This window comes from Ovis canadensis, chromosome 3, assembly GCF_042477335.2.
Source record: "Ovis canadensis isolate MfBH-ARS-UI-01 breed Bighorn chromosome 3, ARS-UI_OviCan_v2, whole genome shotgun sequence".
In the NCBI taxonomy this organism is placed as follows: Eukaryota; Metazoa; Chordata; class Mammalia; order Artiodactyla; family Bovidae; genus Ovis; species Ovis canadensis.
In genome coordinates this window covers 18,215,608-18,335,622 of record NC_091247.1, presented here as the reverse complement: position 1 = coordinate 18,335,622, position 120,015 = coordinate 18,215,608, and the positions used below count along the sequence as shown (strand labels likewise).

General features: G+C 39.1%; 1 protein-coding gene across 23 annotated transcripts; it reads left to right on the top strand.

The window, feature by feature from the left end:
* Positions 1–19,336: 19,336 nt before the first annotated feature.
* Positions 19,337–113,827, top strand: KIDINS220 (kinase D interacting substrate 220). Of its 23 annotated transcripts, none has more exons than XM_069580175.1 (33): positions 19,337–19,518; positions 25,039–25,182; positions 34,736–34,834; positions 35,962–36,060; positions 40,501–40,599; positions 41,488–41,589; positions 44,463–44,561; positions 46,234–46,431; positions 48,101–48,199; positions 50,125–50,223; positions 51,224–51,322; positions 52,458–52,635; positions 55,459–55,623; positions 56,579–56,758; positions 57,754–57,919; positions 59,575–59,726; positions 59,886–60,175; positions 61,260–61,400; positions 62,201–62,444; positions 62,605–62,693; positions 64,163–64,307; positions 64,990–65,152; positions 83,990–84,168; positions 85,348–85,574; positions 87,848–87,961; positions 88,701–88,757; positions 95,038–95,070; positions 99,200–99,328; positions 103,716–103,814; positions 105,296–105,529; positions 107,873–107,953; positions 112,276–112,333; positions 113,467–113,827. In XM_069580175.1, exons 2-32 carry the CDS (start codon positions 25,075–25,077, stop codon positions 112,330–112,332), a joined length of 4,224 nt encoding a protein of 1,407 aa, XP_069436276.1. In that variant the 5' UTR covers positions 19,337–19,518; positions 25,039–25,074; the 3' UTR covers position 112,333; positions 113,467–113,827. The 23 variants fall into 23 exon arrangements, with proteins under 23 accessions (XP_069436276.1, XP_069436275.1, XP_069436274.1 ...); XM_069580174.1 differs by having other exon boundaries at positions 113,394–113,827; XM_069580173.1 differs by having other exon boundaries at positions 112,986–113,827.
* Positions 113,828–120,015: the final 6,188 nt, after the last annotated feature.

Sequence of the window (120,015 nt, the reverse complement as noted above, 5' to 3'; positions counted from 1 at the left end):
CTTAATAATGTTTTTATATATTTTCAAATAATATTTATTGTAAGAGGTTTCTAACATTATGCAAACCCCAGTAAAGAACTGACTCTACAGGTCATTGATTGAGAAGACTTTCTGAAATGGAGCCTAAAGACACATTTTTATGCCAACTAATTTGTCTTGCCTTTAAAACATTATAACTATCTTCTTTCAGTACATCTTTTATAAAGCAAAGAAAAACCCCTGAGACTTTATGTTCTATAAATGAGAGTGTAAAGATCCATGCAAAATGACTATCTAAAGCTTACTCGGTGATGCATAACCGTCTCTCCAGTCACATTTTATCAAATTTTGCTCCTATAAAAAGAAATGGAAATAATAATGGAAAACCAAAAGTTACAGAGCACCATCAGTGGAATAACTAACCATTTTCTTAATAACACATTTGAAATGGAAAAAGTGACTGGCTGCCTTTTACTGGAGTCATAAATGACTGTATCCTGCCCAGTCTCTGTGCTGGAGTTACTTTGAGAAGCTGATCTGTTAATATTCCTCTTTGTTTTTTCTTACTAAAGGGCAAACACATGTAAAGGATTTCAGATATGCTGCTTTTATGATATTAAGTATTTCTGGTTCTGTATCTACGGGTTTGTCATCAAAGTACATTTGCTCCTGACTTTTTATTACAGGACAGAGGAATCAAATGTCTGGCACACACTCGCTCCATCTCCAGCCACCTGTGCACAGCTGTCTCCCCAGACGTGCAGGAGCATGATGGAAAGCAATAGGAATGAAAGTAAAAATAATTGTGGCAAAACAAGAGAAACCCTCCTCCATAGAGTGTGGAAATGTGTGATTTCATTCCTGCCTTCCTTTAAAGGTTGCATCTTGATGTCTGCGTAGGAGTAGTTGAGCATTGTCACCCCAACACGAGGGGCTCTGAGCTCCAGCAGCTGGTATTCAAAGCCCTTTGCTTGCCGTCCCTGGGGGAGAACAAATAGATTGTGGTGTTCTGTGCTTTATGTTTTTATGATTCCAAAATATTTTTTTAAAGAAGTGTTATTTTTTGACAGATCCGTGAACTAGTTCCTGTTGTCTGGTAAATGAAAACTACCACTGTGTCCGTTACACTGTGACGTGATGTTTCATAACCACACATTTCTAGTCTGCGTCCCAAGAGCTGCACTGGTAGCCTATTGCGGGGTTTCAAAGATGTTTTTTCTAATTTGTGTGTCTTAAAAAATGATTAAACAGTAGTTTAAAATATTTATGTGTGTGTTTGCTAATTGCACAGCCTTTAAATTCAGTCTCTAGAACTATCAGAGAAGTAATGGTCATGAGAAGTAATGGTCTCTTTTCATTGAAGGATTCTTCAGTTGGGTGGTAATACTCCCAGGAGTCATTGACTTTTTAACTGGTTAAAAAAATGTTCGAAAGAAACTATTGTCAATTATAAACACTTGGGGAGGCAGTTAGAACAACTTTAGTAGTATATAGCAACAGAGGATGAGATAGTTCAATGGCATCACTGACTCAATGGACATGATCTTGAGCAAATTCCAGGAGATAGCAGAGGACAGAGGAGCCTGGCATGCTGCAGTTCATGGGGTCAAAAGAGTTGGACATAACTTGGTGACTTTATGTTCTAAAAGAACAAACAGCAAAGTGAGGAAGATGCTGCCTGTCCTCAATTACAAAGAAAAAGAGTTGACTTTCCCAGTCCTGCTGTTGGCATGTCCACTGCACTTGTATCTGGATCTGGTTTTTGCTTTTGTGAAACAGAGTGTTGGGACAGCCACTCGGTCTCTGTACCATGATTACAGACTTAAGGGAATTTTGGAATGCACTTCCGGTTCTTGCAGATGCGGCCTTGGACAGCTGTGGGGAAAACATATTATGTTGTACTTTTGTACAGAGATGCTAGATGAATACCTACGAGCAAGTCCAGTTTCGATCCTTTCTCGCTGGAAGGCAGCGATGGCAGGTTTGAATGACCCCATTTGGAGGTTCGTGAAATTGAGCCATGACCAAGCATTGCCTGCCAACACGGTACCTCCATCGGCTTGTCCTGACAGGCTCAGCAGCGAAGGTAACTTGATTCACTTCACAGTAGGAGAGGCTGGGAGGCCAGGTAATAACAGGACTCTCCTTGTTTATAGATGAACATTGTAAGAGGTTTTTTTTTTTTTTTTCTATCAATTCTTCATTCCACAATTATTTAATGAGTTCCAGCCCAATGTATTAGGTAATAAAAGAATAAATCAGGTCCTTGCCATTGAAGAGCTAATAAATAGTCACCATATAATATGGTAAATGCTTTATTAGAGGCAAGAACTATTGGTGGGGTTGAGGGGGCAGGAAGAGGCACAGAGGAGTTGGCACTTGGGTTTGCAAGGAAGTGTTTTATTGGGCTGAGAAAGAGGTGCAAGGGGAACTAATTAGAAAAACAGTTTGTGGTTAGTATTCAGTAGCTAAGTCGTGTCCAACTCTTTGCGACCTCATGGGTTGTAGCATGCCAGGTTCTTGCCCTCCACTATCTCCTGGAGTTTGCTCAAGTTCATATCCACTGAGTTGGTGATGCCATCTAATCATCTTATCCTCTGCTACCCCCTTTTGCTTTCAGTCTTTCCCAACATCAGGGTCTTTTCCAATGAGAAAAGCATATGTCAAGAGATTTATAGTGTTCACACAAATAGAATAAAAACAGAGTTATGCAAGTTTTGGTCTAGTATGTGCTTTCTATTTAACAATAACTTCATTCCCCCCAGTTAGAAAAGGGAGTAATAGGAAAACATTGAGTTTAGCCAATGCTAAAAAATAAGACTTTACAAGCTATTTCAAGCATATAGTTCAGTACAGAACTTTAAAACAGATTCTTATGTGCCCACCACTCAGAACAGATGTTTTTGCTTTGCCACGTTAGGTTTAAAGTTTTTTTTTTTTCATAGACGATTGTACATAGGGCCAGCTCACCTGCCCCTGCCTCTTCCCCCTCCCCCGCCCCCTCCCTCTTCAAAAGTCACATCAATGTGAGCCTTTGGGGTAAGCTTTTCATTTGATCACATTCATTCTTAAAAGCTTAGCCATGTGACTTAAAAATAATTTTGTGCTCACTTCAGTTTTCTCGGTGTTTATAGCAAGATGGGTTATATTGGCTCCACCTGTTTGTTGCTAGAGCTACATGTCAGGTCAGATTTTTAATGTCATTAGATGGCATTTCTCTTTACTGGTAAGATCCTTTCTATTACGATGGGTCTTTTATTTTTTAAGTCTGCTTTGTTTTGTGCTTGAGTCTTCTTTTTAATTGCACCATCCTAAGTGACACCCATGGTGTCCTTTAGCCCAGACTGATACTCCTCCCAGCAGAAGGGTAGGTCTCGAGCCACTAGCCAGGGTACAGCTGGACGCTCTGTGCCCAGTAGAGAGGTGCCATTCACCCATTGCCATCGCTTTTTTTCAGGATGAGCATGCCAACTTTAGAAAAGCAGGCCTAGGATCTCAGCTTAGCTGCCTGCTGTTGATAACCATCCGTGCAGAAGTCAGCTGCCCAGCATCCTGAGACCAAAGGCCATGAGAAGATGAGGCCCTTCCAGTTGGCCAGATGGGCTGCCAGTCCCCCAGAAAGTTAAGTTCCTGTTTTATCTCTCCTTTTTTAATGCATTGAGTCATCAGCCTCAAGAAGAGGCTATAGAAAGATAAAATAGCAAGTACTGGAAATCCATCCTACAGTCCTGAACCTCTACAATAAATCTTACAGGAAGAGTCAGCATGGCACCCCTGCTTCTTAATTGTCCCCAACACTCACTGAGCCACTTCTGCAAGGGTCGTTTCTTGCCTCTTACTGAATGAGGTGGTTAATTCTCTTTTTGTGTCGTTCAATCTCCACCGCATTTGGTTATGTTGACCACACTCTTGAGGTTCTTTTCTCAGCGTCTGTGAAACTGTCCCTGGCTTCTCCTGCCTCTGGAGAATCGCTCTTAAGTCAGCTGAGATTCCTCGTCTTGGCTTTAGTTCACACACTCGTCTGCTCACATAGGTCCTCTGAGCTGGTCCTACCTTCAGCTCAGACCTCTGTCCCCTAACTACCCCTTACTCCAACTCCAGCTACCGGAAATCACAAGCAGACTCAGAACATCCAAACCTGTCATCCTGTTCCATCACCCCCAAAACGTGTGATTCCTCTTGCCCTGCTCAGGTCATTTAACGTTGTGACCGTTTCCTTGGTTTCCCAAGTCAGAAGCCTGTCCATCCCCTCACCCTTTTTGCGTTGCCCACCATCATGTGTCGCCAGCCCCCATGTGTCCTCCCTCCTGGTCAAGTGGCTCCATTTCCACCAGCCCTGGCTCCCCATTCCTCACCTAGCTCAGCAACAACCTTCCAACCAGTCCTCCATCCTCCAGCTGTCAGTCTCTAAAATGCGGTCTTGAGTCATCTTGCCAAAGTCAACGGATCAGGTTTTTATTTTCCTGCTTCAAAAATGAAACTGTTAACTAAAGCCTTTGTGATAAACTCAAAACTTTCCATGATCTAATAACCCCTGCTTAGCCCTCAGCGTGCTTCTCTCTCCTGATATACCCCCTCCCAGTAAGACATAGTGCCATAGATTGAATCCGTCCCCCAAAGTTCATGTTGAAATCCTAACTCCAAGGTGATGGTCTTTGGAGATGAAGTTTGGGGTGAGTGATTGGGTCATGAGGGCAGGCCTTCATGAATAGGGTTTATTGCTCCTACAAAAGACTCCAAAAAAATCTGAAGAAGAATATGTATATATATATATACATACGTATAAAATATACATATCAGTTCAGTTCACTTGCTCAGTTGTGTCTGACTCTTTGTGACCCCATGAATCTCAGCATGCCAGGCCTCCCTGTCCATCACCAACTCCGAGTTCACTCAAAAAATCTATCGAGTCGGTGATGCCATCCAGCCATCTCATCCTCTGTCGTCCCCTTCTCCTGCCCCCAATCCCTCCCACCATCAGAGTCTTTTACAATGAGTCACCTCTTCGCATGAGGTGGCCAAAGTACTGGAGTTTCAGCTTTAGCATCATTACTTCCAAAGAAATCCCAGGGTTGATCTCCTTCAGAATGGACTGGTTGGATCTCCTTGCAGTCCAAGGGACTCTCAAGAGTCTTCTCCAACACCACACTTCAAAAGCATCAATTCTTCTGTGCTCAGCTTTCTTCACAGTCCAACTCTCACATCCCTACATGACCACTGGAAAAACCATAACCTTGACTAGATGGACCTTTGTTGGCAAAGTAATGTCTCTGCTTTTCGATATGCTATCTAAGCATCTTTTAATTTCATGGCTGCAGTCACCATCTGCAGTGACTTTGGAGCCCAAAAAAATAGTCTGACACTGTTTCCACTGTTTCCCCATCTATTTGCCATGAAGTGATGGGACCAGATGCCGTTATCTTCGTTTTCTGAATGTTGAGCTTTAAGCCAACTTTTTCACTCTCTTTCACTTTCATCAAGAGGCTTTTTAGTTCCTCTTCACTTTCTGCCATAAGGGTGGTGTCATCTGCGTATATGAGGTTATTGATATTTCTTCCAACAATCTTGATTCCAGCTTGTGCTTCTTCCAGTCCAGCGTTTCTCATGACGTACTCTGCATATAAGTTAAATAAGCAGGAAGACAATATACGGCCTTGACGTACTCCTTTTCCTATTTAGAACCTGTCTGCTGTTCCATGTCCAGTTCTAACTGTTGCTTCCTGACCTGCATACAGGTTTCTCAGAGGCAGGTCAGGTGCTCTGGTATTCCCATCTCTTTCATAATTTCTCACAGTTTATTGTGATCCACACAGTCAAAGGCTTTGGCATAGTCAATAAAGCAGAAATAGATGTTTTTCTGGAACTCTCTTGCTTTTTTGATGATCCAGTGGATGTTGGCCATTTGATCTCTGGTTCCTCTGCCTTTTCTAAAACCAGCTTGAACATCTGGAATTTCACAGTTCATGTATTACTGAAACCTGGCTTGGAGAATTTTGAGCATTACTTTACTGGCATGTGAGATGAGTGCAATTGTGCGGGAGTTTGAGCATTCTTGGGCACTGCCTTTCTTTGGGATTGGAATGAAAACTGACCTTTTCCAGTCCTGTGGCCGCTGCTGAGTTTTCCACATTTGCTGGCATATTGAGTGCAGCACTTTCACAGCATCATCTTTCAAGATTTGAAATAGCTCAATAGGAATTCCATCACCTCCACTAGCTTTGTTCGTAGTGATGCTTTCTAAGGCCCACTTGACTTCATATTCCAGGATGTCTGACTCTAGGTGAGTGATCATACCATCGTGATTATCTGGTTGTGAAGATCTTTTTTGTACAGTTCTTCTGTGTATTCTTGCCACCTCTTCTTAATATCTTCTGTTTCTGTTAGGTCCATTACCATTTCTGTCCTTTATCGAGCCCATCTTTGCATGACATGTTCCCTTGGTATCTCTGATTTTCTTGAAGAGATCTCTAGTCTTTCCCATTCTGTTGTTTTCCTCTATTTCTTTGCATTGATCACTGAGGAAGACTTTCTTATCTCTTCTTGCTATTCTTTGGAACTCTGCATTCAGATGCTTATATCTTTCCTTTTCTCCTTTGTTTTTCACCTCTCTTCTTTTCACAGCTATTTGTAAGGCCTCCTCAGACAGTCATTTTGCTTTTTTGTATTTCTTTCCCATGGGGATGGTCTTGATCCCTGTCTCCTGTACAATGTCACGAACCTCTGTCCATAGTTCATCAGGCACTCTATCTATCAGATCTAGTCCCTTAAATCTATTTCTCACTTCCACTGTATAATCATAAAGGATTTGATTTAGGTCATACCTGAATGGTCTAGTGGTTTTTCCCTACTTTCTTCCATTTAAGCCTGAGTTTGGCAATAAGGAGTTCATGATCTGAGCCACAGTCAGCTCCTGGTCTTGTTTTTGTTGACTGTATAGAGCTTCTCCATCTTTGGCTGCAAAGAATATGATCAATCTGATTTCGGTGTTGACCATCTGGTGATGTCCATGTGTAGAGTCTTCTCTTGTGTTGTTGGAAGAGGGTATTTGCTATGACCAGTGTGTTCTCTTGGCAAAACTCTATTAGTCTTTGCTCTGCTTCATTTTGTACTCCAAGGCCAAACTTGCCTGTTACTCCAGGTGTTTCTTGACTTCCTACTTTTGCAGTCCAGTCCCCTATAATGAAAAGTACATCTTTTGGGGGTGTTAGTTCTAAAAGGTCTTGTAGGTCTTCATAGAACCGTTCAACTTCAGCTTCTTCAGCGTTACTGGTTGGGACATAGACTTGGATAACTGTGATATTGTATGGTTTGCCTTGGAAATGAACAGAGATCATTCTGTCATTTTTGAGATTGCATCCAAGTACTGCATTTCGGACTCTTGTCGACCATGATGGCTACTCCATTTTTTAAGGGGTTCCTGCCCACAGTAGTAGATACAATGGTCATCTAGAGTTAAATTTACCCATTCCAGTCCATTTTAGTTCTCTGATTCCTAGAATGTTGACGTTCACTCTTGCCATCTCCTGTTTGACGACTTCCAATTTGCCTTGATTCATGGACCTGACATTCCAGGTTCCTATGCAATATTGCTCTTTACAGCATCGGACCTTGCTTCTATTACCAGTCACATCCACAACTGAGTATTGTTTTTGTTTTGGGTCCATCCCTTCATTCTTTCTGGAGTTATTTCTCCACTGATCTCCAGTAACATATTAGGCACCTACCAACCTGTGGAGTTCCTCTTTCAGTATCCTATCATTTTGCCTTTTCATACTGTTCATGGGGGTCTCAAGGCAATAATACTGAAGTGGTTTGCCATTCCCTTCTCCAGTGGACCACATTCTGTCAGACCTCTCCACCATGACCCGCCCTTCTTGGGTGGCTCCACAGGACATGGCTTACTTTCACTGAGTTAGACAAGGCTGTGGTCCTAGTGTGATTAGATTGACTAGTTTTCTGTGAGTATGGTTTCAGTATGTCTGCCCTCTGATGCCCTCTTGCAACATCTACCATCTTACTTGGGTTTCTCTTACCTTGGGTGTGGGGTATCTCTTCATGGCTGCTCCAGCAAAGTTCAGCCTCTGCTTCTTACCTTGGACAAGGGGTATCTCCTCACCAACACCCCTCCTGACCTTGAGCATGGAATAGCTCCTCTAGGCCCTCCTGTGCTGACGCAGCCACCGTATTCATATACATATGAATGAATGAATCACTTTGCTGTATGCCCAGAACTAACACAACATTGTAAGTCAACCAGACTTTATTTTTGGGGGCTCCAAAATCACTGCAGATGGTGACTGCAGGCATGAAATTAAAAGACGCTTACTCCTTGGAAGGAAAGTTATGACCAACCTAGATAGCATATTTAAAAGCAGAGACATTACTTTGCCAACAAAGATCCGTCTAGTCAAGGCTATGATTTTTCCAGTGGTCATGTATGGATGTGAGAGTTGGACTGTGAAGAAAGCTGAGCACCGAAGAATGATGCTTTTGAACTGTGGTGTTGAAGAAGACTCTTGAGAGTCCCCTGGACTGCAAGAGATCCAACCAGTCCATTCTAAAGGAGATCAACCCTGGGATTTCTTTGGAAGGAATGATGCTAAAGCTGAAACTCCAGTACTTTGGCCACCTCATGTGAAGAGTTGACTCACTGGAAAAGATTCTGATCCTGGGAGGGATTGGGGGCAGGAGAAGGGGACGACAGAGGATGAGATGGCTGGATGGCATCACTGACTTGATGGACATGAGTCTGAGTGAACTCTGGGAGTTGGTAATGGACAGGGAGGCCTGGTGTGCTGTAGTCCATGGGGTCACAAAGAGTCGGACATGACTGAGTGACTGAAATGAACTGAACTAAACTGATACTTCACTTAAAAAAAAAAAATTGAATTTTAAAAACACCCCTGACAGCTCCCTTGCCCCTTCCACCATGTGAAGATATAGCAAAAAGTTGGCCATTTGCACCCTGGAGGAGGGCTCCCATCAAAATCTGACCATGCTGGCATCCTGGTCTTGAACTTCAAACCTCCAGCACTGTGATGAAGAAGTTTCTGTTGTGTGTAAGCCACCCATTCTCTGGTGCCTTGTCACAGCTGTCTGAACAGGTTAAGGCACCTTCTCCTCGAGACAGGTTGGGTCATTATTCTTCCTTCAGTCTCTCTCCCTTGCCTCTTACCTGGTGCCCCTTTTATCGAGAATCCCCATCTACACCACATCCTCCCCACCCTTCCCTTCCCACTAACTCCTGCTTTGTCATTGAGGGGCAGCCTCTCCATCACTAGTCAGGAAAGTTCAGTGAGCTTGCGCTGTGTGCCAGGCTCGAAGATGAATGTGAGAGTGCTTAGTCGCTCTGTCGTGTCCAACTCTTTGCAGCCCCGTGGACTGTAGCCTGGCTGTCTCTTCTGCCCTCCAGGCTCCTCTTATCCATGGAATTTTCCAGGCAAGAATACTGGATTGGGTTGCCATTTTCTACTCCAGGGCATCTTCCCAACCCAGGGATTGAACTCACGTCTCTTAAGTCTCCTTCATTGGCAGGACGATTCTTTACCACTAGCGCCAGCTGGGAAGCTCACTAAGGTGAATGCTAAGCATCAGACATGAGGTGCTTTTCCTTAGGCAGCTCTTCCTAAACCTCACCATCACAGGTTCTCTATTCTCATATGCACCTTACCATCATCACTCAGTGCTGTCATTGTTAATATATAATATATATATGTTCAGAGTTGTGCAGTCAAAGGAGGAGGTAGGGTGACGAATGCAGAACAACATGCAAATTCATGAATTATCTGTATTTACTCCAGACAATAAACTAAGTCCTCTAGTTATGGGACTTCCATTCCCAGGGACCCTTATTACTGGCCGTAACTTGTGGTTGACATAGGGATAGAGCCTCAAAGTCCCCACATCGCACAGGAGAGACACAAACGTGTCAAGATGCTTACGTACTAAAGGCCACATTTAAGTCACGAGGACCACGTACATCTCAGGTGTGGGTATAAACAGAATCATTTAGAAAGACAATCATTGCTATATATGTGCTAAACTGAAGCAATCTATAGTTCTTAATACAAATAAACTACCTTTTACACAAAGCAAGGACGTTTTGTGGAATTTGATAAATTTTAGAAAATCTACAGTACACCAAAACCCATAACACTGAGACTGAAGGTGTTTTGGATAAACCATAACGTCGTACAGTATAACACAGGGAACTATATTCAATATCCTGTGATAAACCATTATAGAAAAGAATATACAAAAGAATGTGTGTATATATATATGTATGTGTATATATGTGTGTGTGTGTGTGCATGTATGTGTGTGTGTTCAGTTGCTCAGTTGTGTCTGACTCTGTGGCCCCATGGCCTGTACTCACCAGGCTCCTCTGTCCTTTGGATTTTCCAGACAAGAATAGTGCAGTGAGTTGCCATTTCCTCCTCCAGGGGATCTTCCTGACCTGGGGATCAAAACTACATCTCTTGCATCTCCCGCATCAGCAGATGGATTCTTTACCACTAACATTACCTGGGAAGCCATATATATATATATATATATATATATATATATATAACTGAATCACTTTTCTGGACAGAGAAATTAACATTGTAAATCAATTATGTGTCAATAAAAAACAGACTGAAGGTGTTCTGTAGACAAGGTTAAGTGTTTTCTATCTGAGCCTTCAGATTAGGAATTACTCATCGGTTCCTCCATACCCAAACTAGCTGATGTCCCCACCTTTTACATTAGGCACCACACAGCTAGTAAAATGCATTCAGAGGAGTCAAACAAGCACCCATCGTTCTGTTATTGACAACCAATTTTGATATTTTGGGGTTATTTCTAGTCTTTTTTTCCCTACTGCTAAAGAGCTATATTTTACAAAATAATTTTTTAAGCTTCATTTTTCACTGATATTTTGTATCTATCTTTCCCTATTTCACCTAATCAGTTTACTTAGAAGGACAATTTCAGGAAAAGAGAAATAAAGGCTGCAGATTAAATAAGCCACATGAATGTCACTTCAGTCGTGTCTGACTCTTTGTGACCCTCTGGACTGTAGATCGCCAGGCTCCTCTGTCCATGGGATTATCCAGGCAAGAATACTGGAGTGGGTTGCCATGCCCTCTTCCAGGGGCTCTTCCCGACTCAGGGTTCGAACCCACATCTCCTGCCTCTCCTGCATTGCAGTCAGATATTTTTACCGCTGAGCCACCGGGAAAGCCCTAAATAAGCCACATGCTCACTGAACTCTACTGCACCCTGTAAAAACCAGAAAATCCATTGTCAGGTTCTTTTATAAATGTATGTGAAGCAGTAAGAGAGTAGGTCACATCTGCTTCTCTGTCTTTATACTGGGTGCACAGTATTTCCCTGAAAGTGATTTTATTTCAAGGACACATCAGGCCATATATAGATAAGATGTATTAAAACTTGTATCAACTTTCATCAAGAACAGATAAATAGACAATGGAATGATTCAAGACAGATTCAATGTAAGGAAACTACCCAAATGACTGTCATCTGACTCTCTGAATCAGTTTGCTAAGGGAGAAACTGACTAACAGTGAAGAACTATGGAATCTTATTGCCAACAATCATGTGCCCCTGACATTTTATTCCACTAGAAATTTGGACCCATAAGCCACAACTTAGTAAATATTTTTAGTATATCGTGGTGGTGCTTTTTGGTGCAACTTCCTCTGTGGATGGCTAAACAATTTGAGCTTCATGCTGCCACGATGAGTGCATGGAAGCGTCTTTTACATCCAGAGTCATAGCATTTGAATGCGTTTATGTTTGCCCGGTCATCTCTATTTTCATCAGTATTCAAAATAGAAAACTTAGCTATCCCCCTACAGCTCTGTACAGACCACCACCAACTCTCTCCCCAGCCTGCCACTACCTGGGATTCATGGCACATTTTTGGTAAAATAGCCTCTATTTCCTCAAATTTCCTACACCTTTTGTGCTAATGAAAACCCAGGCCGTGACTTCCCTTGAAGACTTCACAAATGGTAGCTGATTTTCCTTGCTCATCACTGGGCCTGGAGGTAGGGTGGGTACCTTCCCTGCTCACTGCTTTCTTCCTAAAATGCCAGAGTTTAGAAGCTCATGTCATCCTACCTTGCTGCCACCATCAACAGACTTCCCTAGTCACGCCCTACTAGAAAAGATGTTTGGGAACGTATGTACACCTGTGGTGGATTCATGTCAATGTATGGCAAAACCAATACAGTATTGTAAAGTAAAATAAAGTAAAAAGAATTAAAAAACAAAAGAAAAGATGAAAATCTGGTTATTGTCATTCTCCAACACAAGACCCTTGATGATGTCAGTATCCTTGGAGAAGAGCCTGCCAACACTCTGGCCTCCCGGTTGCCTGCCCAGCTGTCCTCCCATGATCCAGCCCCCATTCTACTCAGATCCCTTGTAGATGTGCATTAGATCTTGTTATCAAACGTCAACAGTCTCCATTTCCTGCCTTTCACTCCCAACCACCTCCCACTCTCTGTCTCACTCCCTTTAGTAGACAGACCCCATCAACTTTTTTTTTTTTTTTCTTTTTAAGTCAGGGGAAAGCGTGACACCATGATCCAGTGATCTTAACTGGATCCAGTGATTTTAACTCACGTCCTTACTCCTCCAGGTGGCGCTCGGGGTAAAGAATCCACCTGCAATGCAGGCGATGTAAGAGACACAGGTTTGATTCCTGGGTAGGGAAGATCCTCTGGAGGAGGAAGTGGTAACCCACTCCAGTATTCTTACCTGGAGAATCCCACGGATAGAGGAGCCTAGCAGGCTACAGTGCATGTAGTTGCAGAGAGTCAGATACATCTGAGTGTGCATATGCAACCTAACTCCTGTCTTAACCTGCATAGACTCTCTGCTCTGTAATTAGTTTGTAGTAATGCTTACTACTACGGCTTGAGCCCTGTTGACTGCTACAGGCTTCTGTCCTAAAAGCACAGAGATTCTGATGAATTCTATGTTGTGTGACCCAGCAAAGAAGAAAAATGAAGTGCTGAACATTGCAAAAATATGTTCTCAAATAAAAAGTTTATTTTATATATGTGTATACCAAATACTTTGGGACTTCCCTGATGGCTCTGTTTGTAAAGAATCTGCCTGCAATTCAGGAGACCCAGGTTTGATCCCTGGGTGAGGAACATCCCCTGGAGAAGGGCACAGCAACCCACTCCAGTATTCTTGCCTGGAGAATCCCATGGGCAGAAGAGCCTGGCAGATTATAGTCCATGGGGTTGCAAAGAACTGGACATGAGTGAATGACTAAGCACATACCAAATACTTTATATATATATACGCTAAGCTTTTTAGAATAGTCTTAGATTTACAGAAAGTGTGGTAAAGATAGTATAGCATTTCCACATACTCCACATGTTTCCCAATGGTTAACATCTTACGTTAGCCACAATAATAAACCAATGTTAAATAAAGTTCACACTTTATTCAGATTTTCTTGGCCTTTTTGTTTCAAATCTCTTTTTTAGAAGTCAGGAAACTCTGAGTAGTAAGTTAAGGGAGATCGCTTCTTCAAATGTTTCTGTATTTTTTGAATACTTTATAATGAACACATATTCCTTTTTTAGTCAAAGAAAAACATTTTCTTAAAGCAAGGTGGTGTGTCAAAGATCTTAAGATTTCTGTGGAAAATCTGATGTACAATGAAATTGAAACCATGTGAAAAGATTGAACTGCTGAAGTCATTATCTCAATATGCTGATCCTGTTGAAACAGATGAAAGTGTGATTAAAATTACAGTCTTGATGGGAAGAGTGGTGAGAACTTGAAAGCTAACTCATGTTCTTCCCTCTCCATAACATCACATGACAAGTAGGAAAGCCAGAGTCTTGAAGTGATTTGAGTGATCCTGAAGCAAGAAACCCTCAGGATGCCTTTGCCAGAAAGATTTAGGCGAGCTGCATAAACCCCCAAAAGACCAATGGACAGAGTGATCCATTTGAAACAAAATTGAGGAGAAAGCATTTCAGTTCTATTTTTACAACTGTCATATCATCACAGGATGAGAGTTTGAGTCCACAAATATGAAAGGAGTCAACGACATTTGGCAGCAGTGAGAAAATATTTATTATCACAATAGATAAAATTTACTAAATGTAACCACTAAGTAAATGAGAAGAATGGGCTACAGTGGAGTTAAAAATCAACTTTAAACAAGGTCCTACTGTAGAGCACAGAGAACTTTACCAGTGTAATAATGGAAAAGAATATGTAAAAGAAATATATATATGTGTAACTGGATCACTTTGCTGTAGAGCACAAACTAACATGACATTGTAAATCAACTATGTTCCAATAAAAAACGGGAATTAAAAAAATTTTTTTTAATCACTTTATTTTTCCTGAGGACAGCTCCTGTAAACGCTCCCTGTCTACTTCTTGTTTCCTGGGCAACATTTCTGATTGGCCTTATAATTTTCATAATCTTTTCTCCTCAGTCTTGGACCATCGAATATCACCTAATCACGTTTGGTCATTAAAATTCCTTATTTTAGTAATGAAATGCTTAATCTGAACTGTTAATAAAACCCCTCAATATAAGGTTTCTCCCTTCCCCAGTTTAGACTTGCCATAGAGGGGAGGCGTGTGTGCATGCTAAATCTCTTCACTCATGTTCAACTCTCTGAAGCAACGCTATGGACTATAGCCCACCAGGCTCCTCTGTCCATGGGATTCTGTAGGCAAGAATACTGGAGTGGGTTGCTGTAGTGGGAATTTCTAATAATGTACTTTCACAGCCTTGAGAAATTTCATAGAAATAGCACCTGGAAAAACAGCATATATCAAGAAACTGTGTTGATGATTATTTTTCATGTTTTTCTTAGAATAATAGCCTTGTTACAACCCTAAAGCCAGACCCAGAAGGAAGTATAATTGAGATCATGAAAGCATGGACCTTGGAATACTGGGTTGGCTTGGCGTTAGGTATGAACACTGCCTACGCACTTGCTGATTGTTCCCGAGATTATCCCGGAAGGAAACGACCTAGGATAAAAAACAAGGAGAGCTGGATTATGTCAATGTAGTGTCTTGGGAAAGATAGATCAAAGAAAGTTTTGTAGTCTGCAATTAGGAATAAAAGCTGGACTCAGAGTGGACTCTGCATCTCAGTTGAATAGAGGCTGCCGGTCCCCTGACCCATTGTGTAGATTTTGTGTTCTGTTTTCATTCTCTTTGTTTGCTCCTGGACCTTTAGGGCAACAGGTTGCCACGTCCTCCTTCATGGGATCTTCCCGACCCAGGGATTGAACCCATGTCTCTATGTCTCCTGCATTGGCAGGTGTTTTTTTTTTTTTTTTTACCACAAGCACCACCTGGGAAGCCCATGGAAGGGGGACTCTTGTCTATAAATCCATTCCCCGTCCAGGGTTCCTCCACTTTCCTGCCATCCTTGAACCCCACCCTCCTCCTCCACTCAAATGTTCACTAAAGGAAAGCCTGTTTCTAATAGCTTCTTTCCCGGCTGCCATCTGGACTACTTTGAAAATGTTTCTAAAAGGACGATTTGTACACCGAGTACCTTCAGGATTTCTACCTGGCAGGAAGAGGCAGGGAGGGGGTTTGGGCAGCGTGGGCAGTTGTTTTGTCAGTGTCTGAGAAGGAATGTCCCACTTCCAGACTGTGGTTTGTAAAGCTCTTGACTGACAACACCCGAACTGTGGTGGTGTGGTGCTTGGGACAACCTGAGCTGGAGAGCCACCACGTCCTGCCCCACCCCGCCCTCTCGCCTACTGTTGGATTCCAGTTGCCCCCAAGGCTGGCACCCTGTTTGCACTGGTTCAGTGCCCCTCCCCATGGTTCATACCTGGAGGGCAGGAGCCAGCCTAAAGCCAGCCCCTGGGCTTGTTGTGGAGCAGCTGGTTCACCAGCCAGGGGGTGCTGCTGGAGTGAGAGGTTACGAGGTGAAGGGGCTGGGGCTGGCAGTGGTGAGGGAGGCTGGAAGGTGAAGTCATAGGAGAAGTTCTTCTCAAAGAGATGTTCCATGGGGGGAATGCTCAGAGACTCCAGATCCCCGTGTCCCCGAGGCACCATTTCCCAGCCCACACACCTCATGGAGACCTGTCAATGTCCACCTGCTGATACATAATCTACATTTTCCCTTTGGTTCCACAAACTCATCCAGAAAGCCTGTCAGAATCCCCAGGGAAGAACCAATCTGTGCTCAGGAGTAGCTCAGATGTCAAAAAACTCAAAGGCGAGGCTTAACGTATAGACAATGTTCTTAGAAGCACAGCAACCTGCATTTTCCCAGTACTGGGAACGCTGGAAACAAATTTAACCATTGAGAGATGAGAGTGTAGCTTTTTTGTGCATGGTATCTTAGAAGGTGTCAGGAAGTCTAGTGAGTCTCATCTCATTTTTAATATTGTTGCTCAGGGATTCTTAACCATGTTTTGTGTTACAGTCCTTTTTGGCAGACAGGTAAGACCTACGATTCTTTTCCCACAATATGTTTAGATTGATAAAATAAATATGATTACAAAATACACCAAATACTTTGCCAACAAATGTACATATAGTCAAAGCTGTGGTTTTTCCAGTAGTCATGTATGGATGTGAGAGCTGGACTATAAAGAAAGCTGAGAGCCAAAGAATTGATGCTTTTGAACCGTGGTGTTGGAGAAGACTCTTGAGAGTCCCTTGGACTGCCAGGAGATCAAACCAGTTAATCCTGAAGGAAATCAGCCCTGAATATTCATCGGAAGGACTGATGCTGAAGCTGAAGCTCCAACACTTTGGCCACCTGATGCCAAGAGCAGACTCATTAGAAAAGACCCTGATGCTGGGAAAGACTGAAGGCAGAGAAGGGGACGACAGAGGATGAGCTGGTTGGATGGCATCACCGATTGGATGGACATGCGTTTGAGTAAGCTCTGGGAGATGGTGAAGGACAGGGAAGCCCAGCATGCTACAGTCCATGGGGTTGCAAAAGAGTCGGACACAACTAAGTGACTGAACAACCACAACAAAAGACACCATAATATTAAAATGCAGTCATTTAAATATAAAAAAAGAACACCACCACAACAATAACAACAAAAGAAAGCCTGTCAAATGCCTTGCTGATTTTTCAGATGGTTCATTATGATGAAAGCCCCAGCTCCCATACTGGGGCCACAGATCCCCATGAAACCACACATTCCAGTTCCCTTGTTATTCTCACAAACAGTCCTACTAAAGGGCCACCTGCTTTCCCGTGCAGGTCCTCAAAAGATTGTTTGACATTGAAAAAGGACATTAACATTTGAAATCACTTCTCTGGACACACTGGGACAAAACCGAAGATTGAGAATGGTGTTTCACTGGGATCAACTACGGAGATATTTTAAAAATCTCCAGCAAGAGTCAAGTTTTTTTTTTTTTTTTAATGAACTAAGGATGATTCTGATGTACCAAGTTTGGGCACTATTGAAAAGCATCTCCTAATGAATCAATCTGACAACTTATGGAAAAAGCCAACAAAGAGCCAGCATCCAGTCCCACATCAGGTGTGGATGCCTAGGACCATGAGAGGGCACACAAAGTGTGTGATAGAGCCTTAAATTGTGCTTTTTCTTCCTTGAAGGCTTGCCAAGGCCACTCACTACTCTAAACCAGGTGAGGGAAAGTGGTGTGAAATAAGGATGGAGTGAACTTATAGTGTGGAGAAGGCAATGGCAACCCACGCCAGTACTCTTGCATGGAAAATCCCATGGACGAAGGAGCCTGGTGGGCTGCCGTCCATGGGGTCGCTAAGAGTCGGGCACGACTGAGCGACTTCACTTTCATTTTCACTTTAATGCATTGGAGAAGGAAATGGCAACCCACTCCAGTGTTCTTGCCTGGAGAATCCCAGGGACGGCAGAGCCTGGTGGGCTGCCATCTATGGGGTCGCACAGAGTCGGACACCACTGAAGCGACTTAGCAGCAGCAGCAGCAGCAGCAGCAGCAGCAGGAGCAGCAGCAGAACTTATAGTGGGGGAGAGACAGGCTAAACATGCTTTCACAGGTACTTTCTAGTACCTCCTGTGCCCCAGGACTGTAGACTAAGAAGTTAATAGAGTTAATAGAAGTTAACAGAAGATGGATGATGAACTCTTCTTGAGGTCACACAGAAAGCTACACAAGAGAGGACCTCTTAGACCGCCTCCTGTTGGTCGAAGACAAAAAGAATTCATCTGTCGGACTCAGCTGGACAACAGGTGGAGAGGAATCTCCAGGGGGAGAGAGAACAGCACTCTGGAAACAAAGTGGAGGTGAGACCGAGTATGGCCTGATGTTCCAGGAACTGAACTTGCCAGCCTGGGATGGGGGCAGGGGAGAGTGGTGGACAGTAGAATGGCAAGATGTTTGGCAGGGGCCAGCTCCACGGGAGACACGTGTGTTAGGTTCTATTTGGGAATTTGTTCTATGGAAACTGAAGGCTGCTGAGAAGTTTAATCCAAGTGACATGATCCCCAATCTCCTGGGGATCGCCAGCAGAGGGATGGGGAGGGTAATTGGGGGCTTTTGATATAGTCCTGCTGGGGAGCTTCTGAAGCCTTTAAGCAGATGAGGGATGATGAAAGTGGCTATAGTCAGGCAGTGGGCTGACTGGGTGACATCAGGGAGGGGCAGAGGAGGGGGTGTGTATCTTCCCAATTCCTGTCGTCGTGGAGGGAGACAGGAGGCAGGTCCCCTGCCAGCGTCAGTACACCAGGGTCACATCAGGTGTGATCACACCAGATCGGAGGCTGAGGATCCCAGAGCTGAGCTATAAACCCTAGAAACAATCAACCAACTTGAGGGAGGCGAAATGCGAGAAAAATTAGAACTAGAGTCACAGAAGCCCAGGGAAGGGAATATTCCAGGATGCAGTGGTCAAGGAAACTGTGAGTGGAAAAGCTGTCAATCACGTTTGGCCGCAGGCAGGTCAAAGGTCCCTTGTGCGGAGGCCGGGGTGAGGCTGGGCTGCGGTATTGCTGAGGAGGGAAATAAGAAAGCGGTCAGGCGGTGGCTCTGGGCGCCAGGATTACAGACCCCGCAGGGGCTCTGGGTTCGGGAGAATTTCAGCCGGCCTCCACCAGCAATGTGTTTTGAAGTTAAAGATTGCGTTTTATATCCCTGCATAAGCTTTGATGATAATGGTGAGGAGGGATAATAAACTCACCAAAATATGAAGAGTGACAGTGACGATGAGTTATATACTGCCTGGGGCGCTTGCCAAAATACATCTACTTGGAGGTTGGAGAGAATGTGCAGAGGACGGCTTGCCTCTCCGGCGCCCGCAGCCCCGCCTCCTTCAGGCTCCCTGGTCAGCTGGCAGGGGGCATGGCCACCCGTCACCCCGCCCCGCAGCCTAATGTCACGTGACCTGCCAGTTCTGGGCGATAGTTTGAAAATGGCCGCCGGGTGTGGTGAGGGGAACGCGCTGAAAGCCCCCGTCACCCCCTTTCTGGTCTTCTGACAGCACCTGCGGCAAAGCGGCTCCTTTCCGCCTCAGCGGTGGGCGCCGTTCTGGGGCCAGGTTGTGAGACGGTCAGTGTGGTGGTCCGCGGGGAGGGGCGGTGTGTGTTTCTGTGTGTGTGTGGTGAGGGGGGCGAGGCCGGTAGGAAAGAAGCCCTGGTTTGTGGGGGGATGTTGCCGAGCGAGGAGAGACGGCGGCGATCGGGCGGGGAGGGAGCGAAGGCCTGCTGAGGAAGGGTGAGGCCGGGTGTGGGGAAGGGAGGGTGGACGGGTGAGGAGGGGGCGACGCAGGGCGCGCGGCTGGGTCGGGGAAGGTAGGGGGCGGGCGGGGGCGCAGGGCCTGGCTCTTGGGGCGGATCCGCGCCTGCCGGGGGCGCTGGGACGGTCTCGGACTTGCTGTCCCCAGTGGTCAGCTTCTCCCGGGGCTGCGATGGGGGATGTGTGTGACACAGGTGGGTTTTTTTTTGGTTCGTTTTTCACCGGGCAGCCTCAGGCACACCCACCACCACCTTGAGAACCACCTTAGGCGGTCGCGCGAAGGCAGGCGTCCCAGATTCCTTTTCCCTGGGCTTTCCAAGGGCGTGGTGGTTGGGTTTTCTCGTTTTCTGTTTTCTCACGGGGCTCCATTACTCCATTGTCCACTGCAGGCCATTATTTCAGCTAAGTATCAGCGAGCCATTGATTACGATGCTTCCATGATTTCTTTATAACGAATCGACTTCTTTCTCAGCCACTGACGTTTGGTTAGTTTTCTTTCAGATTGTTTTGACACATATAAAGGTTTAAACCTATTATTATTTAAACCTCTTTTATTAATAACTATGGACCCGTCTTTGGTAGCCGCTAGGGGCACCGGTTAAAAATGTGGCTTTCTTAGCCTTACCCTCAGAATTCCCATTCAGCAGACCTGGGGTGTGGCTCAGAATTCCTACCCCCCATCTCCACCTTCCGACGGGTAATTCTAATGCGTTTTGTCAGTGCCTCAACTTAGAAGACACTGAGGGTGAGACGTCTAAATTTTTTTTTAAGCTCCTGAGGTGATCTGATGCAGAGCCAAAGTTGAGAAATACGGCGGCAAGGTTGTGTTCTTTGTTCTCTAGCTTTACCAGCGTGGAAACCTTCATCAGAATCATTTTGCGCTGCTTGTTAAAATGTCAGTTTCTGGGCCCCAGATCTACTGGGGGAAAAGCCCAAGGAATCTGTATATTGGCAAGCTTCCCCAGCAACTTTGCATACAAGTTTGAGAACCTTTGTTTTACACTCTGAGTGACTTCCAGATTTGTTTTTCCTAATCCGACTGCAAGGAGATCCAACCAGTCCATTCTAAAGGAGATCAGTACTGAGTGTTTGGAAGGAATGATGCTAAAGCTGAAACTCCAGTACTTTGGCCACCTCATGTGAAGAGTTGATCATTGGAAAAGACTCTGATGCTGGGAGGGATTGGGGGCAGGAGGAGAAGGGGATGACAGAGGATGAGATGGCTGGATAGCATCACCAACTCAATGGACGTGAGCCTGAGTGAACTCTGGGAGTTGGTGATGGACAGGGAGGCCTGGCGTGCTGCAATTCATGGGTTGCAAAGAGACACGACGGAGTGACTGAACTGAATCCTAGGTGGATTCTCCAATTGAGGTTTTTGGGAGCATCTCACATTCAGCCTGGTCTTGTTCATCTAGCAAGGGTGGTGGGGAAGGAGCGGGCAGTAACCAAGCAGAGGAAAGTCCTGAAACTTTCTCCTGATTTTGCTTTTTGTTAATGGGACCACCATCTTCCCATCACCGGTGTTTGGTATCTAGTCATCTTTGACCTGGTCTTTCATTTCCAATCACATAATTTTTAAAATTTCTACATCCAGAATCTTTGTTTTAGATATTTTGGTAGGTCTAAGGGTCCAGTATGGGGGATTTTATCCTAGTCAAGTTCCTGTCTCTCATTTCTCCATCCCTACTGCCTGTCCTCTCTCCTGTAGGCTGTTTTGGTGGTTCCCTGACTGTCTCTAGGGTTCTGATTCCAGGCAGCACATCCTACTGAGGGAAGCTTTTCCTGGGATCATCCCCCTCTTCCCTGCTTTTGCTCAAGTTCTTTGTCAGTTTCTCTGTTACTGTGTTAGTCAGGGCTGTTCAGAAGGCAGGGAACAGAGATACACTCTTTTACCTCAGGGAAAAGGTAATTTATAGGACTGACTGAGAATCAGCAAGAAATTGGGATCTAAAGCAGCTCCCACCTTCTGTAGCTCCCTCAGCGGCCTCATCTGTTTTCTCTGGAGAAGTCTTTTTCTCAGTTCATACCTGTTGAGTCCTCTCTCTGCTGCTTGGCTGCCTCAAAACTGTAACATTTTGTTCTTGGCCTGTAATGAGTGGGTATCTGGTTTCTAATTTCCAGGTTTAGAGAGAGGAATCTGATTGGCTAAGCTTATCTTTTTGAACAGTCACATGTCCTCATATGCTCATACCTGGATATGGCTGATGGTAGTAGAGAAAGGAGGGAGAGAGCGGAGGGTGGGTGGTCAGGGAAACCTCCCCGGGGGAAGGGACTTTGAAATTGAGACCTCTAGGCTGTCTCTGGGCGGAGGCGGAGGCGGTGGGGGTGGTGGGATGAGTTGGGCAAATGAATTTGCCTGGAGAAGGGGAAGATCCTGATCTTCTAAAGGTGAAGGGAGAATGGTTTGAAGCTGACAGTTAATTTCTGAGTGACAAGTGCAGAGGATGCTCTCAAATGGAGAATGGTTGTGTCTGTGTGTGTGTGTGTGCACATGTGTGCTCATATGGAGAATGGGGGTGTGCGTGTCTGTTTTGAGATAGGTGAGAATAGTGTGTATTTGAGATAGGTGAGAACAGAACCTGTTTAAAGGATTTGTGTGTGTGTGTTTTGAGATAGGTGAGAATAGAACCTGTTTAAAGGATTCATTTAAGAGGGAAAGCAGAGATGAAAGAAACCTCTGAGGGAGGGATGGGTCCCTTCCAAGAACATCATCTGATTTATGGGCACACTTGTGATCAGACTTTTGATTTGTTAGAAGTCTGGCTGATGGGAGCCATTTTATAACTGTCAGCTGTGGCAGATGGTTTTGTCCTGTTCAGTTAATAAAATGTGATGTGACTTGATCAGGTTCAGTTCAGACAACGTTTATCAGTTCTTTTCATATGCACAAGAAACTGTTTTAGGTACTTCTGAATTTGTGAAGGTGAGACTTGTGAAGTTGCTCCTATTAAGAAATTTAACAGTAAAGAAGCGACGGGTGGATGAATGCAGAGATTACCAGATTTCAGGCATGTAATATTCAACGATCAGTAAGGTCTGCCCTAGTATCTGCCCCCCTCTCCCCAATACACAAAGCAGAGCAGCATCTAATGCAGTGCTCCCCAACCTTTTTGGCACCAGGGACCAGTTTCATGGAAGACAGATTTTCCACGGACCCAGGGGGTGGTGGACGGTTTCGGGATGATTCTCATAGGGAGCCCACAACCTAGATCCCTTGTGAGCACGGTTCACAGTAGGGTTCATGCTCCTGTGAGAATCTGATGCCCCTCCTGATCTGATGGAGGTGGAGCTCAAGTGGTAATACCAGTGCTGGGGAGTGGCCTCAAGTACAGATGAAGCTTCCTTCGCTCACCTCCTACTGTGTGGCCTGGTTCCCAACAGGCCCCAGTATGGGGGTGAGGGACCCCTGACCTAATGAACCCTTGCATACCCATCCCCCAGGTCCAACAGTTATCAATATTTTACCAATTTTATTTTGGCTGTTTGTTCCCCCAATACCCCTTTTCTCCTCCAGTACTTTAAAGAGCGCTGAGACTCTATGGGGCAGGAATAGTGTATTGTTCAACTTACCAGCGATAACCTGAAGCATAGTGCATTGCAGATTATAGCCTTTCAGCAGACTACTGTTAGATCGGACTATTACTCAATTACAGCAGTGTAGAATTGCATGCGTTTTCTCAGTTATATAACAAAGATCATCTTTCCTTACTAGATTTGTTTAGAGTATCTTTCTGATAGCTTAAGGGATGCAGATTCAATTTCTAAGTTGGTTTTATAGAAAAATTTTATTACCATATTCTACTTAATCTTAGTCTGAAGGAATGTATGTCTGAAGTCTTAATCTTAGTCACTATCTATGATTGATGACTGTTAAGTTTTATGTGTCTTAAAGTGATATACATGCAGTCCACATAATGGATTGGGGAGAGAGGTAACAAGATTTGAAAATCTAAGATTTTCAATTTTTTTTAATAATTGGTCAATGTCTGTTACTACTTTTCTTTACTCATCCTAGTCTTGTGGGATTTTGTTTTGAGAAAAATCTTTGATCCAAATAAGGACTTTGTCAGGCATATGTGTGTGTGTGTGTATGTGTGTTTACAAAGTAATTGCAAACTTAGAGTCAACTTGTAATAGTACAAAGAACTCTCTTTCATGCCTTAACCAGATTCACCAGGTGTAAAATTAAAAGTTAGGGTGCACATGGTCTCTGTAATTATATTCATATTAATTTCGTGTGGGAGAGGCCTATGTGTGCAGGTCTGGTGGAGGAGGAATTTAGGCAGAAAAGCTAGCCAGAGGCCTGGACATGGCGCAGTGCTTGGCGTGTTCAAGCAGTGACGCGGTGAGGGAGAGGGGTAGGAGATGAGGTCAGCAATGTTAACACCCTGTCACTTAAAGTCATCTAGGCCAAGGTCAGACATTCGATTTTTACCTTGAGGGCTCTAGGAAGCCACTGGAGGACTTTGAGCAAGAAAGGATGGAATCTGACTCAGTACTGCTTAAGGTGTGGTTCTTCAGTCAGCAACCACAGTGGTAGCATCACCTGGGAGCTTGTTAAAGGTGCCGGGGCTGCATCTGGACCTACTTTGTCAGAATCTCCGAGGGAAGGGCCCAAGCGTCTGTTTCACGAGCTCTCCAGGTGATTCTGATGAATATGATGATTTAAGAAGCTCTGGCCCAGCCTACATTTTCAAAAGATATCTATGGTTGCCTTGTGGAGGACAGACCATCAGGAAGGCAAAAAGGGAGGTAGGGAGAGCAGTTGGGATCTAGGTGAGAGGTCACAGTGACTGGGCCAAGGTGGTTGTGATGGAAGTGGTGAGTAGGAATCAGATGTGAAATATATTTTATAAGTAGAACCAAAAGGTTTGGTCTTAGATTGAATGTAGAGTGTAAGAGGAGGTGATGATTCATTCATAATTCCAAGGTTTTGGCCTTAGAAGGATGGAGCTGGAGTGGCCATTTACTGATTGGGATTATATAGCAGGGGGAACAGTGTAGTGCTTTCTCTTGTTTGTGGGTGATGAGGGGTGGGTTTGGGGGTGTGAATGAGTTAAGGCAGGGAAGCCTGGTGTGCTGCAATTCATGGGGTTTCAGAGTTGGACACAACTTAGTGACTGAGCAACAATAATGAGTTAAGAGTGAGATGAGTTTGAGACTTGGGAAGAGGGGGTTGCACATTTTGACAGCTGAGCTTTGGGGCCTTGTTTTAATTCCTGCCAGTGGAGGTGTATTTGTACAAGCCTAAGGTTAGGAAAGATATAGTTAGTAGTATCTTTTTTTTCCCAATCCCAAATTACATGTATTTTGTCTAATCTGCTTTAACAGGTATTGGAGTAAAGAAAACTGTAGCTTTCTGTGAAAATGTCAGTTCTAATATCACAGAGTGTAATAAATTATGTAGAAGAAGAAAACATTCCTGCTTTGAAAGCTCTTCTTGAAAAATGCAAAGATGTTGATGAGAGAAATGAGGTAAGACCAAGATTCTAAAGTTTAATTCTTCTTACAAATGTTTGTGGACTACCTACTAAGTAGGTGCAAGGCACTGTGCTAAAAGGGTAAAGGTAAGTAAGAAATACATAGTTCTCACCCTCAGTAATATTGACATAACTTCTCACAGTTAAAAGTATTTTGAATTCTGTACCTTTGAAATACATCCGAACTTCTATAAATGACTGAACATTGAATTAATGATTTAAATTTATGATCGAGAATTGTGGTTGACTTTTTTTTCTGGATAGAATAATCACTATTCAGAAATGATTCAAGAATTACTGAAATCAAAAGTATTTCTAGAGAACTTTAGAAGGGCTTCTAATCGCAATCTTTTTATAAAAGATGAACCAGAAAAAATAGATTAACGAGACACTATTAGGGCTTTTTGAAATATTTTCTTTATTGGAGCCTCAGCTGTCTTCCTTAGTTGTTCATTATACCCAGCTTGGGGTTTTAAAGACCTGCATCTTTAAGAGACAGCTAAATAGGTTGTGTGTTCTGTTTACTAAGATTGGGGAGTAAATATTTATTGTTTTCGTTAACTTGTATTAGATATTTCTGTTCAACAATCCTAGCAGATAAAATGGTAATTTTATCATGAACAGCTGAGCTGCAGCATTTTAGGGACTAATAAACTTTTTGTATGAATTTGTTAAGTGGCAAAATATGTACGTTTTGTAAAACTTAAGAAAATTCTTTTTATTAGAACTATAGTTTCAATACAGTATAGTTTTTTTTTTGCCTGTGAATAAGATGAATAAGGACTGATTTTATTTTTATAGAAATGTATATGTATGTATATATGTGACTTATGTGTTAGACCTGCAGGATTTTCTTTATGATTTTTTTTTTTTTACAGTGGGGAAAAAGTAAAATTTACTGTCTTAACCATAGTGTACTGTTCAGTAGTGTTTAGTAGTATTAAGTAATTCACATTGTTGCGAAATATCTCCAGAATTTTTTCAAATCTGAAACTCCATAACCATTATACAGTTGCCTGTTCCCCCCACCCCAGCCCCTGGTAACCACTGTTATACTTTCTATCTCTGTGAATTTGACTACTCTAGGCACTGAATATAAGTGGAACTGTACAGTGTTTGTCTTTTTGTGATTGAGCTTCCCTCATAGCTTAGTTGGTAAAGAATCCACGTGCAGTGCAGGAGACCCCGGTTTGATTCCTGGGTTGGGAAGATCTGCTGGAGAAGAGATAGGCTACACACTTCAGTATTCTTGGGCTTCCCTTGTGGCTCAGCTGGTAAAGAATCCGTCTGCAAAGTGGGAGGCCTAGGTTCGATCCCTGGGTTGGGAAGATCCCCTGGAGAACGGAAAGTCTATCCACTCCAGTATTCTGGCCTGAGAAGTCCATGGATTGTATAGAGAGTTGGACACGGCTGAGTGACTTTCACTTATTTCATTTAGTATAACATCCTAAATGACATGTTGGTTCATCCATGTTGGAGTGTGTGACATGATTTCCTTCCATATTAAAGCTGAATACTATTCCATTATATGTAGAAGGGCTTCCCTGATAGCTCAGTTTGTAAAGAATCTACCTGCAATGCGGAAGACCTGGGTTCAGTCCCTGGGTTGGGAAGATCCTCTGGAGAAGGGAAGGGCTACCCATTCCTATAGTCTGGCTTAGAGAAGTCCATGAACTGTATAGTCTGTGGGGTTGCAAAGAGTTGGACATGACTGAGTGACTTTCACTTTCATATGCAGATACCATGTTGTGTTTATACATTTATCCACTGATAGACATTCAGGTTGTTTCCTTTCCTTCCTTTCCTTGGCTTTTGTGGATAGTGCTGCATGAACATGGGTATGCAAATATTATAAATGTTTTCAAAGCTACTGAATCAACAGTTAATACGTTATTATTATTATTGACAGAGTACCTAATTTTATTAAATACTAGCTGTCATTGAAAAATCATGGTATAAAAATTTTATTAGAGTAATACAATTATGATAACTTGTTTTATTCAGTATTTATATAAATATGGTAATATTCTGTATACTTAGCTCATTTAATTTGCATAGCAGTTCTGTAAAGAATTATACTTATTTATCTCAACTTACAAATAAACTACTTAATCTCTCAGATTCTGCCTGAAGATACTTCCTGGTAAAATCCACATTAAATGCTGTTCTAGCATCAAACAGGCTATGATTTGTTTATGCCCTTTTGTCTTCCGTTGAGTCTTCAGAATAAGTTCATTTAATGATGATGTCTGTATTTTCAATGTTTGTATATTGCACAAACTGTATTTTGGTTAGTTTACATCATTCCCTTCTATGATTATGCATAGTTAACAGTTGTTACACATAAATGAGATTAAAATTTATAGCTGGAGATTGTTCATTGTTTTAAAAGAGCTGCTTATGTAAGTAGTCATTCTATTGGCATTAATTAACATATTTGGAATAATAAAATGATAGTTTAAAAAGATTCAGCTTTACCTCATAGATACTGTCTTTGGGAATATTGAGAAAATAGCTTCACTTGCTGCTGCTACTGCTAAGTCGCTTCGGTCGTGTCCGACTCTGTGAGACCCCATAGACGGCAGCCCACCAGGCTCCGCCGTCCCTGGGATTCTCCAGGCAAGAACACTGAAGTGGGTTGACATTTCCTTCTCCAATGCATTAAAGTGAAAAGTGAAAGTGAAGTCGCTCAGTCGTATCCAACTCTTGGCGATCCCATGGATTGCAGCCCACCAGGCTCCTCTGTCCATGGGATCTTCCAGGCAAGAGTACTGGAGTGGGGTGCCATTGGCTTCTCCGAGCTTCACTTGGAAGGAGAAAAATAATATACAATAAGCACAAAATTGTATTGATCTTACTCACACAAAGAATGAAGTGTATTTGGTAAAAAACGTAACATGTTATCAGGCATGTAGTAACATTTAAGGAGTTTTAATGATATTTACCTCTAGTTTAGTGTTATGTTAGTTAAAATTGGAGTTTTAAAATAATACTTTGAAGCAACCTGGCATTGTTAAATTATGGCTCAGTGTGAAGGTTATAGAGAAAGTAACTTTTTCAAGGCCTTTTTTGTTTTGTTTTTCAGCATTTTGCTTCTACAGCTTCTGATAAAATTATTTTTATAGAATTCTAAAGAGTTACTTAGACTTTCTTTCCTTCTTTCTCACCTTTAAAAAGTGAAGTACTTAATTACCTCATTTAATGTATTTGGTTATCAGTTTTCTAAAGGTTTCTTAAATGTTATCAGTAAAAGAAAATAACGTGGGGGAAATTGCCTGTTGCCGTCCTTAGCGTATAATCGGTTGCAATTTAGTAAATACCAGTTTTCTCCCTTCTTTTCTTTCTACTTTATTTGTAAACTAGATAACATTCTTGGCCTTTGAATATTGTCAATGATGGCAAGTCTTTGCCCTTTGTATGAATATTCTCTATGATGGCAAGTCTTTGCCTTTTGTGAAGGGCTTTAATTTAACTTTATTTTTGAAAAGAGCAAAAAGTCACTCTCAGCTCTTCTTGATAGGGTATAGTGTTGAGGTTGAACATTATTCTCTTGTTGAAGAAAGTGAAATGGGACTCTTAAGTTCAAGAGATGGATTTTGTCACGTACTTACAAGTAGAGACCCTGAAGGAAAGTTCAAAGGAGAATTTAAAAATGTTTTACTTTCACTATTATTATTGGAAGAAGTAGCTATCCTCAGAATGCCACTGCTTTAAAGAGCAATAGTTATTTAGGTCCAGAAAGGTGGCTAAGACAGTAAAGAATCTCCTTGCAATGTGGGAGACCTGGGTTCGATCCCTGGATTGGAAAGATCCCCTAGAGGAGGGCATGGCGACCTACTCCAGTATTCTTGCCTGGAGAATCCCCGTGGCCGGAGGAGCCTGGCGGGCTACATACAGTCCATTGGGTCGCAGAGAGTCGGACATGACTGAGCGACCAAGCACAACACAGCACAGCACATCTGAATACAAGTGGGGCTACCTAGGAACTGGGAAGACCAAAAAGATGCTGGATAGGCAGTGTTTTTGCATGGTAGCTTCTCAGAAGCTGAGATAAAACATGGTACATGCTTTGGGGAACTTCAGCTGGAATGGCAGTGTTCTGTTTTGGTGTGTTTTGGTTTGAGGTTCTTACCAGTAGTATAGGGGTTCTATGAGTTATGTGATCCTATATTTTTTGGGAAAGAAATGGACTTGAGATTTGTTGAGATGTATGTAGCGGGTTAGGTAGGGAAGGGGCTTTTAGTGATTCACATTGAAGTAAAAGAATCAAGTTGTCATGACTGTTTGTTTCTAAGTCACTATCTCTACAACTATAGTTACTAGATGGATTAAGCCAGAACTAATAGAATAAATATGTTTTGTGATAAGGCACAACTTACAAGGTAAATATCATTCTGTCTTTTTGGATTAATTTATGGCAGCCTTTCCTGAGAATCACTTATTTATTTGGATAGTGAAGCTACAGAAGGTTAAAGATTGCTTTTGAGTTCATATAATAGCTCCTCAAATAGTGGCTTAATCGAATTAAGGTCTTACTTTTCTCATGTAATGACAAGCTGGAGGAGCCATTCCAAGGTCTCAGGATATCTTCCCAGGCTCCTTCTGCCCTTCTGGTCACTCCATTGGGTGCCAGTTATTCCCATCAGTTGTTTTGATACAACTGCCCCATTGTGTCCACATATCAGGCAAGAAGGAAAAGGGCACAAGCCAGCTGAGTTGGTCTAATTACCAAGCTTTCCCGGGAGATCTCACTAGAGTGGTAGCATGGATGGTTTCCAACTGCAAGTAAGGCTGAACAATGTAGGTTTTTTCACTGAGCAGACTGCCACCCCCAACAAAATCCTGTCGCTCTAGATATTGGGTAGACAAATGGTAGTTTCTGCAAGAGAAATTTATGACTATTCAGGTCTCATTTAGCTTGTTTATAGTTAATCACGTTTATACCAACTTTTTTTTGTATTATGGTTTTTTAATACACATCTAATTTATTTTTTCCCTCATACTCGAAAAGCACCTTTCTTTGCGAACTATCTGAAATGTGCCTGTGACCACAGAAGGTGAACAGAAAGCACCCAAGTCTTTGGATTTGCAGTTTTGAAAACTGATGTGCAAGTCCTATATCCTTCAGTTCACCTCAGTCACTCAGTTGTGTCTGACTCTTTGTGACCCCATGAACTGTAGCACACCAGGCTTCCCTGTCTATCACCAACTCCTGGAGTTTACCAAAACTCATGTCCATTGAGTTGGTGATGCCATCCAACCATCATCCTCTGTCATCCCCTTCTCCTGCTGCCCTCAATTTTTCCTAGCATCAGGGTCTTTTCAAAAGAGTCAGCTTTTTGCATCAGGTGGTCAAAGTATTGGAGTTTCAGTTTCAACATCAGTCCTTCCAATGAACACCCAGAACTGATCTCCTTTAGGATGGACTGGTTGGATCTCCTTGCAGTCCAAGGGACTCTCAAGAGTCTTCTCCAACACCACACTTCAAAAGCATCAATTCTTTGGCACTCGGCTTTCTTCACAGTCCAACTCTCATCTCCATACATGACTACTGGAAAAACCATAGCCTTGACTAGATGGACCTCTGTTGGCAAAGTAATGTCTCTGCTTTTGAATATGCTGTCTTCCTTCCAAGGAGTAAGCGTCTTTTAATTTCATGGCTGCAGTCACCATCTGCAGTGATTTTGGAGCCCAGAAAAATAAAGTCAGCCACTGTTTCCACTGTTTCCCCATCTATTTCCCATGAAGTGATGGGACCAGATGCCATGATCTTCCTTTTCTGAATGTTGCGTTTAAGCCAAATTTTTCACTCTCCTCTTTCACTTTCATCAGGAGGCTTTTTAGTTCCTCTTCACTTTCTGCCATAAGGGTGGTGTCATCTGCATATCTGAGGTTATTGATATTTCTCCTGGCAGTCTTGATTCCAGCGTGTGCTTCCTCCAGCACAGCTTTTCTCATGATGTACTCTGCATACAAGTTAAATAAGCAGGAAGACAATATACAGCCTTGACGTACTCCTTTTCCTGTTTGGAACCAGTCTGTTGTTCCACGTGCAGTTCTAACTGTTGCTTCCTGACCTGCATATAGGTTTCTCAAAAGGCAAGTCAGGTGGTCTGGTATTCCCATCTCCTTCAGAATTTCCCACAGTTTATTGTGATCCACACAATCAAAGGCTTTGGCATAGTCAATAAGGCAGAAATAGATGTTTTTCTGGAACTCTCTTGCTTTTTCCATGATCCAGGAAATGTTGGCAATTTAATCTCTGGTTCCTCTGCCTTTTCTAAAACCAGCTTGAATATCTGGAAGTTCATGGTTCACGTATTGCTGAAGCCTGGCTTGGAGAATTTTGAGCATTACTTTACTAGTGTGTGAGATGAGTGCAATTGTGCGGTAGTTCGAACATTCTTTGGCATTACCTTTCTTTGGGATTGGAATGAAAACTGACCTTTTCCAGTCCTGTGGCCACTGCTGAGAATTTCCAAAATTGCTGACATACTGAGTGCAGCACTTTCACAGCATGATCTTTTAGGATTTGAAATAGCTGCACTGGAATTCCATCACCTCCACTAGCTTTGTTCATAATGATGCTTTCTAAGGGCCACTTGACTTCACATTCCAGGACGTCTCGCTCTAGTTGAGTGATCACACCATTCTGATTATCTGGGTCATGCAGATCTTTTTTATACAGTTCTTCTGTGTATTCTTGCCAGCTCTTCTTAATACCTTCTGCTTCTGTTAAATCCATACCATTTCTGTCCTTTATTGAGCCCATCTTTGCATGAAATACTCGCTTGGTATCTCTAATTTTCTTGAAGAGATCTGTAGTCTTTCCCATTCTGTTGTTTTCCTCTATTTCTTTGCATTGATCACTGAGGAAGGCTTTCTTATCTCTCCTTGCTATTCTTGGGAACTCTGCATTCAAATGGTTATATCTTTCCTTTTCTCCTTTGCTTTTCGCTTCCCTTCTTTTCACAGCTATTTGTAAGGCCTCAGACAGCCATTTTGCCTTTTTGCATTTCCTTTTCTTCAGGATAGTCTTGATCCCTGTCTCCTGTACAATGTCATGAACCTCCGTCCATAATTCATCAGGCACTCTATCAGATCTAGTCCCTTAAATCTATTTCTCACTTCTACTGTATAATCATAAGGGATTTGATTTACGTCATACCTGAATGATCTAGTGGTTTTCCCTACTTTCTTCAATTTACATCTGAATTTTGCAATAAGGAGTTCATGATCTGAGCCACAGTCAGCCTCCAGTCTTGTTTTTCCTGACTGTGTAGAGCTTCTCCCATCTTTGGCTGCAAAGAATATAATCAGTCTGATTTCAGTGTTGACCATCTGGTTTGTCCATGTGTAGAGTCTTCTCTTTTGTTGTTGGGAGAGGGTGTTTGCTATGACCAGTGCGTTCTCTTGGCAAAACTCATCTAGCCTTTGCCCTGCTTCATTCTGTACTCCAAGGCCAAATTTGCCTATTACTCCAGGTGCTTTTTAACTTCCTACTTTTGCATTCCAGTCCCCTATAATTAAAAGGATATCTTTTATGGTTGTTAGTTCTAAAAGGTCTTGTAGGTCTTCATAGAGCTGTTCAACTTCAGCTTCTTCAGTGTTATGGGTTGGAGCATAGACTTGGTTTACCGTGTTATTGAATGGTTTGCCTTGGAAATGAACAGAGATCATTCTGTATCCTTAGGGCCATAGATTCACCTGGTTGGCTTTAATTTATATATTATACCAATGAATTTGTTTTATCCCAGTTAATTAGAAGGCAGAAACATGCTGTAGAAAGGAAGTCAGAGACATTAGCGCTGACAGAGGCAAGCCTGGTATAATGATTGATATCGGTAGTTATGACTCAGAGTCATAAACATAATGTTTAAGTTAATCTGTTTAACAAGTAGCAATGTGCACATTACTTTAAGAAAAAAACAGTTATCATAAAGTTATAATAAAATATAATATTTAAAGGATAAACTTTTCACCTGGAAAATCTACTTATGCATAATATCTCATTCTCTAGTGACTCTGGTTGAATGACATGTGACTACCACTTGTAATTTAGCATCCATCATTATATGAGTATCTGTCTGTAACTCAATTTACTTGTGTACCTTAACTCAGTCTTTGTGTTTCTCTATACTTGTATTCTTACAGTAGCATGTGTTGTTACTAGGATTATTTGCTTGTTCATATGTTGCCATTAGTAGATTTATAAATTCTTCTGTACTTTGCTCACTCATTTACTCATTTACAAATACGTAAACACCTGTGTGGCAGTCACTGCGCCTTACGGGGGAGTTTCAGTATTCAACAAAACAATCATGCTTCCCACCCTCAGGGAGTTTAGGGCCTTTAGAGGAAAAACAATAATAGTTGTTTATCATGCAAATAAAAGTGTAAGTACAAACAAGGATTAGCATGGTATACAACATTAGAGTGGGTTAGCAAGGCTTCCCTGCTGGGTTGGTGTTTGACCCAAGAGATGCCAGGTGGGAAATAGTTAACTGGGTGGGGTAGAGGGATCTAGAGGTGTGAAAGAGCTTGTGTACAGTTTGAGGGCCCACGTGTGAGGAGGAAATGGCCTGGCTTAGGTTTCAAGGTAGACTTTAATGGACTGCAGGCCATGTAAGGACTTCAGTTCTTACCCAGAAGAATCTAGGAAACAATTAAGGATTTTAAGCAGTGGAATATTGTCAAATTAGCGTTTAAAAAAATTACTGTTTTCCTGCACATTGGTATACATTCAGTAAGTAGGTGCTTAATCTGTCAATGGAACTTCAGTTTTGGTGAAATTTTTTTCCTTACACCTTGGTATGTTTTGGCACCTTTAGTACTATCACTGCTAGCCCAGAGCTTCTGGTCTGTTTCATATCACGGCATGTACAGAAAATGATCGTGTGGGTCCCGGACTTGGGATAGACGAAGCTGACAGCTGGAGGGAACCTGTCCCAGGATCCAGCTGTCCAGGCCCTGCCCCACAGTCTAAAGGCTCGGGAGCCCGTGTCTTAACTGCCGTGACTCATTCTGGGGACAGGCTGGACAGCGCTGCTGTAGCTAGTAGGAACTTTAGTGTAATGAGTTAAGGTTATAAGGGAAGGCTTCAGAAAACTCCATGATATTGCAGCACCTGTATTGTTTTTACTGTTTTACTTTTCTCCCTCTGGTCCTGATAAAAACATCTTACACACACAGCAAAACTACATTGTGTATCATATTCTAGCTGTATTGTTAGAGGATTTGGTTGCCATAGATATTCTGAGATTATTGTGGAAATTGCTTTTCAGTGCCTAGTATTACACATGTTGCTTATTTTGAGTAAAATTGCAGTGCCCAAAACAGATTACGAATGCTATTGTAAGGGATAGAAAAGCATTTTCTCTTTGACTTTCATATTATTTGTAAGCTGAAAAGTTGAATTCAGAGGTGTTTCTAAATTAAGTGCTGTAAATAGAGCTTAACATCATGGAAATGTATGGGTGGTATATTTAACTGGTGTTTCAGTTAACATGCAGCATCCTGAATGTTCTCCGTGTCTCTTCCGTCTCTAGTGTGGCCAGACTCCATTGATGATAGCTGCTGAACAAGGCAATCTGGAAATAGTGAAAGAATTAATTAAGAATGGCGCTAATTGCAATCTGGAAGATTTGGTATATATTGACTTACTCATTTGCCTTTTTCGTTTCTTTAACTTTGCTGCTTGGTTTTACGAAGTGATTCAGAAGTGTTAGATTACAGAACTCAGTAGTATGCTAACTTGAGTTTTTAAAAAGGGTAATATAGGAGAGGAATTTTTACCTTCATTGAGAAGTCTCAGCTCTTTGTGTATTTTTTTATGTATAGATAGCACTCACTGAATAAGCAACACATGTAGCCACTCCAGTATTCTTACCTGAAAAATCCCATGTACAGAGGAACCAGGTGGGCTACAGTCCATAGCATTGGAAGGAGTTGGACACGACTGAGTGACTAAGCACGCACGGATATACACACACTCAAAATTAAATGCCTGCCTAGAAGATATCCGTGTAAGAGTCAAACTGCTAAGTAACTCCCCATAATGGTATCTTGCTATTATAAACATCATTACCTAGGATAAGCCAGAAAGATGTGGTTTCTTCTGATACCATTTGTGAAGGATAAATCACTATTCGAGAGGCTTACTTCTCTGTTTTTGAGGAATTATTTTTCAGGGTCACATAACCATATCTGTTTTTCTGTTTGTCTTTATAATTCAAATTGACGATACTAAATTGACGATTGTAATTCAACAATCATTTAAATTAAATGACAGTACATGTGAATAAAAGGATAGGATAATTGCAGCCTTTAAACAATAAAGGCTTTATCATTTAGTTTCTGAACACATCACATGGGATGGTTTTAGTTTAATAGTTTGTAAATATGCTTTTTTATTTGATTACAGGCTCTTGAATTTCAGTTTATAATAGTGGTTGTAGCCACATGGATTAACTTTGAGGTTTTGATACTCATTTTTTCTCCTTTTTAAAAAACACGGTGATTAAAAGTCCAGTGAAAAGACTGCAGAGAGTTGTAAAGCCATTTCTATATCATTATAGTCAATAGGTAGAGAGATAAATTCTTTTTTTTTAGATAAATTCTTAACAGAGTTTATGCTTCAGTGTTATTTCAGAGTAGCTTAGAGTGTGTCAGATCATGTCAATTTGGTATGATCATCTGTATGTAAATTCAAATTTAACTGACTTTGGAATGTTATTTGTTTTGAAACGATAACATTTGTGTCTGTATGTTTTAGGATAACTGGACAGCGCTTATATCAGCCTCAAAAGAAGGGCACCTGCACATTGTGGATGAGCTGCTCAAGTGCGGGGCCAGCTTGGAGCACCGGGATATGGTACGGACTCACTTTACAGTTGTCAGTCAGCTGCAGTCTCAGTAACAGTAATAGATATTTGTGAAGTCTTGTAGTTTTGTGTGTCAGGTGACGTTGTTTTTAGGGTTGGGCATTGAAATGACCCTCAGTTCAGTTCAGTCACTCAGTCGTGTCCGACTCTTTGCGACCTATGAATTGCAGCATGCCAGACTGCAACCATGAAATTAAAAGACGCTTACTCCTCAGAAGAAAAGTTATGACCAACCTAGATAGCATGTTTAAAAGCAGAGACATTACTTTGCCAACAAAGGTGCGTCTAGTCAAGGCTATGGTTTTTCCAGTGGTCATGTATGGATGTGAGAGTTGGACTGTGAAGAAAGCTGAGCGCTGAAGAATTGATGCTTTTGAACTGTGGTGCTGGAGAAGACTCTTGAGAATCCGTTGGACTGCAAGGAGATCCAACCAGTCCATTCTGAAGGAGATCAGCCCTGGGATTTCTTTGGAGGGAATGATGCTGAAGCTGAAATTCCAGTACTTTGGCCACTTCCTGTGAAGAGTTGACTCATTGGAAAAGACTCTGATGCTGGGAGGGATTGGGGGCAAGAGGAGAAGGGGACAACAGAGGATGAGATGGCTGGATGGCATCACTGACTCGATGCACGTGAGTCTGAGTGAACTCCGGGAGTTGGTGATGGACGGGGAGGCCTGGCGTGCTGTGATTCATGGGGTCGCAAAGAGTCGGACATGACTGAGCAACTGAACTGAACTGAGGACTCCCTGTTCATCACCCACTCCCGGAGTTCACTCAAACTCACTTCCATCGAGTCGGTGATGCCATCCAGCCATCTCATCCTCTGTCATCTCCTTCTCCTCCTGCCCTCAATCTTCCCTAGCATCAGGGTCTCTTCCAATGAGTCAGCTCTTTGCATGAGGTGGCCAAAATATTGGAATTTCAGCTTCAATATCAGTCCTTTCAATGAGCAGTCAGGACTGATCTCCTTTAGGATGGACTGGTTGGATCTCCTTGCAGTCCAAGGGACTCTCAAGAGTTCTCCAACACCACAGTTCAAAAGCATCAATATTCTTCGGCACTCAGCTTCCTTTGTAGTACAACTCTCGCATCCATACATGACCACTGGAAAAACCATAGCCTTGACTAGATGGACCTCTGTTGGCAAAGTAATGTCTTTGCGTTTGAATATGCTATCTAAGTTGGTCAAAACTTTCCTTCCAAGGAGTAAGCGTCTTTTAATTTCACGGCTGCAGTCACCATCTGCAGTGATTTTGGAGCCCAGAAAAATAAAGTCTGACACTGTTTCCACTGTTTCCCCATCTATTTCCCATGAAGTGATGGGACCAGATGCCATGATCTTCCTTTTCTGAATGTTGAGCTTTAAGCCAACTTTTTCACTCTCCTCTTTCACCTTCATCAAGAAGCTTTTTAGTTCCTCTTCACTTTCTACCTTAAGGGTAGTGTCATCTGCATATCTGAGGTTATTGATATTTCTCCCCTCAAGAATGCTTTAAAACCCAGGTGATATAATGTACCTCCTTAGAATACTCTTAATCACATTTTCTGTTTATTTCAGTTTAAAATTCTCAAATATTGTTAAGACAACACATTACTCTTTATAATGTATCAATGAGAGAATTGTTTTCTTTAAGGAGAACTTTAAGAGAGACATAGTATAGTTTTGAAAATATTTTCACTGATTAAAGTTATGGTATTCAGAATAATGTAAGTTTATTTTAAAAATATAACTGTTTAGATATGCCATCTGTACACATTTCAAGATTCTCAAGATCTGATTCTTAATCATCTTAGCTCTTGTTTGATCTTAGCATGTACCTAAAGCATAAAGGTGAAGAAAAGGATCGTGAAGGCTTCTTACTCTACAAAATGTTGAAATTGAACTGCCTTGATAAAACATGTATTATTTTGCTGATGATGCTTTATGAAGTACAGGTGGTCTGAATTTTTAAGAAACTTCAGCATTCTACCACCTTTCATTTAATATTATACTGTACAATATAATTTACACAGTGTTCTTGCTTCTACAGTATTATACTTATTCTAAAACTCAGTGAAGGTATTGGTATACTTATTTTTATAGAAAGATACAGAACTATTTGTATCCTTCCTTTTGCTGAAAAGAAATGGAAGTGCATCGCTATAAAAGTTTAGGGAGAGAAGGTGATGATGTCAGTAACCTAGGCAAAGGATGGATACCTGACAGGCAGGAGGAAAATGTAGTGTTCTTATCTTATTGGCATGTAAAGTAGAAGAGAAATTCATAGAATTACCTAGTTCCCGATATTTTATTAAAAGCACCATACCAGTTTATCAGGTGAATTAATATATTTTTCTGTTTGCATAATTCCATTACATTTAGTAATTGAAATGAAAAAAGAGTTCTCTCTCTCTAAATAAATATCTATATGTAGATATATATTTTAGCATTTCCTTTCCCTGATAGCTCAGTTGGTGAAGAATTCGCCTGCAATGCAAGAGACCCTGGTTCTATTCCTGGGTTGGGAAGATCTGCTGGAGAAGGGATAGGTTACCCAGTCTAGTCTTGGGCTTCCCTTGTGGCTCAGTGATAAAGAATCCGTCCGCAATGCGGGAGACCTAGGTTCAATCCCTGGGTTGGGAAGATCCCTTGGAGAAGGGAAAGGCTACTCACTCCACTGTTCTGGCCTGGAGAATTCCATGGACTATAGTGTCTGTGGTGTCACAAAGAATCAGTCACGACTGAGCGACTTTCATTTTCACTTTCTTGCATTACAAAATGCTTCAGGTTCAGATTCATCTTGTATTTTCCCTGTCTTATTTCTGTGATTCTCCCTCCTGGAATCAATCAGTTTCCCAAGGGGCCCTAGTTCTTGATATTCAAAAGTGATATTTAGAAACCAATAATCTAGTCAGGTATACTTATTGCTACTGAGATGTCTCTGCTTCTTGTCCTCCTCAGTAGATGTAGAAAATACATAACTCTTGCATACACGTTACATACGTCTATTCTGTATATCTGTGTGTGTGTGTGTATATTAATAAAGAGACTCAGTTGATGTGTGTGGGTGTATGTTTTTTTAATGAAAAGACTTAGTTGATAACTGTGAACCCAGTCTACAGTAAGCCTTCTCCATTTTCTTAATTTGTAACACTCTTCTGACTGAGAAATCTGGCTCACACTATCTACACAGAATATTTATTTATTTGTTCAACTCTAGTAAACAAATAGTTTCAGAATTTCTAACTCATACCCTGAAACAGATTTGCCACTAAATACAGTGTTTGTATACAGTTCTTTTTGAATGTTGCATTACAGAATTCAGTCAAAATACTGCTTTCTGCCATTACCTGGATCAGGTTCTAAGTAATTGTGTGATATACTTGTAATATAATTAATTCATCCTAGTCTGTATTCTGTCTTTCCTACATTCTAGTTGATTTTTTAAAGATTTACATACAGTAAAATTCACTCTCTGGTGTTCAGTTCTGTGGGTTTTGACACATTTGTGATATCATTCATCCACCATAGCTCTGTGCAGAGCAGTTCCATTGCATCAACTGTACCCTCATGCTGCTTCTTTATAACCATCCCCTCCACCTACTCCCCAGTCTGTGGCTACTGTCTGTCTACCCTTTCCATAGTTTTGCCTTTTTCAGGTTAGAGCAACTTATTTTATTTTACCTCTTTTAGTGATGATGAAACAGAATCAAGAGGATTAAGTGGTTTATATTCTTGCATCCAAATTTGGATTGGTCCAAATACTTTTCTTTTTTAGGCAAACAAAACATTCACTTCTTAGTATAATTTGCTTACATTTGTCTCTTTTATTGAATTGCATGATAGCTAAAGAGAACACTGCTAAAACTAAGAATGTTGCTTTATAGCTTAGAAAATAGGAAGTTACCATGCCGTTAATTCATACTTAATGACTTTGCTTGCCCCTGGAAATCATGATCTATAGATCATTGCCTTTGTATCTTCTCTTTTAGCAAGAGGTACAATACCAATCTGGAATTTATAGGATGAGTTTAGATGCAGGAGTTGAATGGGATGGCTGGAATCCATCTCTGGAAAAAATCTAGACTCACACCAGGAGGAGAGTATCTAGGGACATAGAATATTTGCTGAAGGAATATATTTAAACAGCCAAAATAAATCTTGGAAATTTAGAAGAGTCCAGTGTGAATGTTCCCTGTATCAATTTCCAAAAATATAATACAAACTTTGGAGTAATCATTACTGGACTTAAGATATTGGACTTTGTCCAGATATGATTGTGTATTTCCCTGGGGAGCTTGGGTATTTAGAACTACATAGTAGTGATTACATAAAACAGTGGTTTTATAGAGAACGTTCACAAAAGAAGCTTCATTGATGACATTTTTGTCCTTGGAGACAGTCCGGTGTTTTATTTCCCTCCTCTCCCCCCCTTTTTTTTTCCCTGAAGGGAGGATGGACGGCTCTTATGTGGGCGTGTTACAAAGGCCGTACTGAAGTGGTTGAGCTGCTGCTTTCTCATGGTGCCAATCCAAGTGTTACTGGTCTGGTAAGCGTTAACAAAAAATTCATCTGTAATAGAAGTGGTAAGTTCTTCTAGGAAATACTTAAGATTGGTTGTACTTTGGACTTCATATTGGATAAAATGATCTAGATCTTACCAAAAATAATTCGCAATGTGATTTCAAAACACAAGGGAATTTTTTTTTGAAGCTAAGCTTTTTTTCTCAATTTTTATCAACAAAAAAGCACCTTAAATGTTAGTTACAGCTATATAATATTTCAAAAGGAGATTTTGAAATCCTTATGTCATCTTGCCTGTGTTCTGTGGGTATGCATTCTTAACCTAAGCTCTTTTAACGAAGAGAGACATTTACCAAATACTCAGGCCAGTTTTCTGTACATTGTTATTGGTCATAATACATGCGTTACTGCTTTGCATGAAGCTTGCTCTGACTGCAGATTAAGTAATCATTTTATTGATGGGGGGACTCCTTTCACAGTGCATATGTATGTCAAGTCATCATGTACACTTCAAGTACCTTACAGTTTTATTTGTCAGTTATGCCTTAATACAGCTGGGAAAAAAATCAGTTTTATTCAAGTTGATAGGATTATAAAGAAAGGTTTTACATTCTTCTTCTTAGTCTTACCTGTTGGCTAGATAATTACATTAAGTGTGTTGAATTTATAAAAATAAATATGTTCATCATATATATTTATTTAAGGTTGAGTACATCTCAGTTCTCAGTTACATATTATGAGATTTATGTGTGTTTTTAATGGTCTGTGACTTGACTTTTTAAAAAAATACCTTGTATTGCTCCCTGTGTTATTTACTCTTCTTAAAAAATGTGTGCTATAGATACCAACCTAAAAGACTTTTTCTTTCCCTCCCTCCTTGTCTACCTCCCCGCCCGTCTTGACTGTCTCCCAGCAGTACAGTGTCTACCCAATCATTTGGGCAGCAGGCAGAGGCCATGCTGATATAGTGCAACTTTTACTGCAAAATGGTGCCAAGGTCAACTGCTCTGACAAGGTAGGTCAATGGGATCTTCTAGGTTCAGTTCATGTTGTGTCCACTCTGTGTGTCTGACTTACCAGGATTTTTATATGATCTCATGAGGCTGCACTGATGTGTTGTATGTTTATATTTATTAATATATTTTATAAAGGCATACATCTCATAGATGGGTTCCCTATAGGTACTGAAAGTGTTAGTCACTCAGTTGTGTCTAATTCTTTGTGACTCCATGGACTGTAGCCTGCCAGGCTCCTCTGTCCCTGAGATTCTCCAGACAAGAATACTGGAGTGAGTTGTCATTCCCTTCTCCAGAGGATCTTCCTTACCCAGGGATCGAACCTGGGTCTCCTGCATTGCAGGCAGATTCTTTATTGTCTGAGCCACCAGGGAAGCCCAAATTGGTACTCAGTATCTTTCCATTGTCTTTTATATCACATTCAACATTCTCAGGAAAGTAGAGTTGATTCCCTAGCTTCATTATTTGAAATTTTCTGTTGTAGCTCTTCTTTCTATCTTGGGTCCTATCTACCTTCTCTGTATTGTTGCCAGACTATCTTTTTAAAATTTTTTAAATTAATTAATTTATGACTGTGCTGAGTCTTTACTGATGCTCGTGAGCTTTCTCTAGTTGTGGCGAGCGGGGGCTACTCTATGTTGCGATGCATGAACTTCTCATTGTGTTGGCTTTTCTTGTTGTAGAGCATGAACTCTAGAGCACAGGCTCAATAGCTGTGGTGCACGGGTGTAGGTGCTCCACGGCATGTGGTATCTTCCTGGACCAGGGATCGAACCCATGTCTCCTGCACTGGCAGGTGGATTCTTCGCCACTAAGTCATCAGGGAAACCCCAGATGATCTTTAAAATTTAAGTTTTGTTCCTTCTCTCTCGTACTTAAAATCCTAAGGATGTCAGTCCCTGTTATGATGCGTAAAGATAGTCTTTGCCTCCCTTTCTCCTGCTGTCTCTCCCACAGACTACCTTTGCTCAGCTGTCAACGATGCAGGTTCCTGAGTTCCTGGCAGGTGCTCTTTCACAGTGTGGAGCACCCTCTCCTCCTCTTCTTTGACTTCTATTCATCCTTCACTCTCAGTTCATGTGCCATCAGTTCCAGAAAGCTCCCCAGGATTTTGTTCTATTCACTTTTTAAAAAATCCTTAATACCCCAAATGGGGCTTCTCACATGGCAATAGTGGTAAAGAATCTGAGTGCTGGTACAGGAAATACGAGATACGGATTTGATCCCTAGGTTGGAGGAGGAGATCGTAGCCTGCTTTAGTATTCTTGTCTGGAAAATTCTATGGACAGAAGGGCCTGGTGGGCTACAGTACATGGAGTTGGCAGAAGAGTTGAACGTGACTGAGCACAGCCCACATATTTGAGAAATGTTTAGTTGTCTCATTCTTTTCTTGCTTTTGGGGAGCTTTTCTAGCATCTTTGGTTTCAAAGCCCAGATTTTTCAGTTTGACACAGTCTGTCTTCCCAGGCTCACTTCTTGCCGTTGCTTTTCAAATACACTGCACTTTTGGATGCAGAAGATGGTCTACCATTCTGTGAACTTTTATGAATTTCTGTGAAGTGCGTGTCTTTGTTTATTCTTTTCCCTCTGTTAAGAATGTTACTACCTCCTCTGCCTGATGAACTCCTGTTTATTTTCTCAAGGCTCAGTTGGAATGTTATCTTCTCTGTTAAATCTCCTTAACTTACCCAGTCAATATGGATGCCTCTTCTTCTGTATTGTCAGTATTTATTCACTGTCCATACCTCCATTAGTACACAGAAGTTCTCTTAGGTAAGGCTGTTATAAAAAGTAGGCATTCATTAAGCATTCACGTCAATCTTCTATGTAGTTAAATGTCACTGCAAGTATTCCTGTGTCTCTTCATTGCCACATGAATCTCCCCAAAGGTAAAGCATTGCTTTTATGCATGATTTACATTCTCTGATGCCTTTTGAGTCATGTTGCAGCAGAACGTGCTTTTGAGTGCCGTTTCTCAGCTGATGTTTATTTTGTCAGGCATAGAGGCGAATCTCGGGAGGTGGTGAAGAGCACAGGCTGAAGCCAGGCTTGTTTGGTTCATGGGTTTTGCTCTACCTCTTAGTAGCTTTGTGATACTGAGCCTGTAATTAGCTTCTCGGGGTCCTGTCTGTTCATCTGTTTAAAATGTGATATTGTGATTTGTACTTACTCTTATGATGAGGATTACACAAGTTAACCTATGTCAACTAGTTAGAACTGTATTTGGCACTTAGCTGTCACTATTTTTGACTATAGTCAAATTGTTTAAATTCATATGTCACAAGATATGGGAAGCAAAGAAAGTGTGTTGGAAATTAAAGGCTGTATGACTTTATGATGAAAAATTGTCAATTATTATAAAACTTAAAGTTGGTTAAAACACATTTCATGCAGTGGTTAACCATCTATTTGGGAGAAATAAAATGAGAAAAATATGATTCATCTAGGCTTAAAATTATGATTGGTGTAAACTGTAATCTAAAATACTCAGTGTGACTTTGGGACTCAGAGGGAGAGGGTGGGATGATTTGGGAGAATGGCGTTGAAACATGTATACTATCATGTAAGAATCGAATCACCAGTCTATGTCCGATGCAGAATACAGCATGCTTGGGGCTGGTGCACGGGGATGACCCAGAGAGAGGTTATGGGGAGGGAGGTGGGAGGGGGGTTCATGTTTGGGAACGCATGTACACACGTGGTGGATTCATGTCAATATATGGCAAAACCAATACAGTATTGTAAAGTAAAATAAAGTAAAAATAAAAATTAAAAAAAAATAGTGTGATTTTTATCAAAATTCATGTTGAGAGCCTAGTTTCTTTTACTATATCTTCAATAATAATTTAAAATTTGTTATTTCTTATAATAGTATGGAACCACCCCTTTGGTTTGGGCTGCACGAAAAGGTCATTTGGAATGTGTAAAACATTTATTGGCCATGGGAGCTGATGTTGATCAAGAAGGAGCTGTAAGTATCTTTTCTACTTAACTGCTGGTAGTAGAGAGATATTTTTAATTTTGAGAGAGAATATTTTTTCCTTAGCACATGTCTAGAAAATTTTCCCTACAGTATCTAAATGATACTTAGAAAAACAAACATATTATCCTGGTAAATTTAGATATTATATATTACAAATATGTGCTCTTAAGGAGTTTTTGCCAATGCACATCAATTTTAGGAGGCTAAAGCTATAAGGAATATCTTTTAGTAATCTTAGTATAAAGTACTTCCCACATCAAATGATTTGAATTACTATTGTGGAAAGAATTGCTGTTCTTTCAAAATACCTTTTCTTTAAAATTTTAAAATAATGCCATAATTTTTTGATATTTTAAGCTGTAACTTGTTTTCCTTCTCTGATAGATTTTAAAATATCAGAAATCAGTGGTGAAAACCTAGATAGTTTAAAAATTGGTTCAGTATATCTTAGCGACTAGGAGTTATAGATTCATTATTGAGCCCCTGCTTGCACCTGGCCTGTGCCAGATGTGGCGGGGGTACTAGAGGAGACCATCACATCACTTTTCTCTTGAACTTCTAAGAATATAGTTAAAGGAGATGATATTTATGCACAAGAAACAATATAGTCTTCTGTTAACATAATTATTAGATTATGTGAGGTAGATCATGAGGGCTTCTGAGAAGAGTTGCTAGCAAACCTGTGGCTGCAGTGTAGCAAGAGTGGGCTCTAAGTCATATTGACTTCTTGACATAATACCAACCAGCTCCTCCTATTTTCCATGGTGGCAGAGCTGCTAATTGCCGACCCTCAAGGGGCGTGGAGTATGTTACTGCTGTGTGGAGACAGAGCATGATTCTTACCCAACCCTGGAAGCCATACTGTTCACCTGCCTTTTTCTGGGCAGTTTATCAAGTGAATAAGTGGCCTGTCTCTATGTTGACTGCTGAAGAATCTGAAAAGGCTATGTTATTTAATATTGAGAGTTATGGCTTAGTTCCAGGGGCTGATATAATAACTAAAATATTTTTATAAGGGAATTGCATGTTATCTCAAACTAGATAAAAATCTCAAGAATAAATTTTAATATTTGTTTTGCAGTGAGTCAGATTCTTATATTAGGTGATTTATTTTTAATAAATTAAATGTGAAAAGTTTTTAAAAGAACCTCTAAAAATAAGATCGTTTTGAAAATGTGGTTTCTGGGTCACTATAAGAAAGAAGAATATATTATACTGTTATTGAAATATTCTGTACTTTTTAATTCATTGTTTCACTTACATTTTTTGTATAGATTCTATTACAGATTGTTACTTGTTTGAAGTCTGTTAACCTTACTTTGGATTACTTCATTTAGAATGTGTTTAATTTTGAATCATCCTGTCAGCTATTTTACCATTCAGTACTTTTGTGAGAGGATTTGTTCATTGTAAATGAGTCCAAATTTAGGTTATCATTTAAAGATTTTGATGTCAGAGAACTAACACATCTTCAAGAATGGAAAATATGCTTCCTGACCACTTTTGGTATGATCATTTCTGATTATTTATGTTGGCATTTTATTATCAGAAATAATTAGTAATTATAGGTCACCTATTTGAAAACATCAGTTTTTGACTAGGGCATAAATTAAGTTGTCTGAAATGACTAATTTATTGGACTTTTTTGTTTGTACTTTAGAATTCAATGACTGCACTTATTGTGGCAGTAAAAGGAGGCTACACACAGTCAGTGAAAGAAATTTTGAAGCGAAATCCAAATGTAAATTTAACAGATAAGGATGGAAATACAGCCTTGATGATCGCATCGAAGGAGGGACATACAGAAATTGTACAGGATCTCCTTGATGCTGGGACATATGTGAACATACCTGATAGGGTAGGTTGTCTATTTAGAACTTGTCTTCCAGTGGTGATAATGATGGAAGGTACCTTAACTTCTCAACACCTTTCAAGGTTCTTCCTGCATAACATATTTAAGATGTTTTATTTCTACCTTTAAAACTAATAAGTTAAAACATATTTAATCTTTGTGAAGGGTGTTCTTTTCAGTTAAAAAAAATTATATTGTTATTGATAATGTGATCTTAAAATCATCCTTACTGTAGGTCTTGTTCATGGCTGGTGGTGTTCGTTGTTCTAAGACTTCAGGTACCACCCTTACACTTAATAGCGTTTTCAAGTTTGTATCTCTTGCTGTGACCTCTTCTCAGAAGTATACACTTGCATGTCCATTTCCACTTAAACTTTCCATGTGAGTGTCTAATGGTCCTCTTAATTTTCAGCAAAACAGATGTTTTGTTTGTTTGATCCCAAACCTGCTTTCCCCTCAGACTTCTCCATCTCAGATGGTTCCACCATCTACCGTGGGTTAAAGACCCATACTGTACACATTAGTCTTGAATTCTCAGTGACTAAAGTCACTCCCCAGTCACCTTCTATTGCATCACTCTCTTTTATTTGCATTACATTTATCTTGTTTTTTATTTTTGTTTATGTTGTCTGTGAGTCTCCTCTAGACTATACATTCTCCCGGAGGTGGGACCTTGTCTAACTTATTTCCTAGAGCCTAGAATAGTGCATGGTGCATAGTAAGCAATGGAATATTTAGAACCTTGTGTTAATATCCTAGTTTGAACCCACATTAATGCTAATATTCTCAAAGTGTTTCTGCCATGGGTTTATACTTTTAATGTAGTAGTTAAGATATTACATAGTGGCTCAGTTCTCAATGGCCTGCATCTTGAATTGCAGCCCACTGGGGCCCGCTTAGGATTGAGATGAGCTATAGCTCATGGAATGATACAACTCAAATCCGTATAACTGATTTGTAATTTAGCAGTTAAAAAAAAAGGTCATTTACAGTATTTGAAGTAGGGAAAGATATAATTAATAATGATTATTGCTTGGTGAATATAATTTTAGGGCAGAGCTGTCCTTAATGAGGTCATGAACTTCATCTAAACCTTGTATTGAGGAATGAGTCAGTCCTGGGCATTCTTGGTCTGTACTGCCAAGTAGAATATAGATTCTGTTCTGGGAACCAACCTTCTCCCTTAATTAAACGTTGTTATAAACCCACAGATGGCTCTAGCTTTGCAGCTCCCTTTAGAGTCAGTGGCTTTTGTCAGATAGCATGATTCCAAGGGGTTTGTGTTATGTAATTTGCAAAGGTTCATCTGGTTCATTGACAGTCATGGCGTCATTTTATTTAATTTACATTTGTAATGAGAGGGTGCCTTCAAAATAGAATGGCTTGTTGTTCTGAGTGACTTACCTTTCTAAACTTTTGTCCTGGAATTTCAGATATAAATGTCCTCATTTTGATGTATAGTTTTCTGTCCCTTATTCTACAGGCTATTAATATCAGGTATTAATACTAGTTACCTAAAACTTTGTTGTTTATGGAAAGTATCTGAGATACTTTTTTCCCAAGACATTTCCAAAAAAATTTATTGTATTAATATATGATTAATCTTAACTTCAAAACAGTATTTTTTGTTTTCCTCATCAATTATCTCTGGCTGTCTTTTTTTTTGTCTTTTTAGAGTGGAGATACTGTCTTAATTGGTGCTGTCAGAGGTGGTCATGTGGAAATTGTTCGAGCACTTCTACAAAAATATGCTGATATTGACATTAGAGGACAGGTGTGTGTGATTACAGACTGTTATCTGTGACTGTAATTGGTCATATATGTTGGTTGATCATAATGTCATTCTTTGAGTTTTCATATGAAGTTAAACTCATAAACACTACTACATTTAATGGATGCCTGTATAATTAAGTTTCACTGCCATTATTTTGAAATTTCTGTATTAATGTCAAGTTAGATAGAAATGAACCATAAATAAGTTCATGTTTTTCAAGTACACCTCCCTTATTAATGACTAAATATATTCAATCCTGAAATTAATAGTTTATAATACTGAGAAATGGCAGCACTTTGAGTGTGTGTGACTTGTTTTCTTTAGTGTTCTCCCTCTGTTTGTCTTCTTCATCCGTGTATTATTCTATTCCTGTTTTGGTTTTTTTTTTCAGTCTTTCATCTCCTTTCCCCCACTTGCTTGCCTTTCTCAGGACCACTTGGTAGTGCCTGTGGACTTTGTTTAAGGCAGTCACAGCTCACAGAGCTATAAAGGTTATTCATTTTAGGTAAAAGCACTCCTAAAGTTGTAAATTTATTCAGTATGTCAAAAGCTTTAGATTAAAAAAGAAAAATCTGTACTTTACAACCCATTTTGCTGTTGGACAGTCTGTATTTCTGCTCAGTTTTTTCCTTGTATACAAATCCATTTTTGAATCAAACTAATAAACATTACGCCAAATGCCATGAGAGTCTTTTAACATGGACCTCTTGCCTGTAAGAAACATGTATTTTAGTTCGGAAGGTTTTAGTTCATTTATCGGAAGGTTTTAGTTCATTTAGTTTATACTTAAACTTACGTTTTTATCTAAACATAAAAAGTGATGCCACTTTTGATATCAGATAGTGTATGGTTGATTGCCTAGTGAAGATTCAAACGTAAGAGTCTTGAGGTGGTGAAAGAGGGCGTTAAGGAGAACTTTTGAGGGAAGGTAGAATTTGCTAGTTTGAAAAATTGGTCGAGTTTGGATGAAGAAAGGCTGAGTAATTCAGGCAAGGATAGTAGAATAATGGGATGAGAAAGTTCAGGAAAGTGGGAAAGTGAAAGACTGTAGTCCTTAGCTAAAGAATAAATCAGATTGTTAAGGAGGGTGGGATGGGAGATAGTAAAGTACAAAGTTAGAGGTTAGTAAAGTACAGGTTAGAGTGTCAAACTCAGAAGGTTCAGAAGCTAGTGTGCAGTTTTGAGAAGGGAACTGTGTTGAGAAAATGTTGGTGAAGCAAACAGTGTGATAGTGGCTGAAAGTCATTCATTGAGGAAAAAATCATATTTTCACTAAAAGTAGGTGCCTTGATCACCTGTTTTGACTTTTATCTAACTCCTTTGTGTCTGTCAATTCTGTTTTCCAACATTTTAATCAGTTTTTGTTTTTCTTCTTTAGCCCTGCTTTCAAAATCCATTTGAATCTATTTTTGGTGTTTGAACTAGATAGGATTTTAAAGGATCTGATGAAAATCAGTTTATGGATATGGGTGGAGATTAAGAAAGCTGAGAATGACAGAAACAATTCAGCTTATGTTTGTGTAGTACATTCTCATGCGTTATCTTTTGAAAAGATAGCGCAGATGAAAAGCCACAAGCCAAGGTCAGAATATTTATGTGACTTCTCAAAGGACACAGCTCAAGTCCTGAAGACCTCCAACACAGTGCGGGGTCCTGAAACCTGATTGCATTCCAGAAGCATAGTTGACCCTATCAGCTGTGTGGGGTTGCTGCTTCCTAATCAAGAAGTGTTAAGTTTTTCTAGACTTCTTTTGTAAAGAATTTCCCACAAGTAAATGCAAGGTACAATAAGGATTAATATTATTTTCTATCATGCTGCTTCTTGGTAAAATCTATTAATGCTTTCTGACAGAAATGTTAATACTGATGAATTTTTAATATTCTGTCTTATATGAAGTGATTGTTGATTTTTAAAATTAATACAGGACAATAAAACTGCTTTGTATTGGGCTGTTGAGAAAGGAAATGCAACAATGGTGAGAGACATCTTACAGTGCAATCCTGACACTGAAATATGCACGAAGGTATAAACGCCATTTCTATCCTTTTAGCAATACCTAATGCTGAATGTTAGTAGTGCTTTTTTTTTTTGCTTCAGTTTTTACAACTGTTTGATATTAGAATGACAGGGATTTTACCGGTAGTGTTCTGTATTAAGTTGAGGAATAGCTTTATATCCTTTTAGGAGTTGTGTATTCACAGCAGAATACACTGTGTAATTTGTTATTTTAATTAGATACTTTCAGAAAGTACAGTATCAGCTGTTCATAAACTGTGGCCAGATCATTTCCCCAGAATTATTTTATGCTCCTGTTGTTTGGAATGCTGAACATGTTTCTTTTTAAAAGATCAGTTTGTGTGGTTATTGGTTCCTCAAACCAACCACTTTAGTCTGTTTTACTCCATGTGCAAAGTATAAAGCTGTGTAAGACCTCAGTGATTATATTTGGCCTTCTGTGTAGTAGTTGTTCTTGAGGAAATTATATTTGAAATTCTGAAATGGAATGGCAGTTCTTCCTGAATAAAGCAGACTTATGGAAGCACCCATAATACAGCCCTGTTTCATCTACCAGAGATTTGGAGCAGTGTTATCTGAACTAGTGATAGTGACTGCAGTGCCCTGGATACCTTCTGGTTTGCAGGCTCCTTGGAATCTTTTTTCTTTTGAAACTGTGTGTCAGCTGCTCTGACCACATGTGGCTTCTGACACATTTTGCTTCTTCCTAATTCAGTGCTGAACTATGGTCCCTTCTTTCTCTTAATTTGGTTTTGAAAGCAATTAGGTCATTCTTTAATAAGCAAGTAGTGGGTACATCCCTTGCTTGGCTGAGTGACATACAAGTATTTTGATACAAGTGGTTGGTTATGGAAGGAAAAGCACTTTCTTGTTAGTTTTTGCAACTGTGTTTTCTTGAGAACATTTTCAGTATAGACTGGGCAAATATTTGACTTCTTGACGTGTGTTTATGTGACTTTAAAGACTAAAGATATTAATCTGGCAAACCTTTTTATCTGTACCCACAGGATGGCGAAACACCCCTTATAAAGGCTACCAAGATGAGAAACATCGAAGTGGTAGAGCTGCTGCTGGATAAAGGAGCCAAAGTGTCTGCTGTTGATAAGGTAGTTAAAACATTTGTGCAGAGAGCATAGGGCAGTTGGTAAGACCAACCTGTATACCTGGTGGACTTAGGGGAGTCTCATGTTATTTTGTGGAAGGAGAGATTACTGACTGGGGATATCTGTGTGGGATTTGAATGCTGTGAGATCTTGGCTGTTCTGAGAGGTGCTGAGGAGTGGGCAGGCTCAGTTTAAGAAGTTCCTTCCTGTGTTCCCTCTGTGGCTCAGATCCGTTACGGGGAGCTGAGCTGCATTGAGCACCATGCAAGGATGATGTCACCAGGGTGGATCTTGTTGCAGAGAAATAAGAGGGAAGGATCAAGATAAGCCACAGGAAGAACGTGGCACATCATTTCCATTTAACGTTCTGGAGCGACCAGAGTGGGCGGGAACTGAGAATTTCATTTGTTAGGTTTTGGGTCATTGTCTTTAAGAGATGTTTGTAAAGTAAAAGGTGGAGAATAAGTTTAGTCTTTGCAGACTAAATTTCTTTTTTACATGATAGTTTTCATTAGTGCTGGATATGAAGAGTAAAGTGATGGAGATCCTAATAAGGGAAGAAGGCAGGTTGATGTTTGAGAGAGGTGAAAGCTAAGGGAATGAAGAGGTGGTAAGTAGGCAGAGAACGTGGATACAACAGAGAGGACTCCGAGGGAGAAAGTGTAGAGAAAGACGATGATGGTGACCAAGGGCATGGGGAAAGACAGGTTCACTCGTGGTAGTGAAATACCAATATGGACTGAGATGCTGTGTAGACCGACGACGAGAGCATTGTGAAATAGAATATAAATTAGTTGAGGAAGAAGGTTGACATAGGTGGACAGTTAGTATCTGAATGGTAGATGGAAGTACTATTAACTTATGATGGAAATGGATCCAGGGCCTGTGGGAAGCAGCAGGGGAAACCTGTTCCTTGTGCTCTTTCATTCTGGAGGCTCTGGGAGAAAGAATACCTACCCAAGAAAAGCTAGGGAAGGAACTAGAGAAAGAAAATTGCAAGGAAGATAGAAATAAAAACTTATATGAAAAATATGGAGAGTTTGGGTATTCTGTTATTTTGTAGAAATATGAAAAATGTTATTCTGTATATTCGTCCATGAGAAATGGGGAAGTTCAAGTGTCCCTTCACTGTTTACAGAAAGGAGACACCCCTCTGCACATTGCTATTCGTGGGAGGAGTCGGAAACTGGCAGAACTCCTTTTAAGAAACCCCAAAGATGGACGGTTACTGTATAGACCCAACAAAGCAGGCGAGACTCCCTACAATATTGACTGTAGCCATCAGAAAAGTATTTTAACTCAAATATTTGGAGCCAGTAAGTATTGGGTTTTGTATCTGCCTGAGGTTTTAAGAAATGAACGTCTATGAAAAAATTAAGAGAATGACAGCAGTTTTGTGTTTATCACTTAACCAGAGATTATAAAAGGTGAAAATGTTATTATTTTGCTGTAGAAAAGTAACTTCTTCCTGTCTAGAGTTCGTTTGCATTATATTGGAGCATTCTAAATTAAGTACATTCAGAGTCAACAGTAGCTTTTAAAACCTTCAAAAATCTAGCCTACTTTTCTAAAAATCTCTTCCCCCTGTTATTCTCTCAGGTAAACTTTGTTCTTTTATCAACATGCTCTGTTTTCAGTGAGTGGCTCTCTGCCTCTGCTTGTGTTGTGCCCACTCCATTCTCATGAATGTTCTTGTTAAAATCGTCTTTCTCCAGGGCTGGGGTCAACCGTCTCTTTCTCATTGACGTTTTGACTGATCTGCCTAACCAGATAAAATTTTTGCCTCATTTGAATACTTAAGCACTGTGTTAATCCTTTTTAAATACCTATTACATATGGCCTTTTATTTTGTTTCTTTTAGAATTTTCTCCCAGATTCCAAGTTATTCAGGGCAGGTTTTCTTTCTTCTTATCTTGTATCCTCCGTAACACCCAGCATAATGCCTTGAATATTGTGCTAAAGTAGTTTTTGCTTGTAGAGGATGCACATGAGACTCTAATCATTCGCATGTGGTCTTTTGAAATATGGAGCAATTTTCTACTCAAATTGAAAAGAGACATGTTAGTCCTAGAAACCAACAGGAGAGAGTAGAATCCTGCCACCTTCCAGTTTCGCTGTTTACTTATATCTTGTTTTTAAGCATGATTCTATTGAGTTTTGCATTTTAAAATATTTTTTCTGATGATAATAATACATGCATTAAATTTTAAGGATGAAAACACAAATATAGTAGAAAAAAGTGCAGTCTTCCCATTGTCCCTTATCTCCTAATTTGTCATTGTTTGGACAAATTGTAAATTCTTTACATTTCTATACTATGTATATAGCCTTAAAAAAAACTTGAGATACCATATTATAAAAGTTTTAAATGATTGTTGCATAATTTTTCAAAGTTTTAATAGTATGTTCAGTTCTTTATTGATAAATATTTTGTTTGTTTTACAATTAAAAGCTAGTGCGTCAGTGAACATACTTGTACAAATATCCATTAACTCTTTATTTTTAGGATTATTTTCTTGGAATAAACTTCTAGAAGTAGAACTGGCAAGTCACTGGGTGTTCAGTTTTGATAGACTTTCCAAAATGGCTGTAACAATCTCTTCTTCCTTAGGCCACGTTTGTGCAGTTCCCTACAACCTTGCTAACACTGGATATTTCCAGCTTCTTATTGACCTTTGCTAATCAGGTTGATAATAAAAAAATTTGATATAAATTTCCATTGTAAAATTATTAGTGAGATTGAGATCTTTTAATAACATTTATAGCCTATTTGCATTTTTACTATTTTCCTCTTTGTATCCTTTGTCCTCTTTTTCTTTTAAAGTATTTAATAAAATTAACTTTTGTGTTTTTAAGGATATTGATCCTGAATCCAGCTAAATATTGTATCTCTCTCCCCAGATTATTCTTTGTTTATGGTGATGGGAGTTTTTTTATTCCCCATTTGAAAGTTATATAAATCTGTAGTTTGTTGACCTTTTCTTACAGCTCTGGCTTTAATATTATATTGAGAAGGGAAGCTCTTTTCCACACAAAGATTTTTAAAGGTTTTTCTCTTATATTTTCTTGTACTTTTATAGTTTTACTCTTTATGTTTAATTTTTTGTTTCAGAAACTTATTTTTGTTGAAGTATGAGATGTAGAGTTTTAATTTCGTTAAAAAGAAGGAAAAAAAAAAAAAGAATGGCTTACTTCTCCCAACACCACCTACTAATTCATCCTTTCCCCACTGATTAGACATGCCACTTACATTAATATCCTGTGTGAGTTCTATGGTATTATAATTATTGTAGTTTTAGAATGTATTTTGATTCTTCTCCAAAGAGAGCTAATTGTTGGTAGTCTTTAAATTTTTTTCATAGCTATTCTTGTTTTTTAATTTTTTAGAATATTCTCATCAATTTTTATTGAGATTGCCTTAAAGTGATAGATTAATTTGGGGAGAATTGCTATTTTTTAGTCATTGACCCTTTCTGCTTGGAACCATAGAATATTTTTTTCTCTGCTTATCTCTTGTGTTTTTAACTAACATTTTATAGCTTTATTTTTATTTGTACTGTACATATTAAATTGATTCCTATGGACTAGTTTCTGTTTTAATCTTTTTATTGATTTTATAATACACTTTACTCCACATTTTAGTATCCTTGAAGTTGGACTTTGTCTTATAATTGATGGGTGAGAAAGCATTGTGTCATAATTTGGCAACATTTCTTCTCTCAGTTGAACATAATAATGATGCCTCTTGTAATTAGTAGGTATCTTAAGTTCTGTGAAATATGGTATTAACTTATTTACCTTTGAACCTATTTTTACACAGGTCTAACCTTGGTGGCTTAGATGTTAAAGAATCTGCCTGCAATGCAGGAGACTGGGGTTCATTCCCTGGATCAGGAAGATCCCCTGGAGAAGGGAATGGCAACCCACTCCAAATTCTTGCCTGGAGAATCCCATGGACAGAGGAGCCTGATGGGCTACAGTCCATAGTGTCGCAGAGAATCAGACACGACTGAGCAACTAACACTTTCAGCCTTTTTTTTCCTTTAATTGAGTTAACAATTAATACTTGAGAATTGATGCTCCTTTATAATAATAATGTCTCTTTTTAATGTTAGGGTATCATGTGTTTATAATTACAGGACACTTGTCTCCTACTGAGACAGATGGTGACATGCTTGGTTATGATCTGTATAGCAGTGCCTTGGCAGATATTCTCAGTGAGCCTACCATGCAGCCGCCCATTTGTGTGGGCCTGTATGCACAGTGGGGAAGTGGTAAATCCTTCTTACTCAAGAAACTAGAAGGTAAAGGGCTTGTTTATAAAGTGTCTGTGTATATAACAAGGTTTTCTCTTGTGTGTTTTTTAAGTAAAAATAAAGTTTTATGTATGGGTGTGTGATTGATCCTCCACCCAATCATTTGAGTTCTCTTTCTAAAACAAACATCCCACTGCATTAGAACCCCTCTGTAGCAGATTTCCTGCCTGTACTGTTTATAGATATCTTAAACTTATAGGTATCTTAAACCAGGGCCCTTCGCAGACATGTCAGCTTGTGTGCTCCCGCCTTCTAGCACTACCTCTTGTGCATGCTCAGTGCTGTAGTTACAGATGGCTGTTTGCTCTGCTAGGTGCAGACCAGACACTTATGGAGTGGCTCCTCTGTAGGAGCTTCCTAGACATCTCCCGCGACCTCTGACCTGAGACCCCACTCCTTTTGCTTGGCAAAATCTTACTTGTTTCTTCAAGGACAGGTTTCAATATTGCCTGTAACCTTTTTTTTTTTCCCACTAAGTTTTGTAGTAGGAATGAATGACTTGTTCCAGGCTCATTTGGGCTCACCTTTAAGAGCAGTGATCCTCAAATGTAACTGGAGGGAGAAGTGGTGAGGAGTTGCAGAGAAATGGTGATGCTATGTTTTCTGAAGACACATAGCAAAGTAATAATTTTTAGTTTTATATATGGAAATAATACTTTGTTGGTTGCATAATACAAATCTCAAAATATCAACAAAACCTTGACAGATGGGAATATATGAGAGAGGATTTTGTACATTTTCAGTAGGACGCAAGAGAGTGGGTAGGGCAAGGGTCAAGGGTAAATGTGCCTCTAAGGAATGAGATTCTTAGCAAAAGCGAACATTGGTTAGCATGGTTAAGTAGCAACATTCTAGTAGGTAAATAAATGTTTATAGTGAAAATGTGAAATTTTCAAAATGTTCTATTTCTTAAATAATGTTTTCTTATTAATTTCTCTTTCAGATGAAATGAAAACTTTTGCAGGACAACAGATTGAACCTCTGTTTCAGTTCTCATGGCTTGTGGTATTTCTGACCCTGCTCCTTTGTGGAGGGCTTGGTTTATTGTTTGCTTTTACAGTAGACCCAAATCTTGGAATTGCAGTGTCATTGAGCTTCTTGGCTGTCTTGTATATATTTTTTAGTAAGTCTTTGCCTTTTATCTTTTTCAAAAATGTAGAGAATGTAAAAACTCCTTATTTTATTTAAAACTGTATCTATGTCTGTTTTCTAAAGTCTCTAAGTGGTTTTCCTATTTAGGTGAAAATATTGATTTTTTGCTATTTTGTAAGTTGGCTTACAGGAGCATTGTCCCCAGCCTGCCTGGCAGAACTTCAAAAGCTAGTGTACTACTTGTTAATATTGAAGCAGAACTTTAAATTACTTTCCCTTTTTTATGTTAAAGATTTATATTTGAATCTGTTTTGAAAATAAGTCTTCATAGACATCATGGCATGCTCTTGATCATTTTGATCATGACTGTAATTTTTATTTATCTAAAAGCAAAGTGATAAATGTATATAATCCCTGTTTTTAGGAGTGTCTTCAGTTGCAAGAAAGGAAATAGGTTTACTGTTGGTAACTTCATAGCAGTCACAAATAGAGATAAAACCAGTCATTCTGACATTTGAATCTGAACTAAAGGATATGCTTTGGTTTAAGGCATTATCCTTCTGATTGTGTTTATTATGTCACATTTTAGTCAGCTTACTTTCTCTTTTTCACATACCTGATGATATGTTTTTGCTACTGCTGTTGGTCAGATGCCCGCCCAGTTGTGTCCAGTTCTTTGTGACCCCACAGTCTAGCCCATCAGGCTCCTTTGTCCATGGGATTCTCCCAGCAAGAATACGGGAGTGGGTTGCCATTTCGTACTCCAGGGGATCTTCCTGACCCAGGGATTAAACCCAGATCTCTTACGTCTCCTGCATTGGCAGGTGGATTCTGGGAAGCTCCAGATGTATGTTGGGGGAGGTTAATTAGTTGAGGAATTCTTTGAGGACTAATTAGGAAATAACAATTGACCATGAAAAGTGTGTAAGCTTACCTGTCACTACTTGATACTTGACTGTTTGCAGAAAAGAGGCTGCTTGACTAATGATTGTTCTGGATAATTTTTTTAAAAACTTTGACTTTTAGTTGTCATTTACTTTGGTGGACGGAGGGAAGGAGAGAGTTGGAATTGGGCCTGGGTCCTCAGTACTAGATTGGCAAGACATATTGGCTATTTGGAGCTCCTCCTCAAATTGATGTTTGTGAACCCACCTGAGCTGCCAGAGCAAACCACTAAAGCTCTACCTGTGAGGTGAGTTGGTCCCTTTGACAGAAGTAACTTTTAATAAAATGAAGCAAATGAAAGTTGATAATGCATCTTTTCTCATGTTTTTTTTAAGAGACCAAAAAAACACATTGATCCCTTAAACATTTTTAATGTGAGAAATAAACATGCCCTGGTCAAATACACTTGAAAAACTCTTCATATTACATCTCCCTCATGTACATTACAGGATCAGAGACACCTTTTCATAAAAAATTATATTTAACTTTGGTTTGCCAAATTTTATTTGAGTGAAGCCCCACATTGCCCCCTGACGATACTTGTTACCATCCTTTGGACAAATCAGTAAAGAGTACTGGGTCTAGGATGGAGTCCTGGAACCTTTTGACATCAGGGTGTGGCCTTGGCAACTCAGCATGTGCTCCAAGCTGTTCTTTCCTCACCTGTGGATATGTATTTACCCACTCTTCTAAAGTTATCATCATATCAAATGATAATGATATCATTATTATTAGGTATGATAATACCTGATAATAATGGGAAGGTATGAGCAAACAGTTCAGAAAAGATGAGAAACTTGTAAGTCAAAGAGTAAAGGCAATCTGGAGGGCCCCAGAGGAAAGTAAAATGGAAAAAAAAAGGTTAAAGAACTGAAAGCAGAAGGAATTCAACAGAAATTAGTAAAATAATTAAATATGCAAAGATTAAGAATTTAGAAATTATTATAAGATAAAATATGTGTAAGTTAAGCTGAAAGTGAATGGACCAAACCTGGTAAGACATCAGAACTATGAGAGGAAGATAAAAATAAAACCTTACAGGTAAATAAATGGTATATAGGATTAAGTGTTAAGAAAATGATTTAAAATGAAAAACATAAAAAGAAAACAGAATAGAATAAAAAGAGTTGGGGAAGATATTTTTACATAAATTAAAAGCATTTAAAATTAATGAGATCATTATCTTATAAAAAGTTAGAACAACTAAAATAGCATTAATTTAATTAAGACCAGGCATACATAGAGTACACTGTGATCCTGGATTGTATTTTGAAGGCAATGCTTGTCTATAAGATTAAGATGGGAGTTTAGCAGTAGAAAGGAATAAAGGAACTAATGCAGAAGTAATACCCATTCAGAGGTTCAAAATGCAAATAATTCAGTTATTTCACAGAACAACTAGGAAAAGAATATAACTTCTTTCTCAACCCCTGGTAGATGAGTAAGCTATAAATAGGACATTCTGAAGCTTGAGTTTTTAAATGGCATCAAGTTCTTAATTACTATACTATTTTCTCAAGGTTCTAATCTCTTCAGTTGTTGTTTACAAAATGTTCTTTGTGCGGCTCCTGACTGATGTGGGGCGCCACTGTTGAATTGTTGTGTCATGAGATCTGGGGAGATGTCTGGCTCCTTTGTCTAAGTTCTGTCATAACCTTTTCCCTTTTCTGCTTTTAGTCAGAATTGCTTCATATAACTCTACTAATTTAACTTTTGTTACTGTCTTTTCCTAAGAAAAGAGTATAAGCTCTTAGAAATGGAAGATACCTAATTACAAATAGAATTTTAAAAACAATGTTTTGACAGAGACATGAAGGAAACACAGCTACATGATAGACATGATGTATGTTGAAACTGTTTCTTTAGGTAGCAGCATAACATTTTCTTTCCCCTTTCCCCAAGGTTTTTGTTTACAGATTATAATAGACTGTCCAGCGTAGGCGGGGAAACTTCAATGGCTGAAATGATCGCCACCCTCTCAGATGCTTGTGAAAGAGAGTTTGGCTTTTTGGCAACCAGGCTTTTCCGAGTGTTCAAGACTGAAGATACGCAGGGTAGGACCGTCTTCTCTTCTTTCTGTATATGGAGAGGTTGAGGATGGGATGGACAAAATGCATGGAAACATGAACATCAGGTTCGTCATATGCTGTCACTGTGATGAGTGGGGTTTTCTGGATGTTTGAGATGTTAAAACCATTTGTCGTATTTTACAGGTAAAAAGAAATGGAAAAAAACGTGTTGTCTCCCATCTTTTGTCATCTTCCTTTTCATCTTTGGCTGCATTATTGCTGCAATTACTCTTCTGGCTATATTCAGAGTTGACCCGAAGCATATGACAGTGAATGCTGTCCTCATATCAATTGCGTCCATAGTGGGGTTGGCATTTGTGCTGAACTGTCGAACATGGTGGCAGGTGCTGGACTCACTTCTGAATTCTCAAAGGAAACGCCTCCATAATGCTGCCTCCAGACTGCACAAACTGAAAAGTGAAGGATTCATGAAAGTAAGCACACTTTGCTTGTTAGAAAATAATTCTGGGAATTCTCTGGCGGTCCAGTGGTTAGGACTCTGCTTTCACTGCCAAGGGCCCAGGTTTGAACCCTGGTCAGGGAACTAAGATCCCACAAGCTGTGTGGTGCAGCCAAAATAATAAAAAAAAAAAAAGAAAATAGTCCTAATGTGAATATGCTCCCATGATCATCATCACTGGGGCTTTAGGGAGTCTATTTTCTGTTAGAGAATTGCACTTGTTTTTCATTTTAATTCAGATTTTTCCTATGAAAAATGCATGTGTAGTGTGGGAAAAAAGATCCTCATAGAGTTAACTATAGCTTCAGTACTTTGGCCCCCAGATGCAAAGGGCCAATTCATTGGAAAACAGCCTGGTGCTGGGAAGGATTGAAGGCACAGGAGGAGACGGCAGAGGATGAGATGGTTAGATAGCATCACCGACTCAATGGATATGAATTTGAGCAAACTTGAGATAGTGGAAGACAGAGGAGCCTGGTGTGCTGCAGTCTGTGGGGTCACACGGACACAACTTAGCAGCTAAACAGCAACAGCAAAGAGTTAGCAGATTATCCTTCAGGTGGTAGTTATTACCTAATAGTTTAGGTTGCTCTGCAGCCTGATAGAGTAGACAAATTGAACCACCAAAACATAGAAGATAGGAATGTACTTTTTAGAGTAAAAAGGACTTTATACAATTATCCGCAGCCCCTTCCTTTGATCAAGGTCACATGCCATCAGGAAGCCAGTTGTGGTGTGGCATGTAGACCATTTGGATTTGCATTCTAATTTGTCTTCTGACCTTCAGAGCATGTGATCTTGGCATGTAAGTCACTTCAGCCAAGTTTGTTCTTTTAAAATGGATATGACATTGTCTATCTCTTTGTAAGAAATGCTTTAATTTAGATGAAGGCACTTTGTAAATGGTGATGCATTCAGTACAGTTCTACTAAGTGGAACCACAGCTGGCAGCAAGCACTTTGGGTTTCTTTTCTCCCAGTAGGCGACTTTCAGGCTCTTTAAGAGAGGCACTTAAGTTTCTCGTATCTTCAGCGCAGTGTATCCTTTCTTTTGCACAGGTTCTTAAGTGTGAAGTGGAATTGATGGCCAGGATGGCAAAAACCATTGACAGCTTCACTCAGAATCAGACAAGGCTGGTGGTTATCATCGATGGGCTAGATGCCTGTGAGCAGGACAAAGTACTCCAGATGCTGGACACTGTACGTCTTAACCATCTTGAAACTTGTAACTGTACCATGTGTGGCAGCTGAGAGGAACAGCTTCATGAATATCTCAAGTGGAATTTGAATACTATTTTTTCTTTTATAAAAACAACTGTGTGTTTTATGCAGAAACAGTCGAAGTTTCATCCCAAGCAGATTTAACCAATTTTAGGTTAATGGCAGAATGAGGGGAAATGTGAGTAGGGGGGTCTCTAAAGTCCAGGGTGTGACTCTAGAATTTCTCTACAGATGGTATGGTTAGAATATAGATAGGGATGGGGAAGCCACAGAATTTGTGGAGTTTTTGTTAAAAAGTAAGAAAGGTTCATGGCTTTCTGTAAGGTCTGGTATAAGCAGCGGTGTGTGCCTGTGGTCAGAGACCAGTGTGTGCAGTTCACCGTGTCTGCTCATGAGGACTTCATGAGTGTTTCTCATGTGTGTTGCTCTCACTAGACCAGCGTGTACAGTGCATTGTGTCTGCTCATGAGTATTTCATGAGTATTTCTCATGTTTGTGGATCTTACTCCTTATGTAGATTGAGTGTCTCAAAGTAGGACAGGACCAGTTGTTTCCTTCGGAGATTCTATTACTGTCAAATGTTGAAAATTGTCAGGTGGTGAAAAACCAGATTGAAACTTCAATAAAATTTGTTTTCACATAGAATAACATTTGCATGAAAAGGAAATGCTGTTTTTAAAATGTAGTCACAAAGGCTAATGCAGATTTTGAAGAGAGGTTTTATTACTTTGGATAATTTTAAGTTTTTTATTGTGATTATACATTTTTTTCTACCACAGGTCCGAGTTTTGTTTTCAAAAGGCCCATTCATTGCCATTTTTGCAAGTGATCCACATATTATCATAAAGGCAATTAATCAGAACCTCAATAGTGTGCTTCGTGACTCAAACATCAACGGACATGACTATATGCGCAATATAGTTCATCTGCCCGTTTTCCTCAACAGTCGGGGACTAAGCAGTGCAAGAAAATTTCTTGTGACCTCAACAACTAATGGGGATGTTCCATGCTCGGATAATGCAGGTAAAGATCAAGTTCCTCGGGTACTTTGGGTTTGAAGTGGTTCCGCAGTTTTTCATTTTGCATCTCCTCTTACCTTGAAAAGTATTGTTCGAATTTCACAACTCTATCATTTACAGCAGAGTTTCAGGACAAATGGTGCTTTCTTGATAAACTCTTTTAGGGATGCAGGAAGATGCTGACAGAAGAGTTTCACAAAACAGCCTTGGAGAGATGACAAAACTTGGTAGCAAGACGGCCCTCAATAGACGGGTAAGATAGTGTATGTTTTGAGCCATTTGTTTGTATTGCTGCTGTTTAAGTAAAACCAAGGTAAGGCCGCTTACTTATTTTATAAATACTGCTTTGAGCTCATAAAGTATATTTTATCATTGGTGGTTTTTCAGGGAATGTCTGAACCTAGAGCCATAATAACTGTAAATTATATAGGAATGCCCGGTCTCTCCCAGCCTACTCTCAGCCCAGGTCCTACTCCAGACCAGCTGAATCACAACCTCTGAGAGTGAGATTTGAAAGCTGCCTAGATGATGTCACTGGGGACAGAGAACCATTGGGTTCATCCCAGGTCAGGTTGTGCTTGTCCCAGGGGCCATTGTCAGCATAGCTGTAAGGGGGAGAGGCTTGTGGTGTGAGAACCAGTCTTTGCTGTGTTGTCCTGTTGGCTGGCCTCCTGCCCTAATGTTTGTGAGGTGTGTGCTCTTTTTTTCTAGCCCCACGTAGTGACCTTGTGTGCCTTTCCCAGTCTGTTGGTTGTCTCCTGGGAGACACTGTAGTTTCCCTGCCCTGCCCTATCCTAGGAGCCTTTTGTAAAGAACTGGGGCTATTATAAGAAAGGAGATATACCTTTGCAGGTAAGTGATGGTAACAATGCTGCTTATGGATGGCGAGCTTGGGCCAGCATTGGTGATATTTTTCACTACCCACCCCGCTCCCCCCATCCCCGCCCCCCCCAGTTTGCAAATCTTTAATTGGGACATTTTACATTTTAAAAACTGTCTTCAGGTATTTTGATTTTATGCCTTTACCATGTACAAGTATGGATGCAGAAATAATGTATCAAGGATAATTGACAGCTCTAAATGAAGAGTGGGTTATGAGTTGCCATTTAGAATTTCTGTCCTGGGAGCCTGGACCCTTGGGTTCCCCTATCTCATGACCTTAGATGAGAACCACCCTCATTGTGCCTGCTTCTCCTGATTGGATGGAACCCCCACCCACCCTGCCCAGTAGAGAGCCTTTCATTCTTACTAGACGTGAGGATACAGCAGCTGTGCCCTTTCAGTAACTGTCACATTTGAAAATAACCTAAAAATCAAAATGCTGACTCCTTAAATCTGGGCAAGGGGTTATTTGCTTTGTTATAAGAGTTCCTATAGATACTGAGCTCCCATAAGAGTTTGAATTGAATTTTCTTTATACAGTTCAGCTTATTTATAATTTTCAAGGCATTGGGCTTTTTCTGATTGTACAACTATAAATCAGGTACACCCAAAGCTAAACCATAGTCTCTGATGCATTTGCTGGAAATACTTTAGAGTTCGGTACATATGCTACTTCAGGGAGTAATAATAATACTTTTTGTTACTATTTCATCTTCCTCTTTGACTGAAATTTTGGATTGTTTTTGTTACTGACATAGACATGTATTAACTTCTCAAAAGAGCCTCCAGCTCTCAGGGTTGAAGTGAGGGTTCACGCTCACTGACGGTACCCCGTTTCAGGACACTTACCGAAGAAGGCAGATGCAGCGCACGATAACCCGGCAGATGTCCTTCGACCTCACAAAACTGCTGGTTACGGAGGACTGGTTCAGTGACATAAGCCCGCAGACCATGAGGAGACTGCTCAACATTGTTTCTGTGACAGGTGGGTTTCCTTGTTGTGTGGTAGACAGTAAGGTGCAACATCAACAGAGCAATTCCCTTCCAGAAACAAAAGGATGGACTGTGTTTATAGGTTTACACCACTGAACACCAGTTTTATTTTGCACTGTGTGTCTAATAAAACCAGTATTGGTTTCGATAGTGAAAATCGACTGTCAGTTGTGTACTGTTATTTATTTGATTTAAAAATTTCACCTCAGGTTTAATTTTTCTCTTTGTATAAAAATAATTTTATGCTAATTTGTATAACTATAATCAATTTATAATTGAAAATGTTGAAGTTCAGATTTTTACATGCTGCTATTCTGCTTTAATTTTCAAATTACATTTTTTTTCTTTTTTTTTAATGTGTTAAATGATATACACATAAAATTTACTATCTTAACCAGGGTCCATTTGGGTGGTATTAAATACTTTCACTATTAGTGTTATCTTCACCACCATCCATCTCCATAATGCATTTCATCGCATTAAACTGAAACTCTATACTCATCCCCCTGGTCCTCTCCCAGCAGCCATATAAATATTAGGTGTGAATTTGTAGTGTAAGTTAAGTGGCAAATTAAAAAATAGTGGAAGTTGGTTATTTGTGAATATACAGAATGGTTGGCTTAACATAACGTTACATACCTATCAATTCTAAAATGTTTTTGAATTCTTTAAAGGACGATTACTGAGAGCCAATCAGATAAGTTTCAACTGGGATAGGCTTGCTAGCTGGATCAACCTAACTGAGCAGTGGCCGTACAGAACTTCATGGCTCATATTGTATTTGGAAGAGACTGAGGGTATCCCAGATCAAATGACATTAAAAACCATCTATGAAAGGTACTTTATCTGACCTTTTTATATTTAAATTTGTTTTAAATTGAGTTGACTCTTAAGAAAAAATGCATACAAAGCAAAATGAATGCAAAATAATATGTATAAAATGTAGAGTTCTGAGTTTAATCATTCTGATTAGTAATTCTTCCATTATAATTTCAGAGTTGTATTAGCACAGGTATATATCCCATCGTGTAAAATTTACAGCTTTATTTGGATAGATTCTTTCTTTCTCAGTATAACCTAATGATAAAAGATGTTTAATTAATAGTCCTATTAAATTTGTGTATTTAAATATACAAAAGGCAAACCTTAAAACATTGTTTAATGTCCATTTTATTTTTTATTCTAAGTGTCTTGATAGCGTATTGAGGAGGTCGCATTTTCCAAATCATTAGTGCAGGTGTTTTCATAGCTTTGTATCTGGAGGACCTGGGAAACTGTGAATACGGGATGGTAAACGTACTTTGCACTAAACAGTAAAGAAATTTATTGTTCTTTTATAGTCATTTGAAGTACTTTTAAAATCTACTTCTGATAAAGAAATTGATTGCGTTTTTTCTGGGAAAACACACAGTCAAAGCTCAGTGTAGTGTCAAGTGTATCAGGTTTTAAGAGTACCACTTTCTTGTCAAATTCACAAACAAAATTATAATCCTCTTTGTTTACCGAAATACTTAATACCTTCATAGCTTTCAATTATAACTCTAAATAAAAGTGTCTCTTAGGAAAAAATGCAATTCAAGGGGGCTATGCAATTGTTTAAAACTTAGTATAATTGAAGCATTATTTTGAACATGTAAATAAAATGGTAAACCTGACCAACCATTCAGTGTAGAGTTTCTATATTAAACTTTTAAGATTGATCAGCATATGGTTTTCATTATTTTCCAATCCCCATTTTTCATGTACATGTTTTATCTAATATTTTTAGGTAAGTAACTGATATTAGAATATAGAGGATGGTTGTAGTATTTGTCTACACACTTGAGCTCTTGAGGTTATATGTTTCATTTATGCTACATTAATCATTGTAAACTGTGTGGGCTGTGTGAAGTAGGTGTTCCAGTAGATGGCAGTGATCCACAGCTGCCAGGGGCCTGCAGAGCAGTGTTACTGGATGCATCTGCTCTTTGATAGCTTAGAAATCCTCTTTTTATTATGAGATACATGATTGGTGTTTTCCTTGGTTGTGTAATAGACTGTTGTTTTGTTTCATGAATAAACATTTGTATCGTAACAGGTGCTGCATAATGAATATTTGCTGGATGAGCACAGTTTTAGGTTTTGGTACAAATAGTACTGAAGTCAGTCTCTTCACCTTCATAAATTGAATGTGATGCCTAGAAGTTTCCTGTGTCTCAGGAGTACAAAAACATTGACAGTGTTTCACATTTTACGGGCTGTATGCTTAGAGTTCAACCCTTGGCCCCATGCATGCTCTATGAAGAGGGTGAGACTTGGTGAGGGAGTCTGTGTTCTCAGGAAATAGAAGCAATAGAGATGTAAAACTATCAAACGGTTTTTAAAGCTCTCAGAAGAATTCATGATTCAGTTCAATCAAAAAAAGTGTATCAAGTGTCTGCTGGGCCCTGCCACCAATACTGGAGATACAGTGGTGAACAAGTAAATATGTATTTACTTTTTCACCCAGCAATCCCACTGTGGAAATTTACTCTGAACACACACCTCCACAGTGATAAAACACTTATACATTATTGTGACCTTATTTATTTATTGTGTTATTTATTGTGACCTTATCTGTAGCACCATAACTTAACTGCATGTTTTTAGAAACATTAGTTGAATAAATTATGGCACATCTACCATACTGGAGTGTTTTTTAACTGTAGAAAATGAGAAAAAAACTATGATTTGATATGGAGAAATTTTAAGGATACATTAGTAAGTGAAAACTGCAAAATGCGAGAGTATATAACATGCTCTATTTGTATAAGAAGGGGGAGTAAGGACGTCTACATATAAATATGTAAATATGTATTATTTTTTGTGAAAATATAAAACAACCCACAGGAAGGAAAAAACAGAAAGGAATAAAAATGTTACCTTAAGAGGATGCTTAGATGGGGAATGAGATGTACTCTGAATGTGTATTTTTATATGGTTTGCCTTTCATATATTAAAAAAACTAATTCAAAAAGGATAGAAAAACACAAACCCTAATATTGAATACAAACAGGAAGAATTGATGCTAAGGATATATGAAATTGATAGTATAACCACACAGAAAAATATTAATTCAAACACCTTGGAACTCAGTTTTCTCTTGACTCTTTATTCTTAGTAGAATATACTGAGGACAAAATTAGCTACAACGAAATCTTGAACTTAGTAGGTTTATTGTTTCTAATTGTATTATTATACTCCTGAAGTCCTTTTGCGTGTATTGTAAGATAGAGTAAATGAATAAATAAATTTCTATTCTTGGAAGCCAGTGTTTTCTCTGTGGGAGAAGGAAATACCAATATTGGATGGAAAAAATTAGGAAGAGTACTGTGGTATTAGATTGGATTTTGTTGTTGTTAGGTCGCTAAGTCATGTCTGACTCTGTGACCTCATGGATTGCAGTGCACCAGGGTTCCCTGTCTTTCACTATCTCCTAGAGTTTGCTCAGATTCATGTCCATTAAGTTGGTGATGCTATCCAACCATCTCACCCTCTGTCGCCCCCTTCTCTTTTTGCCTTCAGTCTTTCCCAGCATCAAGGTCTTTTCCAGTGAGTCGAATCTTCACATAAGGTGGCCAGAGTATTGGAGTTTCAGCTTCAGCATCAGTCTTTCCAGTGAATATTCAGGGTTGATTTCCTTTAGGATTGACTGGTTTGATCTCCTTGCAGTTCAAGGGGACTTGAAGATTCTTCTCCAGCATCACTGTCCATGAGATTTCCCAGGCAAGAATATTGGAATGGGTTGCCATTTCCTTCCTCCAGGGGATCTTCCTGACCTAGGGATTGAACCCAGGTTGCCTGTGTCTCCTGCATGGAAAGCAGATTGGATTTGGAAATGTTAAATTATTAACTCATAATTTAAAATGAGATTTTCCCTTGCTTTGCCCAGCGAAAGGGAGCAAAAATATCCCCAAACTGTGAGCTTACCTGGAGCTGGACTCCTTGGAGAAATGGCTAATTCCAGGTCAGAGGCAGGGAAAGCTCAAGGGGAGTCTGCATTGTTGTACCAGAAACCAGAGAAGGATGTGTTCGAGGACAGCAGGGTTTGCAAAGACAGCCACGGGACGTAGTCTGAAGGAGCACCTTTCAAACTTGGGCCCATTTTCACAAAGAAAAATGATAGTAATGGATTATAACATATCAACAAAAAAACCCCATGAGTCCATAGTAATGCTTAGAAGAGAGCAAACAAGGAATAATTCTTTGTTTTAGAATGCCAGCTAATAAATGTAGAAGGAATGAGTGAAATAAAATTATTATTTTTTAATCCCCAGTATAATCATTGATTCAAGCAAAGATCATCAGTGGTTGCAAAAACTACTGGGGGGAAGTTGTTGGGGAACACGAGGCACACATGATCTCAAAGTGTCACTCCCCAGGTTATGTGCAACCACAGAAGAAATGCCCTTGCTGGGAGAGACTTGTCACCAGTTTTAATCAAATAATCAAGTCTGACATCAGTAATGGGAGGCATAGCATTGTGTTGTTGTCTAGTTGCTGAGTTGTGTTTGACTCTTCACCACCCCATGGACTGGGCACTCCAGCCTTCCCTGTCCTTCACTATCTCCTGGAGTTTGTGCAGATTCATGTTCATCGAGTCAGTGATGCTTTCTAACTATCCCATCCTCTGCCACCCTTTTCTCATCTTGCCTTCAATCTTTCTCAGCATCAGGCTCATGTGACTCTAGATAAAAGGCAGTAGAAGGTACCACATCACCTATGTGCTCCTGTTGCCAGCCGTGTTTTACTGTGATCCTGATTATGAAGAAACGGCCAGATGAATCTGAGATGTGAAACACGCTACAAGGCAACTGGCTTAGGTTCCATATTGGCCACTGAGGGAGACTGAAGAGATCCCACAGCCCAAATGCAGCGTGTGAGCTGTGATTGGAATCTGTCATAAGAGTAGAGCACTGAAGGGCATTTTGTGGGCAGTTGGGGAATTTGAGTTTTTGAGTTAATGTTAATATCCTTCGGTATGCTAAGGGTGTTTGGGGGACATTCATGATGAAATATTTAGGTGTGAAATACACTTTCAGATGGTTTGGCAAAAGGAAAGTATGTATGTGTGTGTAGATGAAGTACCTGGTTCTTATTTAAAAGTTTTCCTTTTCCCATGCCTTTTGTTCTCCCCAGTGACTGTCCAGTAAATGTTGCTTTGTTAACATTTTTACTTAGGGACATAATTTGAATTAAATGAATCTAAGAGCTGTACTCCTTAGTGCACTCCTGTGATTTTAGTAACCTTTTCACACATGCCGAATTGAAAATCATTATGTATCTATTCATGTGTCTTTTGAAAGCTCTAAAAAGAAAAACCTACTATTTTGTTCTGTGGTGGTAGAATGAATCACAAACCACACTTTATTCACTGGTTGATTCTAATGTCAAAATCAGCCAGTACCTCTAAAGGTATGGAACAAGCGGGTACGAAAGGTGCAGTTTTCATTAGTGTACCCATTCTAGTTAATTTTCTTCATGTGATGTGTGTTTGGTGTGGGTCTTTACTGTAGGTTAGGGGTCAGATTGTGTCCTTTGTGCTTTTATGTGTTCCAGGGGCTGCCTGAGGAGGTAGGGTAGAGGGACAAACTTGCAAAGCATCTAATGTCCTTGAGGAACTTAACAGACACGTTTCTACACACATACATACCCTTTTCTTTTGCCAAACCATCTGAAAGTGTATTTCACACCTAAATACTTCAGCATTCCCAAAGACACCATTACCACACACTCCCCCCCCGCCATACACACGTTTTTTTCTAAACCATTAGAGGGTAAATTATATGCAACATATCTTTTGTCCCTCATCACTCAAGTATATGAGGAATATATATTCTTATTGAAAGTAAAATTTACACATTTGAAACAACTGGAATAAAGTAAAAATGTGATGGCTCAAACAAATAGCCAGTTAACAAGTTTTATCAGTAATGGGCTGAAACACTGCTTTCTGGATGATAGAAAGCTTTTCAGGCTAAAACTAACTTTCTTTGCTAATAGACCTTTTAAAAGGTCTAATTAATTACTTGCCCTTTTAAAACTTTCACACTAATTTCCGGCACTTGAGCCTCAGCTTACACGCCTTCCTAATGTTTGAGGAAGTTCTCAGAAATTTACATTTTAATTAGTTAAAATATATCATACAGACAAAAGAAAATATATTATGACCTGTAGTTTAAAAATAATGGTAAAATTTCACCCTGTTTATTAAATAGAACATTTGTCAAAGAAAAGTTTTGGGGGAAAGTGTATTTTTAATCATAAAAATAGCATGGAGTGAATTTTTGTAGTGAGAATATTCTATGCTATAAACATAGACTTTTGTATATTGGGGGTATAATGAGGTAATGAGAACTTTGCTTTGGAATTAAGTTAATCTATTATTTTAGACTTCAGCTCTTGGTGGGCCTGCCATCCACAAATGGGTAGAATGCAGGGTGACTTTGAGATGTGTGTCTCTTTTTTTAAAAAAGAAATGACTGTGTCCTATATGCCTGCAGATACTTACAAATACTGTTTTGTAGCTATTCTAAGGGAAAGAAAAAGACAATTTAGTAAGAATCTTTGAGAGTTCATTAAGGAATTGACTTAATTTAAGATCTCAAATGAAAAACTATAGGGAGACAGTTTGATCAGTATATCAAAAAATCATACTGGAATATGTTAGAATAACTCAGATGACTGTTCTAGTTAACCATAGTTGAGTTCTTTGGTGCTATTGCTTGTCATTTGAATAATAAAACGTTTTATTTATTGCAGACAGAAAGCAGCAGTATATAATTGATATTCATTTATTTTATTAAAGAAATCTGATTTGGTAAAAACAATCAGAAAATAGTATTTTTAACACTAGTAGTAAAATTTTTTTAATCCATAAAAAGCCTCATTTATTTTTATAGCAATTTGATGACACATCTGCTTGCTTTATTCAGCTGAAAAAGAAAATGTTGGTTCTTGGTGTTTGGTAAAATTGCTTTGTTAAATTATTTTCTAAATTGTTCAACTTTTAACAAATGACATTTGATACTAACACTGGAAAGCAATTTCAGCTAATTAAGTAGATCCCTCTATAAACCATTGGAACATTAAGATGACATACTGTTCATTCAAGATTATTTTAATTGGTACAATTATTGTAATTTTCTTGCAATTATGTGTTGAGCTAAAAGCTTTTGTCTAGATCATTTGAGGGTTTTTTTTGTTAACATACATTTAGTAAGAAGAAAAGGAGTAAAATAAAAACTGTAGATAAAGATTTTCTGTCTACTTTTATTGTAGAGTTTTAGACCCCACTGAGATATTTTAGTATAAAACTTTATTTCTGGCATTTTTTAGTATTAAGCATTTTAAGCAATGATAGAGGCTTTTGAAAGATCAATTTAAATGGCTTCCATGAAGGTACTGCTTCAAATGTCTGTTTTGACGCTACTCAGCCAGTCTTTTACTTAGAATGATGTGGTCAGAATTAGGGTTGTGGTAAGGATAATGTTGTACTTTGTTTTGGTGACTTCTTGTACTTGATTTTTTTTGAGCAATTGAGTAAGTTTTGAGAGAGCTTTAGAATGGTGGCCATTTCCATTTCCCTAAAATAACTATTTGCTGAGTAGACACTATAGACATCTAATTTATAAAATTCATCCAAAGTTCAGTATATTTAAACTGTTCAAGGAGTAGTTTTTCTGTACCTAAAACATTTTTCATAATAAAAAATCATGTTGGATGATACTTAGCCAAACTTTTCATAAGCTTAGTTTTATCACTTCTAGTTACTTCCCGCCTCTCTTCGCTCTCACTACCTTCCTCTTTCCTTCAAGTTCTGGGTCATTACTGATACCCCTCCCCAACCCATCACGTGGCCCAGATTATGCACAGGCTTGTTTCCTTTTCATATGGACGGAAGTTATGAATCTGAATAACATAAAAAATTGGACGCTAGATAGTTTAGATTTGTAAGGAAATTGTCTTATCTTCTTGGTGGTATGAAGTTCATTCTTGTACTGATGATTTTTTCCTTAATTTAGGTTTGAGATACTGTAAATATTTATTCCCAATACTGTTTCATGCATGTCCTTTTATTGTTTCTTGTAAGTAGTTGAGAATCCTAATGAAATTCTGTATTTTTGATGTGTGTTGGTGTTGTCACCATCCCACAGTTAATAATTTACTTTCTCGTGTGTAATTGTTATTTCCATTTTTATTCCCAGAACATTCTTGCCCTTAATGTATGTATAATGTAAACACTTTTTTCAGGAGTTCAATACTTTATCAATATCTTCTTTATTGGCTCAGACGGTAAAGCATCTGCCTGCAATGTGGGAGACCGGGGTTCGATCCCTGGGTTAGGAAGATCCCCAGGTTAGGAAGATCCCCTGGAGAAGGAAATGGCAATCCGCTCCAGGACTCTTGCCTGGAAAATTCCATGGACGGAGGAGCCTGTTAGGCTACAGTCTTTGGGGTCGCAAAGAGCTAGACATGACTGAGCAACTTCACTATTTCTTTTCTACTTTCTTTTTTATTTAAAAAAAAAAAAACCCTCATCAAATTCTTTGCAAGCTCATGAAATGATTCTCCATATAGAAAAGGAAACTAGGTTTGTGTTGAAAAAAAAAAAAAGATTACAATCTAAAACAGAAATCACATTTTAACAGGATAAAATAACAGTATATTTGCAGGGTTTCATGTGAAGATTGAGCCTTCAAAGAACCATGAACAAAGATGCCTGTAAATAGATGTAGTGTTGACAGTTAAACATACATTTCTTGTGTGGTGTTTATTTTTACCCATTGTCTATGTGGAAATTACTTGGAAAACTCAGGTTCCTAAAGATAAATAAAGATGAAGGTCAGAATTGTTTAGTTTATTTTGATAGGCCTGAAAAATATCTCTACTTTTCTTTGGAGAAAAAAAAATGAAACAGAATGAGACATGTTTGACTGTTTTTTGAGTTTACCTATTTATATATTTTGCAACTTCTTTGTTTTATCATCGCTACCAGGCTCCTAGTAACATTCAGTATCTTTAATAGATATTTGCATTGCAGTTTCTTTAATATTTGTTTCCTGAGCTAGACTGATAACTCCATGAAGTGTAACTTCGTTAAACCTTGCTAAATTCCTCGTTTCTAGACATTCATGACACAGAGTAGGCGGTGGTGGGTATTTCTGAAAGAATAATGAAATATGATGATGCCATTTGCTTTGGGGAAAGCATGGCGTGGGGGAAGGTGGTAAGTGAGAAGTCACATTTTATCTTGAATACTATCCATACAGACTAGTCCTCCTTTGGTTCTAAATGTAGGTGAACATTTTCCTTTGTTATTACAACAGTGAATCCCTGGGTAAGGCACAGTTTTCAGAACACAAAGATTGAATGATGACATATTTCAGCTAACACCTAGTAGATTCTGCCTTTTGTCAGGTGATAGTAAAATCAAAGCAGTGTTTTCATAGGTGTTTCCCTGTAGGTGAGTTCAGCTGCATTTCTAGGGTTTCTTACATTCATGATCGTTTCATGAATGCCGCAGTCTGGAGTTGCTTCGTATCAGCACACTTTTAGACAAGTTCCTCTCACTTCTGTTTCTGTTCACTGGCTGTTGTCAGTATTGTTCAAAAAGGCCCTTTGACTTAGCTGTACTCTGTTTTTGTTATGCTGAACGTTTTGATTGTGTTCATTCATTAATTATAGAGTTTATTGCATGCTGGGCACATGCTAATAAAAGCACTAGCTAGTGCTATTACTTGAGCCCTCAATATATGGATTTACCTAGATTATTTCATTTAATACCCATAACTCTGGGAGGCAGGGAGTGGGAGTTACCTAAGACCACACAGCTGTAGCTGCTGGAGCTTCCCCAGGCCTATTTCTGGAAGCCAGCAGGCTGTCTGTGAGTACAGAGCTAGACAACTGGTCTGAGATATTAGAAAGACAGAAGTGAACTAATTTTATTTTTTATTTCCAGATATAATTTATTCATTTTCAAATGAATATTTAGAATTATTTATTGTGTATCAATGGGAATGTTATAGCAGACATTTTTTAAGAGGATGGAATTTATCTTAATTCCATTTAAAAAAGGCAGACTTCTTAACAACTTATGTAAAACCCCAAATCAATGCTTTATTCAGTTTTGATTGTGTCTGCTAACTGCAGTAGGTTTTGTATGGAAAGCTTAAGAAAACTCAGTTGTGATATTTGGCACTTAAACAGCTGGTACATCTGTGTGTTTAAGCCTTTAGACCATTTTTATGTACACTAAGTGGCTGTAATTTTTTCCTTGGTAGCTTTTTAGATAACTTTTCTTTTGCTTTCAATAGAATAAAATTGATTTTAAAAATATTTTCTCATTTAAACTCATAATGCTGTTTTCAGTATTTTATACAAATGTAGAACAGAGAAAGAATTTTAGATGTTTCAAAGTTGTGTGTTTCTAACATGAAAAACTAAAATATGTTAACTAAGGCTTTGATATTTGAAAATATTTAAATATTTGAAAACTATTTAAAAATCAGTTTTTCTAAAATATCTTTTAATATGTAAAATAAAAAGATCATTACCTGTGCAGACTTATAGTTTATTTTATAGTACAGCACGAATATTGTGCACATTATGCACATTTACATTAAAAAACATACTACTGAAGGATTCAGATTTGTCAAAAAGATTCAGTATACCATTAGAGATCAGGTAGAGATCAATTTTTTCCTGAAATTATTTCTTCATTAGAGGTTTGTAATTTTGGCATTTCAAAGTGCAATACTTTTAAGACTCTTCAAAATGTAAGAATAAGCAAAAGTAACATATAATAAAAATGCTGTGTTATGCTAAGCCGCTTCAGTCGTGTCCAACTCTTTGTGACCTATGGACTGTAGCCTGCCAGGCTCCTTTGTCCGTGGGATTCTCCAGGCAAGAATACTGGAGTGCGTTGCCATACCCTTCTGCAGGGGATCTTCTAATGTTAGAAGGTGCTCCCTAGTGGAAATACTAAGATAACGGTAAAATGCTGATGTAAAACCCTGGAGCGTGTGGCCTTTGTTTGCAATGTCCGGAAGGTCCACAAGGGGGCAGTATTTCACCAGAAACATGGTTAACGTGGTTGACTGAGAAATAAGAGCTAATGCATTTTGCTTTCCCTTTTTCATAGCAGAAAAACAAGAAAGACACTGAGTTTAATGAATATGTTAGTCTCTGAAGTTCAGCTTTCATTCCTATTATTTAAAGAATGGCTTCAAAGGACACTAGTAAGCACCAAGAATTATGATCATAAACGAATGATTATCTGATTGAATAGTGTAGTTTTCATTAAGTTGAGAAAAGGGTAGATATGAAGAATGAAGAATGTTTTAAATTAATCTTCTTACAAATTTGTATTTCTATATTAAAATACTAATATAGATCTTGGGTTCCATTCTAATTAAACATTAAACTTTTAAGATAGCTTATATAATAGAAGTTTTGGTTTAACCTTGGACATATTTGTAGGCAGACTTTGAGTGCAGAGCCTTCATTCTCTGCTTGTTATTGAAAGTTTTATTGCAGATTTTTTCAGTAAATCACTGTGTGATTAGTCACTTTTTAAGATTTCTTAAAGGCGAAAATAACATGAACATTTTCTCATTGCTTTCTAGCACCTCACAGTGTTCCTTAAAAGGTTATGAAAATTGGATCTTACTTACTTTTGTTGGAATATTTTAAAATATCATCGTATATACTTTTTGATCTAAAACAATGAGCTTTGCTTTTTTATGAGTGATAACTATTTTCATTGAGCCTGTTGTGAAATACGTTGCCTCTCTCTTAACCTCTCAGCTGAAGTTTTCTCTTTACTCTAGCTTGAAATCACCATTTTGTTGTCATCTGATCACTTATATGATTTAGGCTTTCCCCTTGCTAGTGGAAACCTTTCTGCAGATTCTGTCTTATGCTGAATCCCAATAAATAAAGCAGAATAAATAGAAATTAATTGAAATTATAACATTTCCTGATAAATTCATTTGGGAAAATGAGCTGTTTTGAAGATTATTAAAATTGAAGTGTATGGACGATGGTTGCAGTTCTGCATTGGTTTACACATTTATTTGTTTCTGTACTCAGTTTTGGCAATGTAATATCAAGAAAATTCTAAATCATGAGTAGATGCAGATGGTAACCAGTTTTTAAACTTGCTTTGCAATGATAGGGTATTTTCAATTAATGTAATTCAGAAATGTGAAAGTTTAATTGGGAATTTTACTTCTTAAGTTACTCGTTAATATAATCTAACAGTTGCTCACATTTTTTTTTTTTATAATAGATGAAGTGTTGGGTGCTGCTTCTCTGACGAGGTCCTATCATTTGAAGCATGTCTTTATTATTGCTATTTTTTAACTGGCTTTTGCATTCCGTGCTCAGGCATGTGGGGTGGAGTAGTAGTAGTGTCTTGTTTGCATAATTTTGTTAGCAGAAAAGTGCTAGCCTGTATTTTAAAACCGTGAAGGAATTTAAATACATCCACAAAGATGGAAGAGAAACTTTATTTCAAAAATCTGCAAAAAACTGAAACAAAAAGCCAATATAACCAGCCAACATAGGCTTATGTGTTGGCCTTCTTCAGTGTGTATAATTTAATATGTAACAGCATTCTACTTTATATTTTTAAGGAGTTAAAAACATGTAAATCATTAATTTAAGAATCATGAGCCAGTGCAAGGAGCAGGGTATAGGCTTGTGAATCGGCAGACACACCCACCAGCTCTTCCCCTTACAGCCAGGCCATGTCAGGCCAGTTGCTTAACCTCTCTGAGCCTTAAGTTCCTCATTTTAAAAACTGAAATAATACTTCATGGGATTTTGGAAGATAGGTAAAATACTAATTTTAAAAATTCTCTTTCTTTATAGCATTTAAATAACCTTTTTTTGTTAGATTTTATTTAAGAAAGGGATACCTTACTCAGAACATTTTACATAATGCCCATGCATGAAGTCAGTGCCTTATAAGGATTTTTGGTGCCATGGAGCGACTTGTGGGATCTTAGCTCCTCCGACCAAGGATTGAAGCTGTGCCCTCAGCAGTAAAAGCACAGCATCTTAACCACTGGCCCACCAGGGAAGTCCTTCAAGATACTCTTTATGAGAATTTTAGGGGTGATTAAATTTATGGGATGCAGCAAAGGCAGCACTCAGGAAAATTTATAGCTATAAATGCTTATATTTAAAAAGGAGAAATATTATGGATAGCCCAACTTTACACATTGAGAAAGTAGAAAAAAAGGAGCAAATTTTAAAAGTTTCAAGGTTAGCCAAAGAAAGGAAGTCATAATGATTAGAGTGGAAATAAATAAAATAGAGAATAAAATAGCATTAGTGAGAACTGGTGAAAATGAAAATTCTTTGCAAACATCAACAAAATTTACAAGTCTTTCACTAGATTGACAGGAAAAAATAAGAATTAACTAAAATCAGAAATTGTGGGTTACCACTCATTCTACAGAAATAAAAAGGATTGCAGAATACTCAAGGGAGGCACAAAAGGCATCTGACGAAATACAACACCCTTTGGGGATAAAAACAGAAAACTAGGAGTAGAAGGGAATTTACTCAGCATGGTAAAAGGCACGTAGGGAACAGCCCACTGCCAACAGTCTCAGTGATGACAAAATTGCAAGCTTCCCCCTAAAGACAGGAATAAGACAAGGGCGCCTCCTGCTATGGGCAGAATGTGTCCCCTGCAAAATACCCCCAGTGTGATGGTACTTGGAAGTGAAAGCTTTGGAAGGTTGAGTGAAGTCATGAGGGGCAAGTCCTTATGATGGAATTGATGTCATTATAAAAAGAATCAGAGAGCTAGCTGCAAATCAGAGAGAGGGTTCTCATCAGAACCTGATCATGGTCTCAGACTGCATGAGGAATAAATGTTGTTTAAGCCCCCAGTCTGTGAGATCCTGTTAGAGAAATCTCAGTTGACTTAAGTCACCTGTTCTCACCACTGCTGATCGTCATTATCCTGGAAGTTCTGGCTAGCACAGTTAGACAAGAAACAGAAGTAAATGGATCCATTTGGAAATAAGGAAGTGAAAATACGTCTGGTCACAAATGACGTGGTGCTGTATGTAGAAAATCCCAAAGAATTTCACAAGAAAGCTAATAGAGCTGATAAATTTGGCAGTGTTTCAGGATACAGATCAGCACAAAAATTAGCTGAGTTTTTATACACCTGAAATGAACAATCTGAAAGGAAATTAAGAAAACAATTGTATTTACTGTTTTGCCGGGAAGAATAAAATATCTAGGAAAAAATTTGCCCATTGAGGTAAAGACTTGTACACTGAAAACTATAAAACATTGGTTAATTAAAGTAGTTCTGAAGAAATGAAAAGATATGCCACATTCGTGGATAAGAAGACTAAATATTGTCCATATTACCCAAAGTGATCTATAGATTCAGTGTAATCCCTTTCAAAATTCCAGTAACCTTTTTTTTTTTTCTTTAAGCTGAAACCTGATCCTTAGATTCATGATACTGGAGTGGGTAGCCTTTCTCTTCTCCAGGGGATCTTCCCAACCCAGGGATCGAACCCAGGTCTTCCACATTGCCAGGTGGATTCTTTAGCAGTTGACCTATCAGGAATAACCTATATGAAATTGGAAGGGATCCCAAATAGCTAAAACAATCTTGAAAAGGAATAAAGTTGGAGAACTTACTACAGGGACTTCCTGGGAGAAGGGAATGGCACCCTACTCCAGTACTCTTGCCCAGAAAATCTCATGGATGGAGAAGCCTGGTGGGCTGCAGTCCACGGGGTCGTGAAGAGTCAGATACGACTGAGCGACTTCACTTTCACTTTTCACTTTCATGCATTGGAGAAGGAAATGGCAACCCACTCCAGTGTTCTTGCCTGGAGAATCCCAGGGACGGAGGAGCCTGGTGGGCTGCCATCTATGGAGTTGCACAGAGTCGGACACGACTGAAGTGACTTAGCAGCAGCAGCAGCAGCAACAGGGACTTTCTTGGTGACCCATTGTTTAAGATTCTGCCTTCCAATGCATGGGGAGTGGGTTTGATCCCTGGTCAGGGGGCTAAGGTTCCAAATTCTGTAGGGTACAGCCAAAAATTAAAAAAAAAAAACTTACTACAAAGCTGTAGTCATCAGAACACTATGGCACTGACATAAGGGTAGACATAATGAAATAGAATTGAGAGTCCACACATAAAATAAATTCACACATCTACAGCCAGTTAAGCTGTAGCAAGGTTGCCAAGTCCATTCATTGAGGGAAGAATAGTCTACAAGAAGTGGTGCTGGAACAGCTAGATTTCCACTTGCGAAAGAATGAAGTTGGATCCTTATTTCACACCATGTGCAAAAATTAACAGGAATGGGTCAGTGTACTCTTTCCCAAGCACAAGGTTTTTTCTAATCAAAAAGGATAATTAAAGTGAAAATTATTTTAAAAGAATAGAGTTCTTTGGGAGCAGTACTTTTTTGTGTGTAGTTTTTTCACTCTGCAAATTATTAAGCAAAAGTGATATGATGGCTCTTCTGTGCTAAGCATTCGAAATACACAACCAAACTCGTCTTTAGCTTTAATGGAGTTTATCTTTTAGCAGGGTAGATAGGCATTAATAAAATTATTTCACTCTTGAATAACAACATTCTGATTGTGATATGTATATGCAAGGAAGCATATGTGATTTGAGCTTTGTAATAGAGGAATGCAGTGTAGTTTCACGGAGGACTCCCTGAAGAGGGGGAGCTGAGTGGAGAGACAGGATGAGTAGGAATTAACCTAGCTAAGACCAGGAAGGGGAGAGCATGGCTAGCTCCTGACGTGTTCTGGGGGTTTTGATTGTCTCCAGATAGTAATGGGCTTAATTTTATCATTTTTTTTTTTTGTTTCTGACCCTTTGGCTGCAGTGCTGAGTGGCGGTTTTGTGTCTCTGTGTTTCATCTGTGTTCCAGGATCCCCAGAGTGCTCTGTGCAGAGAGAATTTAGCAAATGTGCACTCACTGATAAAGTATTTGAGAATCTACTGGAAGTTAAATTGTGTCAAAGTAATAAGATTCTGAGGCAGTGAAGAGTTTTCCATTTTTAAATTTTTAAAGAAAATGTATCTTAATTTTTAACGTCTTATGATTAAATAATGACATTATCAAACAGCTACTTTTAGACAAAATATGGTAAATAATACCTTCTTCATAATGATGATCTTAGAACCTATTTATATTTTGATTTAAAATAGAATTTTTTTCCATGTAATTTAAAACCTTATTTTGAATGGAATTGATATGAATGGCTTATGTACTTTCTGCCAAGGAATTAATACGGACTTCCTAGAAACCACTGTCATTTATAATCAAAGTGCTTTTGACTTACATTGACGTTGGCGTTAACAAGTTCTGCTAGATTGGTAGCATAGAAAGAAAGTGCATTTAAACTTACTGGGAGATCGTTGATGCCTGAGGCTTTATAATGCTTTCTGTGGGCCATTTAACTGCTGGCAACTTTAATTCACATGATTCATAATACTGGAAATTTAAATTCACTGTTAATTGAAAAGTGAAGTTACTTAAATTCTTTAAATACTAACCTTTGGGGAAAATATCTGAAAAATAAAAGCACATATGATTTTGGTGGCCTTCTGCCAAAAGATTATCATTTACATAAATATCTCTTTCAGTAGAAGAGTTTAATGTATTGAGCTCAAAAGGTTAGAATAGAGACTTCAATCTGGAAACCAGCAGTAGACTGTTGGCTTGTGAACAGCAGTATTGTTCATCATATTGAGAACACTGTTCACATTCAAGCTTAAGCAGAGCTGGCATTAAAATTCAGTTAATTTGTTTCATGTGACTTGTCAGCTGTGTGTTTTTATCTAAATCTTTCTAGCTTCTCTTCTTAGCATTTTGTGTTAAACTCCTGAAATAGACAAACTACCTTTTTAACTGTTTAAGCTCTGATACTGTGGCCACTTCTGCAAAGTGATTTGCAGAAATCTGGGGATTCCATGAAACCATTCTCTTAAGTTTTCCATTTCATTTTAAATATACTTAATAATTGGTTTGAAAGTCAGCTTAATTTATTGGCCTCCCAGGTGGCGCTACTGGTAAAGAACCCGCCTGCCAATGCAGGAGGCGTAAGAGACTCAGGTTCAATCTCTGGGTCAGGAAGATCCCCTGGAGAAGAAAATGGCAACCCACTCCAATGTTCTTGGCTGAGTAAGCCCATGGACAGCAGAGCGTGGCGCGTTATAGTCTCTGGAGTAGCAAAGAGTTGGACACAACTGAAGCAACTTAGCACACACAGGATCCTATTTCAGAGGGCTATTCTGTTTTGTGCATATGTGCATGACCCTGTAAAAGGGACTTCCTAAAATTCACTAAGATGCAATTGCTGTCCCTGTTTCCTCACCAGCACCCTGTTCTGTTCTTATTTGCTGATTATGGTCTGTGGATTTCCCCTTAGATAGCTTTTAATAAATGGCTGCTAGTCAAATGGTGAGCCTGAGGAATAAAATGCTGGTCCCAGAGAAATCATGTTGCTGTAACCAGTATTAGAGTCAGATCCCATTTTACTTTTTTTGAAGGGCAGGAAAATCTTACTCTTTCTCTGAAACTAGGCTTACTGTAATCTCACAGTTAATATTATTAGCTAATTGGGAATTGAGTGTTTTGAGGATATCTTCAAGTTTACAGTGATTTTAAAACAGCTTTTGAGGTGTAATCAACATAAAAGAAATGGCCGTATTTAAATTGTCCAGTTCCTGAAGTTTCAATATATCTCTACAGCCACTAAATCACCACCACCCCCAGGAGAGAAGACATGTGACTTCCAAAAGTCTCCTCCCATTCTTATGAAATCTCTCCTGTTGCCTCTCTCCCCCCATCCCTGACTTTACAGCAAACCCTTATCCTTTTTCTGTCACTATAGATTAGTTTTTATTTTCTAGTTTTGTATAAGTGAAAAAAATACAGCTGTTCTTTATTTGCTATATTCTTTCACTCAACATAATTTACTGTGAGATTTATCAACATTGTATATATATAAATAAGTCCATTCCTTTTTATCGCTAAGTAGTATTCCATTATGTGGATATACTACAAATTATTTATCTCTTCATTGTTAACAGACATTGAGTTATATCCAGGTTTTCCATCCACCTCCTTGTCTTTTAAGTTCCTTCACATTTTCCATTCTTTTCTCTCTCTCTGATGTATTTTTACTTACTGCCTCAGATTATTAGCCCATGACCTTGCATGTAGTGGGTTGAAACCTATGGAATTGTCAGTAGTTTACCATTTTGACCTACAAAATTGGCAGTTTCATATAGTTCAACATAGAATGTTTTTAATTTTTAAAGTAGTTTTTAATGTCACTTTTTTTTTACATTTAAGACCTCTGCCTGATTTACTTATAAATTAAGCTATGTAAAAAGTTATGCATAATGAAAAATAGACTGATACTATATTAGTAGTTATTGTGTCTGGTTGGTAAAATTATGTGGTTTTTTAACTCCCTCCGTTCTTTTGTACTTCTTTGTCTTACATATGTGCTTATATAGTAAGCACTGGAGAAGATGATGGCACCCCACTCCAGTACTCTTGCCTGGAAAATCTCATGGGCGGAGGAGCCTGGTGGGCAGCAGTCCATGGGGTCGTGAAGAGTCGGACACGACTGAGCGACTTCACTTTCACTTTTCACTTTCATGTATTGGAGAAGGAAATGGCAACCCACTCCAGTGTTCTTGCCTAGAGAATCCCAGAGACGGGGGAGCCTGGTGGGCTGCCGTCCATGGGATCACACAGAGTTGGACACGACTGAAGTGACTTGGCAGCAGCAGCAGCAGCATAGTAAGCATAGCTTACTTTCTATTTTCTAATAGAAAATAAAACCTTTTTTAAAAATGGAAAAATCTATGTATTTTTCTAGTTTGCATAATTTATTTATAAATTATTCTTTATTTTTCTTTTCTTTGCAAGAATCATGGCAAGAATCAAGGCATTTTAGGGACTTCTCTGGTGGTCCAGTGGTTAAGACTTCATGTTTCTGCCACAGGAGACAGGAAGAGACCCCTGGTCAGGGAACTGAAATCTCACATGCTGTGTGGTGCAGCCAAACAATAATTTTTTTTTTTTAAAGAGCCATGACATTTTATAATAAAACATGATTTTTAGAGTTGGTTAGATTCTCTTTCATGTCACGTGACTTAGGCAGACTGTCGAGTTTGTCTGAGGCCACTGTTCACGTGTGTAAAGTGGTAACTCAGTCTTCACTGTGAGGTAATTATTAACATATTACTGTCCTTTTTCTGTTTTCCCTGCCCAAATTCTGCCTTTGGTTGGGAAAGTCACTCAGTCGTGTCTGACTCTTTGTGACCCCCATGGACTATAGCCCACCAGGCTCCTCTGTCTGTGGAATTCTCCAGGCAAGAATATTAGAGTGGGTTGCCATCCCCTTCTCCTTTGGTTAAGGCAATATAATTCTAACCTCACACTTGTCCCCTTAGTAGTTTTGAAAATGTACCATTTATTTTGTTCCTTTGTCTTTAAGAAAAATTAATGAGAGCAAACTGAGTAATGTGTTATTTCTTTTTATAAATAACACATTTTAAGTTCGATGCAGGATTTGCCTGTCTAATAATGACTTTAATGACCATTTTCATTTGTTTCTTGTTTGAAGAATATCAAAGAATATTCCAACAACTAAAGATGTTGAGCCACTGCTTGAAATAGATGGAGATATAAGAAATTTTGAAGTGTTTTTGTCTTCAAGGACCCCAGTTCTTGTGGCTCGAGATGTGAAAACCTTTTTGCCATGCACTGTAAATCTAGACCCCAAACTGCGGGAGATTATTGCAGGTGGGTATCAGTAATAAGTTTAATTTGCCCTCTCTGAAGTGCTAAAAAATTTTCCCGTTTCTAACTTGGCTGTATAAGTTTCTCCTGCTCCATGAAAAAAATGGGAAATATTGAACCAAGCACCACCCAGGGGAGTTAATGAAACTGAAGATGGGGGTCTCAGCATCCTCTGGGAATGCTGGGAAAATGCTGTTTGTTAAACTGACCTTATTATGTTTCCCATCCTACACACCTGAAGCATCACTGGAATCAAATTCCTTTTGCTACACAGTTGCCACTTGAAGCTGTCAACCCACTGTGATTTTTCTGTCACTAGTCTTCTGTTTTTATATCTGTATCCAGAGCAGTAAGAAAGTTTATATTCCTTTCAAAGGTTAAATCTGTGGGCTAGAACTTGATGATAATGACGTGAAGGTTTTGGATAAGTTAAAGTTGCTCTTGAGGCACTACTGTATGCTCACAAAAACATGTTACTGTCCTTTTTCTGTTTTCCCTGCCCAAATTCTGCCTTTGGTTGGAAAGTCACTTAGTCGTGTCTGACTCTTTGTGACCCCCATGGACTGTACCACACTCAACCTTTATTAGAACACACATTCTTTTGTGTGATACAATACTGCTGACCCACCTTTGCATTTTCCATGAATTATGGAGAGGGAGAGACTGTACTTTCATATGTTCTTTTTAAAAATACCTGTTATAAGGCTGTTGTCTGAGGTGTATTTTCTCACTGTGGAAGTGTTGGTGGTGGTTGTTCAGAGGTGGACGTGTCATATGGTTTGTAAACCCACAGTCTTAGCTAATATTGTACTTACTACACAAGGATGAATTGCTAATATTTAGCAAAACTGTCAGAAGAATTGTTAGAATAGCACAAATACCTTGAAAAGTCAGGAAAAAAATTCAGAATTCTGGTAACTGAAGAGAAGAATACAGACGTTGGTGACTTCACATGGTGAAAAAAACTTTCATGTGAAGTAGTTGAGTGCCTCTTACTAAGAATGTCTGTGGAGTATTCAGAGTTCCCTGTCTGCTTCTGTAAAGCCAGTTGGAATCTTTGGCAAGAGTGATATAATCAATCACGTTTTTTTCTGTCCGGTAACTAAAGGAGGAAGTGGTAATTGGACTAGTTACTAATGTTCTATTTTCTTTTGCCTTCTGGGGTATCATTTAATCTCTTAGACGTTCGTGCTGCAAGAGACCAGATTAATATTGGAGGACTTGCGTATCCCCCGCTACCTCTGCACGAGCCTCCCCCGCGACCGCCGTCCGGCTACAGTCAGCCAGCGTCCGTCTGCTCTTCGTCCACCTCCTTCAATGGGCCATTCGGGGGAGGGGTTGTGTCGCCGCAGCCTCATAGCAGCTACTACAGCGGTATGACAGGACCCCAGCACCCCTTCTACAACAGGGTAAGCAAGTGCCTGGCATCTTAAATTGAAGAATTTCTTCCAGGAAAAGGCTAGAAGTGTTCTGCTAATGGAGTCTGTTACCATTTTGAAACTGTACTTTAGCTGTAAAGACAAAAAATGTTTGAATGTAATATTTTTTAAAAATCAGAAGATTTTTGAATCTAAACAGGTTCTAGATCTCAATTGAGTCTGAATAGTAGAGACGCTTTTTGCTTTGATTTATTGTCCTGATAAGAAAGTGAACTCTGTGGGGTCAGCAGTGATTGTTCTGAGCTTCAAAGCAATCTGTTTTTCTCTTGGTTTCTAAACAGATTTTCCATTTGTTGTATCTTGTATAATTTTTATTGGCATTCAAAACAATGGTAATTTTTATCTTAGTTCAGTAAACCTATATTCAATGTGATACAGCTTTTAAATGTGAGATAATGGTGGGTCCTAGTGCTTGAAGGACTCAAATGATATTGGCCAGATAGCATGTAGTCTATTTCTAGAGCTTTATTTCACACTACCTTCAGTCATGTATAATTATTTTCATACTATAAATATGATAATTTTCTACTTCAAATGATGAGAGCACAATTCATTATCAGCAGTATTCAGACCCTGTCGAGTTTAGTAGCTTCAAGCTATCCTCATTTTAATGGTCTTAAACACTAATATTTTCTGTAGGAAAACAGAACAACAGCCCTACTGTTATATTGGGTTGGTCAAAAAGTTTGTTCAAGCTTTGCCATAAGATGGAATGGAAAGGCCTGAATGAACTTTTTGACCAACCCAATATTTTCTGCAACTGAACTCTAAAATCCATTGTTTCTTTATTTTTGTTGTCTCCCTCTTTAGTCTGAAGTGAGAAAACATAGGGGCTAGCATGCACAGATGGAGAAGGAAGTGGCAACCCACTCCAGTATTCTTGCCTGGAGAATCCCGGGGACGGAGGAGCCTGGTGGGCTGCCGTCTGTGGGGTCGCACAGAGTCGGACACGACTGAAGCGACTTAGCAGCAGCATTCACAGAAGCCAATGCATGCCTAAATAAACTTTCAGTAAGCTAGAAAGAGAAATTTGAATAAATGTGGCAAAGAAGAAATTCTAGAGTTTAAAACTTTCAGTTTTTGAGAAATGTTTTAGCCATGTAAGTAATTAGGTATACCATCTTTAGAGGTCTTATGAATGTTATTCCATCCTTTTACTCAAATAAGGAGGAAAAGGTGGAATGATAGCATTTGATAACATACTTCATCTCTGTAAACTTTAACTGAGTGCTAGGCAGTGTGAAATTCAGGTTTTTATTTAGCAGTCTTGAAATCTGCTGTAATTTTACATAAATGTCTCAACTAATAATTAGATAACAATTGATGTTTTGAGACCAAGAAGTTTTTTTTGTAATTACCATACCATCTAGGTGGAAACTTTGTGTTCACTAATTTCTTGTGAATAACAATGATGTATAATGCTTTAGTAGTGTTTTATTATTTTTAAAACATTAAAAAATTCTTATGCTTTTAGATTTAGTTATTATTTGTCTGAAAGTTAAAAGCTGAACAATTTTCTTAAAATGACAGGAGTGAAAAAGGTAAGGGAAGATGTTACATCAGTGTAATGAAGTTTAATATGTTTTAATCTTTATTTTTAGCCCATATAATCTGATAGCTCATGTTTAGATGAAGCTGGCTACAGATAAATCCTGCAGTTATAGATTTCCTCTAAACAGTGGATTCCCCTTTTAAATAATATCCTTGCTTATTTAGCAGATAGCGTAAACTCCAGGGTATAAAGTAAAGTCTAGCAACTTGGAGTAACAGTATTCCTGAAATCCATGCTAGGAGGTTCTTAAATAATTCAGACTATTTTTTTTTGGTCTTACTTAAGGCTAATCTTTATTTGGTAAAGAATAATACTCAATTAAGATTCTATTTTGCTTTGTTTTGGTGAGATTGTGAGTTAATATTTGTATTTGTAAATCACTTAGAACCTGACACATGGTAAACCACCGATAAAAGTGTTAAATGTAAAGAGAAACTCTGGAGTCAACTTGTAAAGTACAAAACTTTAGTTGCTTTATAAAAAGATTGTATTAAATCAACAATATACAAATTTAAATAATATGACTTAAGTTTGGGTTTGATATCTTATAGAATTGAGTGAGGCATTTTTTTCTTCTGTTTTGTCACTTGCATTTAAAAATTTGGAGTTGTATTTTGTTGGTTAGTTTCATTTGATAAAGCTCATTATACTTTGATTTCGGTAATTGTTTTGTCACGTGTTTTCTCCATAGCCATTCTTTGCCCCCTACCTTTACACGCCAAGGTACTGCCCTGGCGGCTCCCACCATCTCATCTCACGTCCATCAGTAAAAACGAATTTGCCCAGAGATCAGAGCAATGGCCTAGTAAGTATAAAAAAGGGTAACTAAAGTATTAAACAGTCAGCATAGAAGTTTGCTTATTTCCTTTCTGTAGTAAAAGCACAATTTATTTTATAAATAGTTTCAAGAAACATAACCTATTACTAACACAAAATGTATTTTGTTTTCATTTTGGTTAGGATCTATGGAAGGAAAATGACTAGCAGCCTCAGGGAATGAATGATGAGTTGTTTACAACCAGAGTTTCTGGCCTAGAATATATTGTTTGTTATATAGCTTTTACAACCAAACTTTTACATCTGCTAATATCTGGTTTCTTTTAAAAGGACATTCATATATGGTATCTTTATCTATCTAAATATATGCTAGCCCTATGTATAAAAATTAGCACATATATTGGAGGAACACTTTGATTGAATAGCAGGAATTAAATAGGGCAAGGAAATTATCCAGATGTACTATTAACTCTAATCCAAAGCAAAATACATTTGGACCTAAAATTCTAGGTGTTACTGATGATAAACTTAGTTTACCAATTTAAAGAAAGACATTCCCTGCTAATGTTTTCTTTTTTTTTTTTTAAGGAGGTAAAAGCTTTAGAACTTAAACTGTTTTTTAAACTTAAAAATAATATCATTAAAGAAAAAAGTCTGATCACATCCAGGTGTCACTGTCACATATTATTTTAGCATCCTGTTCATTCATCATCCTTGTTTGGCTCAGCCTGTCACCTTTTACCCACACTCTTGTTTTGTGTTGCTAGGAGGTTATCAAGGAGGATGCTGCTGAGGGCCTTTCTTCACCCACAGACTCCTCGAGGGTAATGGAGTAGTCTTGTGGTGTGGGCCGTGAGCCTCTCCCGCTTTTGCAGCAGTAACGACTCTTAATCGTGATGACAGCGTTTCACTAACTCTGCATCTGTGGTGTGATGGGCTGCTAGTGTAGAGTAGCTGAGTACTAATAATTATAGCTCACGGATTAATTTAAAAAGCTAATGTTTAACTTTACCCCTCATTTCCTCCCGCTTTTCCCCTTTTTCAATGACGTGGGGTGGTTTTTGTCTTTTTTCTTCTTTGTTCGTCCAGTAAGGAAGGGGTTCTTCCAGCAACCACCAGGAGCATTCACTTGGTGGTATTTGTTCCTTAATGTTGGGCCTTATTTTCACATTTGCCTGTTTTTTCCCTGAAATTGGTACTGCACATGTAGAATATTTTTGAAAATATTCATACTTGACCTTGAGACTACAAAAAAGACATTGTGAGCTAGTTTGATGTAGACTAGGAATGGATCCTCAGTGACCCATGCTTAATCTCGGTGCCCTCACTTAGTGTAAATTCAGTGTTGCTACAGTGCTGCTTTTCTTTACCTTTATACAGCTGGCCCTTAAACAGTGCAGGAGTTGGGCCACTGACCCTCCTACCAGCCTAAAATCCTAAGAGTCTAAATTAGAAACTAGAACTTATAGTCAGCCCTCCAGTGTTAATCTTTCATCCTGATCTGTGGTTCTGTGTCTCTGGATTCAGACAACCTCAGACTGTGTTTGTGTGTCAGTCGCTCAGTCATGTCTGACTCTTTGCAACCCCATGGACTGTAGCCCACCAGGCTCCTCTGTCCATGGAATTCTCCAGGTGAGAATACTGGAGAGGTTTGCCATGCCCTTCTTCAGGGGATCCTCCCAACCCAGGAATCGATAGACCCTGGGTCTACTGCATTGCAGGCAGATTCTTTGCTGTTAGTACTGATATATTTACCATTGAAAAAAATCTGCATGTAAGTGGACCTGCACAGTTCAAACCTGTGTTGTTCAAGGGTCAACTGTATTTATTAAAATAAAATTTCCAGTAAACAAAGCTAGTCCAGCATGTAAAGGGGATTATTTAAAACTTTCCCCCCAACACTTTAGGATGGGTTTCTTTAAAAAAAATAACTTTTGTAGGAAGTCACTTTGTGTATTTATTATTTAAGTCTTTGTACTTAATAAGTACATTTAATATGATGAGACTTATAATCTTCATTCAGTCAATGAGGAATTTTAGGAACCCAGTTTGTATTTTTCAGTTCTGTTGATTTATTTGCAGAATGTTATGCCCATGTAAACATCAATTTAATATAAAGAAATGTGGCATAGCAGTTGGAATTAATTTAGTGAAATAGTGTATCCTGAATTTATGCATAATTTTTAACTTAAAACATGCACTTGAATAGGCAGTGGTTTTGTAACTTTAATTTTCTTTGAGTTAATATTAGTGAGATAGAAAGAGAACCATTTTGGTGTTTCCATTGAGGGGCTGATGATTCTTTTTTAAGTCATTAACATTTTAGCTGAAGTGTTTGAAAGACTTCATTATCCACGAATGATAGACACAATAAACCACAGTAATTTCATTTGGGTGTTAGGGGAATCTTTAGTCCATGGATCATTGCCGCCATATGCAAGAATGAGTTTTAGTTTAGTCAGAGAGCCTTTAATACATAGATTCATGCATGCAATGCAATTGTCTGAGCTGAAATTCCTCAGCAAACTTTTGATGAAAGTTAGGTCCTGTGAAGAATTTGATGGTCTTAATGACAGAGACATGCTGAAATAGCTATTCCCATCCTTAAGGACAAACACTTGTAAGTAAAAGGTGTCTGTAATTTCAGGGACCAGTGAAGGAGCATTAGGCAAATTTTAAAATGAGTTTTTGGGGAAGGGGAAATAATGCAATTCTTAAGTTGTGTGTATAAGCCCAATAACAGAGAGTAAACATGCTCTGAATATATTAGTGCCTTTGTTTAGTGAAATAACTGTAGGATTTTCTGTTCTTTTAATATTAAGTGATAGTTTTATAATTTGCTTAGTGAATAATAGTTGCTTCCCAAGCCTTCTTTGCTTTTAAGAAATTAACAATGACAGTAGCATGTAGCATGTATTTTGCAGTAGACTAGTCCAAGTAGACACTTAGTTCAAAGCCATGTTAAAAAAAACAGTGGTGGAAATATGGAGAAGTATATATCCAGGGGAACATCTTATGGGTTCAGTTTATAACTGAACCAGCACAGAAGTAGTTAATGTAAAATTTTTTAGCCCTTCATGGCTCCTGTGACTTGCCAGACCTGTAGTAAAAGGCTGTAATTCCTGAGATAAGAAGACTGCAGACTGAGTTCATGTCTGCCCACTCAACTGTCCCCCTGTGGGCAGCCCTTGATGACCAGAGCTGCTCATGGATAAGCAGGAGCTACGTAAACATTTTTGGACAAATTGTCTTGTCAGTGTGGACACAGAATAATGAGTTAAGAAAAAAAACCCACCTGATCGCAGAGAGTTAACCAGCCCTCTGTGATCTTTTCAGTATAGATGGTCTCATCTTTTTTTTTAACCTCAAGAAATTTCTCATCAACCTTTATAAAGTGGATCCTTATGAAAAACAATTCGGTTTTCTCACATTCAGGAACACTGTAATGACTATGACTTTTGAAGGCCAGCTAAGACTTACCAGATAAATTACAGATATGTCCAGGTGTTTCATGAAGGTGAAGATGCAAAATGTAAGCCTCTGTGCTGGCTTTCTTCCTCTGTGATTGTATAGTAGAGAAAATAAGTGCCAAATCTTGGAAAACTGACAAAGAATACATTAACATTGGGCCCAGGATAGGATCCCCAGGATATTAGAGATAGAAAGGACTCGTGTTTTTCAGACTTTCAAAGCAAAAAAGACTTTTTAAGAAATGAAATCTCAATCAGAATTTCACTTTATGAAACCAGTAAAAACAAGAACTCTTGTCTTAGGGGATTTGCGTTGCCTCTGGGGGAGCCTCGTGCTCTGTGCTAAGTCATGTCTGACTCTGTACGACCCCACGGATCATAGCCCAGCAGGCTCCTCTGTCCATAGGAGCCTCCAGGGAATAATACTGGAGTGGGTTGCCTTGCTCTTCTCCAGGGTATCTTCCCTCCCCAGGGATCAAACCCATATCTCCTGCATTGGCAGGTACATTCTTTACCATTTAGCCACCTGGGAAGCCCAGAGAACACCAGTACCCATGGTCTAGTCCAGCACCATGCTGCAGGTGTACCTGACCTGAGTCTCACAGGAGGGAGCCCTTGGTGCAGAACTGGAATCCGCATGGCCAGTACCTGGAAGCGTTCCTCACCACTGTGCTGCCCCCTTGCCTCCCTTAATACTAAGCCTGACTTGGTCAGGAGCTTGGTGTTCAAGGTGAATAGGTCCTGGTGATTAGCTCTCTACCTTGAAGAAATCACTTAAGCTCTCTGATACTCCCTCATCTGGAAAAAGCAGGCCTTACCTCATAGGTTTGATTTAAGGATTACTCAGCCTTCGCATACTTGAATTACTTAATAATTATTACTATTACTACCATCCCAGAGGCCAAATTCCATGGAACTTTAAAGACTCAGAAACTAAAACTGTGTTAAATCACCTCTCCTCAGGGGTAGGAGCGGTGCACACATGCTCCAGTCCTTTTAGATTAGCTCGGCCCTTTATCTGTTGATGCTTTTCTGGCCCCCAAAGGTGGTTTGATTTCCTAGAAGCAGTTTGTTTTCCTAGAATTGAGAAGGATTTCCAGGTTGTCTGAATGCTCCAAATACTTTACACTTTTGAAAGCTTTCCAGGAGAATTTCACTTGGTGCCTTTACCTTCTTTCAGTCCAGGCCCCTCTAGGAAGTAGCAGCATTCAGATCACTCAGTAACCATGAAGGGATGAACCCACCAAGGAGGGCCTTTCATGAGCCAGGTGTCCTCAGTGGCATTTTGTTGTGGTCTTTCAGAGAGTTGCCCTTTGAAAGAGTCATATTCGGTCTATTTTTATTTACAGTGTGGCTACTCATTTTTCAAAGGAGGGAGTGTTTCCTTGAAGACGATGTTTTCCAAGGAAAGAGTAATGGAGGATTTCTTTTATCCTTGTATCCTTCCTTGTATTACTTACCATCAAGTCCTTCACATGCCTGTGCGATCATTCACTGTTTCACTACTGCAGTGGGATGGGTAGTGAACAAAACTGATGGAAACCCTGGCTTCCTGGAGCTGATGGGTTGGAGGGCTGCCAAGAGGGGGGATGATCAGTGCTACCAAGTCACTCTTTCTCGACCTTCTCTGCTGCAGGGTTTGTTCAGTACCTTTAGATCAGCTGCTTCACTGAAAAGGCATAAAACTGGATGGCACAATGTTGGATGGTAAAGAACTTTAGAAGCATTATTAAGAGCAGTATCCTGCCTTCTGGTGTGCCATTACTTTTACTTTTAGAGATGGATGAAAATTACTGAATTAATAAAAGTCCTAGAAATGAAGGCTTGGTTTTCATTAAATTGAATCGAGTTGGTGGAATAACCAAGTGAAAAAACGATGGGACTCCACTGTAGATCATTTTATTTCCACCACTGATTTAGAACTAGTAACCTGTTATCAAACAAATGGATGTCCAAATCATGCCTGTCTGTCATGGATGTCTGTCATCGTTCAGGAGCAAACTTGGACAAGAAAGCTAAAGATGCCATGGGTAAGGCAGGGCACATTTCAGGTTTCCCTGGGCTGTAGTCATAGGGTGGGTGCTCCCTGCCAGCCCCCAGGACCTTCCCTGGAGATTCACTCACACTGTTTAAAGCAATTTAGTAGTGCATTTTTATTAACTGCTTTAGCTTGGAAAATTATTAACATTTTTTTCTTTCATAAATAGTGAAAAACTATATTCACTTCCAGCTTCAAAGTCTTTGTGCCAGACTTCAGCTCAAGAAAACATTTTTCCTAATCACTAAACTACAACTAAATTGGTTGAGACACTATTGAAGAAATAAGATATTGTAATATCGATACCATTGAAATCCTAGAGTACAGTTAAAAGTTAAAAAAAAATAACAAAATCATATTTTGAACTTGAGTTTTTTAAAAAGATTGCCCTTTGCATGTGGTATCAAACCTCATCTGTCAGCTTTAACCTACGTATTATTTCTCATGTAGTTTGAAGAGAAAGTTACATTTTCCAACTTGATAACAATAGCCTTCTTTTGTGTTTTGGTATCTTGTAGAAAACTGTAATCTCATCAGTGCTCCTTTTTGATAGTTTTTCAAGTTTCCACAGATAATTCATAGTAACTTCCTAAAAGTACCTATAGTAAGTTTAATATGTAAACTAGAAAGCAGAGTTCCCATGAAGTGTTCCAGATAGTGAACATGTTAAAAGAATATTGTAAATTGACTCAACATTGTTGGTTATTTCTAGATTATTTGAACTATTTTGAGAATATTTACCACCAGCCTAATCTGTGCAGAACAATAATTGATAGCTGTGTGTCAGCTTTGAATTAGGGATTTAAAGAGCTACATCGGGAATTTCCTACTGGCCCACTGTTTAGGATTCTGGACTTTCACTGACAGGGACCAGGTTCAATCCCTGGTTGGGGAACTAAGATCCCACAAGCTGTGCCGTGTGGCCAAAACAAAAAAATAAAAAAAGAAAACTGCATCAGTAAAATAGTTACCTTACTGATAGTTTGCCAATATTTTTTCACTGTTGCATTTATGATTTCTTGAGCTGCTAGGCTCTTATGGCCTTTCTTTTCAAATGATACTTCAGTGCATGCCCAGTGAAACAAAACCTAAATCTGGAAAGTATATTTCTGAACATTAACTATTAGTGTGACTAGAAAATGTTTTATGAAGAGATCATGTGAATTCCAAGTATTTAAACCTTACTATTAAAGGTTGCAATTAATTGGTCCGAAATTAAGAGTTGCAGTTTTTTAATCAGAATGTTAAAAATTAATTTTTAAAATAATCGTATATAGTAGGAATATTGACTTTCTTTTAGCAAATTTGATTTATCTGGTTTTCTTGTTAAATGTATGGCCCATGGCTTATTCTTGTAACAGGAAGAATATTAAATTTGAGAGTACAATTTTAAAATTACCAAGCACATGTTAATGAAATTAAATTATGTGTGTGTGTTGTGTGTGCACGGGTGTTCCTTTGTGTTGCTGCAGAGATGGTGTGTTCAGAGTTGTGGGAAAACAGTGTCAGAAGTGCTGCCTATGTTTATCACAAAACTGTGTTTGATGTTTTCCTTTAAGCTCGTGTCCTTCATTCTGTTTTATTCCTTCCTTAAAGCCGTGTGACTCTGGGTTTAACAAACAGAGACAGGTACAGAAACTTTCAGTGAAATCTTCCTCATTTTTCTTATTTTAGTCTGTTAGAAGCAATCATTGGCAACTTCCTGCTGGGCTGTTTATAAACCTATGCTCATTTCAGTGCCTTGGGTTTATTTTTAATAGCTGCTTTCAGCCTCTGCATGGCTCTCATTTCTGGCTAATCAATTCTAAGCTTGTTTGATAATTTACTGAAGATGATGATGTTACAGAGTATAGTTTTAATCTACTTACAATATAAAATAATATAATTACATCAAAGTAATTTAAATCTGTTTTGTTTTACTTTGACCTGGAGGAATTTTGATTTGTCTATATTTTGAAGTTTGTAAATATTTAACAGTCTTAAGCAAACTAACATCTTCTGCATTCAGTTTTCTGTGTTAGAAAAACAGTTTTTTAGTAGATTGTGATATATACTGAAATGATCTTTCCTTGACTTATAACAGGTAAATTTCAAGTAAGAATATGCATGATAAACTCTTAAGTATTACCATTCTGTGTATTAAGTAATGTTTTCTATTAAGAACTTAACATATTGAATTATTGAATATACCTTTTCCTTGTCAACTATTGTACTTCTTCTTCTTTTGTGAGGTTTCCATCCAAAGATTGTTGTTTCAATACTAAGGGTTATTTGGTTTCAAAATAATTTTATTGTATATGATTACTTTAGAAAAACTGGGCGAGTAGTTACCATTTCTCTTTTATTCAAAGAAGCATATTGTATTTTAATATATTGATAATCTACTCCTTATCTTGGTAAGATCCAACTCACAAATAATCAATATTCTGACTATAGCTTTGATGGAATTACAGGGTACCCTGTGTGTCTTTTTCTTAGAAAACTCCTAAAAGTCATTCAAAGATAATATGTATCTTCTACATAATCCCCAGTGAGGGACAAAATATGTTTTCAAGTGATAAAATGTAGAAGTCTTGAAGGATCGTGAAAGTAAAACAATGTGGAGTTTCCTGTTTCAGAGGAAAGAGTAGTGTCTTTATTAATGTGTCTGTCTTGCCAAATTCTCTTGAGTCCCTTCTTAAAGGGAATGTTACTCTCTAACATTTTATATTTCCCCTGCCCCCCCCACAGACAGAGTTAATCAGTTCCATGTCTGTTATACTTGTTCTTTTTAGCACAATTAAAAAGCTTTTTGTGATTAAAAACTTTTTTTACTTTAAAATAATTTTAGACTTCAAAGGTACAAAAATGTATTCCCCTAATATTAACATCTTTTCTAATTGTAGTGTATTTCTCCAGAACAGAAATGAAAATTTGTACAATACTCTTAATACAGGCTTTATTTTAATCTTACCAGTTTTTCCACTAATTTCAGTTTTCTGGTCCAAGATCCAGTCCAGTTGTATTTTGTTATTTCTCCTTACAGTTTCCTAATCGGTGACAATTCCTCAGTCTTTCCTTGTCTCTTATGATCATAAAACTTTTGAAGAAAACTGATCAGATATTTTGTAGACTGCCCTTCTGTTTGGGTTTGTTTACCGTTTCCTAATGATTAGAAGGAGATTATACATCTTTGCAAGAGACCCACGGAAACGTGATGCATGTCCTTCCCCGTGTGTCACATTTGAGGGTCTGTGAGGGCCTGCATATTCCCAGTGGTCATATGGACCTCAGTCACGTGGTTAGGGCAGCATCTGCTAGGTTTCAACACTGAGGTTGTGTCTTTCCCTCTGTAATGAATGAATATTTAGGGGGAGATACTTTGAAACTCTGCAGATAATCCTGTTCCTCCTTATACTTTTCTCATGAGTTTCAGTGGTGTCTTGTGTACCGCCACTTTTGTTGTGCTTTCCAGGTGGTAATTTTCTTTTCCGTTCTACATTTATTAATTGGAATTCTATAAGTAAAAGCTGTCTCTTCTTCCTCACTAACTTACTCAACTTTTTATTTATATCAGTGTGGATTCATGGCATTTAATTCTGTGAATTATAATCCAGTATGATCATTATAATCCAGTTATAATCCAGTATGATCAAACTGTGCATTTGTGATTTATCTAATCACGGAAATGTAGACAGTATAAATGTACCCAGAAGGAAGAAATAGGTTGAGGAATGAAAACATTTGAAAAACAGTATTAAAGATCATTTAAAAGATAAATACTGTTCAGCGATAAGAAAGAATGAAGTATGAATCCATGCCATAGCATAGATGAACCTTGAGAATATACTAAGTGAAAGAAGTGAGTTACGAAAGGTCACAGATTATGTGGTTCTGTTTAGATATCCCAAATAGGCAAATCCGCAGAGACAGAAAGTAGGTCAGTGGTTGCTAGGGGTTGGGACTGGGTGTTGGGAGGCATGAAGGTTGACTGCTAATAGTGCAGAATTGCTTTTTAGGGCTCTGATAATGTCTTACAGTTGAGTGTAGTGATGGTGTCACAGCTGTGAGAAGATACTCAGCACCACTGAATTGTGTACTTTAAATCGGAGAATTGTTTGTGAATTATATTTCACATAAACCTGTCTAAAAAGAAAGAAAAAACAAATATGGTTATTAAAAATTCACAGAAAGCATTTAAAGTTTCCATACAGATAGTGGGTAATTAACACTTACATATTGGCTGTTCTCATCCAGGCAGAAAATAGAACTATGTATAGAAATATGAAAACTAAATCGTGGAAATACTAGTGTTGTGCTCTACTTAGTATTTTTTAAGTAATTGAACTTCAGACCATATAATATATGGCATATTTTAAATTTATATTTAATCAAAAACAAGCTATAAATAGTATATTCCAAATCATTAATTTACAGATTTTTATGGGACTGTTTTACACTTGTAAACTTGCTGAGGCTCCCTCTTATAAAATGACTACCTTACTGTCTGTTCAGTATGGTCTCATTTGCTAGCTATATTCATATGTAACTAGGTATGTTTTGTTTATATACTATGTGTGTATATTTATCTATCAATTCATAATAGAATATTATGTTATGCTTTCATGTTACAAATAATGTTTAACAAATAGCTCCCAGGCAGTTTTGGCTGTCATCGTCTACTTCTTTCTTGATGATGACAAAAGAGGCAGTAGAAAATTTAAATTGACACATCCTTGGGGATAGGATAAATGATATTTATCATTTTAAGACTAAATTGACTGGTAAACAAGACAGATCATTTGTAACATTACCCTCTATACTTGTTGGCTTGTCTTCTCTTTATTTTGGTTATAGTTTCTATAAACTCTTTAAAAATAGACAGTGGCAACAAAGAAAATAGGAAGTTGTAAGACCTGTTAAGCTAGGGTTCCAGTCTGAATCTACTACTAACTAGCTGTTTATTCTGTGAGTTTGAAGCCAAAACTTACCTCTTTGGACCCCAGTGACCACATCTGTAATTGAGGAGATTCGTATGTAATTAGCCACAGGCAAATACTTCTTTAGTATGTCTCTGTATTCAGAAAATATTTTTCTTTTCAGTAAACACTAGGTGTATTATTTTGATTTTTATTTTAAATGAGACTGAATTTTGATGGGTTATATTTACTTCCACATGTGTTAAGAAGTAATACTGTTGTTTTTATATTTACACGATTATTGTATAGGTTCTTATCCAAGATCTCTTAGATATAAAATATGATCAAGATCTGAAAACTTCAGCTGTTGTAGACTATTAAGGTATTCTGTGAAGGCATTTAAAGCTGCTGAGTGTCAGCACTTTTAAAATTATCTCATAGGTTTACCTTTTGTATTTTTTGTATGTTATAGGCATCAGTGATTCCCCCTATTCCTTTTATTTTTTTAAGGCCCTGTCTTTCTGTTATTAAGGGCTACACCTTTCTCTCTTGAGGTTTGAGGTTAGGCTTTCTTGAAGTTGGCCTTGGGTTGGCTCATGGAACTTATGTCTTCTTAGAAAAGTGGTTTTGATCAGGCTATATCTGCTATAATAAAAGATACTCTTTGAGGTAAACAGTAGCTAAATCTGTTCTCTAATGGCATGTCCCATGCTGCACACATTCGCTGTTTTTACTTAAGTTTGAAAATGTATCTTTAATTGAAGTACTTTATAGTGTAATTTCGTGTTTCTCTGTCACATGACTGCACATATCTGACATTAAATGCTGTTCATGCATGTGTTTTCCCATGACTTACCTAGGGATCAGGCCCAGCCTCGGGCACAATGCCACTGAATTCCATGAACGTGGATGCAGTCTGTGAGAAACTGAAACAAATCGAAGGGCTGGACCAGAGCATGCTGCCTCAGTACTGTGCGACCATCAGAAAGGTGACCTGCACTCTGACCCCCTCACTCGAGGGCCCGGGAGGCGGGCTCTGTGCACAGCGAGCATTAGGCCATCAAAGATGAGTTCTCTGCTGAGATGGGAAAGCTCAGGTGGAAATAGGTTTCTTACTATTTGTATCCTAAAATTGCCCTTTTGTGCCTTAGTTTAGAGATGGATAAAAGAAAGTGCTGTGTTACAATGCTACTTCACAGTGATCTCATGTAAGTCAAAAGTGCTTTGATGAGAAATATTGATTGAAAGCTCTAAAGGATTTCAGATTAAGGTTGACAACTACTTACATTTCCAGTATGCAGCATAGAACACTTGAAAGCCTTTTCTTTTATGTTACACTTTCTTTAGTTGTAATATTTGTGATTTAACAATTATCCAAGTAAACCACGCTTGCTTCATTTCCCTCTAATTCTTAGAGGATTCTAATCATGTCCCGTTTTAACTTTTGGGTTTGCAAGGCTGACACATTTGAAGAGGTTCTTTTCTTCCTAGATCTTTTATTGCAATTCCAGTAACTACCAGGAACCTGAGATTGTGAGGATGTCTTTCCATGTACAGAGCTAACTGAGTCCCAGTTTTAATAGATATTTCTACTAAGTTATACTTTTTCTATCAGAAATACAGTGAAGTAGAACATTAACAACAGCATCTAGTATTTACATACTTTAAAGAATGGCATCTAAAAAGTTAATTATGGACATATATACTATCTTACTGCCCCAAGAGAATGCACTGGTCATAGCAAACACCCTCTTCTAAATGATGACTCTACACATGGACATCACCAGATGGTCAGTACCGAAATCAGATTGATTATATTCTTTGCAGCCAAAGATGGAGAAGCGCTATACAGTCAGCAAAAAACAAGGCCAGGAGCTGACTGTAGCTCAGATCATGAACTCCGTATTATAAAATTCAGACTTAATTAAATTGAAGAAAGTAGGGAAAACCACTAGACCATTCAGGTATGACCTAAATCAGATTCCTTACGATAATACAGTGGAAGTGATAAATAGTTTCAAGGGATTAGATCTGATAGAGTGCTCAAAGAAGTATGGATGAAGGTTCTTGACATTGTATAGGAGGCAGTGATCAAGACCATCCTTAAAAACAAATGCAAAAAGCCAAAATGGTTGTCTGAGGAGGCCTTACAAATAGCTGACAAAAGAAGAGGCTAAAGGCAAAGGATAAAAGGAAAGATACATCCATCTGAAAGCAGCGTTGCAAAGAATAGCAAGGAGAGATAAGAAAGCCTTCCTCAGTGATCAATGCAAAGAAATAGAGGAAAACAATAGAATTGGAAAGACGAGATCTCTTCAAGAAAGTCAGAGACACCAAGGGAACGTTTCATACAAATAATGGGCACAATAAAGGACAGAAATGGTAGGGACCTAACAGAAGCAGAAGATACTAAGAAGAGGTGGCGAGAATACACAGAACTACACAAAAAAGATCTTCATGACCCAGATAACCACGATGGTGTGATCACTCACCTAGAGCCAGACATCCTGGAATGCGAAGTCAAGTGGGCCTTAGGAAGCATCACTACGAACAAAGCTAGTGGAGGTGATGGAATTCCAGCTGAGCTATTTCAAATCCATCATCCAAGATGATGCTGTGAAAGTGCTGCACTCAATATGCCAGCAAATCTGTAAAACTCAGCAGTAGCCACAGGACTGGAAAATGTCAGTTTTCATTCCAGTCCCAAAGAAAGGCAATGCCAAAGAATGCTCAAACTACCACACAATTGCACTTATCTCACAATGCTAGCAAAGTAATGCTCAGAATTTTCCAAGTCAAGTTACGTGAACCATGAACTTCTAGATATTCAAGCTGGATTTAGAAAAGGCAGAGGAACCAGAAATCAAGTTGCCAGCATCTGCTGGATCATCAAAAAAAGCGAGAGAGTTCCAGAAAAACATCTACTTTATTGACTACGCCAAAGCCTGTGACTGTGTGGATCTGAACAAACTATGGAAAATTCTTCAAGAGATGGGGATGCCAGACCATCTTACCTGTCTCCTGCGAAACCTGTATACAGGTCAAGAAGCAACAGTTAGAACCAGACATGGAACAAAAAACTGGTTCCAAATTGGGAAAGGAGTGCATCAAGGCTGTATATTGTCACCCTGCTTATTTACCTTACATGCAGAGTACATCATATGAAATGCCAGGCTGGATGAAGCAAAAGCTGGAATCAAGATTGCTGGGAGAAATATCAGTAACCTTAGATACACAGATGACACCACCCTTGTGGCAGAAAGCAAAGAGGAACTAAAGAGCCTTTTGATGAAAGTGAAAGAGGTGAGTAAAAAGGCTGGCTTAAAACTCAACATTTAAAAACGAAGATTATGGCATCTGGTCCCATCTCTTGATGGCAAATAGATGGGGCAATAATGGAAACAACAAGAGACTTCTTTCGTTGGGCTCCAAAATCACTGCAGACGGTAACTGCAGCCATGACATTAAAAGACACTTGCTCCTTGGAAAGAAAGCTATGACCAACCTAGACAGCATATTAAGAGCAGAGACATTACTTGGCCAACAAAGGTCCGTTTAGTCAAAGCTATGGTTTTTCCAGTAGTCATGTATGATGTGAGAGTCATGTGTGGATGTGAGAAAAAGAAAGCTGAGTGCCAGAGAACCGATGCTTTTGAACTGTGGTGTTGGAGAAGACTCTTGAGAGTCCTTTGGACAGCAAGGAGATGGAACCAGTCAGTCCTAAAGGAAATCAGTCCTGAATATTCATTGGAAAGACTGATGCTGACTGAAGCTCCAATACTTTGGCCACCTGATGCAAAGAACTGACTCATTGGAAAAGACTCTGATGCTGGGAAAGATTGAAGGCTGGAGGAGAAAGGGACGACAGAGGATGAAATGGTTAGATAGCATCACCGACTTGATGGACATGAGTTTGAGCAAGCTCCGGGAGTTGGTGATGGACAGGGAAGCCTGGAGTGCTGCAGTCCATGAGGTTCCAAAGAGTCAGAGACAACTGAGCAATTGAACTGACTGATACTATCTTAGTAAACATAACCTACGTTTGGTCAGAAATGCTCAGATAGCACCGGTTTTCTCACAGATGTAGTTAATTCCCATTTGCAAAAGTGTCCAGCACTGCCTTTCCAAGCTACTGACCTCACTCTCTCCTCTAGGCAGCTTGATTAGAGTCAGGAGAGAGTGAGACCTCCACATGAATCCTTTGTGGGGATTTTATTTCCCTCAGGACAGTGGTTTTCTCCCTGCTCAGCTCTTTGCTAACAGGCCCTTGCTGTTTAAAGCCCATCATGGCCGTTGATTTCTTAAGAACTGCTAACCTCCTTGAATTTCCACAGAGGACCCCTGCTATAGGCTTGCTCCGTACAGTCTTTTCTTCAGAATTAATTTGGAAACTGGGCATTCTGTCGATTTTGAACACAGGTATTTAATACTTTACCACAGTTAATAAAATCAGGTTTTGTAGTTTTGTAAAATAAGTAAACTGCCTGTTTATTAAGAAAATTCTGTCATTCCTCATCAGAGACCCAGTGGTGATAAGATTGTTTTTTGTGCATTTAATAGACTGGGAACCTTGTGGTAGACATTTGTGGTGGTTGAGGTTATCTGGTGTAGTTGATGAACATGTTTGTCAGTGCTTACTTTATTTAGAAGTAAATGAAGGCTTATCAGGGCTTCCCTGGTAACTCAGCTGGTAGGTCAGCTGGTAAAGATTCCACCCGCAATGCAGGAGACCTCAGTTCGATTGCTGGGTTGGGAAGATTCACTGGAGAAAGGGATAGGTTACCCAGTCTAGTATTCTTGGGCTTCCCTCATGGCTCAGCTGGTAAAGAATCTGCCTACAATGCAGGAGACCTGGGTTCAGTCCCTGGGTTGGGAAGATCCTCTAGAGAAGAGAAAGGCTACCCACTCCAGTATTCTGGCCTGGAGAATTCCATGGACTGTATAGTCATGGGGTCACAGAGTCGGACACGACTGAGCGACTTTAACTTTCACTTCATTTAGAACTTTGTCAGTGAGCGACCAGCATGCTGATGGACATCTGTGTCCCCTCCCAGCAGCTTGCCTTTGTGCTCAGATTTTATAGGATTAGAAGGGAAAAGTTAACAGTTTTATTATTGCTCATGGCAGGGTAGGTAGTTTTGGAAATAATTGGGTTTAACTCTGAGGTTGATCCTTGTGATTTATTTTACTTGAGCACCCAAAACGCTTGGGAAAACATGGAATGACTTACGTTGTTCAGACTCTGCTTTTTTACTAATTATGTGGGATGATAACCTTCTTTAGGTCAGTGTATTCTAATCTCTAATATAAATGTGCTTTTTAATCACTGGAAATTCATAATTTCTCACATTTTATCTTGTGTTTGTTTTTATTCAGGCAAACATAAATGGCCGTGTGTTGGCTCAGTGTAACATTGATGAACTGAAGAAGGAAATGAATATGAATTTTGGAGACTGGCATCTTTTTAGAAGCGCAGTAAGATATTTTTAATACTTGTAGATTTATAGCATTTTATAAAAGAAGTGCCAGTAAGTACTGGTCTAAACTGATATTTTCCTATATTTTTAAAAAACATGTAAGAATGACATTTTACACTTGTGTGTAGGGCTCCTGTATATCCTGTTATGTAGAGTATATACAGCAGCTCTTAGCAATATTTGCTTTGGGGCATTTCGCTTGGAAATATGGGAGAGAGACCACCTGCCAATTCTCCACGCTTTCATTGACCAAGACACTCTCCTTGACCTCATTCAGTCAGGCTTCTCTAATCCTATAGGCCTTGACCTTGGTATCTGTTCTTGTTGGGCCTGTGTTGCCGAGTTGTAGCAAGAATTCTGTTAAAGTCAGTTTAGAAAGAACCTCACCCTTAATGCCTGATCACCTTCGATATCCAATCAAATTCCTCATCATCCCCCCAACCCCCGGTGATGTGCTAGACCCCTGGCCTACCTCCAGCACAAATCCCATCAAGATGGTTCAGCCAGAAAACACCCCTCCCCACCCCGGTACTCCTGAGGCTTCCTCTTCGCAGCTTCCCACCCACCAACCCCCTCGCTCCTGGGCTGTAAATGCCCACGTGTCCATGCTACTTCTGGAATTGAGCCCAGTTCTGTCCTGAGCTCTCCTTGCCCCACTGCAGTAGCTTCCACTGCTTTAGCTGCCTTCCAGCTCTGCTGCTCAGTGACACGCTCCAGTTGTGCTTCATCTTAATGTTATGTTACACTAGTAATACAATGGCCAAATTAGAGTGTACCGTACGTACGATGATTGTCGTCATTCCAGTCATCCTTCAGTATCTGGGGAGTGGTTCTGGGACCCCCGTGATTCCACAGTCTTTGTATGCACAAGTCTTTTCTATAAAATGGCATGGTATTTGTACACTACACACACCTTCTTATATACTTTAAATCACCTACAGATTACTTACAATACCTCATACAGTGTAAATGCTGTGCAAATAATTGCCAGTGCATGGCAAATTCAAGTGTTGATTTTTGGAACTTTGAAATCTTTTTTTCCAAATATTTTCAATCTGTGATTGGTTGATTCTGCAAATGCAAAACGACTGGATTCCGAAGGCCAGCTGTACTACTTTTAGTACAGATGACCCGTGAACAATTTGGAGGTTAATCCAGTGACAACTTGGAGTCAGCCCTTCATATCCAGGGCTTCTCCACATCTGTGGATTCAGGCAGCTCTGACCATGTAGTAAAAACTGCCATCTCCACTATTGAAAAACATCTGCGAGTAAGTGGACCTGCACAGTTCACAGCTGTGTCATTCAAGGGTCAGTTGCATTGTTAATATGAAAGATAAGCAGATATAGGAGAAATTTATTTGAAATTCACTTACAGGAAGTTTGCTTTCTCCTTTGTGTTTAATTTTTAAAATAATTTCTAAAGCTTCTAAAATGTGATTTGTCCGTGTGGATATTGATGACTTTGTTTACTGTTAAGATATTAGAAATGAGAAATGCAGAAAACCAAGTGGTCCCTGAAGACCCACGTTTACTGAGTGAAAACAGCAGCTCTGTTCCTCACGGTGAACCTGCTCGTCGCTCCGCACACAGCGAGCTGCCCCACACCGAGCTCTCCAGTCAGGCTCCCTACACCCTGAACTTCAGCTTTGAAGAGCTGAACACGCTCGGCCTGGACGAAGGGGCTCCTCGCCACAGCAACCTGAGTTGGCAGGTATTTACTGGAATGCCGTTATTTACATGAGCCGAAGAGGAAGGACGGGGTTGAATTAGCCGGGATTCTGTTGGTGCATTCAGAGAGTCATTTAGAAACTCTTCAGTGAGTCCCCAAGTGAACAGGGTGGAGGGAGGCGGCCCTGTTCTCCAGGAGCTGTGTTCTTCTGGAGAGGACAGTCAGTAAAACAGAGACAATAACATTATTTCTGAAGTTGATAAGAATTGTGAAAACAGTAAAATAGAGTAATAGCATTGAAGGTAAATAGGAACTGGGCTCTCTAGGTAGTTAGCTGAATTCATCCTTCCCTTGCTATTTTCTTGTTCAATTCAGTAAGCATTGGCTTAAGATACATCTTCACAGATATTCATTTCCTTTTTATTATCTGATGTTAGTCATGGAGGGGCTCTTTCTTTGGATCTTCTTAGAAGAGGGAGGACAGGCAAGGATCAGGATTAGAAACAAAAGTGAGAGAACATGAGAAAGAGAAAGGAAAAACAAACTAGGAAAAGATCAGAGCAGGGCACACAACAGAGAAAAGACGAGCAAGGGAGGAAAAACAGGAAGTAGTTACAAAGAACTCTATGGAAAGGGAACTGTATTTAGAAAAAGCAATGCCTGTTAGGCCTGCCGTTTGTAAGGATGCTGTGTTTGGTTTGGTAGTAAAAATATTTTGTTGTTGTTACTTTTTTCTACCTACTATAAATCTTATTTCTTTAAGTTGGAAAAGCATTTTATTATTGTGCATTAACTAAGATAAAAATTTCTATATTTTTCAGTAAATTAAGTCCACACTTGACCCTTTTATCTCTGTTTGAACAGCAGTGATCTCTTTATTTTCTCTGGAATTCCTTTGAACATTTCCTGAGAAATCCTCATCCTCCATACTTGGTGTTCCCACCATGCCCTGGCAGCTCTCCCAGCCTCCCTCCAGTACCGCTACTCTCAAACTTATTTCAAATCTTAGAACCTGTTTACACTCTTAAAAATTACTGAAGGACCCGTAAAGAGCTTTTGTTTTTATAAGTTTTATCTTTAAGTATTTGCCATATTAGAAATAAAAACGGAGAAACTTAAAAATAAACCAGTTATCTTTTAAACCAATGTAAACCAACATAGATGACACTTTTATGAAAAATGACTATTTTTGAGAACAAAACATATTTACTGAAAATGATAATTGTGTTACCAATCTTTCATGCTTGGCTTAATAGTAGTCAGCTAGATTCCCTTAGCTGCTTCGGCATTCAGTCTTTTGGGAGGTCACACATGAGGGAACCTCTGGGGACTCCACTGTGCATTATTGTGAGAATGCAAGTGGAAAGGCAAAGGTCATCTTCATATGCTTAGGAAAACAGTTTGGCCCTCATGGATCCCTGGGAGGGGTACAAAGACTGCACTTGCTGTGAGGGAGTGGCATCGTCCTCTCAGTGTTCACTGGGTCTAAGGGAAACTTCTTGCAGGCTGGGTTATTTCCTCCCTGTACAAGGAAGACTCTACCTTATTTCTGCTTTGTTTCAACCTTGGCTGTTTCCTTTCTCAGACTTCCTTGATTCTTTTCTCTCCATTTCCTTCCTTTTTTCCCCTAATCTTTAATTCTTAATCGTTGTGTATTACCTTCTCTGGGATCTAAAGCAATTCTCATCCTAAAACTTCACATTGGAGATCAAACGTCTAAAAATATTTTATTTCTCTGTTTACTTGGACCTCATTGTTGACCTCGTGGCTTCCATTTCTATTCATTTGGACCCAGTATTCATCTTCTCCGTTGCACTCTATACTTTTGCTCTAAAATTCTTTGTTTTTGATTTTGTTTTGCATTTTGAGTACATTTATTCTCTCTGAATTGAAATTTGACAGAAACTTCATGTTGTGCAAGTTGAGAAAGGTTCTTTTTAACATACGTTGAAGATGTGAGTATTTTGTTCTTGAGATCCTATCTTAACTCTCATTTTCTTTCTCTTTTCTAAGAGGCACTTTTATATTTTATCAATGAAGGTGACTTTTGCCTTAAATACATTTAAAAGTTTGAAATTATAAAAACATGTCCTAAGGTTGTTAATATAACCTTAAATTATACTTTTAAATATTAACAGTAAACTAACTTTATTAAAATTTATATAAAGCTTTCTAATAACACTAAAATTACTCATAAGTTCACAGCTTTTGTTAAACTGTGTTATACAGAATTCTTTTAAAAGAATTTGGTATTTTTAATAACTTTAACAATTCTTATTGTCCATATATATATATATATTTCCTAAGCTCATGTTTCTTTTGCTTTTTTTTTGGTTTGTTTGAATTCTTAAATTATTGTTTTTGTTTTTTTTTTTGTCTTCACAGTCACAAACTCGCAGAACCCCAAGTCTTTCCAGTCTCACTTCCCAGGATTCCAGTATTGAAATTTCAAAGCTTACTGATAAGGTGCAGGCTGAGTATAGAGACGCTTATAGAGAGTACATTGCTCAGATGTCGCAGTTAGAAGGGGGCACAGGTTCCACAACCATGAGTGGCAGGTCTTCTCCACACAGCACGTATTACATGGGTCAGAGTTCATCCGGGGGCTCCATTCACTCTAGTCTAGAACCCGAGAAAGGGAAGGATAGTGAACCAAAGCAAGATGATACACGGAAGTCATTTCTGATGAAGAGGGGAGATGTTATAGATTATTCCTCATCAGGAGTTTCCACCAATGATGCCTCACCCCTGGATCCTATTACCGAGGAAGATGAAAAATCGGATCAGTCAGGCAGTAAGCTTCTCCCAGGCAAGAAGTCCTCAGAAAGGTCAAGTCTCTTCCAGACAGACCTGAAGCTGAAGGGAGGTGGACTGCGCTATCAGAAACTCCCGAGTGACGAAGACGAATCTGGGACAGAAGAGTCAGACAACACTCCACTGCTCAAAGACGACAAAGACAAGAAAGCTGAAGGGAAAGCAGAGAGAGCATTGAAGTCTCCAGAGCACAGCGCAGAGCCCATTCGAACCTTCATCAAGGCCAAAGAGTACTTGTCAGATGCCCTCCTTGACAAAAAGGACTCTTCTGACTCAGGAGTGAGGTCCAATGAGAGCTCGCCCAACCACTCCCTTCACAACGAGGCAGCAGATGACTCCCAACTTGAAAAGGCCAACCTCATAGAGCTTGAAGATGACCCCCACAATGGAAGACGGGGAGTCCCACACAGCCTGAGTGGCCTTCCAGACCCCCTCGTAGCCAGGATGTCCATTTGCTCCGAAGACAAGAAGAGCCCTTCCGAATGCAGCTTGATAGCCAGTAGCCCCGAGGAAAACTGGCCAGCGTGCCACAAAGCCTACAACCTGAACCGCACCCCCAGCACTGTGACCCTGAACAACAACAGTGCCCCGGCTAACAGAGCCAACCAGAATTCCGATGAGACGGAGGGGCTGAGGGAGATGCCTCAAGTCCTCCTGAGGTCAGGCTCTAGTTCCCACTCCACTGCTCTGCAGAATGAGAACCTGAAGAGCATGGCACACAAGCGAGGCCAGCGTTCCAGCTACACGAGGCTCTCAAAGGACTCCTCAGAGCTCCACGCAGTAGCCTCCTCCGATAGCACAGGCTTTGGAGAAGAAAGGGAGAGCATTCTTTAAGAACAAGCACAAGTAGAATAGCATTACTGTGCCCCTGTGACAGGACTGACCTGAGTTTTTAGTGACTCCATCTGTGCACGTTATCTTTGTCCATTTCACTCACAAAACCTTCACGGATGAGAAGATCTTGGGTAAAAGAGACACATACTATACAGCAGAGGGAAGTGTCAGAAAGCCTGGCTCATCCATCAGCCCCATTGTCTTTATACTTAGAAGCGTAAAATCCCACTATTGTTATGACACCTTTCATTGGCATATAGCTGCAAGACAAGATCTGAGTATACAGATAGGTCAGAAAGTTTATTAAATATAAGCTGAATTTGCCAACAAAAGTAACAAGCTAGAGACTCCTTTTGAGGAACATTCAGTCACTAAATATTTGAGGGAAGACATGATGCTGAGTGAACCAGAAGCACATTTTGCTCTTAAGGGGTGAAAAGTCATGGAATAGCCTCTAGAGACTAAAGGTTAATGCTCTGTAAGTTGAGAACTGTGTGCTATATAACAGATTGCTTATCAAAGAGTTTTAAAATTGTAAGTAGAAAATATAAAGAGGGCTTTAAAAGTTGATAAAAGAGTGAGTCAACAGTGTCCAGAGTAGAGCCCCAGAAACTGGGCCCTTGTGAGTGGCTAGTAGGATGGCCCATGGGGCGAGGGGCATTACCTCCCTATGACCTAGACACTCTTCTTTCTAAATCAAGAGACCTGTCCCTATATCAGCATGTGAATGCTGGGAGAGGATCATATGAAACACTTAGAGAAAAAAAGTTTAAAGACATGTAACAAAGCAAGGGTAAAAAGATGAATCTCGTGTGACTGGTCATTTACTGATAGAGTTGAGAGAACGGTCCCATTGAGGTGTGGTGTGGACTGGAGATGCCCCCTACCATGATGTGTTGACATCTTTTTGGCCCTTTTAACATAACGTGTCCATGTAGCACAATAATCTTCAGTCACAAATAGGATTGTAGATGTTGAGATCCTAGATGAGCAGTTACCTAAACGTGGTGTTACATTTTTGACGTTTTCCACTTAACCGGGTTTTTCTTGACATGCTGAATAGTTTGTTTATTTGACCAGTCATTGCATTAAAAAGTTGCCTCTTGTGGGTTTTGTTGCCTTGCTGTTTGAGTGTAAGCTAACATTTCCATGAAGCATTTATTTTGCATGACCTTAACAAATGTTTTAATCAATTAAAAAAGAAGGCAGAATGTTGTTGATGTTATATGTTGAAATGTTAACATTTTAGTATTTATAGTGTTTATTAGTTTGCAGTATTGTGTAATCAGCAGTTATTTCAGGGGCAATATTTTGTTCCTTTTCAGGTGAGTAGATGCAGCTTAATATCATTGTAGTGTATTCTTTATTCTGTTTGTGAAGTTAATACCAGAGTATTAAGTGTACAAATAGATTTAGAACACAATAAAAAAATTGCATGCTATTCTGAGTCATGAATTTTTATTCACTGCAGTGATGATTCACATTTTGATTAAAAATAAAGTAATTTGTGTGTTTGTTTTGTCAGAGGTCTAAAGTTCGTTGAAGACGTTCAGGTTCACGTAGCAGTCACGCAGCTGGCAGGAGTGTCCTGAGTGACCCTCCTTGGTCTCTTGGAGTGCATGGCTATTAGGTCCAGCGTCTGAATGGTGCTTTTGTGAAGCATAGCGCCCAAGCGCTGCTCTGTACCGTGCGTTTCTGTAACCACAAGAAGTGGGTTTTCCAGATCCTGGGAGGATGTCGGTTTAATTTGTTGCATGAGCATCCTGGAAAAGTTTGCTTTTTCACAGTGCTTTAGAAATTGACAAACCAGTGGGTTATTGAGTCGCACCATGATCCTTTCGAGTCTGTGTGTCTCTGTGTGTGTGTGTGTGTGTATCTGTATCTATTTATAACCTGTAGTCCAGCCTGACTCTCACATATGCAAAACTTTGCTGTAAACTGGGTGAAAAATGACAGAAAAGAATCGGTGCTCTAAATTTGCCAGTCCCTTAAGAGTCTGCCTCAGTTAGCGTCTTGCCGTGTTTTGTTAACTGTTTTACCTTTACTTTAAGCCACAGATAGTTCTGTCCACATAGCTAATGTTAAGGCAGATTCATTGACCACAGACGTGTGGGGTGGTGCCTGTGAGAATGGCCTTTCTGTAGAAGAGACTGGAAAAGAACCGATGCTCTCTCAGTTGATACAGTTTTCATGATGCTGAGTGTTTAAGGATCAGCTCTCAAATTTGGGGAAACTTAAAATTCCTAACAACCATTTTCAATATTAACATGAAAACTTGTTTTTGTCTTATATTTTATTTATGTGAGTTTTACACAGCAGTCAGAATAAGTTTAATTGCCTAGCCAAATAATTTTAGAAACTTATTTGCTAAAATTCTTAAACTGAGAACTCTTTAGATCACCTGCATGCTATAGTTCTGAGTGAAATATATTTGTAATCATGACTTTTTTTCCTTATAAATACTAAGTATTAGAAAGTATTTGTGAATGAAATTAAATCCCTTATCCTTCTGGCTAAAATACTAAATTTAAAAGGTTTTAAGATTACATAAGTTTTGGCTATACCAGGAATTCTCAGCCTGTTTAGAAGTATCCTAGGTTAAACATCCCTGAATTCCTGGTTAACTCTTGAGTAAAATCAATTCAGCTACCAGGAAAAGAGAACCAGAGGGCACTGTCCCCTCAACTTTATGGAGTGACATTGAGGGAATAGCTGGTAAAAGAAAGGAGCCGTGAAATTAACTTCTTGACACTTGAGACTGAATATATCTAGGCTCCCTCACTGCTTGCCCTTCTGGAATTATGCTGACACTTGGCAGAAGGGAAGGGACAGCCGATGGGACTTTTTTGCTTGGGGTAGGGGTTGTGGGGGTGACCAGCCTGGGTGGGCTACCTGAAATGACTACATTTTTGATTTCCGGGTTCTGGTGCCCCTAACCCTTCCCTAACTCAGAATTCTAAGCATAGGCCATAATTTTGCAAATGAATTGAGAAACATAAATTAATCTATAACTGAGAGCCTCCCTTTGGATGGTCTTTTAATGGCTCATCACTTCAGAGAGGTTGAGAATCCTTGGTTGAGACTGATTAACTAGAAGGCAAATTTAAAATCTTACATATCTCAAACCCTTTCATGCCTAGGAAGAAAATGCTGCCTTTGAGATAGATAGATCTTCCGAGGGATCCAGTTTAAGCTAAGGTATGTAAAAAATTAGTTATCAAAGTCATTAGTTTTAAGCCACCACTGAAACAGTTCTTTCCAAGAAGAGAATTAATATTTTCACCGCTTTAAAAAGAATTATGGTTAAAAGTAAGAAATAGCTAAAACAGTTGGTAGAAATCAACAACCACTGTCACCGACATGGTCAAAGCCTTTTAGGTAGAATGGTAAAGCACAGCCTTGGTTAACACCATGCTGCTGTGCCCTGGTCTGGGGGTGAGAGGTTTCTTAAAAGGGCAAGAGCTCTTTGAACCGGTCTGGCTGGCTTTGTGGTGAGCTCTGACTCTCCAGTTACAGTGGCACATTAGAAAATAAGGAATTAATAGGAATAAATGGATCCATCAAGAGAGGCAAACAGTGATTTCCAGACTATTAGTAGAATGACTCCTCAAAGTCAGTAAAACAGCACGTGGTTTGACCTCACCAAAGTGAGAACCAACCAAAACTGGCCAGAACTGTGAATTACAGTGATACTGTACAAGAAAGGCAGTGGGACTGTCTTGAGGTCCACAGAGTGTTCTGACAATGTCTATACAGGGTGATCAGCTCATTTACAGAGACTACGGTTAGGTCCTTCGTTTCCTGAGGTTAATATGTTTTGTGTAATGTTACTTCCCGCCTGCCTATACAGGAGACGTAAGAGATGCAGGTTTGATTCCTGGGAAGATCCCCTGGAGAAGGGCATGGCAACCACTCCAGTATTGTTGCCTGGAGAATCCCATGGACAGAGGAGCCTGGCAGGCTACAGCCCATAGGGTTGCAAAGAGTTGGACATGACTGAAGCAACTAAGCACGTACAGTGTTCTTTACAGCAGTGACGTATAATATGAGCCCTTTTTTAGTTTTGCCCGGATTTACCAAAACACAATCTATCAAATGATTATTAGAACTTGAATAAAATTTTACTTTATAAAAGCATTGAACTCCATGCTCCCTGTTACTCAAATTGAGTTGCTTGAAATAAGATCATCTTGATTACCCACCATCGTTCTCTTAATTTTAACGTGTTTTATACTTATTTACCTCATTTTCTTTCAAGGTGACAGGGGCTCTAGGTCTTAGCACCCTGCTCATAGACCATTCCTTCTGACAATTCGGTTACCTTCTCACAGTTGTTGGCTCCTCACCAAATACAAGGGGGTAAAGAAGAGACCACCTACTACTCAGTGATCCTGCTTCCAGTTGGTTGAAGAAGAGAGATTTGTCACTTCTGCCAGAGTTGTAAAATTTGAATTCATTTTAATGAAGTGTTTCTTTTAGAAAATTTTAGATAAAAGCCTGAATGTATAGCAAAATGCATGTAAACTCATATAACTTGACATTTCTTATATCATCTTCTTGGTCAAGTGTCTAGTAAAAAGTGAGACTGTTATTTTCAAAATTACCAAACTTGCCCTTTTTAGTTGTGTTTCAGAATTTATAGGCTGTATATTGTTATACTTAATGCAAATTAAACTTTTTATTTTCAAAGAATTTATTTTCTTTTTGAGTTCTTTGAGTTTTTCCCCTCTCTCTCTGTTTTACCTGAGTTCACTCTTTTTGTGTCTTAAGTTTTTTCTTTTTGGTTGTCATGCATTCATCCATTTTACCATAAAACACTCCTTAGAGTATTAGAATGGGAAAGAACCTCAAGAGTGCCTGGATTTCAGATGGCCAGGGGACACACAGTACTTGATAGGGGAGTGAATAAGGAATACCTGAACTAGGAGAGTTTGCCCACAAATCCCAAAAATACTGAATTTGAATGCCTTTAAACAGTATGTTTGTGCTGCAGTTCCTTACAGACCCTGCCCTCCCCTCCATTCAATACAATGAATGGTGGTGTCCTTTTAACAATATTAAGTTCTCCCCCACTTCCCTATCACCTTATACTTACCTGATAGCTGTCTGACCATATAAACTTTTCTGTTGATGACTCTGGGAATCTTTCAGGACGTGATATCACGCATTGCTGAAAACTCTCAGGGAGGAAGACGCAGGGCCCATCTTGATGAATGCTGTCATGGTAAAGTGCCAGGCTGCCTGCCCTGTGTGGCTGTATTTTACAGTCCCTGTGTTCCTTAGCCTTTTGTCTAGTCCTTTGTGGAGATGCCCATCTTATATAAATTAATCACAGAATCAAATTAAAATGGTTCAGTTCGACATTTTAGTTCAGGATACTGAAGATATTTTTACGTATAACTTGGCAACAATGAGCATGTTTTCCGTGAGCCCAAGTTGCCCACATCGTTATGGTGGGGGTAGATAACGTCAATACCATCCCCCCCAAATCTGATACGTAGGTTTACCCTTTTTCCAGCTCAAATTTTCAACGTTCTCTTTTCCCCCCAGTAGGGACAGTTATTATTTTCATTGACCACTGCTCATTGCTGTCTCTCATTATCTCAGGCTTACCACTCTGATAAATTTGAACTAGAATATATATATTATACTGGGATTCTGTGCTGAATGTTTTATATTTGAGTGGGCCATTATGTGTGGATTGAAAATTTCTTTATTAAGGTAGGCTAACCACTGTTCCAACCACCTCAAAATCTCATGGACTTAATACATTTGCGGTTTGTTGATTGTTCCTGTAACAGTTCAGTGTTACCTAAGTTGACAAAGATACAGGAGCCCAGGCTGCTTCACTTTTTGGTTCCACCAGCTCCCAGAGCTGAATCCAGAGTCTGATCTGTGTTCTGTTGATACAAGGGGAGGAGAGAGGGGCGAGGCCCACACATGGGAAGTTTATGTCGTCCAGGTATGGAAGTGGTATTTGCCCATTCCACTGGTCTTTCTAAGGCCCCTGGTTGTGCTGAGCTGCAAGGGTGGCTGCAGAATTAGGTGAACTGTATGCCCTGGAGAAGGAGCAAGTGTTTTGGTAGCTCATGGGCATCTTCCCACGTAGATACCTGACGTGGATGTTCCAGATTCAACATTGTGACTCAACCTTGTTTTCACCTTTAATCGCAGTATTTTTTTTTTAAGGCATCTCTTAATTTTTGCTTTGTATGCAGTTTTCATGCTGGTATGATTTCTATTAAAATTGTAACACCTAACCTGGAAGATTTTAGGATTTTAAGGGAAAGTAATTTTCAACTAGTTACTTCCATACATCTAAGGAACTTCACAAGTTTCTCATATCGAGCAGGCTGTAGGGAGAAATAAGCAAAGTTAAGAACAAAAAGAATAAAGTTTCACAATTTCTCTAGAATCCTTTTTTATCCAAAGACTCAGAGCATCCATAATCTTCCTGATTCTTAAAATTTGATTATAGAGCAGGACTGTCTGTTGCAAGGATCTATCCTTTCAACGTGCTTCCTCCTAGAAGAGTGGCAACAGGACCTCCTTGCTTCTCCTCGTACCAGGAAGACGTGGCAGGACGGGGTCCCCTGCTCCCAGCACAGGGACTGGGAGTTAAACAGAAGCTAAACTTCTGTTAGTGGGCACTCCCATCTGGGAAGTGCAGCTCCCACACTTAGAAAGCAGTGTGAAAATAAGACTTGATGTCTATCATTTTGTTTTTAAGCAAATTCATCTGCAATCTAACTCTGTTGACCACTTTCCAGTTTTTTTTCCTATTGGTATTTCATCAATTTCAAGGTGCAGTTTTTCACACCTTGACTTTTCTGAAATATCTTCCGTAACATCAGTGGGAATGTTGATATTCCCATTTTTCCTTCAATGTTTCCTAAACTAATGACACATCCCACAGTTGATGGAGTCTTGTTTGGGTTAATGAGACATGATATTATTTTATGCCCTGGTCACATTGAGTTGTATCTTTAGCAATAGTAATGGACTAGTGATGGTTTATAGTCAGCTGATCCCCCAAATTTAACAATTGATGATGACTATTTGTTTTATCAGTTATTAGTTCTGTATTCATTTTGGATAATGTTATACATTGATTAAAAGTTTACATTTATTGAACACATATGCCTCATATTGCTCTATAATCTCTATATGTAACTGATTTAATCTCCACAACTTCACTAATTAATTACTATTATCCTCAACTGACAAATGAAAAATGGAGTAATTTCCCAAGGTCATACAGCTTCTAAGTGGCAGAGCTAGAGTTCAAGCCCAGGCGGTGGACTTCAGAAGGCCCACGCTTACATTACATTTATCTGCATTGTTCTTCAGCTAATTGGGGATGAGTCAGTTTTTACACTTCTTTCAAGATACACTTCAACTGTAGCTTAATTTGCTGTACCATTACCATTGTCTACTTGTTTTAGAATAGGGTTTGGGGTTTAAGAAAAAGTCTTTTTAAAAGCTATAGCCATGTAAATTACATATATAGGGAAAATTCTGTGTGTTTTTTTTTTTAAACATCAAACGTCTTTATTGCTACTAGTTATTTTGGAAAATGTTTAATTTTTGGTTTAAAAATCTTTAACTTTTTTTTTTTAAACATGCTTTACCCCATTATCATTCATGGATTAGACCATCACATTAAAGTTGTACATAGTACTGGATATATTAATTTTATTTGCAGTCTTGTTATATGGCTCTCAAATAGTTGCCCTTCTATATGCCTATTGTCAGTATTCTGTGTTAGATTGCAATCGTAAATACCACTATATGTATTTTTCTTTATATCCTATTATTAAAAGTACTAATAATAAATGTTAATAGATAAGTAATATATATATTGCCTATCTAAAAAATCATTACTGCAGCAGTTTTTTTTTTAATGATTCTGGTCACTGTCTTCTAAGAAGAAAAGAAAATAGGCAAAATGAGGCTTTCTGTCTTTCTTAATGTCGGCTAGTCACTAAAGGCAGGAAACCAATAGACACATCAATAACAGTGGGTTGACAGTGGATTGAGGTGGTGGTGGGTGACAGTTTAGTTTTATATAATTACCTGCCTAATAATTTGAGTGCTTATTCAAGCCAGATACTCTTATAGGCATTTCACATGGATTAACTTATTAAATCCTAGTAAGTATATGCTGTCATTGTCCCCAGTGTAGAGATAAGGAGACTGAAACACAGATGTATAACTTTTACATGACAACAATGCATTAGATTTTTATAGCTGTTTCCTAAACTACTGACATCGTTATCTTAACTTTGAGAAACCAAAGCCTTGGCGGTTTGAGACCCCTCTGTCCCCCTGCTCCCAAGGTCACTCAGCTAGTAAACAGGACCAAGACCCCAGCCCTGGTTTTCTGGCTCCAAATCTAATGATCCTTCCAGCCCACTCCATTTCTGCCAGTTAGCCATCACTCTGTCCTCCACGGGTCTGCAGTGCTTCCGTTTCCCATATTCCATTGCTGTAGAAAATGTTAGTGGAGAGTATTAAACACGCCTATCTTCACACTCTGCAGGATGAGTCCTGGTTTTCCCAGGAAGCTCTTCTCCTTTCTCGGTTCTCTCTCCCTGAGCGCGGTAGCCTCAAAGCCAGCAGTAAAGGAGCCCAGCTTTGTAGGCTACCTGGGCCTTTAAATCCTTGTGTATCTCAAAACGAACCCTCTGTCTGGTTCCACTGTTCTCATTGACTGGATCTCCTAAACTGGTGCTGGGGGGTGGGGTGGGGAGTGTGTCAGAGTGTGCCTGTGCAACTGTGTATTTAAATGTGACCTTGCCAGACAGCTGACTTGATTAAGCTCATCACTGAAACCCCATAGCATCAACAGAAGTATTTTTCCTTCAGTGTTTCCCAAAAAGTAATGAGACATTGACAGCTGATGGAAACACTATCTGTGAGGTCTGTCCCTGGTGATGTACACAGCTGTAAGTCATTACTTTTCACTGCAGAATAGTATTCTATTATATGAATATGTATAACTTATCTATTTACCTCATTGGATATTGGGTTGTTGCCAATTTTCATTGCAACGTTTGTATGACTATGCATTATTATATGTCTCCTGTTGTGCAAGAGTTGGGACTTTTTCTGACAAATTTCTGGATTTGAGTTATTATTTAAAACGTGTAGTTTTGTGATCACAGGAAAATCACAGGAAGAAAAGACTCTCTTGGTTTACTGAATCGCTAAACCTCCTCAGGGACAGGTCTAATTGGAATTGCTGTGACAATCATGAAGCCTTTACTGAGGTTTCAGGGGCTGGGAGTGAGTGAACACAAGAGACTGATAATGAATACAAGGGGCCTTGTATTTTGAGACGATGCAGGAAGACAGCTATGATGGAGGCCCTGACGCTGTGGATGTGATGGGGAGAACGTGCGTGTGCCAAGCACGCCCTAGAATTCCAACCTCCCGTTCCTCTGTCACCAGCTGAATGTATCCCCTCAGATGTCGGCCGTCACTTCACATGCCGCTTGTCTAAAACAAAGCTCAAGACCATCCGTCAGACCAGCTCTCCCCACTGGGTTTTTCTCCTTGTCATGGGTGCCATAATGATCTCTGTTACTCAGGATCAGAACTGGAGATGTCTTTGCCACTGCTCTCTGCCACCCCCTCAATGCATCCATCACCAGGCTCTCAGGTCTCTGCAATGTCTCTCCAGACCACCCCACTAGGGTCCCTCCACCTTGAATCCAGCCACCTCCATCATCTGCCTCTCCCTCTCCCCGCTTCATTCCAGACTGCACACAATGCTGATGGAGCCTCCAAAAACACAGAGTTCAGAGTTCATTTCCTGCTCATTGGTGGTGATGACTCCCCTGTCACTCAATGTACCCAATTTGAGTCATTTGGAGTTTATTCCTGTGCAAATTGATTTCTAAGCTAAAGTTGTTCATTTCCCTAGTTTTTCCTGAATATTACAAATGTCTTCAGGAAACTAAATTCACAGATGGTCCTTATTTTTGTGAGTTTGTTCTTATTTCCTCCCATGCCCAGGTGCATGCTCTTTTCTTCCTCACATGCTGTTCCTTCTTGGCACAACATCTTCTCCTGAAATGTGATTGTCTGGAGTACCCATTATAGATTATCACAACCCAAGGGAGTGCCCATTTGTCACTGCCATATGCCAGGCATGGGCCAAAGGTCAAACTTGAACTTGGTGTGTAGCAAGTTAATGGAACTTATGACTGTAAGAGTTGCCATAAGTTGAAAAATAACTGGCTCTCAAATATTTTAGAAAAATTTTATGAGTGATAAGTGATTAAGAGGATTATTGTATAACTTATGGAAGCACAAGAGTCTGGTGCTTAATGACATTCAGAGCATAAAGGTCTCCAAAGAGACCTTGAAAGATTCAAGTACCCTTAATTTGGAAATTAAAAATGAGATTCCAAATGTTTTCCAACATGTTGCAACTTGTTTTGACTTGCAGCAGCTTTAATCTCGACATTGTCTAAATTAATCTTGTTCTAGCAGCCTTGAAAAATAGAAGAATGTATTATTATGCATTGACTTAAAAGGGAATTATCATTACTTGGAGAAAAGAGTAGCAAAGGTTATGTGAAGTCAATTTTTCATATGAAATATAAATATATAAAGAGTGATTTGATTGGAATGAAGTGACATCAAAAGTGAGCGTGTGGCCTTGAAACTTAAACAAGATACAGATGATACTGATGATCAGAGTGCTGGTCATTTACATGATCGTGATAAAGGTGAGTGCTGTGACTCCAACACTGTGACAAGGGCTGGGAAAAGAGGTAACATTGGGAGCAAGTCACGTGTCCTGAAGGACAAACTGAACACAAGGTAAGACTTTAGAATCTGTACCATGACTCTGAATGGCAAATGGAGAA

Bases quoted from the DNA above. Each gene is read 5' to 3' on its own strand.
- KIDINS220 (XM_069580163.1), top strand. From the start codon at position 25,075: ATGTCAGTTCTAATATCACAGAGTGTAATAAATTATGTAGAAGAAGAA. The intron at 36,061-40,500 runs GTACGGACTCAC...TTTTCCCTGAAG, and splicing joins GCTTGGAGCACCGGGATATG to GGAGGATGGACGGCTCTTAT. The intron at 88,758-95,037 runs GTAATGGAGTAG...CCTTCCTTAAAG, and splicing joins CACCCACAGACTCCTCGAGG to CCGTGTGACTCTGGGTTTAA.